Here is a 130845-nt window from a genome sequence, read left to right as displayed (position 1 = left end):
ACAAAATCAATAAATTAAAATTAATAAAATATAACATATAAAATATAATATATGATGCAGGAATTGATCATCTATTGCCTATAACATCATATAAAAATGATAAAACATAACTGTGCTTGTGATCATTTGTGAAATCTAATGGTGAGCAGAAATCAATAAATATGTGCACATAAAAAGTCCTCTTCCAATGTAAATTGCAATGGTGAAATACTACTCCCCAATCCAAGTGCAGTGTGGTCTTAATATGCGCTCACCTTAAGTTTTGCCTAACTAAATAGTCAAAACTGGCTTTTTGTCCTTACAGGACTGATGAAATAATCCTCCTGTATGGGGTTTTCTGAATGGCAAATAAATGGTTGTAATTGGATCTTAATCCACCTGGGGTCTCCTCAGTGAATGTGACTGATGCTTGTCAGGAATGGATGGATGGATAGATATCTCCCTTTTTCCCCTCCAGGGGTCTCCTTCCTCCTGTATCAATCTCTCTCCAGTGTATCACGGATGGATAACATAAGAGAAAAAGAAACCATGGTGCCTTATCCTTTCGCACCGTCCTCCGGTCTGTATAAGTATTATATATAATATAAGTATTATTATATTTTATATATATATATATATATATATATATATATACACACAGTTGCAAGAAAAGGTATGTGAACCCCTTGGGATTACGTGGAGTTTTGCATGAATTGGGCATAAAATGTGCTCTGAACGTCATCTAAGTCACAACAATAAAAGAACACAGTCTGCTGAACATAATACTACACATACTTTTTCTTGCAACTGTAATACTTATCCAGACTTATCCAGACTGGATAAGTAGGCCAGTTTTGCCTACTTAGTTAGGCAATACTTAAGGTGAGCGCACATTAAGACCACACTGCACTTGGATTGTGGGAGTAGTATTTCACCATTGCAATTTACATTGGAAGAGGACTTTTTATGTGCACATATTTATTGATTTCTGCTCACCATTAGATTTCACAAATGATCACAAGCACAGTTATGTTTTATCATTTTTATATGATGTTATAGGCAATAGATGATCAATTCCTGCATCATATATTATATTTTATATGTTATATTTTATTAATTTTAATTTATTGATTTTGTTTATCAATTGATTTGGAAATCATAACACAAACTATTACAGTTAATTTATATAGGAGCGCGGCACTATTAGTATATTTATCTTTTAGTCACAGAACACTGTTTAATGAGTTGGTGTGAGTGCCAGCGAACCACAGGTGTATTACATTTTCTTTGTCACTTTATATAGACAATCAATTGGAATATTTTAGACTCTCATCATAGTAGCTCACAAGTATATATATAAGTTTCATGATTAGAAGAGTCATCTGATGTGCCTTGGTCCAGTGAAGCAACCACAGCTGTGGAACGAGAAGCAGGAACCTTAGCCAAACAGCTACAACTATTCACCTGATTAAGAACAGAACTGAGGAAGAGATATCGGAAATCTCAAGAGGCCACAGAAAGAGGACCTAACTCCTAACAGGTGATCAGGTTCCACAAAGGTCTGTAGATGTATTCTGTCCCCAACAGAGAGTAGCTGCAGTATGATCACAGCGTGTGCTGTCTGTTGACAATCTGAGAAATACAGGGCCCACCAGGGATGCTCTCTTCCTGCCATGGGATGAGCAAACCCAGGTGCACAAACCTCACTCTCCAGAGTTGATAAAAGCTCCAAAAACTTCCCACGGGAGGGTTTACAAGACTTACATTGATATCCTAAAAGTCCAGGTCAAGGAAATTATTTAGAGTGGGATCATTTGAAAAAAAAATGGGGACCAACTGTTCTGGGGAACCAGACTTAAACCCCAGGGATATCCCTGCAAGTAAAATCCCCATTGGGGTGGGGTCATCTTAAGAGACCTTAAGAGTCTTGCCAGCAACCTGTTGGTCAACAGGACTGTCTGAATATCTTGCCCCAAATCCAAGTTCCCCTGGCAGTGAGGGGAAGGCTCAAGTAGCCAGAGCATCGATGACAGAATGGCAGGCTATGTTCTCAGGGTATTCCCTCAACACGCTGTAAAACCCAGCTGTAAAACAAGAAGAGGAAGATAGGGGATTTTTTTTTTTTCAAATATAAGGAATGGTCCACTGACCTACAGGGTGTAGACTTCTTTAATGAGGATTAGAGCTTCTCTTGCTGGTGATCAAAATCTACCTACAGTAGACACATGTGAGGTCACATCTGGTTTAAGTTTGCAGGTATTAGGCCCTTCAGAAAAGAACTGACAAAGGTGCAGAAAACAGGCTCTCTTTAGGGAAGGTCATGTAAATGTTCAAACAGTGGGGATCCCAAGAAAAGGTACTAGGGTAGACAAAGTTTAGTGCTTTAAGAAACAGCAGGTGCCTCTGAAGGACACTAAAATGGGTCAGGTCCTTGTTGGGGAAGGGAGCAGGAAGAACTGGTCCCAACTGACCATGTAAGTTAAAGGGTCCTTCTGGAGATGAAGAATGCTAAGGGGTAACAAGTACCACGAGGGGTTCAACATTATCTGAGGGTTTAGAATTAGCCTGAAAAAGGGAGTGTAAGTTCTTATAGGGAATAACTCTTGAAGCCAACGTTCCATTTCAACAGGAACAAAGGGTCGCTGGGTGTGGGTAACCCAGAAAGATGCTGGACACAAGGGGTTAGCCTGTGGGCTAAAGAAAGTTTTCTGAGAACCCAAATGACAGGGAGGCAAACTACCCGATGATCAATTTGGATCTACAAATGGCCCTTAACTTGAAGAAGTCTGCACCTTAATGCAGAAAAGCTTATCAGAGAGATTAGATTGGGGGATAGACTCTGAGGGCCTATGGTTATCTGCTGTCAAACTAAATGATGGGCCTCCTTCAACCCCTCTATTGACCTCCTACATTGGGAAAGAAGCACATTCTGGCCATTTGTGGCATATCTAATCACAGTGCCATGAGCAGGGCTGAAGAGAAAATGTCCCTCAAAGGCTACTTGGGTCAGATGCTCCTTGGATGAAGAATCAGCATCCCAACTATGCAGCCAAAGTTCTCTCTGCATCTGTATAGACATCAGTCGCATGTGAGACACAACTTTAAATGCTTGTAAAAAACCATCATAACAAAAGGCTTTAGACATTTGCTCCAGCAAAGAGTAATGACTCTTAAGGCAGATAAAGCAGAAAGACCTTTTGCAGCTGTAGGAGCTCTAAAAGACCCAAGTCCTATAATAGTAAACTGATCTTCCAAATAAGGGGTAACAAGCACTGCATCAATAAGGTTTGAAATAATCCTCTGTAAATCTGATTCAATGGCAGGAGACTGCAGTGTCCCAAAAACAGTCCCTTCAGACATACAGTTGAATCAGAGATAGTAACAGAGGCCTCATGTCTGGTTTGATACAAAAGAGGAGGGGGGGGGGGGTAGGGAGAGACTCTGCAGGCACTGTGCAGCTGTTTATTATGCCATTGAGGGTTTAATCACATAAGAGGAGAGAAATTGGAAAGAAGGATTATCCTGACAGCATCTGCAATATCCTGGGGTTCTGAGCTGTATATGAGCTCCGATAATTTGGAGATCCAACTTTAAGGGTTAGGATTTTTGACACACTGGTGGTGAATGTTGCACTAGGGGTGTGTAGACACATACAATTTGCTTTGAAAAGACACAAGAGTATAGAAATAGAGAGAGCTAGGAAGTGAGGACACTTATTGAATTAAAGGATTTATTTGTATATATGATATCAATGAACATAGTATTTGAATTTTGGGATGAATTGTTGAGTTTTTATATATTAGGATCACGTTTTGAGGTTCTGCACTGCTTGTTATCTTATAAGGGGAGTATAGGCTGAGGTCACCTGAGGTAGCATGACTGTTCTGTTTTTGTCTTTGAGAAGATATGTTGCATCTCGCAGCAGTAAGGCAACTAGGCCCAATGTGAGGCAAGATCTCGAGTTCTCACAAACCCACGCAACTGGTGCTGATGACTGTAGGTGAGTACTGGAACTAGACCAGAGATCCACATGTGGCTTCCTCTAGGCTGAATAGCTAGAAAAAGTACATAGAGTATTTACAGCACTTTCCCCCCCTAGCAGATGACATAATTGCTTTATTATTTAGCCCTAACCTTACTGTGGTAAAGGTGAGTCTCCAAAAAGATAATTACACCTGGGGCTGTGCCATGGCTCTGGACTCCGGAAGCATTTTGCTCTACAGTCACATCGCTTTCTAGGTTATCCCCACACATCCAGTCTAGATGGGTCCTGGTTGGCCTGCAAAACTAATGCTGTGGAAACAGCAGTCCAGACAGAGTTTCTATAAAGACCAGCTCAAGGAGTGGGGTAGTGAAGAATCTTGATGGAAACTACTGATGAAATAATGTTCCACTAAGCAAAAAAGGCTAGCAAAAAATAAGTACACTCTTCCAGGCCATTCAACCTTCTAGAACACTAGCAAAAAAGTCATGCTGGATAGGGAGGGATTATACAGTGGCTGGCTTACAACGTTTCTGTTTGCTAGTGCCCTAACCTTTGGAAGGTGGCTGTTTCTGAATTACTGTGTGTCAGGAATGGACTCAGCACTGGTGGTGGGACTCACCTGCCGTGTGGGCTGCAGTACCAGGGATGACCAGCGGGTACTCTCAGCAGCCAGAAGCTCACTCCTGCAGTCAGCCAACACCTGAAGCTGATTGCAGGAAGTGTATTTAAGGAATGACCAGGCCTGTGATCAGGGCCTTGGTGTATGTTTCCCATGAGCCCCTGTACCTGGTATCCTGTGTTCCTGCCTTGTTGCTGACCCTGCTTTGATCCTGATCTCTGCTGACCGTCTCCTGTTGAACCCCTGGCTTGCCTGACCATCCTTCTGCCTGATCCTCGGTACCGCACTGCCTGCTACCTGCTGAACCTGGCTTGTGACCCCGACCATTCTCTGCTTGCTCCTCCTGTACCACGCTGCCCGCACGATACTGACCCGGCCTGTCTGACTACGGTTACATCACCCGACGATCCATCCCGCACAGATCACCTTTAGTAAGTCTGTCTGCCTCTTCCCATCAGACTCCGTTCCTGCACTCCCCTGCCAGTACTCTCTACCACAGCCGGACGCACTCAGGGGTCGCGACCTGGTTCCAGTCTGCACCCATCCCCACCATCAGGGGCCCTGGTGAATAGCAGGCTGGGACTTAGACCCCGCGCCCTGAGGAAATCTGTGCTGTGGGCTGCTAGAGACACCGCCAGGCGGCACCTGACAGTGCCTTACGGCCTGCCTGACCATTCCACCTCTCCTGCCTGACTACACCTGTGTTCCTGAAGCCTGCTACTTCCCTGTGTCAGTCCACACATTTCTGGTCATACCCGGATCCCTAACAGAACACCAAGGCCAGTCCTGACCAGAAGTGGCTGCACAGGGAAGCCATCTTGGCTTATTGTTGTGAAGGATGCATCCTGAGGATGTTGTATATTTGTGTCTGCTAGTCTTTGACAGAGATTATGCCTATGAGACTCTGCAGGAGTATACCAGGGATCAGCTGCTAGAATGCATACGGATCGCTCATTTTCTAGTGGATCAGGGCACAGAGTTCTCTGAGGTGCAGCCATTGATTAAGGTTTGTGCAGAGTTGGCTTCGTCTGGTGCCCTTGAGGGAAAAGATGACTTTTTGCCACCATTTAGTGCAGACCAGGTAGAGTCCCTGGTATGGTTATTAGAGGATGAACACGGAGAGCTCTTCCATCAAGACATTGCAGCTATGGAAAGAAGATATCAAGGTAAATGGAGCCCATCAATGCTTGATGTGGATTACTTCTTGGAGCATTATTCTGCATGTTCACAGCAGGTGCTTAGGGATTGTATAAACGCAGTGCAGTCTTTGACCAGACGGGCTTTGTGTAAGCTGAGCTTTGTTCAGCCAGTACTACAGTCATGGTCAGATTTGATACATCCAGCCTCAGTCAGCTTGCAACAACCCAGTCCTGCTTCTAACCATTACTCTGCTCAAAGCTCTCTTCCTCCAGTTCCCACAGCACCCCCAGTGACAGCCCCGTATACCCTGCTAGCTACCACATGTCAGTCCCCTGCTCCTACTCGCTGCACCTATCCTGCCTTTTACCCTGTAAAGAAGCCCTCTGTAGCAATTGCTCCCTCCTTTGTTCCATCCTCTGGCTCTTCCCTGTCTTCAGCTGCTCCATCCCTTTACAGACCTGCATTCACTTACAGTGCTCCAGTAACTAAACCCAAGAAGAAGCGAAAATTCTTTCCAACCAGTACCATCCTACTAGTATCCAAACCGGCCAGCCTGCTGTCTGAGGACCCGCCTTCCGTTGTCCAGCCTGATGCCCTGATGCCCGATGACCCGATCCAGCCAGATGACTCAGTGCCCGCTGTCGAGCTTGGTGACCCGGTGCCCGCGGTTCTGCTAGATGACTCGTTGCCCGCTGTCGTGCCAGATGACTCGTTGCCCGCTGTCGTGCCAGATGACTCATTGCCTGCTGTTTTGCCAGATGACTCGTTGCCCGCTGTTGAGCTTGGTGACTCGTTGCCCGCTGTTCTGCCAGATGACTCGGTGTCCGCTGTTCTGCCAGATGACTTGTTGCCCGCTGATAAGCTTGGTGACTCGGTGCCCGCTGTCGTGCCAGATGACTCGGTGCCCGCTGTCGTGCCAGATGACTCGGTGCCCGCTGACTTGCCAGATGGCTCGGTGCCCGCTGACTTGCCTGGTGACTCGGTGCCCGCTGTCGTGCCAGATGACTCGGTGCCCGCTGTCGAGCTTGATGACCCGGTGCCCGCGGTTCTGCTAGATAGCTCGGTGCCCGCTGACTTGCCCGGTGACTCGGTGCCCGCTGACTTGCCCGGTGACTCGGTGCCCGCTGTCATGCCCGATGACTCGGTGCCCGCTGTCGTGCCAAATGACTCGGTGCCCGCTGTCGTGCCTCTGCCCGCTGCCCAGCCTGACGTGCCTCTGCCCGCTGCCCAGCCTGACGTGCCTCTGCCCGCTGCCCAGCCTGACGTGCCTCTGCCCGCTGCCCAGCCCGACGTGCCAGCCCCTGATGTCCAGCTAAACTGGCCAATAACTGATTCCCAGCCTCCTCCTGGAAATTCTGTGTCCAGCGACCTGCCTTCCTGGGTTCCCCTACATAAAGAGAAGTCTGCCAGCAGGAAACCCAGCCAGCCGGTTGACTCCGGCAGTAAGATATCCAGCCAGTTACCTGACCCGGGCGGTGGAACATTTTGCCCACTAAGGACTGTTTGGAGCGTCCTGAGGCCGCTCCTTGAGGGGGGGGTACTATCAGGAATGGACTCGGCACTGGTGGTGGGACTCACCTGCCGTGTGGGCTGCAGTACCAGGGCTGACCAGCGGGTGCTCTCAGCAGCCAGAAGCTCTCTCCTGCAGTCAGCCAACACCTGAAGCTGATTGCAGGAAGTGTATTTAAGGAATGACCAGGCCTGTGATCAGGGCCTTGGTGTATGTTTCCCATGAGCCCCTGTACCTGGTATCCTGTGTTCCTGCCTCGTTGCTGACCCTGCTCTGATCCTGACCTCTGCTGACCGTCTCCTGTTGAACCCCTGGCTTGCCTGACCATCCTTCTGCCTGATCCTCGGTACCGCGCTGCCTGCTACCTGCTGAACCTGGCTTGTGACCCCGACCATTCTCTGCTTGCTCCTCCTGCATCACGCTGCCCGCACGATACCGACCCGGCCTGTCTGACTACGCTTACTTCACCCGACGATCCATCCATCCCGCACGGATCACCTTTAGTAAGTCTGTCTGCCTCTTCCCATCAGACTCCGTTCCTGCACTCCCCTGCCAGTACTCTCTACCACAGCCGGACGCACTCAGGGGTTGCGACCTGGTTCCAGTCTGCGCCAAGTCCATCCCCACAATCAGGGGCCCTGGTGAATAGCAGGCTGGGACTTAGACCCCGCGCCCTGAGGAAATCCATGCTGTGGGCTGCTAGAGTCACCGCCAGGCGGCACCTGACAGTACCTTACGGCCTGCCTGACCATTCTGTCTCTCCAGCCTGACTACGCCTGTGTTCCTGAAGCCTGCTACTTCCCTGTGTCAGTCCACACATTTCTGGTCATACCCGGATCCCTAACACTGTGCTTCTCAATAGAAATGTTATTTTTGCCACGTTTTTTAATGTTTGAACTTGCTTGCTACAATACTACATTTGTAGAATCTGGTGGCTGCTGTATTTGGTTGAAATCTGAAGTCTTTTTCCCGCAGCAAACCCACACTTGTGACAGGAACTCAAGTGCCAACTATCCTTGCCCTTTCTGCCCCTATGCACCTCTCAAATACACTGTACTATAAGTTCCCCCAATGAAAAGCAATTTGTGATTGGAGAACCTTTGATTCAACTGCCCATCCTCCATTCATAGAGCGCTTTTCATTGTGGGAACTGAAAGTACAGCTTCTTAGAAATAAGCATGGAAGCAGAAAGGGTGGGCATGGTCAGCACTTGATGGGGGCACTCGCTCTTAACAAAACATAACTTCATTGACCTTTGAGAGGACTTAACTTACAGTTAGGTCCATATATGTTTGGACATAGGCACAGTTTTCGTTTTTTTTCAAGTATTTACCAAAACATATTCAAGCTATAGTTATATAATGGATATGGGCTGAAAATGCGCACTCTCAGGTTTCAGGTTTAATTTGAGAATATGTACATCCAAATTGGAGGAGGGGTTTAAGAATTACAGCTCTTAAGAGTAGCCACCCCCCCCCCCATTTTTCAAGGGACCAAAAGTAATTTGACAATTGAATCAAAAGCTGTTTCATGGCCAGGTGTGGGCTACTCCTTCGTTATTTCTTCATCAATTGAGCAGGTAAAAGGTCTGGAGTTGATTCTAAGTGTGGTGTTTGCATTTGGAATCTATTGCTCTGAACCTACATCATGCGTTCAAAGGAGCTGTCCATGCAAGTGAAACAGGCTATTGTAAAGCTTCAAAAACAAAATAAATCCATCAGAGAAATAGCAGCAAGGTTAGAAGTGGCCAAATCAACAGTTTGGTACATTGGGAGGAAAGAAGAATGCACTGGTGAGCTCAGCAACATAAAAAGGCATGGACATCCACGGAAGACAACAGTGGTGGATGGATGCAGGATACTCTCTATAGTAAAGAAAAACCTATTCACAACATCCAGACAAGTGAAGGACACTCTCCAGGAGGTGGGAGTATCATTATCAAAGTCTACAATCAAGAGAAGACTTCACAAGAGCAAGTACAGAGGGTTCACCACAAGGTGCAAACCATTCATAACCCTGAAGAATAGAAAAGCCAGATTAGACTTTGCCAAAAACATCTAAAAAAGCCAGACCAGTTCTGGAAAAGCATTCTTTGGACAGATGAAACTAAGATGAATCTGTAGCAGAATGACAGGAAGAAAAAAAGTGTGGATAAGGCTTGGAACAGCTCATGATCCAAAGCACACAACGTCATGTGTAAAACATGGTGGAGGCAGTGTGATGGCATGGGTATGCATGGCTTCCAGTGGCACTGGGCCATTGGTGTTTATTGATGATGTGACAGAAGACAGAAGCAGCCGGATGAATTCTGCAGTGTTTAGAGATATACTGTCAGCCCAGATTCAGCCAAATGCAGCAAAGTTGATTGGACGGCACTTCACAGTACAGATGGACAATGATCCAAAACACACTGCAAAAGCAACCCAGGAGCTTTTAAAGGAAAAGAAGTGGAATATTCTACAATAGGCGAGTTAGTCACCTGATCTCAACCCCACTGAGCATGCATTTCACTTGCTGAAGGCAAAACTAAAGGCAGAAAGACCCACAAAGAACAACTGAAGACAGCTGCAGTTAGAGCCTGGCAAAGCATCAGAAAGGAGGAAACCCAGTCTTTGGTAATGTTCCATGGGTTCCAGACTTCAGGCAGTCATTGCCAGTAAAGGATTCTCAACAAAGTATTATGAACATTTTATTTATGATTATATTCAATTGTCCAATTACTTTTGGTCCCTTGAAAAAAGGAGTTGACTACTCTTAAGAGCTGTAATTCCTAAACCCTTCCTCCAATTTGGATGTACATACCCTCAAATTAAACCTGAGGGTTTGCACATTCTGCCCATATCCAATATATAATTATAGCTTGAATATGTTTTGGTAAATACCTGTAAAAAACTAAAATTGTGCCTGTGTCCAATTATATATGGACCTAACTGTATATCCAAAACCATAATTGTTTTTGTTTAGTTGAATAGAGTGGGGGACAGTTAAAACCTTTTTTCTGCCATCTATGTCTCAGGGAGATTTCCCTTCACTACTTGTCTTGTAGACTCAACAGAAAGATAATATCTTTCCAATCCATTCTATCCCTGTTCTGGCAGCAACACAATGTTTGATTTATGCTCACATTTTTATTTCTGGAGGCTCCGATGATCAAGACAGTTGAAGAGAATGTATCTTCATAATTGGGATATAGACAGCAACAAAAACAGGGGTTCTAACCCCTTTTCACTCTATCCAAATCTAAAAATTTTTTATCTTTACTTATACCTTAACCCCTGGAAAGGAAATGTCACTTTTCTGTTTTTATCTCAATAACGACTTTGGATGCTGGACCACTTCCTTACAAAATAACAATTTTGCCATCATTAGCGAAATGTCTCCACACTCTTTGTAGATCATTCCCAACATACTAATATGCTTCACACCATCTCCCAGTAATTATCATTGGGGACTCAACCATTTCTTTCTTTCCACTCAACAAACCACACTCGAAAGACAAGATGGTCTCATCTCTTCCAAAACAACTCTGCACCTACTGACTCCCTTACTATCCTTTGGGAGGCTCGTAAAGCATCGCTCAAAACATGCCTTGAGGTTACTCAGACCAAAATGAATTTGCTCCATAATGCCATAAGTGAAATAGAACTCTATTGATAGAAACTACAATCAGACCCTTACTCATAGATAGAAGTAACAGGAACGGTTGAAATTTTTCCCCTCTTCTCTTTATAATCATCATTGAACCCCTAGCTATGCTGATCCATCAAAATCCAAATATCCAGGGCTAATATACAAGCTAAAATCAGTCTATTTGCTGATTATATTTTACTTACCCTTTCTAAACCGATAAAAAACCTTGCATCCCTGTTCCAAACTATAAATTACATCTTTTCAATCTTCAGACTTCAACTTAACCAGTCCAGATCATAGTTTCTAAATATTACCCTACCCATGCACATGGTTAATTAATTCAAAATGTACTATATTATTGTCTGGGCAAATGCAACACTAGAATACTTGTGTATTTAAACTTCTCTTCCTCCAGAAGCGTGGTTAAAATGGTGGACTGAGCAGACATGCCCCCCGGGGCTTTGCTGGCGATTTATCCTGCTTTTACCCTTCACTGATTATGTTAATCACTTGCTGGGAACTAATCTATTTAGGACACCTTGCTGACTCCGTGGGATGCCTAAAGGGGTAAGAAACTTTGTTTTCTCCTGTACATTGAGTTGACCAGCTTTGCGGCGAATGTAGTGTGAATCCCAAGGACAGTAGCCAATATAGCCTTCCAGACAGATCAGCTCATTGCCACTGAACCCAATATTTAAAATCTCAAATATGGCTGCTATTGCCACTTATCAGGTGGCTTTGACCTGTAAAATTGACTTTGTACAGATAGATATTGGACTGGTCTGACAGGACTTGGATAAAATTAGAACTCTACTTACCACAACAGAAAAGAGCCTTCGCCACATGGAAGATGAAACCACTGTACACACTACTTCCATCTGATCCCTGCAAGCCAAAAATCAGGGCTCTGAAATTGGTTGGGGAATGCTAAAAACCTTAATAGGAGAAAAATTTTACTTGTTTTGGAACTTGCATAGGGGGTAAAAGGGAAGAACCCAGTAATATTTGTGGAGTTGTTGCACTTTTCTTTCTAACATCCAATTTTCTCCCATTTCACAGTGGGGAGAGCACATTGCTTGCCACCCCAGCCTGGTCTGGTAGGTTCCCTGCCTCACACTGTGATAGTACAAGGATCAAGATAAGGTTCTTAGGGTAGCGCAAATAGCTAAAAATCTGAAATATCAAAATGGGAAACTCCTGATCTTTCCAGATTACTCTTTGGAATGCAGCTTTCAGAGATTCTTCGATACCATTAAGGCTTGAACTACGTGCCAAAGGTATATTGAGCAGAGTGTTCTATTCTCTTCAAAGCTGTGGGTTCAAGATTAAGAATAAGTTCATTTTTTCAAACCAAGATCCAGCCACCTGGCTAGACTCAATTCAACCGCTGAGGTGAGCAATGCTTGAGTCATTGTTTTCTCACCTGCCTCAAGAACTTGGACATATTTTGTTGCTACCCCTTATTCGGGGGAATGTGGAGGGGGGGTGGATCTACCCTGAACTTTTTGATGGCTGCACGATCACAACAGGATTCCTCATGTTACTGGTTTGATAAAATTCAATTGGATCACTCTTTTGAAGTCTAGGACACTGAATACCTCATCTCATAAGTGTGTATTCTTTATAGGAGCTGGAGGTCCCTCCTCAAGTTTACTCAGTGATCACGTACATGTTCACAATCAAGTTTGTTTTGTATCGTTGGCATAAGCCAAGAAAGGGATTACATCATCTGTTGACATCCAGCATTTCCATTTGGGGAATATGCTTTTCATCAGTTTCTGAAGAGCATTTCGTTGTATTCATGACCTCCACCTTTTTCTGCCAGTTGGGTTTGTTATTGGGACTGATGCTTTTCCATGTTTTATGGGACAGGTTGTCGCCAGTCCTTACTGGCAATAATTGGGGTTATTGTTTTAGGGTTATACTTTTTGCTGTGAATGGTATGGTGTCCACTCTAACAGACTGCTACTGATTTATTGTTGAACAAGACTGCACATGGTAGGTCTGCTGTCTTGGTGCCTGTGTGTTTGTGGCAGAGAGATGGTTGGGTTAGTTAGGTTTATGTATTATGATGTCATGGATTTCCTTCACTACCTTAAAAGGCTAATATCTCTATTAACCCCTGGAATGTACTGGGTCTAAATTCTACTATCAAGCAATTCCAGGTATTTTAGTTCCTCAAAAGGTATACACCTCATTTTTGTATCTTACAATACACTCACCTACAAAGGAATAGAATCCTGGGATATAGGAAAGCCTGGGTTGGTATGCAATATCCTGCTAGCTACTGTAGTTACGCTAGAGGGGTCAGCATCCAAGTTCACAAATCTCTTCCTTATAACCTGTAGCTATAAAAGTGGACCCAGGGGGGGCAGATATACCGTATATTGATAAATACTATGATTCATAATGTGAATATGGTTATTATTGGCCTCCAGCTAATCCAAGTTCGTTATATACACTCAGGTCACATGCACACCATACTTGCACAACAACTGAAGGAAAAACCATGTACAATTGACTTGCATAGGCTTGTTCACACCATATGCAGAGACATGCGTATTTACTACACATGGCTCTGCAAGGACACAAAGAAAATAATTGTTTTCTATGTGTCCTGTTCACATCATAACACTGGTACAATGTGCAGATGTTTTCTGTGCAGAGTTATGTAACAAATTCTCTACAAGGGCACAAAAAACAATTGTTCTGTGTGCCCTGTTCACACTACAATGTTGAGGTCATGTCAGTTTTTTTTCCCGCACAGAAAACTGCATACACATTGCAGATTCATGTGTAGAAAAATATACACGATACTAATGTTGCAGTGAACAGGGCACATAGGGTACAATTGTTTTCCTTGTGCCCTTGCAGAACGTGTGCAGAAAACCTCACATCTCTGCACAGGGTATGAATGAGGCCTTATGCAGAGGGAGGCCCGATTTGCAACAGACCATCTCTTAATTGTGGGGGATTTCAGTCTGTTTCCGTGCTGGACAAACTACATTCTGTCTCAAGAACATTCCCAGAGTTGCCACAATGGGTTAATACCTTTGCATTGATAGATATATGGAGACACCTTAATCCTTCAAGTAGGGAATACAACTATCATTCAGCCACTCATCTATAAAATCAATCTCATTCAGGGGGTAAAGCTCCCCGTAAGGGACAAGCAGTTATTACAGTGCAATACACTTTGTAAGTGTTTTTTATGTTAATTATCTGTACGTTCTCAAACTCCAAAGACAAATGAACATGTAAGTCATAAACACCGCTGGTGCCGGTTCCTAGAAGATGTGGGTGATGTCAGCACATTCTCTGCCGAGCCCCAACATAAGTTTTGTCTCAGCAGATGTTTTCAAGGGGATCAGGTGGATCCACCTGATCCCCTTGACGTCTACTGAGATGCAACGTACGTCAGGGCTGGTTAAAGATTTTGCTGATGTCACCCACACCTGTCTGGAGCCGGCGCCAGCGTGTTTACGACTTACATGCTCATTTGCCTTTGAAGTTTGTAAGTGTTTTTTCTCATTTATTTTAATAAATTATTTGTACGTTGCTCCTAGATTGTAAGCTCGAAAGAGCAGGGCCCTCAATCCCCTCATGTTTTGCATTGTATTGGTATTGTTCTGTCACATGTTCTGTCCCCCTTTGTAATGTACAGCGCTGAGCGAACTATTGGCGCTTTATAAATACTGTATAATAATAATAACACTATCTGGAGTATTATCATTTTTGAATGAGTACACAGCGGATCACAATAAGGGAAGGTGAGAGGAGGAGAGATACCAAAGTCTGTGACACCTCTTTTAAATCTAGGATGTTACAAGCAAGATAGGTTCAGCATCATTCTCTGTTAGACCACCTATAATCTGGGGTCTAACTATTCGGTAAAGAGCAGTGTGTTTTTTGTGGTGGTGGGCACAAGAGTCTCTATTTCACTACACACGTGGCGGATTATTGTGGACACAGCTGTCCATCACAATAAATCGGGATTTAGTCATCAAAAGACTTTCATTGTTTGGGGTTTCATGCATTTTGACTTAATATTATTAGTATGATCACATTTAAATTATAAGTGACTGACTCACTATTAGTATTTTTTTTTTATCAATAGCGCAACAATAACTGAATATCACTAATTGAATATTTGTACTGTTATTTCAGTTCAGCTATTGTTTCAGTTTGTTGTTCACAATTTGTTTGGATTCTTTTGTCACTCAGCACAGTTACATAAATTTTCACAGCATGGTTTACAATTGTCATATGATCTGTTGTGATTGGTCACAGCGATCACGACACTGACAGCGGGCCAGTGTAGTGATTAGTCATCAGCTGTGTCCACCGCTGCGCGACGCCTTCTGAGAGGACACTGTATGATGCCCACTCAGGAGGAATGTACCTCCTGACCATCAATCTGCTATAGGCTGGGCAGGAAGGTGGTAATAAAAACTGTGATTTTAGTGTTACATTAACAGATGATGTGTGGTATTCACACATACAGAGTTGCATCATGCAAGTAAATATGATTCACTCTCCTTGTCACATGAGTATGAGGAAAGTGATCAATTACAAAAACCTAAAAGGCCCCACTTTTGAAAATGGATCACTTCCACTGCACACTCACATGGCATATTCCTGCCACGTGAGTGTGCAGTGGAAGTGATCCATTTTCAAAAGTGGGGCCTTTTGATCTCTTGTTCATTTAGCTGGGGGTGGGCATGCTGCTGTTTACTATAACTAAAAAGCACTGCAGGTTAAATTTCCCTTACTAACAGTAAAACCTAATAGCTTGAACTATTGTGTGATGAAACTATCTGCACTGCAGAAAGGAATTTATTATGCTCCAGAATGGTCAGTCTAGAACAGAAGCAATAGAGTGAACAAGACAATAAACAAGTAGAAGACTGATTTTATTGGCAGCAGGACAAGTACAATACTTACTAACAATTCTTGGCAGATGACATTACCCTCCATACACTCAGTAGATCTAGCAGGCATAACTGTGCACAACCACCCAGTAAAAGGCACCGGCTATAAAAGCTGGTAAAAGCCACTTCTTTCTGAAGAACATGCTTTTACCTATAAAGTGGTGTCATTTTAACATGTATACACTTTTTTTTTTTAAAACTCCCTTTTTTTTTATCATGATAGCTTAATTGTAACATGCAGTAGTCACACACTAAAAAGCAGCTTTTCACATTCTTGGGAAGTAGTTTACGCTCCGTGCTGTGTCATGATATAGCAATGCACATAAATAATGCTCGCCCACACTGTTTACACAAGATGTCAAACCAGCTCCAAAAACCCACGCAGCATCACTGTGCAAGGGAATGTCTATCATCTGTATAAATTGAAGTCGAGGGGAACATTGCTGTTTGGAACACACTTTGCTCCACAGTTAATCTGGCCTGAATACACTTAGAAATAATGTATTCTTTAAAAAATAAATAGCCACCCAAGCAAAAAAAAAAAATTAAAATCCATACGCTGCATGTACACCAATGGTAAGATTTTAAATTGTATAACTAGCACATGCTAATTAAAAGGACCATTGGTTGAGAAAACTGTGCAATGTAAAAAAGGACCTCAATACAGAAAGTGAAAGAGTTATTGTTAGACACAGCCTACCAGATTCTCGTTTGACCTGGAAACTTGGAAAATATAATCAGTTCGGTTGCTGTAGACATAACAGTATTTCTTTCATAAATTTTTGATTGTGAGGTCCATAATCACAATAAAAGGCCACTTTAACAAGTGAAAGGTTTAATGTAGCGGTCAAAGGCATTGTGCAAAATTTACAAATCTCCCCGGCCTAGAAAAATCACAGAACTTGTTTAACCCCTTCCCCGAGTACGCTCATCATGATGAGCATCATAAGGAGCCCAGAGACCACTTCTTTTCTATTAACATATGAAACCGATGCCCATAGTAGCGCCCAGATAGGAAAGCAATGACCAGTCACGAATCAATATGCAGAGGCTGTAAACAAGAGCATTTAGTAGATATACTAAAGATGAAATAACACTAGCTTTGCCCAAGGAGTTGTACTGGATGGCATTCCTCTGTGACATAATGCACCAAGCATGTTGCATGATACATGCATATTTCTATTGTGCTTCCTGAGAACTAAGGTGTCCACAGATGTTCTTTAACAATGACTGCTTGCAGTAAGCACTCATTAATAGAACAATCAAGATTTGTTTTTGGTCCCCAGGTTAGTGCCAGTTATGCTGACAAAAAAGTTCTATGGTTTTACTGTAGCTGCGAATGGTGTTGCTATTATAAAGCTATACCAGTAAAATTTCTAACTATAGAGATTATGGTTCTGAGGTACATGAAAACCTATGACACAGGTGCACATACACTTTTGAGGACCACCCAAGCACATCTGCCTCTGCATGAGCCCATCAGGTATCCAAACCGGAGGCGTAGGGACCCACTTACCCCTTGCTCTTAGGGTTAACTGAGCCACATCTACAGCACTCCAGCAGCACCTGCAGTTGACGTTTTTCCCGAGGATTGTGGAAATGGTCTGAATAGGATGTGTTCCTGAGAAGATGCAGCCATACTTAGAATAACACTTCACAAGTGCTGCTCGTAAGATTCAATGAACCATAAAAGCAGGCGGGTGGAAGGGTCTGTCCACCTCCAATTTGGGCTAGGCCAGTCAGACACTGTTGAAGTTCTGGTCATCCTTAGGAGCCCATGTACACCTAACCTTAATACTGTGCACAATATTGGCATTCACTTGCTAATTGCAAATTGTTGGCAGCCAATCCAGTGTGGAAAAAGGATAGAAATGTCCGTCAGCATAATTATTACTAAGTGTTCATAATTACCTGTAAATTTCCATTTACTGGTGTTGAAAAAAAAGGGATAGGTTTTACAGTATAGTGGTCCTTGTTGAATAGAATGCTTTCTGGATGGGGATGGGGGCGGGGAATTCTGTTGAAATTAAATAAGAGGTGATAACCTTGCAAGGAAAACACTGGGTGTAAAATAAAAAATAAAAAATTGTGCTTGTGTATATTGAATGGCAGAACAGAAGACGCCAACTTATTTTTCTGTTACGTCAGGAAGCATGTCATAGCTTACAATGTTGGGATAGTTAAGACTTTCTTGTCTTTGGTCAACAAAAGCAGTTCAAGATGCAGAAGCCAAGTCTTAATCTGTCCATTGTGGGGGTGAAAAACATCTTAATATTACTGTTCAATTTCCAAATTATCGATTTTAATATCCGGAGGCTTGAAGCTAATCACCTCCTCATATGTAATTTCTGGAAAAGAAAAAGAAGAACATATTAAAGCAATATTTAATATTGATTAAACAATTTCACTAAAGCACTGGCCCTGCCACAGCTTTCTGTTGATGAGTAAGGATGCTCTATACACGGAGAGACAGATAGTGAGTAGCCGGAATAGACAGACCAGAGTTTTACATAATTCTTTGCCCAGTTTTTCCTGCTTACAAAAACAAGCAATTTACAGGTTCCTGACATAATTCTAAAAAAATACTAGTTTCCTGGTAATCGTGTTGAACTGATGACTAAAAAACTTTGAATCATCAATGTTGAACAACTAAGCAGGAGTTGTGACTGGACATAATTACTCTGGGTCCACGACTCAAAGTACAAATGCCACTGGACCATTATGGTATGGCTTGTGCTGACATGCACCCTCTGCACAGCCATTCACTGGGAAGATCAGTGTACTGCTGTTTCTCTACCCTGACCTCCTTATGTGTAGTCAGTTTTCTACTTATGCTGAGAACTCAGTCTGCATATCCAATGATCAGAGTTGTGTGCCAGCACTCCCCTTCCCTCAACCTGCACAGCCATTTATTGGAAGTTCAGTGTGCTAGGGGAAGAAAGGGGATTTAAGTGACTTTGAATGTGGCATGGTTGTTGACGCCAGAAGGGCTGGTCCGAGTATTTAAAAAACTGTTGATCTGCTGGGATATTCATGCACAACCATCTCTAGGGTTTAGAGAGAATGGTGCAAAAAAGAGAAAATATCCAGTGAGCAGCAGTTGTGTGGACGAAAATGCCTTGCTGATGTCAGAGGTCAGAGGAGAATGGGCAGACTGGTTGAAGATGATAGAAAGGCAACAGTAACTCAAATAACTACTCGTTACAACCAAGATATGCGGAATACCATCTCTGAATGCACAACACGTCCAACCTTGAAGCAGATGGGCTACAGCAGCAGAAGACCACACCGGGTACCACTCCTGTCAGCTAAGAACAGGAAATGAAAGCTACAATTCACACAGGCTCACCAAAATTGGACAATAGAAGTTTGGAAAAACATTGCCTGGTCTGATGAGTCTTGATTTCAACCGTGACATTCAGATGATAGGGTCAGAATTTGTCGTAAACAACATGCAAGCATGGATCCATCCTGCCTTGTATCAATGGGTCATGGATGTGCAGCTGACAAATCTGTAGCAACTGCCTGATGCTATCATGTCAATATGGACCAAAATCTCTGAGTAATGTTTCCAACACCTTGTTGAATTTATGCCATGAAGAATTAAGGCAGTTCTGAAGGCAAAAGGGGGTCCAATCCGGTACTAGCAAGGTGTACCTAATAAAGTGGCCAATGAGTGTATACACACACAAATATTTTGACAGGCGTTGTATCATTCGGCTGTTTCACAGTATGATCACTAGTGGGGTTTGTGACGCGACACTGATTCACAGTATATGAAGGATCCTGTACTCACTTCAGCTCATTAAGAAAGTTATCTACCTACTCAGGGTGCTAAGAGTGAAAGAGGAGAAATCGGTTTGAGGAAAATTGTGAATTGGTGGACAATACGAAGATATCACCAGTATATATGGAAAATCTTTGAGAACTTTTGAGACTTTTTTGTTGGGACGTTTTGAATGTTTGGAATTTGAAAGTTATGTTGGCCGCTATTAAACTTAACGAAGATTTGAACTTCCTGGGTGGAAGTACTTTTTTCCGCGGCTCAGGGGTTATTGTAATCACTTTATATTGACTCGGGAGGGGTTGGTTTATTCACATAGTGCTTTTTTTTTTTTTTAGCACGGATTATTGTATTGGTGTCAATGGGGTGTCAGTGACACCAAGTCAGTTCCCCCCCAGTGTCAGAATGTCCGCCGCAGTCCCGCTAAAAGTCGCTGATCACTGCCCTTACTAGTAGAAAAAAAACCTCACGTATACCAATTCATTTACACGTATTGGGATTTTTTTTAGCAAAGACATGTTGCAGAATGCAGTTAGGCATAAATTTATGACGAAATTTGATTTTTTACTGGACAAAAATGTCCAAAATATTGTTTTTTTTCCCTCAAAATTGTTGGTCTCTTTTTAGCTTATAGCGCAAAGAATAAAAAACACACAGCCAATCAAATACCACCGAAATAAAGCTCAATTCATGGGGAAAAAAAGGACATCAATTTCATTTGGATGCAGTGTTGCATGACTGCACAATTGTCAGTTAAAATAACACAAAGCCGTAACGCAAAAAACGGCCCGGTCATGAAGGGGGGTAAATCCTCAGGAGGGCAAGTGGTTAAAGAAAAGAAAAACATGACATTTCTGAAAAGTAATAAACAATGGGCAACATTCGTATGTACATATCAACCAATTCCAAACGGAAATATTTAAAATCCAGTATTTCCATGTCTGTTCAAATTTTGGCAAGGGTTAGTTCTGAGAGCAAGCTCTCATAAGTGTAATTAAGATTAGTCATGTCTATGAGTTCTGATATAGGTGCAATGTTTTTACGCCACATTTTGGTAATTAGTGATTTGGTTACTAGCAAGATATTTAGTATAAGAGTACGATAGCGAATAGGAAATTTCTCAATACCCAAATTAAGTAATGCTAATGCTGAGTAAGGAGGAGATACTATGCCAGTCAGTCTGAAAACCCAGTCAAATGTTTACAGGTCAATAAAATATGAAGGATGTTTCCAACCTGTCCACAACCTCTCTGGCATAGAGAGGAGTGTTCGGGGGAAAATTTGGCAAGTCTATAAGGGGTGAGATACCATCTAGTAGTAAATTTTTGGGCTAATTCCCAATGATTAACACAATGTGTTATAGTGTAGGAATAGCATAATGCTTTTTCCCACTGGTTGACTGAGAAGGTTGATTTTAAGTCAGATTCCCATTTTAGCATTGGTTTTAAGAAATACCTCTTTATGTTGGAGGAAAAATAGGGAGGTTCCTTTGATGTATTAGAATTGGATTGTGTAGAAATGCCAGGCTTGTGGATGCATATAAATTGACAGTTTAGGGTTGGTTTTTAAGAAATGGGTAATGCGTATGTGTGAAAAAAATTCAGTAGAAGGTATATTGTAAGTTTGAACTAATTCATTAAAGGTTTTGGGAATTTTTGAAAAGCTCTTCTACCCACATAATACCTACCTTTCACCATGTTTTAGTCTATAGATTGGGTATAATAAGGTCTAAAGAAGAAAGCAGGATAAACACATTTGCATTATGCTTATTGTGTACTGATTTGTGTACAAAAGTTCTCCATGCTTTCATGGAGGCCTGGATTGTTAGGGGGAATTTATGTAAATACAGAGGAGACCATAAATCAACAAGGAGGAGTGATTTTAAATCTGGGGTATTGGTTAAGGAGGATTCTATAGCAACCCACAATGTGTTTGGAGAAGGATGAAACCAACATTTCAGTTGTGCAAGAAGTGTCGCGTAATAGTAATCAAGGGGATCTACAAAGCCAACTCCACCGGCCCGCTTGTGTTTAATAAGATATGTGTAGGAGCAGAGTGCTCTTTTATGTTGCCAAATGAATGTTTTAAGAAGTGCGGTTGGAGATCGAAGGTGATTGTATTTAATAGGGATAGGAAGGGTCCGGAATATATATAAAATTTGAGGCAGAATCTTCATCTTGAAGGTAGCCAATCTACCCATCCAAGTTAGTTCACAACGAGAAAGCTGTTGAGTTTCTTTATTTAGTTTTCCTAGACGAGGCCCGTAATTGGCCGTTACCAATGTGGATGGATCAGGGGTTAACTGGATCCCTAAGTAGGGGATACGGTTATCTTCCCAGGTGTAAGGCAATTGTTGAGTCAATTGATTTCAGAGAGATATAGAGACACCGAGATCTAGAATTAGTGTTTTAGTATAAATTTAGCTTGTAGTAAGAAATAGAGCTGAATATATTTAACATTTGATGGGCATTTGGGAGAGATGTCATGGGGTGTGTCAGGATTAGAAAAACATCAGCAAAAAGACTAATAACATGAGAGTGATTGTTGAAGTGGAAACCTGAGATTGATGGGTGGATAGTTTCGTCTAGTGGTTCGATTAGGAGATTGAAAATAGAAGGGGATAGTGGGCAACCCTGTCTAGTACCATTAGTGATAGGAAATGATTTAGAAAGAAGGCTGGAGGAGTAAACTCGTGCAGAAGGCGATGAGTAGAGGGCCGTAATGGCTGATAGAATATTACCTGAAAAAACTAATTTTAGCAATACTTTATGCATAGATAACCAGTGGACTCAGTCGAATGCCTTCTCTGCATCTATGGATAAGAAGAGAGAAGGCATTCGGGATGTTTTTGCATGGCTAAGTATGTTCAAGATATGTCTGATCGCACCTGATGCCTGCTGCCCCTTGGTGAAGCCTGTTTGATCTGGCTTGATCAATGTGGGGAGTACATCTAGAAGGCGTCTAGCTAATAGTTTGGCGTATACTTTTACATCAGTGTTCAAAAGTGAAATAGGACGAAAGTTGGCACGTGTGGTGTGGTATGATCCTTGCCTGGTTTGGGTAAAGTAACAATGTTGGCAACAACATCTCCGCAGGGAAGGACACCTCATGGGCTGCTGCTCTGAAAAGTCTAGTCATAAAGGGAGGTAAAACTTTTGCAAAACATTGATAGTATTCATTTGTGAGGAGATTTGCCTAGTAGGCATAGTTTTGATAAGGAGGGCTATTTCCGTATGTGTAATTGGGACATTCAAGGTTTATAATTGGGAAAAAGATAAAGCTGCAGTTTAACCTGTTGTAGGAAGCAGTTATTATCATCTCCATTGTGCTGAGGGGCTGCAGAATCTTCTTTTAGGTTATATAGGGCATTTTAGTTGGCAAATGCTTCAGCTATGTATTGTGGGTTACTAAGTCTCTGTTTCGTAAATGGGTGATGGATATAGGTCAGTCTGGATTTGGAAGTGTGTGTTTTTAACTTATTTGCCAGAAGCTTTACAGCTTTATTGTTGTTAGCACAGTAGTTCAACTTGAGGCGTCTTAAATAATTGTCGTGTCGTGAGCTTAGAAGAGATCTAAGGTCATAGCGCAGTTTTACTAGAGTGGTTGAGCTAGATTCAGAGGAAGATTGTTTGTTTTGGGTTTTGAGATCGTGAATAGATTTCAAGAGGGACGTGAGCTTACTGTTATGTTTTCTTTTAAGTCTGAGTTGCAGTATGATCCCACGAATATAGGCCTTATGGACGTTCCATAGTGGGAATATGCCTACGTCAAGGGTATTGTTAGTAGTGAAGTAGTCACAGAGATGTTGTTTGAGCCTAGACTGAGATTCAGAATTTTGAATAATCGAATTATTGCAAAGCCAAACAAACAAAAGGAGGACAGGTGTCCTTTTCCTCCACTGTTAACGGAATTGTCGCGTGGTCGGACCACATGGTATTGTGAATGGTGGAGGAAGCCTGTTGTAATAGTCATTTATCAATAAGGAAATAGTCTATCCTAGAATAAGAATGGTGTCTAGAAGAAAAGAAAGTATAGTCCCTTTCTCTTCCATGAAGACATCATCATACGTCGAACATTTCTTCGGTGTGGATAAAAGTCCTGAGGTTAAGACTATGTCTTTTGGATGGAGAAGTGGTATCTAAAGAGGGGTGCATAAGCATGTTAAAGTCCTCACACAGGAGTATGTGATCTTACAGAAGAGATTTTTTTGTACAACTTCTTGAAGAAATGTAGTTGATGAGTTTGCGGTACATAGACATTTACCAAGGTATATAGGATGGAGTTCAGAGTGCAGATCAAGATAATATATCTGACATCAGGGTCTGAGATACAGTCCTTTAAGACAAATGAGACTGTCCTTAATAGCAATGAGGACTCCCTTCTTTTCTGAAGCATTCGCTAGAAATATGTGAGGATAGGCTGGATGTGTACATTTAGGAGTGGCATCGGCTAGGAAATGGGTTTCTTGTATGCTGATTACATCTGCAGAGTGGTTACAAGCTTCTTTCCACATGGATCGGCGTTTGGCCGGGTGATTGAGACCTTTTACGTTTAGTGATAAGAACTAAAGTCCCATTTTGCATACAGAGTCTACTGGGGTGTGGTGATCTTGTTAGGAGCCAGAAGATATTTAAGCCATGCGTGCAGGGTATAGAGTGGATCAATAGTAAGAGCAGTATTACATAGACATGCTTGTGTTGCCAATTGAGCAAACTGGTTATGAACCAAGGGGTAAAGTAGGGAAACAGTTCCAACAAAATGTTAACAGCGCTTGCAAAACTTGTAGAGCAAGATAAAAAGGTGAGACCTCCTTTGTCTAAGGATGGTCTCGGGCATAATAGCATGCCACACATAATTGGGGTGAATAGGGGAATTTATAAAATAAATTCCTACCCCACCGGGAGTAAAACATGGTGCCTGAATATGGAGGGTATAGGCAGAGCTCGCCTTAGGTGTTTGGAACAGATTGCTTTGTGTGAATATTTCTCCATTCTTGGACAGATCTGGATACCTGTGGAGATCGGGAATCAGAGGAAGATAATTCCGGGATAATGTTGCAACGTAATAGGAGGGTAAGCCCTTCTTCCAGAGAGGATGCATATGAGGTAGAGCCATTATGGGATATTTCCAGCTTGGCCGGGTACTTCCACTTATATGGGATTTTGTGGTTCCTCAGAGCCTTTGTGATTGAGTTGATGTTCTTGCGTCTCTGAAGAGTGTATTGGGAGAGGTCCGTTGGAAGTTGGAGATTTAAAGCTTGTTCTGGCAAGGTATTCAGATGCCGAGATGCAGCCAGGAGTTGTTCTTTCACCTGGAAAAAGGGAATCCAAAATATGACATCTCTGGGAGTGTCTTTTGGAAGGAAAGAGGGTTTGGGGATTCAGTGGATCCTATCAATTGTGGAATCTGTAGAAGTAAGTGATGGAATTACAGATAGGAACAAGTCACGTACAAAAGGTAGGCAGTTGAAAGTTTTGTACAGATTCGAGAATTTCCCTGATGTTTAAGATGTTCCTTCGGGATCTGTCTTTGAGATCTGCTAATTGTTCTTTAATCCAGATGTCTTCGGCCTGAGCAGTGTGGGTGTCTACCAGGGTATTGTAGTTGTCAGTAAAGTCGCACATAGAGCATTCTACATGGTCTACCCTCTCTCCCAGTTCTTGCAATTCAAGGTTGAACTGTTTCATACAAGCTAGCAAATCCGTTTGGAGTGATGCTCTGAGTGGTAGAAGCACATCTTTCATCATAGTATCAGATACTGGTTGCCTACTGGTAAGGAACAGTGAGGCTGGATCGTTTTGGGGTGCAGTAAATGTAATGTTAGAATCAGACTGGACCTCAGTAACCATGTCATTGTCCTGCTCTTCAGGGGGCTCTTTTCAGGGTTTTGATTTCACAAGGCTTTGGAACATGAGTGTAGCAGGGCAGGATTCCAGGGGGATCGCTGGATGTCGCTGCTGTTTTTGTGTCTGTGGATCTCTGGAGAGTCGCCTCTAGAGGTTCAGTGGCGGACCGAGATGAATGGAGACCACTGCCATTTTGTTGTAGCCACCTATTCATCAGTGGGAAGAAACCTGAGAGTTTCCGGGGACGAGGTTGTTCCCTTTTGCATCGGGGCATTGTGCGGGGTGTCAGGGACCCGTGGAGCCAAGTGGCAGCGGTGATGAAGTGCGGGCAGCTCTGCCAAGGTCGATGTTCCCGGCGGGTGTGAGGAGCTCAGAGCTCAAGCGTCCATCTTGCCGGATGGTGGCCTTGGCCCCCATCCCCTGCAGATTTTGTAAGTTTGCCCATTTACAAAGAAATGTAGGGTCTTTAATTTTTATCATAGGTGTATTTTAACCACTTGCCTACTGGGCACTTATGCCCCCTTCTTTACCAGGCCAATTTTCAGCTTTCAGCGCTGTCACATTTTGATTGACAATTGCGCGGTCATGTAAGATTATGAAATTTTTATCATTTTGTTCTCACAAATAGAGCTTTCTTTTGGTGGTATTTAATCGCTGCTGGGCACTTTAGTTTTTGCGCTATAAACAAAAAAAGTGCAAACAATTTGAAAAAAAAGTTTCTTTGTTTCTATTATAAAATTTTTCAAACAGGTAATTTTTCTCTTTCACTGATGTGCGTTGATGAGGCAGCACAGATGGACACTGACAGGCAGCACTGATGGGCAACACTAATGAGGTGGCATGGATAGGCGGCACTGATAGATGGCACTGCTAGGCATTGACTGGCGCAACTGCTGGGACTGACTGGCACAACCGCTGGGCACTGACTGGTGGCACTGACTGGCAGCACTGCTGGGCTGCACTGCTGGGCACAGGTGGGTGGCACTGCTGGGCACAGGTGGGTGGCACTGCTGGGCACAGGAGGACGCACTGCTGGGCACCGATGTGTGGCACTGCTGGGCACCGATCATCAGGACACTGATCATCAGTGCCCTGATGATTGGTGCCGATCCCTGCTCTGACAACTGCCGGTTCTCGGCAGTACTTTCCTCACACTCTGACAGCGTGAGGAAAGTGCAGCCGAGAACCGGCAATTGCATTTCCCGGTGATTAGCATGTCATTGGACACGGCTGATCACGTGGTAAAAGGCCGCTGTGATTGGCCTTTTACCACATCATGTGATCAGCTGTGTCCGTAGGACACAGCGATCATGGAGATCGCCGGGTGCGTGCCCCCGGGGGCGCATAGGAGAGCGTGTTCTGTGAGGATGTCATATGACGCCCTCCCAGAACTGGCCGGCCGCAGTGTAGCCGTCATTCGGCTATCTGCAGTTGGCAAGTAGTTAAAATAATAGAGAACCAAAATCCAGGAAAAACACGATACAAATGTTATAAATTGAGTTGCAGTTCAGTGAGTAAAATAAGTATTTGATCCCCAAGCAAAACATTATTATTATTATTATTATTATTATTATTATTATTATTAAAAAGTATTTATATAGCGCCAATAGTTTGCTTAGCGCTGTACATTATAGACTTTTTACATGACTTCGTACTTGGTGGAGAAACCCCTGTTGGCAAGCACGGAGGTAAGATGTTTCTTGTAGTTGGTTACCAGGTTTGCGCACAGCTCAGGAGGGATTTTGGTCCACTCTTCTTTACAGGTCTTCTCTAAATACTTAAGGTTTCTTGTCTGTTGCTTGGCAACTCGAAGTTTCAGCTCCTTCCATACATTTTTTTTTATAGAATTAAGGTCTGGAGACTGGCTAGGCCACTCCAGGATCTTAACCTGCTTCTTCTTGAGCCACTCCTTTGTTGCCTTGGCGGTATGTTTTGGGTTATTATCATGCTGGAAGACCCATCCACAACCCATCTTCAGTGTTCTGGCTGAGGGAAGAAGGTTCTCATCCAAGATTTTACAATACATGGCCCTGTCCATTGGTCCCTCAATGCGGCAAAGTCAGCCTTTACCTTTAGCAGGGAAACAGCCTCAAAGCATACTGTTTCCACCTCTGTGCTTGACTGTAGGGACGGTGTTCTTAGGGTCATAGTCAGCAATTTTCTTCCTCCAATTATGGTGAGTCGAGTTATTGCCAAAGAGCTCAATTTTGGTCTCATCTGACCACAGCACATTCTCCCAATCCTTCCCTGAATCATTTAGATGTTCATTGGCAAGCTTCATATGGGCCTGTACATGTGCCTTTTTAAGGGGGGACCTTGTGGGCACTGCAGAATTTCCATCCATGGTGGCGTATTGAGTTACCAATGGTTTGTTTGGCGACTGTGGTCCCAACTGCCTTGAAATCATTCGCAAGCTCCTCCTGTGTAGTTCTGGGCTGATCCCTCACTTTTCTCATGATCATCCTTACCCCATGAGGAGAAACACTGCATGGAGATCCTGAGGGTGATTGATGGTTATTTTGTATTTTTTCCATTTGCGAATAATCACTCCAAGAGTTGTCTCCTTCTCACCAAGCTTCTTGCTAATGGTCTTGTAGCCCATTCCAGTCTTGTGCAGGTCTACAATCTTGTCCTGGATGTCATGTGACAGCTCTTTGGTCTTGCTCTTGGTGGTGCCCAAGAAAAAAAGATTCTGTGGACAGGTGTCTTTTATACACATAACAAGTTGTCATTAGGAGCACCTTCTTAAATTGACAGGACTAATCTGTGTACCACATGAGCACATAGCCAGTCTATGGGAGCCAGAATTATTGTTGGTTGGGAGGGGATCAAATACTTATTTTACTCACTGAACTGCAACTCAATTTATAACATTTGTATCATGTGTTTTTTCGGAATGTTTGGTTGGTATTCTGTCTCTAATTTTTATCATAGGTGTTTGTTTCTTTGTAAGTGGGCAAATTTACAAAATCTGCAGGGGATCAAATAATTATTTTCCTCACTGTATTTATGTAATTAGGGTGTTTATTATTATTTATTTTTTTTTTTTTCAGTATTAGTGGGTTAATTATTATTTTACATAATCATTTAATTTATTCAACATTTATTAATGATTATTTTATTTCTTTGTGTACTTATCTTATTTAACATTTATTTATTAATTTTATTTTTTTTTTCCATTTGAGCAGAAAAACACACAAAAATGTGTGAATTGCGCAGTTTCATTCACTTCTATAGAATCAAATATGTGCAAATCTGCCTGATTTTAGCAAGAAAAAAAGCTCCAAAACTTGTTAGAGCTTCAGGCGTTTGGCTTCAGGCGACTGAGTGGAGATGTGAAACATCTCCATTGAGAAAAATTGATAATTTTTTCCCCTCAAGCGTTTTGGAGCTTTGAGCTAAAAATCGCTCCGGTGTTAAAAGGGGCAAAAAGGAAAATTGGACGTGAGGTTTTCCAGCTTCAGAAAGAAACACTGCAGGAGACAGTGATGGACAAAACAGGAGTATTACAGCCAGGGTGGATGTTTTTGTTTTCTGATGTTGCTGGTGGACTTGGTGAAAAACAAATAACAGAGTTAGGCTTTAATGACTGCTGTAGGCAAAACCTCATACTGTCTCGTTTTTTTTTTTTTCTTTAATTCACAAATCCCTTCTATGTCAATAATCCATTACAGCAATACCTTTCCATTCATCAATAGTGCGCTCCTTATTCTCTGTAGATTCGTCATAAGGCTCAGCCTCGGGCTCATCTTCTGGATCATGATACTGTTCAAAGTAAGGGTGTGCAAGGGCTTCGGATGCTGTGATTCGCTTGTCACTATCCAGAATGAGCATCCTCTTCAGCAGATCAATGGCTTTAAAATAAAACACCACAATGTTTGAAACAACTTTTGTAAAATCAATAGCAAATTCAAATCAAAACATCCATAAAGCCAACCATCAATACATGGTAAAACATGCACAGCACTATTTTTAAAGGATTTTGTGCTGACATAAACAGTTTTAGTTTAAACCTTGTTTTACAGAGCTTTATAATGTAGGGTCACACAATATGAAACACTGTCTATCCTATGACTATTGTATAACTGGGGATATTACATATGCGAGGATACAGATTTTACTTTAACACCATCTAAGATGTGCTTCTGTACCTTTTCAACTTCTAGGAGCAGCCAAACAGGCTGCCTGGTTTGAAGGACCTCAAATCACCAAGCTGCAGTAATCCTTAACCAATGATAAGTCTAGCATAGGCATACTTTGGCTTGTCAAGATAAATTCAGTACAAAGGTCAGTCACAAATCAGATCCCCAAAACATTTGCTAAAGAGATAAGCTCTGACTTCTGTACAGCAGGCCCAAGTGTTTGCACATTTACAAAACAAGGCAGAAATAGCAGTATATATTTATATTCTCATATATGTATACTATTTTGATCAGTATTCAAACTGTTAGAGGCTAGGTTCACATATACGTGGGTGGAGGAATGTGTGTAAATCGCATGCATTCCTATACTCGCAGGCACCTACAGGAAAACACGTGGGCGTGCCATTAATTCTTAAGGACACCCCTGCACACCTAAAAATGCAGTTTTTTGTGGGTGCAGGAAATCGTGTGGTGCAAAAGCATCATGCAATTTTTGTGCAGCTGCAATTTTAAAAATGTGCAGGGACCATTTTCCCTGCGTTTCCTGGAGGTACAGCAGGCCATTCAAATGAATGTGCTGCTGTGCCCATGCAAACGCAAATCACACCAATTGCATAGGTGTGAACTTAGCCTAAAAGAAGATCTGTAGTGCATTATCCACGGGATAAATCAGCAGCTGGTGATTTCCAAGAATTTAGCTCTCTTTAGGAAAATCGATTGTTTAAGGATGAATCCCACCCTTTGAAGACATGAATTGAAAAGGTCTCTAATGTAATCAAGGTGTCTGTAAGGGAACTCTTTACATTTAGTATCCTGACTTACCTAGAGGGTTGGCACCACAAAACACCTCGTTTAAATCCTGTTGTGGCATGTATGGCAAAGATTCAATATACCGTCTAGCCTGGTAACAAAACAGGTTATTACTAATCGCACAAAGGTGACCATAAACAGATACTAAGTAAAGTTAAGTAAACAATTCACCACTAACTGTGCATATTGTCCAGTGTATATTACTTACATGCTCGGATGAAATTTTCATAAGAAACTCAGAATTAGGTGTTCCAACAACTTCCATTATCCTTTTTAACTGGTCGATATCTGTGATCATTTAGGAAAATGAATACGCAATTTTGCAGCAGAATATTTAGTAAACCATGGCCCATGAAAATTGATAGTAGGATGTGTATTTTAAATGAAATGATTTATTTATGATGCCGTTTGATTCTGAATACATAAGTACTAGTGAAGGATACAGTCATTTCCTGGAAAAAGAGCTTTCCCTTTCAAAAGCTCTGCCATAATACATCCAACTGACCAAATATCAACTGAAAAAAAAAGGTTAACATAGTTGTGAACATACACTAATAGTAAAAGTAATAAACATTTTCTAGTACAGTTATAATTATGCAGGCACCATAGCTGCTAGCTGCTTTTGCTTTTTAATAGGTTCTGTCGTGAAGCATCTCTTCTTCCCAACAGTGGGGTTACAGGACGCTGTGCAGACACACAGTATAAATGCAAGTGAAGTGACCCTGCAGCTTACGCATATATTTGCACATGTGCAGAAACTAAACCCCTGGTTTTAATGTGAACTGTTAGACAGGACAATTTGGTTTGTTGTAGGCTGGTTGGTAAGTGAGCTGGTGTTTGGCTTTGATGTCTAGTAAAGGTTAATTTGTGTTATAAGCAAGGAAATAGACATGCGTCACCCTTCCATGTGCTCCTTGCTGCAAAAACCACTTACAGGTTGGGGTGGTTGCCTTTTGTTTGTACTGTTGGTTAATTGGTGAGGGGACGCACTGCATGGCTTTGCTGCCATTGTGCTATTGCTGGGGGTCCAGTGCATCCCTATACCTTTGGAGGAGGGGTGGGCTTCCTCCAGGCATGCCTGCCCTTAATCTATCCATTAATATATATGTGCTCCAACTTTGGACTCTCAAAATGTATAGAGTTAGGACTGCAGCACACTAGGATGCCATGAAGTGGCTGTACATCTTACGCATACATTTGCAAACGTGAGCAAACTAAACCCCTGGTTTTATTGTGAACTGTTAAGACAATTTGGTTTGTTGCAGGCTGGCTGGTAAGTGAGCAGGGAAATTTTCTTTGTTGTTTTTTGACAGACACACAGTGTACCTGTATTCCATTGTCTGTTCAGCCAGAGGCTGTGCAGGAGCAGGGAGCATGTTCAAAAGGCAGGCTGTGATTGGTCATGGGGTGTGATGGATGAACCTACCTACCTACTAAAGGCATGCTGTGTGTCTGCACAGTGTCCTCTACCTCTGAATGGCCAACCAAAGGATGAAAACAGTATATGTTCACACAGACCAGCTTCTGTGCTTTGTGTGGTCAGTATAGAAGAAGGTAGAAAGGTGGCTCGCAGGATCAACCAGGTACTTCAGATGAAAGAAGTACATGAAAATGATAGAGATTAAGATTTACAAAATACACATATGTGAACATACACACAGGAAAAAATAATATTTAGGTTAACACACACTTTAAAGGGCTTTACTTAACTTCTAAAGTTAAACCATATTAATGCCATTAGTTAACTAACATAGGAAATGTATTATTTAATTACAAAACAGAACAAATGTTCCATGTGCCCTTGGTTTTAAGTTGCCTAAAAAAGCAAGACCCAGGAGGCCTGGCTAAAAACGATTTGCTTCTGAATGTAGGTATCTATAGCCAAAAGGGGGATTGATTGAAAGTCACAGGAAATTTCTCAGCATACTCAAAATGTTCTCAAACCGGACCCCTGACTCAACAGCTCACAAGGAGCACTGAAATCTAGTAAGCAACCTGTGAATACTACACAAAGCAAGCCTATTGGTGGTACTTTTGTTTAGCCTAGTGCTCATCCCAAACCCAGATGTATAGCAATTATGATTGATGGTTCACAAAGGGGGGTAAAAGAGGCCAGCTATCTCAAACTGGAACATCCATCCCTGAACATGGGTGGAGGCCTTCAACACCATCTGTCTTCCACATATAATTCTATTTTATCTTCTATACTCAGGCAATTTGACAATAGTTCACACCTTCAGCCAAGTAAATTGAAAGGACTGACACCTACGCAGAGTTCCTGACACCAAGAATGGAATTCTGTAACTAGAACAGGGTGGTTCTATAACTGTCACAGCTTCCATCCTGCTCTTGGACAATCAAAATCTGCTTTGACACATTCCATGGTGATTGGATTAAGGGGTATAGGCTGCCTGTGTGGATATAAATGCTAGGGTATGTTCCTGACACTCATTGGGACTAAAGAAGTGGCTTGAATAAGCTGTGAAATGTCTTTAAAAACTGAATGTGACTACTACTAGCTATGCCATTATTTGGAGTTTTCTGAGAATATCCTGCACCAGTATGATTAGAGTTATGTAAAACAGAACTAGTACAAATGATCCCCTGAGCATCATTTAGTTACCTGTCTGGTTATAGTGCATCCAGTTTAACATGATCTCCGGAGCTCTGTACCACCTGGTTGCTACATAACCAGTCATTTCATCATCTGTCTGTCGTGCCAGCCCAAAATCTAAAATCTCCAGAAAAAAATGAAACCATAAGACAGCGATCTGACACAGTTGGTTTTATGCTACTCAATTTGAGCATCTTTAAAAGGAATATAAAGGGATGACTCTTACCCTTAATTCACAATCTTCATTTACTGCTAAATTGCTGGGTTTTAAGTCCTACAGTACAATAATAGGAATTAAGTATTAGAACAGGAAATCCGTTCTAGTCACACAAAAAACAAAATTCCATGCATGCATTTCTTTCTACAAAACTTGTAAAGTGAATATCCTGATGACGGGTTGATTTCCATTGAGATAATCTGTTATAGCTGGGTTCCCAGTGATAAGGCCATGATTATAAAGTGTCCTGATTCGAGTATTTTAACCAACCTCAGAATGTCATTTGTCCAGTGCACAATGGAAACTATAATGGGATATCTCAGCTGCTGACAGCTAGAAAACAATTTCACACAAGTGAGGCTGTGTTTGTCTATTTAGAAACAGTGCTATGTGAAGTAGGATAACAGTCTCTTTTATTTTTAGTTTGTTGCCCAAAATTCATTCAAGTGCCAAGCCTAAATAATGCTAGTCAATGTAGTTTGAACTGGTGTCAAAACAGAGGACCTTTGCTAGTTTGGAAGTAAAGCAGAAACTTCCTGACCAGAATTTATGGATGCTATTATTATATGAGTTGACAGACCAAGCAGTGTAATAAAAAACAGTTCCACCAGTAAAAAACATCACAGGAATAACAAGGTCCTGGTAGCCAAGTTTATCATAACCTATTTTAAACTATATTGGAAAACAGATTCATGCAAACAGTTGTTTGCTATGAGCACAACCATTGCTTTATTTTGCACAAACAAAAAAGCCTCAGGCTGTTAGCATAATTGGACATGTGAGCTCCCAGCTGGCTTCAACAATATATCCACCCAGCTTTCATTCTTTCATCTTTCTAATGTTAGAAAATGAAAGCATGCAAAAGAAAAGTGGAGTGGGAGTAAATTTTAGAGCACTGCCTCCCAGAATGAATCTTTAATAGTACTTCTTCCTCACAGAAGAGACTTTTTTTTTTTAATATATTGGTGATACGTGGGAGGGCTTTGTTTCATTATTGAAGGGCTTATGTTTTGCACTAAAAAAAAAAAAAAGAACAGGTTAGCAGACCTGTGGATGCCCCAGTGAGATCACCTGGTGAGGAAAGCAACATCATACCCCCCCCCAATCATCCTTCCCCATCAAATTATTCACACCCCACTTCGCTGGTATGAACAGGTCTGGTGCCTGTCAGCACTGGGTTCAAATTTGGAAAATGTGGCCCTATTTTTAAGACCCTTTGTTTAGCTACCCTCCAGTGCCATATGGCATACAAGCTCGCAAAATTAAAACCGCAGCTGTGAACTGGCCTAACCTGTGTAAGGGCCAGTTCACACTACATGCCTTTTAGTTACTTTTTTTCTTCATCCAAAAATGCACAGAAAGTAGGTTCTATGGTGCTTGCAGTTCCAGTGCATTCCGGTTGCAGAAAAAAAAAAAAAAAGTAGAACATGCTGCATTTTTTCAGCACAGAACTGTACTGGAACAAGGTAAAACGTATCAAAAACCCACCGGAACACACCAAAAATGCACTGGACTGCACGTCACTATTTAAATTGAAGAAAAAGAAGGGGAAAAGTGAACTTGAATGCATGAAAAAACATTGGAACGTGTCAAAAACGCACCAGTACGTGCCAAAAATGCACCAGAACGTGCCACAGACGCACCAGAATGCGCTAAAAATGCATCTGGACTGCGTTTCTATAGTGTGAACCAGCCCTAAAACACTAATGAGAAATTCCACGTATGGATTTTTATTACATAGTTACAATGGTCCAGCTTGAACCAAAGTAAATATGTATATACCAGACCTGGCTGATGACCCTGGAAATCACCGAAGTAGACATCGCTATTCTAGTGATCTTCATTTTCTTCAATGGTCTCATTCTAAGACTTGCCCTGCAGCATTCTGAACAGAGGGGGTTGGCTGCTTGGAACAGGCTTCATTCATAGAATGCTTTGCATTTTTTGAATGAATACAAAATTTTCTGTAATAGACTGGGATTGTAACATCGCCCTGCCTCTCCAACTCATCCAGTCAGAGAATGTTCTGCATTCATTTAGAAAATGAACCAGCATATTTTGAATGGCGCTCATGCTGAGTGGCCAATCTCCTGTGGTCAGAATGCAAGAGGTCACTCGCTCAGCACGGTACATGGAAGTAAGTGGATAAAACTAGAGTAGTGGTGTCTACTTCAGTGAATTCCAGCTTCCAGGGGCATTGCCTAGGTATTGTATATACAGTGCATTCATAAAGCATTCAGATACCCTTCACTTTTTTTAAATTTTGTTGTAGCCTGATACTACAGTTGTTTAAATAATTTTTTATCTCAATCTACACTCAGAACCCCATAATGACAACAGTGAAAACAGAATTGTAGAAATGTTTGCAAATGTATGAAAAAGGAAAAATTTAAATATTACATTGGCATATGTATTCAGACACTTTGCAACAACATTTGAAATTTAACTCAGGTGTCTCCCATTTCTGTTAATCGTTGCTGAGATGTCTATACACCTTGATTGGAGTACACCTGTGATAAATTAAACTGAATGGACATGATTTGGAAAAACACACATCTCTCTATAAAAGGACTCACAGCTGACAATGCATATCATATCAGAGCAAAATCCAGGATTATTGCAAGTCACAGATCTGGGGAAGGGTACAAAAATTCTGCTGCACTGAAGGTTTCCAAAAGTACAGTGGCCTCCTTAATTCTCAAATGGAAGAAATTTGCCACAACCAGGACTTCCAAGAACTGGTCGCCCAGCCAATTGAGCAATCGGAAGAGAAGGTCCTTAGTAAGACAGGCGACAAAGAACCTGATGGTCACTCTGACTGAGATCCAGAGATCATGTGTGGAGATGGGACAAAGTTCCAGAAGGACAACCATCACTGCAGGCCTCCACTGATCTGGGCTTTATGGCAGAGTGGCTAGGCAAAAGCCTCTCCTCAGTGCAAAGCACATGAAAGCCCACGCTTGGAGTTTGCAAAAAAGCACTTGAAAGACTCTCAGACTGTGAGTAACAAAATTCTTGTCTGATGAAACCAAGATTGAACTGTTTGTCCTCCATTCTAAATGTTATGTCAGGAGGAAACCAGACACTGCTTATCACCTGCCCAATACATCCCAACAGTGAAGCATGGTGGTGGCAGCATCATGTTGTGGGATTTTATTTAGTAGCAGGGACTGGGAGACTGGTCAGGGTTGAGGGAAAGCTGAATGGAGCAAAGTACAGAGAGCTTCAGACGTCAGACTAGGCTGAAGGTTCACTTTTCATCGCGATAACGATCTTAAAAACACTGCCAAGACAACACAGGAGTGGCTTAAGGACAACACTGTGAATGTCCTAGAGTGGCCCAGCCAGAGTCCTGACTTGAACGCTATTGAAAACCTGAAAATGGCTGTCTACCGACGGTCCCCATCCAACCTGACTGAGCTTGAGAGGATTTGCAAAGAAGAATTGCAGAAAATCCCCCAATCCTGGTGTGCAAAGCTTGTCAAGTCATACCCAGAAAGACTCAAAGCTGTAATTGCTTTCTGTTTTCACTTTGACATTATGGGGTGCGGAATGTAGATTAATAGAAAAAAAAAAGATTAATATAAACAACTGTAGTATCAGGCTGCAACATAACAAAATGTAAAAAAGAGTGAAGAGGGTCTGAATACTTTATGAATGCATTGTAAATAGTTACACTGGTTCAGGCTGGACCAATGTAACTATTTATAAAATAGCTGGAATTTCTCTTTAAATGTGCTAAATTAATGATTTGAGGAACATGACTGGTGGCTGGAAATAAACAATAGAAAGAGAAGTTTGAAAGCTGTTGTTTTTGATACTTACTCTGTGAATGATCCCCGCTGAATGGATATACTGTGGAAATCAAATGTATAGCTTTTAAATTATTAAGCATTTCAGTTCTAAAAACATAATCAAACATAAAAGTTTCTTAAAATGTACTTCCTTGATTTCATGTCCCAGGCTTAAATGTCAATCTGTTTACTGTTGGTGATCTACTTAAATCCATATGGAATAGATATGCATGTCCTTTACAGAATTCTCCACAGGAATATATGCAGAACACAACCTATGACCAGTGTGAACACGCAACTAAACTTTTCTGGTTTACTGGTCTCTCTGAGGGTCACCGTAAAGCCAAAAGCAGATCTTCCCATCAAGCTCCTAAATAGCAGAATGGGCAGACAGTGTAGCTACATGCTACAATAGAACTGCACATTAAGGTAACACTACAGCTTCAATAACATCTAAGCATCTTATAAAAACATAACAATGACTATTCATATTCATTGCAGAACACAACAGATGTGGTTGATATGTAAAAGGCATACATATTCTATGGTTTGGTTGGCAAAGATTTAACTACATATAATCTTGAATGGAAATTTTACTCCTAAAACTAATAAATACGATGCTTATTGCCTTCACAGCAATCTGATAAGAGTGTGAGGATGATATACTGTATTAAAGAAAACCTGTATTTTGCTCATGCTTTACATCTTCCCTTTCAAGCAGCACATATGCATCTTATTTTTTCCTCTGTATTTTCTTTACATACCAGGAATGAGGAAAAAACTTCTGGGTACAAAGAAACATGTGATTTACTCTATGTGTCAGTGATGGTCTTTGGTCATTTGTTAATTGATGGAACATGGAAGTGGGAAGATTCCAGAGTGAATGCTCTCACAGGATCAAATCTAACACAGGGTTGTCTTTATTCACTCTTGGTGGCTGAATAGTGTGGAAGGGGTATGAAAGAAGGGGAAGAGAACAGAAATATATGCTGCTGTTGAGGAAGAATTAAAGAGAACATGTCTGTATGCTCTGCATGGGCACAGCTCAAGTTCACTTCAATTTTATCCAAATAATTGTGACATCATAAAGTTGGACAGTACCATCCTTCCCTGCTCTGGTGGGCTCCAAAGCAACAGCAGATTTTGCTGTGACTACAAATAATACTGACAAGCTATGTAATAAACATAGGACGGTATTTGGAAATAAGACACTGCCACCCAGTGACACAGCTATAGTCTTCACAATTAAAGCTGACAGAATCGCTAAGTTCCAGATAAGACACCTTTTTTTTCCCTTTTTATTACACAAAGATAATGCCAATGGAGCAGTAATGTTTTCAGCATAAAGTCAAGAAACAAAACATACTGAGTGATAGAAACACACTGCACAAAGACAGGCTCACTGCTGCATGTGCTGCTCCTTAGCAGCCCTTTGTACAGGACTCTTAGTTTACATCCTCTATTTTCAGCAGGTAAAAAAAGCGAAGTGAGGCCACAGACTAGCAGAATACTGCATTTTGCACAGTCTCAGTCTTGTGGTCTGCCACAGTAAGAATAGTCTGAGTGTTGCTGCATGCTTACATCGTCCAGGCCCTGGGCACAGAGAATGATGGGCAGCTAGCAATGTAAACTTCCAGAAAAGCAGCTATGAGTAAACACTGTTTTTCCCTAGTCGGTGCCTACAAGCAGGTAGTGTCTTCTTTTAAGCCGACCATACATGGATATCAATTGGACCGGTTCAGCAGGGACTGGACAAATTTCAATCTATGTGTGGGCAGGCTGATTGTACCCAAGTCGAACCATCTATCGACTTGGGTACATCCAGCCTGCTGGATTTTTCTGCATGCGATCACTTCCAGCAGCTATAGCTGCTAGCAGTAGTCATTGTATCCTGCCAGCCGGGAAGGCTTTCTGCACCCCCTCGCTGGCAAAATACAATAGCGCTTAGGGAGGGATTCCCCAGTCAACACCTGTGGTGGAAGGAAAGAAAATCAATTAATCTATGGCTTGCCTTGGTCAAGAGGCTCTTTACAATAAATATACACTGAAATAAGTATTGTGTCAAATACCTTGAGGCCCCGAAGCAGCTGATATATTAGGAATTGGATATGGTCATCTGTCAGCTTTTGGCACTTTACAATATTATTCAGGTCTGCACCCATCAGATTGGTTACTAGGTACCTGCAAATCATAAGAAGTACAGTTATGGTGCTTTACTATTAGTGCTTGAACACAATACATGATGTATGTGCACAGGGCTGCAGGTTTCTTCTGTGCCATAATATACAAGTAGTTAATCAGTGCCACAGAGGTCCTCTTTGTGATAACACTGGACAACAAATTTTCTCAAAAGTTTTGCTTCCTGAAGGACCCCTTCAAACTGAACAAAAGTATAGCTTCAGAATGACTGTGTCATGTAGGGATCTTGAGAAATATGAAATTAACTTTTAATGACTTTTATAATGTACCTAATCACATAATGTTTCTGAGAAGCTGCAGGAATTCAACATGGCTACAAGTGTTTGGGCTCGTTCACACTTGACTGTTTTACCAACTCTTGCCAAACACCCCTATAGCGTTTGGCAAGCGTTGGTCCGGCGTTTGTGGAGCGTTTTTTAATGCTCGGCAAACGCTCCACAAACGCTGCATGCATGGTTCAGAGGCAGTTGCTAGGCGTTTGCCGAGAGTTAAAAACGCCCCACAAATGCCTATAATGAAGTTTGGATGGTGTTACCACTCCGCAAACGCCCCGCAACTGCACCGCAAACGCCGGCCGGGCGTTTGCGGAGCTGCACCATAGACTAGAATAGGAGACTTCAACGCCTCCTGACTCGACCAGAGGCGTCAGTTTTGCCGCACCGTGACGCGTCGTTACCACTCCCGTTAGAACAGCACCATGTGCTGCAATGGGTAGAATTGTCCGAGGCGTTTGGGAAGCGGTAAAAACGCTTCCCAAACGCCTTTCTGCCGCTTGAAAACAAGGCTAGTGTGAACCTAGCCTTTTGCTGTTGATTTTCCTTTGTACTCAGTGTCTTTGTGAAACTTTTCACCATGTTCGTTACTGACTGCATCTAGATGTTCAGTCCAAGTGTGAATACAGAAAATGATTAATGCTATACAGTGCGCTAATAGAAATTACTCAGATGTGTACGAGAGTAGCTGCTAATTATACAATCTTTTATCTCCCTAAAGCAGGGACATAAATGTTAACCAATGCCATATATTTTATGCCATATTTTGTTTTATAGCTACAATACACCTCCCTCTCTTTACCAAGGTGTCCAAAATACTTCTTATGTGAACATACACAAAGTGTTCCCTTTATGCCAAACTATTATGTTAACACTTTGGTACTACAAAACACCTCCCTCTTTCCTGCGTTTGTATTGTATTAAACACTTTCCCTAATTTGTGTATGTGAAAAATATCAGAATATAACTTATATTTAACTAAATAAACAAATTGTATGATCCTACATTGCAATAAATTACTTTTCCATCAAGTGCTTTCAATAGTGCAATCCTTACACAAAGTGCTTTAAGTCTCTTAAACCAGTGCAGTTCGTCACACTAAGTACTCCAAACAAAGTGCCATTTCTCCCAAATCTAGTGACATTCGAGCTCCCCTCTCTTTGGTCCCCACTCACAGAAGTTCCAGGACCCCTTATTACAAAGTAGATCACTAGCGCTTTGTTATCCACCACTCTCCTCCAGGTGTATGTACTCTGCCAGTGCTGGGTTTCTATCCACTCCTTACGCCTCCATACCACCAGACAATATAGAAGAAACCATAGAGCAATCTCCCATAATTATACTGTTTATTAAAAGGTACTCTTACAAATAAAATCACACTTACAAAATGTAGACTTGCATGCAACTGCAAGTAACAGTGCTTAGTTTGTGTGTCCGCGACGCTCCTGCATTCCACGGACTGGACACGAGGAACTGAAAGTGACCCAGAACGCAAGAGCGTCCCGGACACACAAACTAAGCTTTGTTGCTTGCAACTGCATGCAAGTCTACATATTTTGTGTGATTTAAATTGTAAGAGTACCTTTTAAAAAACAGTATAACAAAGAACTAGGGACAAAACCTTTTTTAAAATTTTAGATAAAATAAGGGAGGGTTTTAACTCCTGTCAGTACTTTTTTGCCATCTGTGTCTAACTGGGGAGATTTCCCTTCACTTAATGTCCCATAGCCAAAACAGGAAGTGAGAGGAAATCCCTTCAAAGTGAGGGAATCCTTAATTGTCACCACGGCCACCAGAACAACATCCTCATCAGAAGATTTCCCTTCCATTCTGTCTTGGCGACAATCCAAAATTTGGGATTTTATTTCACGTTCAATTTCAGTGATATTGGTGTATAGGACAGAGTGGGTGAATCTTCTGAATAAGGGGACAGAAATCCTGACGGGTGTTCAAATCCCTCACCACCAATCTAAAATAAGAAAAGTTTTGCATTTAGTTATATTTTAATTTTGGCATCAGTTATTCTTGGAAACATCTATCTCAAATAATGAAAACCTTCACCTTACTTGTTCATCGCTTTCACAAAATTTTTTAATTTTATGTGAAGCAGAGGCAAACATATCTTTGTTGGGTAAAACCAAATTTTTCTTTTGGAGTTGCCATTTCTTTTTAACTACCTGACCGCCACCCTATAGCAGATGTACTGCTACAGGGCGGCACGGCTGGGAAAAATCACACACACGTATATATATATATATATATATATATATATGATTTGCATTTCCAGGTAGGGGGCCTCCCTATCCGCACTGCTAATGGCTGCTGGGGATGCAATCACCGGGTCCCATCCGGAACTCAGGGATTGTCGGCAAAGCTGACAGGAGAGAGACCTGTGTGTAAACAACACAGGTTTCTATCCTGTCAGCATGTCTCCCAAGTAAAGCAGCACACAATGTAAAACACACACAGCACACTGTTAATCCTTTGATCGCCCCAGATGATAACCCCTTCATGCTTAGTGTCATTAGTACAGTGTCAGTGCTTTTTATTAGCACTGATCACTATATTAGCGTCACTGGGGATGTCAGTGGCAGTCAGTCAGTTCCCACCCAGTGGCAGAATGACCGCCGCAGTCCCCCTATAAGTCGCTTTTTTCTGCCATTACTAGTATGAATAAATAAATAAAAATTCCAGTGTATATAGTGCCATTTGTTGCAGTTCTGGGTAGGGGGCGGCCGCAATCCACGTGCACGCCCTACCTGCGCCGCTGTTTGCGGCCTCGGCTGTCAGTGACCGGGTCCCAGCCAGTGATTACTAGCCGGGACCCGATAATCGAGGAGCATTACCGACGGAGGGAGAGAACTGTAAGTAAATAATACAGTTCTCTCCCCTGTCAGCTCCTGCACACTGCTATGCATAGTTTTGCATAGTAGAGCCATGGAAAGCAGTGTGCTTACAGTGAAGCACAGACACACAGCACATAGTTAACCCTTTGATTGCCCCTGATGTTAACCCCTTGCTGCCCAGTGTCATTAGTACAGTTTCAGTGCTTTTCATTGTACTGGTGTCACTGGGGATGTCAGTGACACCAAGTCAGTTCCCCCAGTGTCAGAATGCCCAACGCAGTCCCGCTATAAGTCGCTGATAGCTGCCATTACTAGTAAAAGATATGTTTTATAGCAAAAAGTAAAAAATTTGTTTTTTTTTTCTTTTTCAAAATTGTCTTTTTTTGTTTATAAAAAATAAAAACTGCAGAGGTGATCAAATACCACCTAAAGCTCTGTTTGTGGGGAAAAAAATTACACAAATATAGTTTATGTACAGTGTTGCATGACTGCACAATTGTCAGTTAAAGTAACACAGTGCCATATCGCAAAAAATGGCCTGGTCAGGAAGGGGGGGGGGGGGTAAATCCTCTGGAGGGCAAGTGGTAAATGTAATGCAACTCTCTTGCATGGCTACATTCCTAATATTCGAATATGTAACAACATTATTGGTATAATAGAGTTGCATTCCAAGCAGCAGATCTTTAAGATCTACACATATATTCCAGTCGTATTTGGTGTACTGGATGTGCTTCAAAAATAGTTCCATGTTTTTATATGTTTCATGTGTGCATTACAGCGAACAGGTATTGCAAACTGCAAAAACAGACGATTTGTATAAAATGGTATGTGACAGGTTAAATTACAAGTTTTCTTCGTGATTAGCAGCCCATAAGATGCATCAAAAAAATGTAAGGAAGGAAGCAAGCAAGCAAAATCTTTGTTGTCCAGTTTAATCTTTGCAACATACTACAGGTGGTCAATTACTGAGGGTCTGTGAATCCGATTTCTCCCAATAAGACAACTTATTTGCAAGATACAGTCAGTGTATGTGTTTAAAAAGCTTGGTGTTACTTCAATGTGCAGTAAGACATGACCGTTAATATTTAATGTAGAATATAAATATCACCGTGCAGGTGTTATCATGATTAGTAGTATCCATCAGGTAATGAGCGCAGCCAGCAGAACTATGCTGATGCATTTGAATTCTGTGTCTCCTCAGAATGAAGAAAAGATGAGCTGGAAAATATTAAATATTAACCATGGAATACTTACACTTCATTGAAGGTTTCAACGGATGTTGATGGAGTAAACACATCCAGCAGACCTATTACCTATAGGAAAGCAAAAACATTTTTACTATGGTAACACAAAAATGGGAAAATATCACGTCATGCTCAGGTTTCAGCCCCTGGAGGATCAGCACTATATAACATAGGAAAAATATTTTGTATAAAAACACTCATCTGCCCTAAAATAGATTCATCCTGCCTATAAATAGAGCATCTGTCCCACAATATATTCATCATATCTATAAATAGAGCATCTGTCCTAAAATAGTGAATTCATAAATAGAACAGGCCTTGACAAATCTTACCCAGAAGTAGCAGCCAGCTTTAAAAACCTAGAATCTAACCCTATGCAAACTGTAAATGAATATAGGTGATCCCAACATGAACCAGAGTTATAAATGTTCAGTAGGGCTCCATCCACAAGGATCCACCTATGCTTAAAAGATCAATCATGCTTGGCCTATCCCTTCAACAGGTAAATGTGATGCAAGAAAAAAAAATTAACCCAATATGCAATGATTCCTTGCACTGTGCATACACCCCCAGGATCTCAATCACTCTCCACTTGGCTGTATTTCAGGACCCCAAAGGAGGAGCAGATATAGTCCATGTCTAATCAGACATCTTAGATAACCATGTCTGATTGTTACAGTTTCACCTCCCTATCAGCCAGCACCACCAGTGTCTATGGCAAATCGTCTTCTAAAGTCTAAACTGGTATGTCCCATAATGTGATTTATGAGTGACCTCCTGATAAGTTTGAATGTTGTTTGCATGTCTCCAGCAAGCAGCATAGCAGGATCATCAGACACAAACCTCTGGCCTGGATGCAGCAGAGTGCTTTTACCTTTTCTTTCTGCAGCTGCTTCAAGCCTCCACTAGATGGAGACAAAGGGAAGCCAACAGATGGACTTCTGATTTATCCCAATGAAAAGTTGGTCTCATTCTTCCCCTAGACTCCCGCTCCCTTTACCATGCCTCTATGAGAGCTGATTCACATATGTGTGGTGCGGAATGGAGCTCAGGTTTCACAGATCAGGTCAGGTTTACATGAGGTTTAGGACAGGATTAGATCCTGTTCACACATGTGCGGTTTAGAAACGGTTCCCATAGAAGTCAATAGCCTGTAAATCGCACCTGAACCTGAAGGCACTGCTAAGAAATCATACAGAACTCTTTTTTCAAACTGCACTGAATCTGCACCACCAGTGCACCGGACATATGTGAACAGGCACCATAGGAAGCAATGTTATTTCGCATGTCATGCAGATTGGATGCGGTTCAAACTGCATCCAATCCGCTTATGTGAACCGGCACGGAGAACGTTCCTCCTCACTTTCTGTTTTAGGGACAATATCTTACCAGAGAGAGGAAACCTGCAATAGCGAACCCGGCAACAATAAAATCAGTGACATATGTTCTAGCATTCCCCTACTAAACCTATGGCCCCTGTACCTTTAAAACCCTCTAAACTGAAGCCCCCCCCATCCATTCGTGATGAGAGGTAGTTGTTGCTCAGACCAAATTAACCAGTGTCAAGTAAATGAAAATATTTTTATCACTACCTAGGCTTTTACTTGATACACTACTTTAATTATTGCCCTGCTCAGACTTCCAATTAAAGGTGGACAAATGGACATTTTTTTCAAACTTTAATGTTTTTAATTCCTAAACATTCTTTTTAAACTGTTAATATAAAATTATTATCTGCTGGCACTGTTAGTGACAGTTGTTTACAAACAAAGCCATGCAACAAGCATATCATAGGCGACATTGTAGCTACAAGCTCAAGAACCACACTGTTTGATTCCAGATAGGTAGTCTGCCAGGGCAGCTGTCCGTAAAGGCACAGACCTAGAATAAGCAGTGCACTCAATGATGACTCCAAATTGAAATGTAGGATTTAGACCTCATCCATAATAGTGCGATTTCAGATGTGACTAAAGCCACACAGAATTGCATGACACTGGAAATCACATTAATTGTAAATGGTGCTTGCTCACATCAATGCAGCATAGCACGTTTTTGGAAAAGGTACATGTGCTACTTTGGTGCGATTGCAGGGCGATTGGCCCAATAGACTTCAATGCATGTAAAACATATTTTTAGTGCATTTTTGACAGAATTTTGTGTATAAAATTCAGTCTCCTTCTCCTACAAGAAAACTAATGAAGCATGAAATAGAAGGCAAAAACTGAACTGATAATCGGAGCAAGTCGAAGCTGCACTAGGGTTAACCTAGCCCAATGTTCTGCACAATATAAAAGCCCCCAATCCTACACTAAACTCCCCCCCCAAGCCTAAAAGCCTCTCCCCCCAATCCTTTTCTCTCATAATCCAAAGCCTCAAACTAAACTAGGGATGAAACAACTGATTGACAATAAAATTAGTTGTCAACTATATTCATTAATCGATTAATTAGTCAGAGATTAGTTGGCCTGCATACAGAATGCATTATTTGTTTACATATCAGGAAATACAGTGCAACACACATACAGCTCTGTATACGGTCCATACATGTCAGTAAGGGCCTGAAAACTTGTGACTGTGAGAGGAGCAATGCCTCATGGGACATGTAGTCCTGGGCAGGAGAAGGAAGTGATTTAAAGTGGTTCTAAAGGCAGAAGTTTATTTCTACCTTTCTACAGGGGCACTCCATTCTATACTTTTACTGCTTGCTAAAGGGGAACTCTGAAGGTAGGAGGAGCCAGAAGCACTGGCAGGGGGACCCCAGAAAAGAAGGATTAGGGCTGCTCTGTGCTAAACTATTACACAGAACTGGTAAGTATAACATGTTTGTACTGAAAACAAATCCAACATTTACAATCACTTTAAGGGCTCTGTGCAGGGAAGATCAGCATCTGAACCCAGAGAAGCTGAGATAGACTGGATGTAATATAAAGCATTACAATTAAAAGTAAAAGTTTACCAGTACTGTGCATTATATTTAAAATGGTATCTATGCAAAAAGATTCAGCCTTTAGTACTACTTTAATACCAAAGTTTTATATTCCCCACTGTTCATATAGCTTCATCCCCCATACCCTGTATTTCCTACTTCTGGATATATTTATTATGAATATAATATATATACACACACACACACACACACGTATTATTTTCACCATTTAATTGTATAAATTAAACCCTTATAGTGATTATATAATGTTTTGTACTATACTAATCTTTGTTTTTTAAGCCCATCATGACAGGTGATACAAAAACATGCTGCTGCTACTAAATGTTTTAGTGACAGCAGGCGCACATAGCTTGCATCGGGCTACATTACTATGACTAGGGACTCTGTCATGTATATTAGAATACAGTTCTGTCTAAAAATTTGCAATAGTGTTTTAGATCTTTTTACTTTTTTTTTCTTTAAATAAAAATGTTGATGTCTGATGTGTACCATATTCAACCTCTAATCGTATATACAGTATATCTCTTCGGGCTGTTATTCTCACAATGGATTAGATATTATGTTTCCTAACCATATAGCTGGTTATTTATATTTACCACTGCATACAGATATTCAAGAACACAACTTTACATATTAACTAAAATTATACACACTTTTTTGAAGTTTTTTTCAAAATTAGCCGCCAGGGCTGCTGCCAGCAGTTGCACCACCTAACTATAGAGATGAAGATTGCGATGGCTTCCGATTGCGCAACGGATCAAATTTAAAATCCTAACACTGACGTACAAAGCTGTCCACCATACTGCCCCGAACTACATCACTGACCTAATATCCAAGTACCGCCCAGCACGCACACTCCGCTCCTCACAAGACCTCCTTCTCTCTAGTTCCCTGGTCTCCTCCTCCCATGCCCGCCTCCAGGACTTCTCCAGGGTGTCACCCATCCTCTGGAACTCCCTTCCCCAACCCATCAGATTATCACCTACTCTCCTCTCCTTTAGGCGCACCCTGAAAACCCATCTCTTCAGGGAAGCCTACCTCACCCCCTGCTAACTTGCTGACCTCCTCCACTCTTCCTACCACTCCATCCCCCACAGCTATCTCCTCCTGTACCACTATCCCATCCCTTCTAGATTGTAAGCTCGAAAGAGCAGGGCCCTCGATCCCCTCATGTTTTGCATTGTATTGGTATTGTTCTGTCACATGTTCTGTCCCCCTTTGTAATGTACAGCGCTGAGTGAACTATTGGCGCTTTATAAATACTGTATAATAATAATGAAGGAAGAACTTCTGTTCCCTGATCATCTCTATGCTATACGAAACTGAAAATGATGAGGATTTGGTCACTTCTGGTTTAGGCTGTTTGTTAACTAGTCATTGCTGGCTATTAAAGTAGACACTCCATTAAGAGAGCCTGTCACGGCCCATGCAATCCCTTGTGATAGCAATTATGTTGAAAAAAAAATAAAAAAGGTACAGTGTTAAAACAATACATTTAAATAAAATATATATTTTTTTTAATTTTAAAGCATCCCTGTCCCTCCGTGCAAATACGAATTCACATGTAGGTCGCACATGCATATGTAAATGGTGATCACACCACACATGAGGTATCTTTGCAAATGTTAGAGTGAGAACAATAATTCCAACACCTCCTATGTAACTCTAAACTGGTAAGGCTTTGAAATCTTTACCCATGGATAATTTCATGTTTTGTAGTTTGCCATCATTCCACAGTTGTGCACAATGTTAAAGCGTGAGATGTGAAGTATCTATTTACTCTGCATAACATCATCTTTTATATTTTACAAAAAATTGGGTATTATATTGTGTTTGTGTGCACTAAAATGTATTAAAGCCTATTTTTTTCTGAAACAGGTAGGTATACTTCCGCTTTAATCCTTCAAAAAAACCCCAACATGGGGTTCCATTTGGACGCATCAGAGATGCCATCAAAAATGAATTAACCACTCGCCCTCCAGAGGATTTACCCCCCTTCCTGACCAGGCCATTTTTTGCATTACAGCGCTGCGTTACTTTAACTGACAATTGCATGGTTATGCAACTCTGCACCCAAATTAAATTTACAGCCTATTTTCCCCACGAATTGAGCTTTCTTTCGGTGGCATTTGATCGCCTGTGCATTTTTAATTGTTTGTGCTATAAAGAAGAAAAAAAAAAAAAGTGACAATTTTGAGAAAAAAAACAATATTTCTGACTTTTTTGCTATTAAACATGTCATGTTAAAAAAAATAAAATTTCATCATAAATTTAGGCCAAAATGTATTCTGCTACATGTCTTTGCTAAAAACAAAATCCCAACATGTGCAAATTAAATGGTTTACGTGAAAGTTTTAGCGTTAACAAATGGCAGTATAGATACTGGAATTTTTTTTTTTACCAGTAATGGCGGCAATTAGCAACTTATAGTGGGACTGCAACAGGCATTCTGACACTGGGGGGGAACTAACTTGGTGTCAATGACATCCCCAGTGACACCAATGCAGTGATCAGTTCTAAAAAAAAAAAAAGCACTGACATTGTACTAATGGCATTGGGCAGGAAGGGGTTAACATGAGGGTGATCAAAGGGTTACCTGTGTGCTGTTTTACTTGTCTGTGCTTCACTGTAATCACACTGCTTTGGATGGCTGTGCTGTGCACAGCCATCCAAACCAGTGTGCACAAGCTGACAGGGAGGAGAACTGTATTGTTTACATATGCTCGGCAATCACCGGGCCGGGACCCAGTGATTGACAGCCACGGATGGCGGCCCGGGTAGGGCGCGTGCTCCCTACTCAGAAATGCAAAATCATGTATATATACAAACACGCACACATATACATACATACACATAAATACACGTGTGATTTTGCACACCCATGTCGCCCTGTGCTGTCTGGAAGCAGTTACAATTCCAAAAAATGTAAACAAACAAGGCAGAGGATATGGGTGACTCTTTTTCACAGCAGCAATGACTGGTTGTTGTGGTGCGCTAAAATGACCAAATGACACAGTCTGCCCGCATCATAGCAATCATTGACATCACTGCTTGCTAGGGAGCTGGCTGGCCAGCACAGTCTCCATGGATTCCCCTCCCCCATACCAGGGTCAGTGTGTTGGTGGTTTTTATAATACATCTACATTTTATTCTACAAAGAGACAGTCTACTACTGATTAGAACACAAGCCTGGTGCAGGAGATGTGCACAAGCCAAAGACCGTAAAATAAGATATTTATGGATTAGCCCCACATTATAATCAGATAATATGTCAGAGATAAAACCATAAAGAGAAAAGGCTGAGGATGATTTGCAGATTTATATCTTAAAAAATGAAATTGTATCTATCCCTTATACCATTTTTTGTCAGTTTTAAAAGGGAGGCAACAACATTAAACCACTTGGAATGCAGGATCCTTGCCTTCATGAAGAGGAAACACAAGCTGGTTATATGTTAAGATGCAGTACAAGCAATTAAAAAAAAACTATGTATGGGGCATAAACCATCACAGCAGAGAAACTTAGGAAAGCAACACTACAGGAGATCTGATGGCGTGAAAATTTATTTTATATTCACTACTGCCATCTGCAGATTCTGCTGACTGCAAAAATAAACACACAATGTGCTGAATAGTGAATGGGCTTTAAATAAACAAACCAGAGTTAGTGGTAACAATGAATAGGAGGGTACCATAAGGGCTCTTCTAAGCCCAACTTCAGTCAGTGTATTTTTAGGCTATATTTCCTATGTGTGTAAAAATTGTACTGATCTCATTACGCATGTTTCATTCTAGCACAAAACTTCCTGTATAATGATCAAATATACTTGCATAAAATTGTCTTTTTTTCCTTCTCTCTAATACCTGCATTTTGCATATATGTATGTACTCAAATGCAGATTTTTGGATTTTGTGTCACGGATCTGCCCATTTAAAAACAATGCAGCTGTGTTCAGATTGGTAAAGAAGAAACGCTTGTATGCTCATGTGCGAAAAGCCTTATACTCACAGTTCTATGGTTTGGTAAATCCATATGAAAAATGCAACAGTCTTTCCGTGGAGTTATCATACACAGTTGTGCTCAAATGTTTGCATACTCTGGCAGAAATCGTGAAATTTTGGCATTGATATTGAAAATATGACTGATCATGCCGAAAAACTGTCTTTTATTTAAGGATAGTGATCATATGAAGCCATTACTTATCACATAGTTGTTTGGCTCCTTTTTAAATAATAATGATAACAGAAATCATCCAATGGCCCGGATCAAACGTTTACATACCCTGGAATGTTTGGCCTTGGTGCAGACATACAAGGTGACAAACCCAGGTTAAAATGGCAATTAGAAGTTAATTTCCCACATTTGTGGCTTTTAAATTACAATTACCATTTGTGTATAAAGTTTCAATGAGTTTGTTAACTCATACATGGATGCACTGAGCAGGCTAGATACTGAACCATGAATGGTCAAGTTGCCAAAAAGAAGCCTTTACCGCACCAATGCCAGAAAAAATCCCGGTTATAATATACCCGACAACACCTTGACAAGCCTCACTGGGCTATTTTTGTGGCATTGGCGCAGTAAAAGCTTCTTTATGGAAACTCGACCATGCATCTCATTTGTGTTAAAGTATCTTCGTATTGTCTTCCTTGAAACAATCACATTGTCTTTTTTCCAGAGCAGCTTGTTTTTACCGGTGGGTTCTTCTTTGTATTCCGAACAATTTTTCTGGCAGTTGAGGCTGCAATCTTTTTTTGTCTACTTGACCTTGGTTCGGTATCAAGAGATCCCCGAATTTTCCACTTCTTAATAGATGAGTGAACAGTACTGGTTGGCATATTCAAGGCTTTGGACATCTTTTTATGTCCTTTTCCATCTTTATAACGTTCCATTATCTTGTTACCTTCTTTTCTACTCCCCATGGCTCAGTATCTATCCTGCTCACTGCATCCACGTGAGAGCTAACAAACTCATTGACTATTTATACACATATACTAATTGAAATTTAAAAAGCCACAGATCTGGGAAATTAACCATTAATTGTTATTTTAACCTGTGTGTGTCACCTTGTGTATTTGTACCGAGGCTAAACATTCCAGGGTATGTAAACTTTTGATCAGGGCCATTTGGGTGATTTCTGTTAGTATGATTTAAAAAGGAGCCAAACAAATAAGTGATAGTAAAAGGATTCATATGATCACTATTCTTAATTAAAAGTTTTAAAAATTAAAAAGTTTTTTTGCCATGATCAGTCATATTTTCAATATTAATGCCAGAATTTCACAATTTTTGCCAGGGTATGCAAACTTTTGAGCACAACTGTATACACGCACTGTAAAACTTTTAGCATTTATTAAATCATCATAAGACCAGACTGGGGTTTTCAGGCTTTTATGTCTAATTGAATAATAAAATAATGTGTACGCATTACCCCATAAGTTTTTCATTCACATTTAGCCATCTAATAATGCCAATGGTTTTTACTTTCAGGTGTGTACACTGGAAATTATTTTAATGGAGCAGTCATCAAGAGAAGTTTCTCTTTGTTCTCAGTACAATTATTTGCCTTGATTTGTTTGCAAGAGAATTTAATTAGCATTCAAGCTTATGCCCAGTAAAACTATGGACTGCATTATGCTAGTAAAAAAAGGCATAAACACAATGTCAGCAGTGAGACTGAGACAATATAGTCAGAACAGAAAAGCTCTTACTTTACAGAAAGCTCTGAACACATGCTGGGCAACCTCATCCTTAAAAGGACCATCTCGATACAGGAAAGTACAGGAAGAGGAGGCAGATGGCTTACCAGTTACAGTTTGTGCTCATGGTTAGCATTACTGATTGCACTAGAACTGCTGTTGACTCTGGAAGAATGAAGTGTGGCACAGATGTAAATGGAGTTCTACTAAACTGTATGAGACATGTGGATACATGTACCTCAGTATGTATTAAAAGAGGTGAAGTAAACTAAAGGACCTCTGGACTAATTCTATAAAGAAGTCTGAAAAGTAAAGAGCAGTTAATCACCAGCACCAGTTAACAGTTTATCTTGCATCACTTTGGCTTTAGTAGATTAAAATTTGACTGCACATTGCACTTCTCTTCAGAAATAAAGTGTATTGAAAAAACCAGTTAAAGCGGTAGTAAACCATAAAAACTAAACAAAACTGGTACCTCTGTAGGCTCATGTCATAATGTGCTAGCATGCACCACATACTATGACATTATGACCGACTTACCCAAGAAACAGATCCCTCCAGTGATGCGCCGCTGACCACTGACAGGGATTCTATCTTCACCTGGTCTTCCTTTTCGGTTTGTTGGCTCTGGCCGTTTGAATGGCTGAGATGTGAAGCTGTCACTTCCGTCCATGTGCATGCAAGAGTCACTGTTGTGGCACAGCTCCCTCATGCAGGCCCTATGCTGTCCATTGAGAGTGCAGTGCGCCATGAAGTCAACGGCTGCTACAGATGTAAATATCTCCTAAATGACACACGTTTAGGAGATATTGACTGTACCTACAGGTAAGCCTTATTATAGATATAAAGATAAAAAGCGGAGTTTACTACTGCTTCAATATTTTTTTCCTCACTTCAGTCAATGTTTCTCTGTGGTTAGACAAGCACATTCCTTACAGAGTTTAGGAGAGCAATGTTTGAGTTCTGTGGCAATCTGTGCAAAGCACTCAGGTGTAATCAAAACTGCCGGCAGTACCAGACTTATGTGATGGAGTAAACGTAAACAGCCACACTCTCCTCATCAAATGGAAGTGACTTCAGAATGAAATTATTCCCGGGTCTCCCCACTCACAAGGCAGCAAGATTTTTTTTGTCCTCTGTCTTGCGGCTAGCAAAATACTGGATAAATACCATTTTGACTTTTAACTAAATATAAAATGCTTATCAGAAGTAACAGTAGAGAACCGAATATCAACATATATATTCTTTAAAGTGGGCCACGCTATTTGATAGACTGGTGATTGCGTATTATGACACAACACTGATATTAATTAGTGCATTTCATCCAAAAAAGCCACTACTTACATTTTCATGCTTCATGTGTTTGAGCAAACGCAGCTCCCGATATGTCCGCCGTGCATGGACCAGTGACTGAAACGGCCTGGATAATTTTTTTACTGCTACCTTTTGCCTTGTTTTGGTGTCATATGCAGAGCTAAAAGAAAAAAAATAAAACACAAAATATAAGTTCAATTATTCATTCAGTGAACATCAGGATGTTACACTTGTACACTGCCAGTAGCACATTCAAAGTGCAGTGTAAACTCTCAGCAACGCCCAGAACGATGTAACACCAACAAGCATGTTATATCATCAGTGGCCAGCCAACAATAGGGGACAGAAGATGCTGAATGTGGAAGAAGAGGCAAAGATGGCGGCAGCAGCAATGGGGATGGTGGAGCTGTAAGTGCTGAAAGAGGGCAAACCATTGGGCAGAGGTAAGTCTACTATAATGTGCATTCATGATATGTAAGAGCTGCTGAAGCTGCTTATCCATGCTGCCATTCTGTTTTAAAGTAAGCAACAAAGAGCAAATCCAACTAATACGTACTAAGAAGTTACAGCAACAATTTGTTTCTTTTGGAAAGGCTATTAAGCCCTGGTTAACACTGATGCAACTTGTCATGCGATTTGACCATTCAAATCTCATGACAAATCCCATCCAAAAAATGGCGATGGAACCATTCTAATCAGTGTGACTCCAATGAAGTCACACCGATTAGAAAAGTAGCTCCTGCACTACTTTTGCCGATTTGGCGTGCGACTTGCATAGACATCTGTGCATGAAGTCGCACAGATGTCTATCAAGTCGCACTGCCATCCGACTTTGAAATCGTGCGACTTCAAGTGAAGTCACACGATTTCAAAGTTGGATCCAGTGTGAACCGGGGCTTAAACCGTATGACTATAGGCAGACTGAAGTAAGCACTCCTGTCAGTATAATTGTTTATCCCAACTTCTGTAACTGTCACCTTTGATGAACAACTTTGAAAAGACTTGTGCTCTAGAGTGTTATATCATATGCAACCAGGGATGGTTGTACCTTACTTCAGATCATCCTGCATCTTTTTGCATAAGAAAAGACCTGCACTTGTACAGAAGACAATAAAACCATCTTCTGTAATGCTTATTTATAATGGCTGCCTGGGTCAGGAATTAATACACTATTACCATGACTGTAGTTACCAGCGCATCATGGTTGTAGAAAGAACAAATCATAATCACACTGCCTAGTTATACATCAGTAACTGTGCTTGTTATGACACTAACAGGTCAGGAATATACATGTGATAGGGCTGCCAATGTGCACTGATAGCTACAGTCAAGAAGAGGCTTCATGGGTGCAGTGGCTCGTACAGCGTGAATGAGCACCTTGTTAATATGTCTGGAGCTGCCTGGAGCTTTGGGCAGGCAGCCTATGTCTCCCTATGGAGGTGCAGCTGCTGTACAGACAAAACCATTTGTCCCAATGTGACAGGGGTGCAGAGGCAGGTGAGCCACCCCAAATGCTGACAGCGTATGTTCAGGGCTGGGCCATTCATTCACCCCTGCATACCTGTCATCTTAAGATGAGCGTCTGGATCTGTGCAGCAGTTGTGTCCCCATAGAGAGACATGGGCTGCCTGTAAGCAGCTCCTGGTGTTGCCAGCTGCATAAACAAGGTACTAATTCGAGCTATATGGACTACAGTGCCTATGTGAATGAACCCCAACAGGGCAATTTACCAAGACTGGAGCAGCCAAAATCTGGCTCACCTCTGTATGACAACCAATAAGCTTCTACCATTCATTTTCAAAACTTAACCAAGCTGATTGGTTACTATGCACAGCTGCTCCAACTTTAGCAATTTCCCTTCTAAGGCATCAAAGCCTTTATTTGGGATACTGTAAACACAGTCCAACTAGATACAAACATACTAACGATACCTGGTGTGCACTACACCTATGAAGACACTTGGAGGTCATTTAGAAAAAGGATGTATAAATATTTGCAACACTAGAATGAAATCAGTGTGTTATACTTTGTAAACAAAACAATAATTTAACAAAATAAAATAATCACTGTATTGTACTGTGCGAATGATAATAATTTGACATAATAAAGTGATCCAAAGTGTGCAAAAGGAAAGTGTGAACAATCTGCAATATCAGTCTATAGTCTTTAAAAGTGAAGTCCACCAACCAGGGGCGGACTGACAACTCATGGGGCCCACGGGCAATAGGGGATCATGGGGCCCCTGTGTCCTTGCCCAAACTCAAAAAAGCCTATGAAAAAAGTACCAGGGGCATCTCATGGGGCCACCTACTGACCCCGGGCCTTCGGGCAGTGCCCGAGTTTCCAAATGGTCAGTCCGCCCCTGCCACCAACAAATAAATGTTCAATATGAAGTATGTTTCCAGTGATATCCAATTTAGGTGACACTCCCAGTGATTAACCAGTGCTGTTCCCATCACCTTAAAGCTGGCCATACATTAAAACACTTATTCAATTTACTTTAGATTTACCTTCAACTACATGGTACAAGGGCTTGATTGCATACAACTTGAAAGTGTTTAGGTTTGACCTCATATTATATTGTTTTGGTAAATCTAAAGGAAAAAAACTGTATAATGCATAGCCAGCCTTAGGTAATTAGTGCACTTACTGGACCCAATATCCCACACAGAGGTATAATTGGCTTACATAAATCCATTTCCCACTGCAGAGAGGCTGCTGGAGATGCTCATATCTCATCTTCCTGTGCTCCCTTCTGCCTGTCAGCCTCACAGACATCCAGGCGAAACACTGCTTAATTACCAAATCGGACACTGCCACTCCAACTCGCCTGTTGGTCTCCCAAATGCCATACAAAGTGAGAAAAAGCTGCAATATATTGCAGCTCTTATAAAACAGAAGACCAAACAAAACAAGAGCACTCAAATAGCCAGCAACATACACTCAGGAGAATGCCGCTGCTCACAATGAGACTTAAGTGTGTATTTGTGCGACAACTGTGTGTACTCAACTCAATGGAACTGTTGTTAATATGGTTATACACCATCATTTATAATTGTTTAATGTATGAGCTGAATGTGATTTCTGATATCCGATATCGAGGGGGGGTGGTTTATCGAGCATAGATGTGTTATATATATTTTAGAGTGGGGGTCAGCAACCAGTAGATCTCGGCCAGGTGACTGGTAGATCACGATCCTGGCTTGCTGAGCCGCCATCCCAGAGCATCAGAGTGCAATGCAGAGGGACTACATGTAAAGTTGGAGCTGTAGTAGGGAGCAAGAGCTGCATAAGCCGATGCCTCCTCTGTAGTTCCGGCTCCTGTTCCATGTGGAGTGATACCAACTGCACTCCACCTCTTATCCTGGCTAGCAGTCTCCAGAGTGGTGCCAGCAGCAGGAGAGAAGAGATCAGGTCAGTGTGAAGCAATACACTGGGCATAATAGAATAGGGCTGCATTGATGCGGATGTGTTGCGGTTTACGACACGGTACTGTGGCAATTAGAGGTTTAAATCTGTGCCCGGTGATCTTTGACTTCTCTCATGTTGTTCAGGTAGATTTCCACCTCTTTATGGTTGCCTAAACTGTTTTAGAGCATTTAGAAAATAGTAAACAAAGGCTGAATAAATGTTTAAAATGTTGAAAAGCAACCAACTGCTGTGGGGAACTGCTCCAGTTCTATAAGTTACTCTCAATTACTGTCAATATAGTAAGCCCTTTACAAACATCATCTATGCAACAAGCTTGACCAAATTTTTATTTTGTAGTACACTGTGTGAAGGTTCTCCTTTTCAGTGCAAGGACAATAAAACATATGTACACATTAATTCTATCACCTGAAAAAAGTTAGGTACATATACAGAAAATGAAGACCTAAAGCCTGCTTTTGCCATTGAGGCAGCTGATAGTTTTGACACAGGATACTATGTGGTTTAGCTGCACAAACAAAGCAGACTGAGGTTTGTAAGAACCTGACCAACCACTCACTCCACAGTCTATTACACAGATGCATTTCCTGACTCACAACAACCTACAGATACTTCTGGATAGTAGTAATATAAAAGTGCAGGGAGGATCACATCACAGACCAGGAAAACCTGTTCCAAATTCAACATCATTTTTTATAGTTCAGCTATTGACCCAAAGCTTTTACCCTGCCATTACATTAAATGAAAATGACAAGCTACCTTATAATAAATGGACTCCTTAATTACTAAATGATTAAAAAAATAACCTCTAGTTTCTAAAACAGGCCTGAGCCAATCTGAAGAATAGGGTAGTCAACACAATTAAATGCCGACTCCCAACCTTTCTGAGACATGCTCATTTTTTTTTAACCTCAAAAGATGGAACATATCACCTGGCCCTTCAACGCTGAATACACACGGGCCAAAACGGTTGATTTGGCAGAAACTGGATGACTTGAAACTGGATGACTTTTGGCCTATGTGTACAGCTGTCTGTTCTACAAAAGCTGGTCTTACTACCAGGCTTCTATTGAACAGGCATGATGGAAAACCAGCATTCGATTAGTGTGTACTGGGGAGGGGGTGTCAGTCCCCTCCTCTGAACACAAAGGCACAGCAGGGGAGATCGCTGCACTAACATCCCCTGTGTTAGTATGGTGATCTCTGGGTTGAATGAAAAATAAAAACTTCTAGTGTGTATCCAGCTTAAAAGACTCGGTTGGAATCCAGATTATGCCTCAATTATGTGGCACATAAATACCTACCAACCTTACTTACATCCAATATGTGCACAGCTGAATATGCTTCAAAGCCTGAGTTCATGATAATGGTACTTACCAGAGCTTTTTGCTACTACAGAAAAAAAAGCTGAAGAAATTTAGCATTCCTTTACCATGAAGTACAGACTGAACAATAAAGGGAGCCTAAGTGCCCTGTTATCCCTGTGTTCTCCCCTTCTGTAAGCATGTCCCTAAGGCTAAACTAATCCTTTGTGCAAAGTATTAGAGCTCAGACTGGCTCAGCCTCTGGTACTGACCCTTTCTCCCCCAGTCTAATGCCACAATGAAAAAACTGGAAGAAAAAAAGAAAAAAAAAAAACAATTTAAAAAAAAAAAAAAACACACTCAGAGCAATCGTCCAATAATCTGTTCATCAGTACACAGCTTTCAAGAGCCGATAACGCCAGTCCATGCAAAATTATCCAAAGGGACAAGCATAAACATTTTTCTTGTAAGATAAAAGAACAAACTATTTTTGTTTAAGCAATAAAATAAATGAAGTGACCAAGACCGCACATGATCGGAAACATGAAAACAACCTGGAAGGAAATAGGGCAACAAAAATAATCTTCATATGAAACAAAAATGCCCCAAATACAAAAAAACATTATTTTCAGGACGTGAGGAGAACAAATTTACGTGTTGAGATTAATGCACGAATATGCCACCACATCCCAACTGGGTATAGCCGAAGGTGTGACAGAGGGGTTAAACATACATGACATCACTTCTGATTACATGCTGGTACGTTGCTACGCACATGGAAAGTTCTACTGGGTCGTACGAGAATTTTTGTATGCTTAGTGGCACTCTCGTATTCGTTATGAGAGTAGCATGCAAAAAAATGCAAACAATCATTTGTCTGATTTTCTCATGGTGTGTGCTAGACATTAGTACTTCTGCAGATTCAACAATTCATGGTTTACTGAAAAAAGAAAAAAAAGAAAAAAAAAAGAGTTTGTACAAGGGCCAAACCGCATTTAAAAAGAGGAGTGAAGATAACACTGTGCCTAGTACTCAGACTTGTGCTATACTCCACCCCCAAAGGTATGGTGCCACTCACCCGTAGACAGTGACCTGTGTTTTACAAGATGGTAAAAACGCAGTTTTGTAGCAAATGTGTCTTTCACATCAGGGTCTTCTTCCAACAGGCGAGGTCCAAAGACTGGCAAGGACAGAAATTACTGCCAATAATGAAGTACATCTCAGACCCACATTTAATGCATACCTGACTAGATTAATTGTCTTTCAGATTATAAGGAGCCATTCACATCAGTGGGGTATTGCATGATAACATGTTGGCTCAATGCAGTAACATTCACTCTGAATGCCACCCAACACACGTTCACACTACCATGTGTTGCAATGTGCTGCTGAAAAAAAACTTCATGCATGATTTTTGGCCTGTTGTCGTTCATTAGGCAACCCATTTAAATGAATGTGCTGCCTTAGCATAATGCTTGTTAACACGTGTGCATTTAAAGTGGAACTAAAGTCACCATACTTAAAAGGAAAAAAATAGCCAAAGCTATTTCGGCTATACTTCTCCTGTAGATCACAGGAGTGCAGTTCATTCTACACTCCTGTCACCTGCTTTCAGTCAACAGTGGGCTAAAGTCTACTGTCGGCTGATGTCACAGAACCAGTCCAGGCTCAAAAAATATCCCGACCACATGGTTGGGATCCACCTAGATGCCTGGACTGGCACCTGGCTTACCCTCTCATCAATCCACTGGAGGACTTAGCCAGCCCCTGCCGTCCTCTCCACAGCCCAGACCTCCTGTGAGTGCTGGAGGGGCAGAGCTGACAGCTGGTGACTGACAGTCCCCAACTCTCTGCTCAGAGCAGAGGGGAGAACTGAGAAATCAGAGGTGTTTGATCGCTCAGTTCTCACTTCAGAGACAAAGGGTAACAGATGCAGGAGCATCTGATTGATGCTGAATCCACCTAGGTGAGTAAAAATGATTTTTTTTTTAAAATATAAGTCCTTACTTCTCTTTTAACTCCTTCCAGGTTCTGGTCCTTGGCTGCCTCGATTGGCAGGGGTGGGATGATGTATGTGCATGAAGAGGAGTTAGTTGTCCCTGCACGAAGGAGCCATGTTGTCAATGTAAAATGGACATGCCACAGAAGACTGCAAGCAGGTAAGTAGGTTTATTTTATTGCAAAACAGACATTACATGTCTCTTCTGTGATAAAAAGCCTGCCTGCTTGTTTTTTTTTTCAGTTCCGCTTTGAGGCACTGCAGTGGCCTGGTCTAATGTGAATGAGTGCTAAAACATGTGGAATCTCTCAAATATTTATTACAGGTACTTATAGCGCTGTCGATTTACGCAGCACTTTACATATATATTGTACATTCACATCAGTCCCTATCCCTCAAGGGGCATACAATCTAAGGTCCCTAAATTACATTTATACATACACATACTGCAGACAATTTAGACAGGATCCAATTAACCTACCATTGTGTCTTTGGAGTGTGGGAGGAAACTGGGATTCAAACCAACGACCCTGGTGCTGCCAGGCGGAAGTGCTAACCATTTAGCCACTGTGCCGCCCGCAAATATAAGAACACGTGTAGATTCCTCCTAGTGTTTTTAGTGGGGCTGCTAGCATCAAGGTAGGAAGATTTAATTGTGGCTCCTTCCTACCATGGAGCTTATCAGATGTAGTCACTGTTCAAGAACTCAAGCGGAAATGGGTGCTGCAGCTGCTCAATAAAATAGCTGACGGTGGAGATGACCCCATCCACTCTCATTAGCATTGATGGGGGAATCAGCTGATTTCTCAAGCCATGTATGGTCAGCCTTACTCCAACAGTGATACCACCCTGATAAGTGTAGGGTTTACTGGTAAGAATAATGTTATGCATCTCATGATGTCACAATGCACTGTCACATTTCAGCAGCCAGTATAATCTTCTCATACTTTGTGGCTGAAAAGCAGTATGTACATCAAATCTGCCATATAGGCAGCCCATTGGACAACAATAGAAGCTTGCATGGAAGGCTGAGCACGCTGCCAATTACAAGGCAATGGTTTATTGCTGTCAGCCTGTAACAGGAAATGATGTTAACAGCAAGATCTCCAAGTACAAAACTTTGCAACCGTCAAAAAAAAAAGATGATTTGCTTAAGAAAACGTACTGAAAAATAGATTGAGTTTATGTACTTTAATACATTTAAATTAATATATCATTTTATCAATCCATATCCCATTAGAAAATTATTTGGTAACCAAGATATTAGTAAACAGAGAAAAAATTAAGTGGGCATGTTTCTTTTGGCACCATTAATTTCCAAAATCCAAACAGTTAAAAAGATACAGCTAGTGCACACCTGTATTTACAACATGCATGAAACAAAACTAAACACTACTTGTATTAAACGAACACTCATCATGCTTTCATCTACTTCATTTTCCAGAAAAATTAGGACAGTTGGATTACAAAACACAAGAAAACTTACTCGATATCTAGGTTGCAATAAAAAATAAATGTTGTAAAATAATGCTCTAAACCAGTGGTTCTCAATCTTCCTAATGCCGTGACCCTTTAATACAGTTCCTCATGTTGTGGTGACCCCCAACCATAAAATTATTTACCCAGTAATTATAATTCATGAGTGTCGTTTTACCTCCAATACTGCTGCTTTCAACACAGTAGCTGCTTTTAACAGAGTAGCTGCTTTCAACACAGCAGCTGCTTTCTACACAGTAGCTGCTCTTTACACATCGGAAATATGTGTTTTCTGATGGTCTTAGGGGACCCCTGTGAAAGGGTCGTTCGACCCCCAAAGGGGTTGAGAACCACTGCTCTAAACGCACTGGCATAATTTAACCTTAGCTATTAATTTAGTCGAAAGAACAAGAGATTCAGCAGGCATTAACAGTTTTGAGCAGATTTCTTGAAGACCTAAGGCCTTGTATACATAGAAGAAAGGCACTGTTTACAGCAATTTTAAAGCTTCAGCAAACTTCAGGTGTTCAAAGCTCCCAAATTGGAGCTGAAGTATGCTTTAACTCTTTCTCTGCCAGAGCAGTTTTTGCACATATGGTTAAAAAAATCATTTTAGGCCTGAAGATTACACAAAACACCCAAACATTATATATTTTCTGAAAGCAGACACCCTAGAGCACGGATGTCAAACTGGCGGCTGTTGCCAAACTAAAAGTCCCATGAGGCATTGCAAGATTGACAGTTACAAGCACGACTCCCAAAGGCAGAGGCATGATGGGACTTTCGCAACAGCTGGAGAGCCACCAGTTTGACACCCCTGCCCTAGAGAATAAAATAGTGGTAGTTCCAAATTTTTATGTTACATGATATTACCGCAAAATTTTAACAAAACACACTAAACTGAATTTTAGGGAAACAATAAATTACCCAGTTTTTTGTATAATATAAAAGATGAGGTTGCTTTGAGTAAATAGATATCCAACATGTCAAACCTTAAATTTGTGTGCGTCCCTGAAATGGCAACAAACTTTAGTACCCTATATTTTCTATAGGCGACGCTTCAAAAGCCCCTACAGGACATCAATTTACTGTTAGGTCTTGTGCTAGAACTATCGCTTTTATTCCGATGTGTAACATATATTGCAAAATAGATGTTTTTACACGTAGGTGCCCCCGACGCTTGCGTTTACATTCATACGTGCGTATATGTGGGGGCAGGGGGATGCCATGTGCTTGGCTGTAACTTTATTTACAGGCAAGCTTTTCTGCCTCCTCCCCCCTTTCACTGTCACATTTGGAGCCTTTTGGGGGGGAGCAGGTACCTGGTTTTGACAGGTACCCGCTCCCACTTCCGGCTCAGTTTGCCAAGGCGAACTGGAAGGTTCCCCCCCCGCAGCCCTCTAGGACTCTTCCAAGGTCCTAGAAGACTGCAGCCCATTCACAAAGTGCAGCACACTTCGCTATTGCACAGTAGAAAGTCAGCGATGAAGCCACAAGGCTTCACTGCCGGCTTCCCTTAGTAAAGATGGCAGAGCCAGCACCCGACTGAAGAATCGGCTCGGGGCGAGGACACCACTGGACCCCTGGACAGGAAAGTGCCCTAATATTGAAACTCAGCAGCTACAGTATTTGTAGCTGCTGACTTTTATTTTTTCTTTGGGAGGGGTTGGAGGGGGAGGGGCCTGTCTTTGGACAGAACTCCGCTTTCACTTTTTTTCCCCCATCACATAGGGGACACAAAGTCCCCCATGTGATGATTTTTAAGTGACAGGTTCTCTTTAATGAGACATTCAGGGTCTGAAAGACCCTGGATGTCTCCTCTGTGCTCCACTGAATGTATTACAATGCAATGCAGACCATTACCAGGGATGTGTGGAAGAAATCGGGTGATAGCCTCAGCTGACAGGAGTCTGCATGTCAGTTTCATACACAATGCCGATGGCTACAGCGACTGAATTGTGTGTAACCCCCACCCACGCTGTCAGGTCCGTATGACGTGTGGTCCTGTTAGCGAAAGGGCTAAAGTGTAGTTCCACTTTTGCAGTCAAATTTAAGAAAACTTCACTATATGTTTATGTGTTCCCATTCACACAGCATGCCTAAAAAAGGTCTTTGAAATATTTCTTACCTTTTAGGGTTTGTTCACACTTGCCTAATTTCTAACCCTTCCCAAACACCCCTATAGCATTAGACAGGTGTTTGGGAAGCGGTTTTAACACTCCTCAAACGTTCCCCAAATGCCCTATGTGCGTTTTTGAGGCGTTTTCCAAGTGTTAAAACCGCACCACAAATGCCTATAATGAAGTTAATGGTATTAACGCCCCACAAATGCCAGACAGGCATTTGAGGAGCACCACCATATACTTGAATTGGAGGCTTCAACTCCTGACTGGACATGAGGCGTCAGTTTTGCCGCGACACTAAGGCTTCAGTGTGAACAGCACTGTGTGCTGTCATGTGTATAATTATCATAGGCATTTGAGGAGTGTTAAAAACGCCCCTCAAACACCTGCTAACAAAGCTACTGTGAACGTAGCCTAAGACTGCATTCACATCTGCCAGTTCCAGGTCACGCTCGCAATGCCATTAATTGTTAATGGAACCTCAAGCGTGGCCAGCAAATTTGCTGTAAAAAACATGTCAAGCTCTGTGCCCCAAAAAGGTGCAGCAGATTCTTTGGTTTGTTTGTCATGTATGACAGCCCATTCAAGTGAATAGACCACCCTATACTGTCGCATGAAATACGCTATTGGCTCCTGTTGTCAATGAAATAGCAGGGGACAGGGTAGAGCCATGCTGTGCATGTCTGCGTCGCTTGGGAGAGAGCCCATGAATGCACCCCCATAGCAAGTGGCTTGCTATGGTGGCGCTCTCAGAAGAGGAGATTCCTAGAGTGCTGGGACCCTAAAAGAGGAAGTTTGGGGCCACTCTGTTCCTTAACATTGCACAGGGAAGGTAAGTACGAATAGGGACATTGGGTAACAAATATAAAGTAGGTATTATCCCTATTTGGCTGCAAAAGTGGAAATACACTTCAGGCCCCGTTCACCTCTTGCAATTAGGTTCCATTGCCACTGCAAACTGTGCATTAAGCACTTGTAAATGCACGTGCCTTGACATGCATTGGTGTGCTGTATTGCATTTTAAAATGTACTGCAATACTTTTTTAAACTTAACTAAGCTGTATTTAAGAAAACTGTTTTGATTCATGTGTATTTGTGCTGCGCTGACATGCATTTATACGCATTGCGTTCCACTGAAGAAAGTACTGCAAGTTCTACTTATTTCAGTGAAGGCCAGCGCACATCAGTGCAACATACTGGTGTGAACATCTATTGAAATACATTGATTTTTCACTGTATAAAACCGCTGACATGCACTGATCAATGTATGTCAGTGCATCAGCTGTGACTGGACCCTTAAAGAGGGTTATTGTGTAGTCTCTCCTTCTGCTTCAACTAAATAAGTAATTTGGCTAGGCATGCCCAAACTTTAGCACGCAACTCTAAATGTTAACTTTTTTTTCATGTACCAGTAGCAGGTGTTATTGTAAGTGAGATAAGATGCTGACAATAAACAAATGTAGCAAGAAGCAAAGGAGAGCTAGTTAGCAGTGTTTATATTCTCAGGATTCAGTATCCTGGACTGCGCTTCAAGCCATCTGACTGATGGTGCAGTTAAAACAAATGTTTACTCATCTGGAGAAGGAAGTTCTGATATGTACAACACTGCATGCTATTGTATGCATTAGTCACGAGAGGCATGTAGTCTCCATGAAAAGGCTTGCAGACACCTTTCCAGAGAGGCACCTGAATAATGAGTGACACGGAGCAATCAAATAACTATTCGAGAAGGGGTAACAAAATAATCAGGAACAATATTATAAGACATACTAATAGAGCAGATGTGGCTACTTGTTGCTGGCCTTAGGTCCTAAAGTACCCTTTGCAAGTTTTGGCATGGGACCATTGCATATGGCAGCTACAGCTTCAACCTGCAAGGAAGTTCTGAAACGTCCGCTAAGTCCCCTTTCCTTGTATATCAAACATCCAGGGTGGTGAAAATATTGTGGATATGCAGAGATGGTAGAGTATGGTATGGAATGGAATGTTTAGCATGATTATAGAACTATCACAGTTTTGCTAGTCTCTTTGACATTTCATCAGCTTTGGTCTCTTGCAGTCTCTCTGCTCTATACATCAGAGTCTCCTGCACTTTACCGGCTAGGCCCAGGTTGCCAGCATTCCCCCAAGATGGTCCAGTATTTCACCCTTCTCTCCACTGGCCTTGTTTCTTCAACATTCACAATGTCAAGCAAAGACTCTTCAGAATTCTCCCTGTCTGGCCCAGTACCTCCACCATTCTTCCAGCCCAGCCTGGTCCCTCCCTCTTCTTGTCTGGCTCAGTCCCTCTGGCATTCTCCTTGTCCAGCCCAGTCCCTCAGCATTTCACCTGTTTGGCCCAGTCCCTTGGGCAGTCTCCCTATCCAAACCAGTATCTTGGGCATTTTGTCTCCATCTGGCCTAGTTCCTTCTTTCCATCCAGCCTGGTCCCTCAGGCACAATACAGTCTGGCATTCTCCTTGTATGGCTTCCCCTCTGGCCCAAACCCACTGCCCTTCTGGCCTATCTACACTCTGAAATTCTCCCTGCATTTTCTGTTATTCTTCCTCTCTGACAAAGCCCCTCCAGCAACCCCCCCAATCAAGTCCCTCCAGCCTTCTCCCTCTCCAGTCCAGTCCCTCTGGCCTTCTCCCACTCCGGTCCAGTCCCCCCGGCCTTCTCCCACTCCGGTCCAGTCCCCCCGGCCTTCTCCCACTCCGGTCCAGTCCCCCCGGCCTTCTCCCACTCCGGTCCAGTCCCCCCGGCCTTCTCCCACTCCGGTCCAGTCCCCCCGGCCTTCTCCCACTCCGGTCCAGTCCCCCCGGCCTTCTCCCACTCCGGTCCAGTCCCCCCGGCCTTCTCCCACTCCGGTCCAGTCCCCCCGGCCTTCTCCCACTCCGGTCCAGTCCCCCCGGCCTTCTCCCACTCCGGTCCAGTCCCCCCGGACTTCTCCCACTCCGGTCCAGTCCCCCCGGACTTCTCCCACTCCGGTCCAGTCCCCCCGGACTTCTCCCACTCCGGTCCAGTCCCCCAGGACTTCTCCCACTCCGGTCCAGTCCCCCAGGACTTCTCCCACTCCGGTCCAGTCCCACCGGCCTTCTCCCACTCCGGTCCAGTCCCTCCTGCCTTCTCCCTCTCCGGTCCAGTCCCTCCGGCCTTCTCCCTCTCCGGTCCAGTCCCTCCGGCCTTCTCCCACTCCGGTCCAGTCCCTCCGGCCTTCTCCCACTCCGGTCCAGTCCCTCCGGCCTTCTCCCACTCCGGTCCAGTCCCTCCGGCCTTCTCCCACTCCGGTCCAGTCCCTCCGGCCTTCTCCCACTCCGGTCCAGTCCCTCCGGCCTTCTCCCACTCTGTGAAGTCCCCCTTGCGTCCTCCCCCACAGGCCCTTCGGCATTTCCTGTCTGCCCAGTGCCTCTGGAATTGTCCCCTTCTGGCTCAGTCCCTTCGACATTCTCCCTGTCTAGCACAGTCCCTCCGGCATTCATTTCCCGTCTGGCCCAGCCACTTTGACATTCTCCCCATCTAGCCTAGTACCTTGGGCATTCTGTCTGGTTTAGTCCCTTGGGCATTCTTTCCAGCCAACCTAGTCCCACGGGCATTCTTTCCAGCCAACCTAGTCCCTTCTGGCAGTCTCCCTGTCTAGCTCGATCTCTACAGCATTTCCCACTCTAGCCCAATCCCTCTAACATTCTCCCCTTCTGGCCCAGCGTCAATTCTCCACGTCCAGCCCAGTGTCTCCACCATTCTCCATGTCTGGCTCAGTCACTCAGGTATTCTCCCTGTCCACCCCAGTTGCATTTATCCCATCCAGCCCAGCCCCTCCAGCATTTCCTGTCTGGCTCAGTCCCTATGACATTCCCCCCTGGGGTCCGTCTGTCATTCCTCCATCTGGTCTAGTCCTTTCATCATTCTCCCAATCCTCCCTAGCCGCTCTGGTATTCTCTACACTCAAACCAATCCCTTCAGCATTTCCCCTATCTGGCCCAGTTCTGCCGACATTCTCCCTGTCCAACCTAGCACCAAAGACATTCTGTCTCCTTATGACCTAGTTCTTGGGCATCTATCCATCCAGGCATTCTCTGGCCCAGCCCCTCTGGCATTCCCCTAACTGGCTCAATCTCACCAACATTCACGCAGTCACCCTGGCATTCTCCCCATCCGGCTCAGTCCCTCCAGCATTCTCCCCATCTGGCTCAGTCACTCCAGCATTCTCCCCATCTGGCTCAGTCACTCCAGCATTCTCCCCATCTGGCTCAGTCACTCACACGGCATTTTACCCATTCAGCTCCTCCACCATTCTTCCTGTCCAACCTAGTACCAAGCGCATTGTATCTCTGCCCAACAGTCCCTTTGGCATTCCTTCCATCCAGTCTGGTCCCTCAGGCATCCTCTGGCCCAATCCTTCTGCCATTCGCTCTGTATGGCTCAATCAATATGGCATCCCCTACCTCTCTAGCCAAATCCCTTCAGCACTCTCTCCTAGCCCAGCATCACTGTAGAAGTCTCCCTGTATTTTCTGGCATTCTCCCTGTCTGACCCAGTACCTCCGACATTCTCTGCTTTTGGCCTAGTGTCATTCCACCATTCTCCATTTCTTGCCAAGTTCCTCACGTATTCTGCCATCCAGCCTACTTCCTTGGGCATTATTTCCATCCAGCCCAGTCCCTCCAGCATTCTCTGGCTCAGTCCATCTGGCATTCTCCCTGTCTGGCTCAATCTCTACAGAATTTCCCCCTCTGACCCAATCCCTCCAGCATTCCCTCCTTCTAACCCAGTGTTGCTCCACCATTCTCCACATCTGGCCCAGTCCCTTTGGCATTCCACCATCCAACCTAGTTCTTTGGGCACAGTTTCCACTCAGCCTAATCCCTTGTGCATTCTTTGGCAGAATCCATCTGGAATTCTCCCTGTCTGGCTCAATCTCTACCGCATTTTCCCCTCTGGCCCAATCCTTCCAGAATTCTCTTCTTCTGGCCCAGCGTCAGTCCACCATTCTCCACGTCTGGCCCAATCCCTCTGGCATTCTTATGGTCTTGCCCTTCTACATCTTGACTGTCTTACCCAGACCCTCAGGCATTCCCCCATCCAACCTAGTTCCTTGGGCATTATTCCCACCAAGCCTAGTCACTCGGGCATTCTCTGGTCCAGTCCATCTGACATTCTGTCTGGCTCAATCTCTATGGCATTCCCCTCTCTGGCCCAATCCCTTCAGCATTCTCTCCTTCTGGACCAGCATCACTCCACCATTCTCCACGTCTAGCCCATTCCTTCTGGCATTCTACCATCTGGCCCCATCCCTTCAACATTCTTCCGTCTGGCCCCGTCCTTCCAACATTCTCCCTGTCTGGCCCTCCATGAATCTTATCTGTCTGGACCAGTCTCTTAGGCATCCCACCATCCAACCTAGTTCCTTGGGCAATATTTCCACCCAGCCTAGTCAGACATTCTCTGGCCCAGTCCATCTGACATTCTCCTTGGCCTGGTCCCTATGGTATTCCCCCCGTCTGTACTAGTCCCTCTGACATCCCACTGCCCCGTCTGGCATTTCCCCCTGTCATTCTCCCCCCCCCTCCCCTCTGGTATTCTCCCCTTGTGCCTGGCCAGGTCCCTCTTATTCCCCCCCCCCCCCCCCGGGTCTGGCCCAGTCTCTTCAAAATTCTCTGTCCCTAGATCAGGTGTGTGGCAGAAGAACTGGCCCAACATAAATGTTCCCAGAGGTCCCTGACCCACCTGTAGTACATGCTACGATGGGATGGACCCCCCGGCCTGCCTGTCCCCCTCAGAGAGCACACCAAATACAATCACACAGGTGACAAGCTCTCCATCTATAGAAGACTTCCAATGACAGGCTCAGCTCTATGAACATACAGGGCTGTCAGCCCAGGACACACGATATCGGGGAATAGGAGGATGTTCTGAAGATACACAGCCAGATCTAGTGCAGAGCAGACAATGGGTCCCTATGGGGGCTGCACCTCTCCTCGTCCAATCAGATGAATGAACCTCTGAGACACACCTGGACAGAGCCGTGCACCCCACACTCGGTGCCCCCTCCCCCTCAGACCAGCTCCCTATAAAACGGGAAGCCGGCAGGCAGGCTCTCAGCACAGGCCCAGGAAGACACTTGTTCCCGCACAGCCCCGGCACCTACCACACAGAGCCATAGGCCCCCGAGCCCACCGGGGTGAGGTGCTGATACCGCTCCGGCACCTCCCACACCGTCTTGTTCAGCTCTTGCCGGTAAAATCCGCTGCGGCTGTTCATCTCGGCGAAGCCGGCAAACGCAGCCCTGGCACAGTGGAGGAAGGAGGCGGGAGGAGGAGGAGGAGGCTGGGGGAGGGGAGAAGGAGGCGAGGGATCGGTCAGGTGGAGGGACAATACTCAGAACACAGAGCTCACACCGAGCCACTCATCATTGGATGACATGAACGTCACACATGGCTCATAATCCACCGACACAGGCACGCCCGGGACTCCCTCCCTCCATGTATGCATCGTGTGTGACGAGGCGACTCCGGGGAATGTCCTCATCTATGGACGTGACTGGATGAGAGCCAGACAAGGACTCCTAGGAAGGCTCCTACCACCGGGCCTGCCCTGATTATCCAGGTCACAGTCATACCTTACAATGGAGTCATCCCTTATGTACCTGAGCAACCAACTGCCAGCCATGTTACACATATGTAACCACACACATATGGAACTACACACATATGGAACTACACACACATGGAACTACACACACATGGAACTACACACACATATAACCACACATGCACACTTTATCCGCTTCAGCCCCAGAGCAGTTCTGGCACTTTTAGTTTACATTTCAAAATCAGCATTTTCTTGCTAGCCACTTGCCCTGCAGAGGATTCCTTCCTGACCAGGCCATTTTTTGCGTTATGGCGCTGCATTCCTTTAACTGATAATTACGCGGTCATGCAACGCTGCACCCAAATGAATTGTATGTCCTTTTCTTTCCCCACAAATTGAGCTTTCTGTCGGTGCTAATTGATCGCATGTGCGGTTTTTATTTGCGCTATAAAAAAAGCCAAATTTGAGAAAATATTTTTGACTTTTTGCTATTAAACATGTCCAGTAAAAGAATTTAAAAAATCAAATTTGTCAAATTTAGGTCCAAATGTAATTTGCTTCATGTCTTTGCTAAAAAAAATCCCAATATGTGTAAATTAATTGGTTTATGTGAAAGTTGTATCGTTTACAAGTGGTGGTATAGATACCAGGATTTTGTTTTCATTTTTACTAGTAATGGCGGCAATCAGCGACTTATAGAGGGACTGCGGTGGGCATTCTAACACTGGCACCAATACAGTGATCAGTGCTAAAAAAAAAAAAAGCACTGCCACTGTACTAATGGCACTGGGCAGGAAGGGGTTAACAGGGGTGATCAAAGGGTTAACTGTGCTGTTGTTATGTGTCTGTGTGCTTCACTGTAAGCACACTACTTTGCATGGCTGTGCTGTGCGCAGCCATCCAAAGCAGTGTGCACACGCTGTTTACAAACCGTTCTCCTCCCCATCGGAAATGCTCTGCGATCACTGGCTGGGACCCGGTGATTGGCGGCGCGGGTAGGGCATGCGTCCCCTACCCAGAAATGCAAAATCTTGTATATATACACATGATTTTGTGCACCCATGCCATCCGGTAGCAGTATATCTGCTATAGGGTTGTCGTGAAGCAGCTAGAACATTTCTTAGAACCCCTGAATGTTAAACCCCTCTCCTTGTTCATTCACCAGAGGAGAGATCAGCAAATGAACATTCGTTGGTCTTCCTCTGTGACACCCACCATGCCAGTCCCAGGCCCACAGGTGGGAAAAGTGAAACAGGATACATGGTGAGGGCAGTCAGTCTACCAGCTGCTGATTTTAAACCACAGAGAACTGGTTAAAGTTCAACTCCGCATAAAAGAAACCCCCTTCCCTCCTCTGCTCTCTGGTGAAAAAAAAAACCAACAACTTTCTATATATCCATTTTCACTTACCTTAAATCACAGTCATGTGACCATCCAGCACCAGGTCCTTCTCCTTTCTGTTAACTTCCTAGATGGCTTCAGCTCCCAGGTGTCCACTGCCAGTCTGACATGGACGTTTCCCATTGCTTGGCCAGTGGAGGGGTCCACTCAGGTTCCAGAAGAGGACCAACATCAGATGGAAGAGAGAGAAGGGGACTGGCTAGTGACTAACTAGTGCTACATAATCTGTACTTCCCTGGACTACTAGTCAGAGTAACAGGTTCTTGTGATAGAAGGCTCCCCTTGAGGTCCATATTTTTCCAATCAGAAGCCATCTAGCCATACTGTCAAACCATGCAAGGAGAGAAGAGAAAGCTGCAGGGATTTCAAATCCCCAGACCTGTGTCAATCTTGAAGGCGGGATCTGCTGCCCAGGGAGATCAGTTCTTCTGAATCCAGTGCTTTTGAGCAGCAACCTGGGGGAGGCAGGATCAACTAGTGGTTGGCTGACTCGGCTCTGGAATCTAAGAATTGGGATCTGACTGTGTGTTCCTGGTTGGTGTCTCACCAGCCAGGAATACACAGATCTCAACTCAGTCCTCATGCACACTTGACGTTTTGATAACGCTGGTAATGTTAGCTGTGTAAAGTCCCGTTAAAAATGTGAGTTTTTCTACTTTTTTTTAGCGTTTAGCAGCGTTTTTTCCGCGATTAGCTGCGTTTTTCCACATTTGCGTTTTTGTAAAAAAAAGTCCAAAAACACCAGTTTGTGGCGTTTTACCGCATTAGAGCTTTTTTACAGCTAAAAAACTTCTCTAGAAACCCACTAGTTTTGGGGTTTTTTTCCTGCCAAAAAATGTCCCAGCCAAAAAACATTGATTACAGTCTGTGTGCATGGACACATAGGATAACATACTGGGGAGTTTATTTTCTGTAGAAAAAAAAACATCAAACGCCAAAAACAGCAGCTGTAAAAACGTCAAGTGTGTATGAGGGCTTAGATTCCAGAGCCAAGTCAGCCAACCACTAGCTAATTCCCCTCTCCCCCCAGGTTGTGGATCACAAGTGCTGGATTCATTAGAGCTGATTTCCCTGGGCTGCAGATCCTGCCTTGGGGTCCGGATCGGTCCTTTCAAGATTAACACAGTGCCACTGTCAACCCCCAGGTACTGCTGCCTGGATCCGGACCCCAAGGCGGAATCCGCTGCCCAGGAAGATCAGCTCTTCTGAATCCAGCGCTTTTGATCCACAAACCTGGGGTTGTGTCAAACTAAGTCTTTGCCCCAGGTGAAAGAATGTCTAGCTTCGCCACTATCAGAAGTAATAAGATTAGTAATAAATTAAGTAATAAGATTTTTAAAAGGTTTTTATATCTACAGTTGTGTCCAAAATTATTCAACCCCCACTGAAATTGAGTGTTTTGGCCAGTTTGACATTGCTTTTGATCATTCAGTCATCTTGCTTACATTTACATTAAAGAGGCACTTGTAGGTCAGACAAATATAACATAACAGTTATAATGAAATAACCACAAATGTCTTTTCTGTGCTCACAGCATTATCAGTTTTATTCAACCCCCAAGTGACATTCAATCTTAGTACTTAGTACAGCATCCTTTTACAGTTATAACAGCTTTTAAACGTGAAGCATAGCTTGACACAAGTGTCTTGCAGCGATCTACGGGTATCTTCGCCCATTCTTCATGGGCAAAGGCCTCCAGTTCAGTCACATTCTTAGGCTTGCGCACTGCAACTGCTTTCTTTAAGTCCCACCAGAGGTTCTCAATCGGATTTAAGTCTGGTGACTGCGATGGCCACTCCAAAATGTTCCAGCCTTTCCTCTGCAACCATGCTCTAGTGGACTTGGAGGTATGCTTGGGATCATTGTCCTGTTGAAAGGTCCAACGTCTCCCAAGCCTCAGGTGTGTGACGGACTGCATCACGTTTCCATCCAATATCTCCTGGTACTGAAGAGAATTCATGGTACCTTGCACACGCTGAAGCTTCCCTGTACCTGCAGAAGCAAAACAGCCCCAAAGCATGATTGACCCTCCACCATGCTTCACAGTAGGCAAGGTGTTCTTTTCATCATAGGCCTTGTTCTTCCTCCTCCAAACATAGCGTTGATCCATGGGCCCAAACAGTTCTAATTTTGTTTCATCAGTCCACAGAACACTATCCCACAACTTTTGTGGTTTGTCCACATGGCTTTTGGCATACTGCAGTCGACTCTTCTTATTCTTTGGAGACAGCAAGGGGGTACGCCTGGGAGTTCTGGCACGGAGGCCTTCATTACGCAGTGTGCGTCTTATTGTCTGGGCTGAAACTTCTGTACCCACATCTGACAAATCTTTTCTCAGTTCCTCAGCAGTCACACGGGGACTTCTCTCCACTCTACGCTTCAGGTAGCGCACAGCAGTCGAAGTCAGCATCTTCTTTCTGCCACGACCAGGTAGCGTTTCAACAGTGCCCTTTGCCTTGAATTTGCGAATGATGCTTCCTAAGGTGTCTCTTGGTATGTTTAACATCTTTGCAATCTTCTTATAGCCATTGCCCTTCCTGTGAAGAGAAATCACCTCTTCTCTTGTCTTCCTGGACCATTCTCTTGCCTTCACCATGTTTGTAACCACACCAGTAAATGTCTAGAAGGAGCTGAGTATCACAGTCATTTTAAAGCTGCCTAATTGGTGCTTATTATGCTTGATTGCTGCTCGGTGACATCCACAGGTGTTTTCAATACCTGATGGAAAGCACCTGTATGAACCTCTGTTCTTCAGAGTGGTAGTCTTTAAGGGGTTGAATAATTGTGGCAATGAAGAAACCACATAAGAACCATTTACTACTGTATTACATAAACAATTGATGTCATTTTAGTTGCATTTGGGTAGTTACAACGTCCTTGTAGGATTTGATTCTGAATACAATTCCAAATGTACACTATAGTCCCTAAACCCCTTTACAGCATTGGGGGTTGAATAATTTTGGACACAACTGTATATAAATGTTTTGCCTTTCGTTTCTATTTTAACCTGAATGGGTTGTTTTACAAGGTGAGGTTTTACAATACCTTTACAGTAAAAACAACATTTTGAAACAGTTTTCCAATTAAGAGAATGTATCAGGATATACTGTGTAAGTTATTCCTAACTACTTATTTCAAAGGTGCAGGTTGTCATACCTATCCTTTCGTTACTACTTGGGGTGTCCTTGACATACAGTTGCAAGAAAAAGTATGTGAACCCCTTGGGATTACATGGCGTTTTGCATGAATTGGGCATAAAATGTGCTCTGAACGTCATCTAAGTCACAACAATAGAAGAACACATTCTGCTGAACATAATACTACACAAACATTAGATGTTGCCATGGTTTAATTGCACATAACATGTAAACATTCACAGTGCAGGGAGGAAAAAGTATGTGAGGCCCTAGCTTAATGACTTCTCCCAGAGCTAATTGGAGCCAGGAGTGAGCCAACCTTGACTCCAATCAGTGTGATGATATTGGATGTGTTGCTGACAGCTGTCCTGCCCTTAAAAAACACACACCTGTTTTGGGTTTACTGGTTTCAAGAAGCACTGTCTGTGAATCATGCCTCGCAGAAAAGAGCTCTCAGAAGACCTACGATCAAGAATTGTTGACTTGCATGAAGCTGGAAAGGGTTACAAAAGTATCACCAAAAGCCTTGATGTTCATGTGTCCACGGTAAGACAGACTGTCTACAAATGGAGAAAGTTTAGCACTGTTGCTACTCTCCCTAGGCGTGGTCGTCCTGTAAAAATGACTGCAAGAGCACAGTGCAGAATGCTGCATGAGGTAAAGAAGAATCCCAGAGTGTCAGCTAAAGAACTACAAAAATCTCTGGCACATGCTAACATTTACACACATCTACAATAAGGAAAACATTAAACAAGAATGGAGTACATGGGAGGACACCACGGAGGAAGCCATTGCTGTCCAAAAAGAATATTGCAGCACGTTTGAAGTTTGCAAAAGAGCACCTGGATGTTCCACAGCACTACTGGCAAAATATACTGTGGACATATGAAACCAAGATTGAGTTGTTTGGGAAGAACACACAACACTATGTGTGGAGAAATAAAAGGCACAGCACACCAACATCAAAACCTCATCCCCACTGTAAAACATGGCGGAGGGAGCATCATGGATTGGGGCTGCTTTGCTGCCTCAGGGCCTGGACGGATTGTTGTCATTGATGGGAAAATTAATTCCAGAGTTTATCAAGACATTTTGCAGGAAAACGTACGACCATCTGTCCGCCAACTGAAGCTCTGCAGAGGATGGGTGATGCAACAGGACAATGACCCAAAGCATACAAGTAATTCAACAAAACAATGGCTGCAACAGCACAGAATACGCCTTCTGGAGTGGCCCAGTCAGAGTCCTGACCTCAACCTGATTGAAATGCTGTGGCATGACCTTAAGAGAGCGATTCACACCAGACATCCCAAGAATATTGCTACACTGAAACAGTTTTGTGAAGAGGAGTGGTCCAAAATTACTCCAGATCGTTGTGCAGGTCTGATCTGCAACTACAGGAAACATTTGGTTGAGGTTATTGCTGCCAAAGGAGGGTCAACCAGTTAAGTCCAAAGGTTCACATACTTTTTCCTCCCTGCACTGTGAATGTTTACATGTTATGTGCAATTAAATCATGGCGACATCTAATGTTTGTGTAGTATTATGTTCAGCAGACTGTGTTCTTCTATTGTTGTGACTTAGATGACGTTCAGAGCACATTTTATGCCCAATTCATGCAAAACTCCACGTAATCCCAAGGGGTTCACATACTTTTTCTTGCAACTGTATAACAAGTATGCAGCCTTTAAGTTCAACCTGCATACTTGTTCCTGTGCAGAAACTCAATAGGTAATGAAGCTATGATTAGGATGACAACCCCAGAGCTTAGACTTTTAGACAACAAATCGCTAATGACATCACCCACACATCTATCCTGACAGATTCCCTTTAAATATAGACTGGATGTCTATCTTATTGGCAACTGCAGCTGGAATTACTAGCTTCCATTAAGGGTTGGATTGATCCAAGGTGTAAATCCCATTGAAGGAGTCATAAAGGAATCCTGCTACCTTCTGTGATGATATATTAGCAGCTGCATCGCTGAAATGGCCATCTTCCAGATAAACAGAGTGCTAGCATAAGATGATTTTTATCAACTCTGGCCTTTCTTCAACCACATTATTTGATTGTGTTATTATATCAGACTGTCAGAAAGGATAGTGGTTTGTATATGGTGTATTTGGAACTCTTAACATGCAGCTTTATAAGAACAGTGATATAGTTTGAACCAGCCATTTTCAATCAGGGTTCCATGACGCCTTAGGAGGTGGCATTCTTCCAACTGACCACCAATGTAAAGTAAATTAGCAGGGGTTCCTTGAGACCTATAAATTAGTTTAATAATTCCAGAAGGGTTAAAAGGTTAAGAAATCACTCTGATCCGAAAACATAGACCTAGTGTATGAAAACATGCATGTAGCATCAATGCAAACTAATTTCACAGAAACCTAGTTGTTATTTTCAACTTTACAGTTTTCAAAAAGTGCCAAATGTAAATAGGTTATTCCACTGAGTTTGATAGCAAAGGATTAATAAAGCGGCCTTGTGCATCTACAGGATTGTGTGTGCTCGGCCTTTAACAAATGTTAATTGAGATCATTTACATCAGCTTGGATTAGGTAGCCATCACATGACTTAGATTAGACCGCACTGGAGCTGATCATGCTTAAAGCACATAAGGAGCCTGATGAAAATGTGATCACCAATGACAGCAATCATTTAACTGTTTAAGTGTATACCTGGCCATATGATGCATGGAATTCAGCTGATTTCTTTTGAAAAGTGTATGGCCCTGGCAGCACTGCTCTGTTTAACAAGGTCAATTGTTCAGTCACCTTTTGCTGAAAAAGCCAGGTGGAGAATTGTTGGAAGGACAGCATCGGCATCCAGTCAGTTGCAGGCATTGTTCAGGTATTTTGGTATAGCCATGCTGAGGGATTTATCCATTCACATGAATAAAAGAATCTGTCGGACCTCTTTCAGCCTGCATAAGAAATCTAGACTTGTAAGGCCAGCTTATATCAAGCCAAAGTGTTTTCTTAATTGTGGATAGAGCGAGGAAGGGTTCAAATGACTTGTAGGTGTTTACTGCTATCTGGGGTTCCATTAGAAACATTTACCCTCACTTCCCATCCTTTTGATTGATGAAGTGATGTTCTTTTGCTTCATGTCTGATAAAACTGTTGTCAGCAGGAAGGGGAATTTTGGGTAAATACGGTAATGCTCTGGATAGCAGCACTAAAGCTAACAGTAGTTATAATCCTTTTTTTTACTTTTGGAAAGAGTAAAGTGTTTTTGGCTTGATACATACAGTAGTTTCACTGGTTTCGGACTACCCGCCCACACTGTACTGCGGACGAGCACCCCGTGCAGGCACAGCGACATACTGGTATGTCGTTGCCTGCTTCCAGGTATAGGGTGTGTGCATGCAACCGCCCCTACACCCCACCAAGTCCCCCGCGGACACCCGCCGTGATTGTACACAGCAGGTGTCTGTCAGCAAGTCCTCGCCAATGATCCATGGCTGGGGCCTGCTGATCAGCTATGTTCAATCAAAGTCCAGAGCTTTGTTTTGAATATCAACACAGGGCACTGTATAGAGAGAATATTCTCTTTGTGATGAGAAACAAAGAGATCTCTTAGTAAAAGCAGCACACTTTACACATACTACAAATATAGTTAGGCACACATTTAGCCCCTCGATCATTCTAGATGGTAACCCCTTCCCAGCCAGTGTCATTAGTACAGAAAAAAAAAGTCATACCTGCTGTGTGCAGTGGTTTTGCACATAGCAGCCCCAATCCTCCTCTTTCAGGCCCCCAGCGGCGCTCCTGGCTCCTCCCTTCTGAGCAAGCAGCTTGATATCCACACAGAGACGCGGCTTGGCGCAGCCCCTTCTCTCTCCTCATTGGCTGTGATTGAAAGCAATGGGAGCCATTGAGGAGGGAGAGTCCCCAGAGAGCGGAGGCTCTCGTGCACATCGCTGGATTGCGATGGAGCTCAGGAAAGTATTAGGGGATCTGGGGGGGGCTGCTGCGCACAAAAGTTTTTTTTTCCCTGGTGATGTCAGTGACAGCTACTTAGTTTCCCCACCCCCTGCGTCAATTAGTGTCAGATTGTCCAACACGCTATCGCAGTCCTCCCGTCCCCCCCTCCCCCCATGCAGCTGTCTAGCAACAAAGCACTTCTAATGTTGATCTGCTGCTGGCAGCGATGAGTGTGCAATTGGATTTGTGCACCCGCTTCTGCATGCATGTTAAATTTTGACATGTGGCTGTGTCTGTGCAGCCACTGCATCTGCATTCACCTCTATAGGCTGTCTGCACACAGCTCAGGTTGGATGCAGACATAATAGCAAATGCAGCCTGCATGCCGAACGGGTGTCAACGACTTTCTGAATGAAGCCTTGGGCTTTAATTTTTCTCCGCTGTGACAGATGAAACAAAAAGCAACAAAGATGTCACTTCTGGTTTCGATGCTGTCATTTCCTAGTGGCTAGCCAATACAGCCAGGGAAGCATGTGGTGAAACAAGATCTGTGTTTGATCAGATGATTGGAAGAGCAAGGTGTCTGATTGCTCAGTTTTCAGCCTTAGAGCCGGCGGGGGACAGATGCAGCATCAGATTGTTGCCGCATCCACCTAGGTAAGTATCATTAAAAAAAGAAACCCAAACATCTATTTTAGTGGGGCAGCACAGTGGCTAAATGGTTAGCACTTCTGCCTGGCAGTACTAGAGTCATTGGTTCAAATCCCAGCCATAGCACCACCTGCCTGGAGTTTGCATGTTCTCCCTGTGCCTGTGTGGGTTTCCTCCAGGCACTCCAGGTTCCTCCAGCACTCCAAAGACATTCTGGTAGGTTAATTGGCTCCTGTCTAAATTGGCCCTAGTATGTGTATGTATGAATGTGAGTTAGGGACCTTAGACTGTATGCCCCTTGAGGGTTAGGGACTGATGTGAATGTACAATATATATGTAAAGCACTGCGTAAATTGACAGCGTTATATAAGTACCTGTAATAAATAAATAATATTCCCCACCATCACAGCATAATGTTTACCTATAGTCTGCTCAGTAAATTGTTTTTTTTTTCCTCCTCTCTGTAAAATGGTGAGACCAACATCTAAGAGTTTGGAAACATTTCCACAGTGCAATTTCTGCTAAGAGCAAAGCTGCAATCTTCAAATATTGTGAGAAGAAATATCCTTTTCAAAATACTACAAGAATGACAAAACACATCCTTACATGAGAGAGGTGCCCTAAAGACATAAAAAATACATTATGGAAATAAACGATGAGGACCATAAGGAAAGTGCAAGTAGCTTTTCTCTCCGGAGTTCTCATTCCTGAAACAGTTTATGCTATTGGTGCTAAGAGGCAACTCTGATATTTTTTCTTATATTGATGGTTTCTTTCTTTTTTTTGTTGCTTTTGAGGGATAGGGGGTGGTTACCTGTTCTCATGTATAGTTGAAATGTTCTTAAAATATATAGTCCTTATTCCACTTGTAATTAAAAAAAATGATTTTTAAAAGCAAGTTTAGTTTATTTACTAAATAAGCTATACTTTTATTTAAATCATAATACTTTTATATACACCACATTTCACATTACCAGTGTAACAAAATTACTTTCAATTTGTAAACTTACTCCACACTGAATTTTAGTAAATTGTTACGAAAGTTTCCATTTTTTTTCTAAAAAAAAAAAAAAAACACTAGGAACATTTTTTTTTTTTTTTTTTCATGGGTCCAAAATTTCCAATCTGACAGCTTGAGCTATTTTGCAAAGAAGAGTGGGCAAAAATCCTACTCTCTAGATGTGCAAAGCTGGTAGAGACATCCCCAAAAAGACAGGTAGCTGTAATTGCAGCGAAAGATGGTTCTACAGAGTATGGAATACAAATGCACTCCACACTTTTCACATATTTATTTGTAAAACATTTTGAAAACCATTTATCATTTTCCTTCCACTTCACAATTATGTGCCACTCTGTGTTGGTCTGTCGAATAAAATCCCCAAAAAATACATTTACGTTTTTGATTATAACATGACAAAATGTGGAACATTTCAAGTGGTATGAATACATTTTTCAAGGCACTACCTATTTACCCGTCTTCCTCAGCTGATTTCCTTATTGTCTTTCTCAAACACTGTTTAAATGGAATTGGAAGAAATTGTAAATTTGGAGGAATAAATGTATTTTTTCCCTGTAATCAGTAGGCTGCAAAATCACAGTTTCCTTTATATAAGAAAAAAAAAAAGATTTTCTGACAGTTTCCCTGACAAAGAAAGTGTGCAATGCTGGGAGATGTAGGGTGCGCCAAAGGATTTTTCCCTAGTCTGGCCATCGGTTTACCAGTCTGCCTCAGTGGATCTCTTTAGTGTCCTTACATACTGCATGAAGGGTAAAGAAAATTTTAATGGATTGTTGATTTCCGTACTTTATTCTCCATTAGGATGCATAACACTTTTTTCCTTCTAAAGAATGATTTTTCTACTAGAGCAAAAAAAGTGCACAAAATTGTGGGATCTGGAAAGCAACACAGGACTTTAGCCTGCTGTGACCAACAATTTCCTATTCTACTTCACTAGACCTCTATGTTGTCTTTACACCCGTGATGCTTGAGTTAAAAGAAAATCTGGATTTTTCCAGCCTTTTGAAAGGAAAGCTAACTTAATGAATTTTCAGGCTCTGCAGCCAGTTTAATTTGCTCTTATCAAGCAGCTAAGGTTTGTACATACAAACAAACAAAAAAAAACACTATACAAAATGTATGGATGCAAATTGCACTACAAAGGATAGCATGTGATTTAAACCGGAATGCGATTCCTGTCCAAATCGCATGCGGTTTCCTCACTGCTCCTGTGTGAACCCAGGCTTGTCGGAGCCATAAAGTTCACACAGGTGCGTTGCAGGAAACCTTCCGGCACAGATCCCATGCTGTCACAGAGTAAAAGCTGGGGATTTGAAATCCCTGCAGCCTTCTCTCTTCTCAGTGAAGGGAAGACAGTATGGGCTAAACAGCTTTTGATTGGTCAGCACCATCATGGTGTTGACCAATCAGAAGTCATCTAGCCCCTACTGTCATCCCTGTAACAAGAGGAGAGAAAGCCGCTTTACAGGTCTGGGGATTTGAAATCTCCACAGCTTTCTCTCCTTTCCTTGCTGGGATGACGGTATGGGCTAGACGGCTTCTGATTGGTCAGCACCATGATGGTGGTGACCAATCAAAAGAAGTCTAGCCTGTACTGTCATCCCTGCACTGTGAGGAGAGAAAGCCGCAGAGATTTAAAATCCCCAGCTTTTCCTTCTGTAACAGCATGGGATTGGTGCAGGGAGGTTTCCCACACTGCTCCTGGGTTCACATAGGAGTGGTGGGGAAACCGCATGTGATTTGGACAGGAATCCCATTCCTGTTCAAATCACATGCTATTCTTTGTGGTGCAATTTGTGTCCTCCCAGGATCCAGAAGACTACTAATATCATAGGAGTATAAGGTGAAGAGCTGGCAACTCGTTCTCCCAATAAAAGTACTTTATTCATAAAGGGTACAGTGTGCAAGTTACAGCAGCTTACGCGTTTTGGAAAAAAACCTTATTCATAGCCATAAAACAACTCAGAACAAATATATTTAAATACTAGACACAAAGACAAACTCTGTAAAAACACCTCCCACTACACATGGCTCCATCAATTACATTAATTAGTACATTATCCATCAGGTATCTTGATATCACTTGCAGATGGTTTGAAGACTACTAACATCAGCTCAAAGGGAGTCCAGGGGTCCAGACGAAGAGAGTCAATCTGCTGTGCTGGACTAGCAGCCCCCGAAGGCAGAAACAGCATAATACAGGGACCTGAATAGTGGGACTCGAGTATAATTGGCTTCACCAGGTAAGAAAATCTAAACACCTGCCAGGATGGGTTAGAAGGGGGTGAGAGGGAGGGATGGTAGGAACCAAAGTTTGGGCTTTCAGACCGCATAATTAAAATTCAAACAGACAAGCCAGCCAAAAATGAGGTAGCTGTTGTTCTGTACAACAAGGAAGATAGATAGATAGAAAAACAGATATAGTATAAAAAGTAATCTATAATCAGTATAATTCCCATTTAAAACTAGAGTTACTCTCTTCTACTCTTCACATAATTACAATTCACAATTCATAATTAAACATTTCACAAATATAAAATCTTTAGAACGTAACTGGACTAGTCACAGTTAGCATACAGGGATGAAACTGATTAACCGTTTTTAACCCTTGTATGGACATTTTTGAAGGATGTACTTACATTTCATGGTTAATACAATCTTGTTTTGCTGATATCTTTTTGAGGATTTCAGTCCCATAGAAGGTATATATGTTGTTGTGAAGAGAATCATAATACACAAATGTATACTTTTTTTTTATTAGGTTTTTCTCTAAGGAATGGTACATGTCCTTTAGAATAGAAATGCTACTTATAACAGCAGCTTCTGCCTAGCAGTTTACTAACAATGTGTATTTATCATGCTTCAGTTCTTCATATTGGCTAAAGAATTTGCCTATTAGCATATGAAGAGAATCCCAGCTGCTACAGAGGGACCAGCTAGTTACTGTGTTCTGGAATGTGTCCTTTCCCACAATCTCTAGAGAGATATACTGTTTTTTATGGACATTCTTATAGATTGCAATATACACTAAGATGCCAGTAACAGATATAATTAGCCAGTGCATCTTTATCTTTTTAAATGTTGCTAGTGTTAGGCAAGATCCAATAATGTGCCTTTTAAATTATTTTAATTGCAGTGTGCAGTATAATAATTTGTAGCTACATTTTTATGGGCTCACAGAAAAAATGCATGCTTTCATCTGAAAGATCTAAAAAAGGAGAAACAGTCAGTTGAAAAGAATTTCAAAACCTCATTTCTCATCAGTATTGCGAAAAAACTCTAATGGTAGGAGAATTAATAGATTTAGGTCAATTTAATTTTAATGTTTACATTTTTACACTTTTTTTTGCTTACTATATGTAATATATAGTATGCATTTATGTAGTAGTTTGTTTGTTTTTTTAATTAACATTTATTTCAGGGTGAACCATTTCACAAAGGATAACATGGTGTCTAAAGAGAGAGCACAGCGGATGCTAATTTCATTCTGAATGTTGAAAATCTGTACAGAGCCATACAGAGCAGGAAGAGGGGATAAGTAACTCCTCTGACTAAAGCCGGCCAAACATGGATCAAAATTTTGTTGGTTCAGCAGGGACCGGCCAAATTTTGATCCATGTGTGAGTACTGTGGTTATACAGAAGTAGATCTACCGTTCAACTTTTATAAAACCACCCTGCCAGATTTTCACTGCTTGAACAGCGTCGCAGAGTATAGCATTTTGCTGTGGAGAGGCTCCTAGCTGTCAGAATACAATAGCACAGTGGAAGGATTCCCCCATTCACCTGGAATGTGTGGATGGGGGAATCAAATCAGCTTTTTTTGTTCAACCCATTGCCACAATCAGTGTATTTTGATGGAGGGGGAGGCTGCCAGCTGTAAGAATACAATAGTTCAGTGGGAGGATTCCCCCATCCACCTGGAATGTGTGGATGGGGGAATAAGGTTAGTTTTTTTGTTCAACCCCCTGGTTGAGTGGAAATAAAACTGACTAATGTATGTGCTACCTTAGTGAGTTGAGTCGTATGTGTAAATTTGAGTTTGCGATATTACTGTATACTCCTTAAACATTTAAAAAATGCTTTTGCTTAAAAGGATCAGCCTACTCAAAAGGTTTTTTTTTCCAGTTTAATTTATTGAGTTAATAAGCCTACTCTTAGCTTCTAATTTCTTCCCATGTCTCATCACATAAACTGCAAACTCCAAAGAACTTTAGGAGGTTTGATTTAGAATATGTTAAAAATTAAAATACCAGTTTAAGGTGAAAAGACATTTTCTGAGTCATTCATTTTTAAATTTCACTGGGTTTGAGCAGCAGTGAGTGGCTCCATATAAAGCTGAACTCCAGGATACAAGTAACTTAAGCTTGCTCCGTAAGTGCCATTAGAAAAATGCATTTATTCATTCGTTCTTCTATTCATTTGCAATAAACGTTCGCTGTTTATCAGACATATACTTTATTATCTTCATCACTTCCTTTCATAAAAAGCAGCTATGGACAGATACCTGGAAGAAGTATTTCGGAGGTAGATATGTCACATCCACTCACTGTGAGGCACTACATTTATTAACTACAATTTCAATTATAAAATAGGAATTGTAGTTGTGAACTGGAAAAAATATGGGGCAGGTGCCCGATCAAGTTTTTGGTGAGACTCCCAATGATAGTAGGTTGGTCAGACTCTTGGTCTGACTTGTCCACTATCATTGCATCACTGGATGTACAGAAGACAATACTTTGTGTACATCAATTGATGCAATGATAGTGAGCAGGTCAGACCTAAAGTCTGAAACTCCCATGTCCCACCAGTACAGGGGAGGTGACATAATGTACATTGATGCTCACTGAACATAGTATTACAGAGGAGGTGTTACAAGACTGGTGGCCGGGGAAATAGTGGGCATAGTGGCCACCTACCTTACATTATGGAGATTAAAGGTAGAGCTCTGATTATGACTGCTTCTAGTGCTATGTCTAACATCTATACTGGTTTTCTGCTGTAGCACATGCCTTTGCTCTGCAGCACAATGTAGTCACAAGGCTTCTGCATGTAAGCAATCACGGTTATGTAATCTCTGATGCAATTGCAATGTGATTTCCTGCAAGCCCTGGAATCATTCAATGAAAAATGTAAACACATTCACACATTTGTATCTCTATTATATTATGTAATAATGACAACGATATACATGTAGTTAGAAGAATAAAGTTGATTACACTTTTGGGCAGATATTTTGGCCCTCACTATTTATGTGAAAAGCTACTTTTTTCTGAAATGTTCCTTAATTTTTCTAATTGAGCCATAAAAGATGGAAAAAAGCAACATAATAAACATTCCCATAGACACACTCCTAAACCTTGTGGACAGCCTTCCAAGAAGAGTTGAAGCTGTTATACCCGTAAAGGGTAGGCCAACTCAATATTGAACCCTACGGACTATTATTATTATTTATATAGCACCAACAGTTTGCACAGCGCTTTACAAAATGAAGGTAGACATTACAGTTACAATACAATTTGGTACAAGACCAAACAGAGGCCCCTGCTCGTTACAGCTTACAATCTAGGAGACTAAGACGTGTGTGTGTGTATGTATATATATATATATATATATATATATATATATATATATATATACACACACACACACACACACACTAAATTGCAAAAGTATTGGGATGCCTGCCTTTACACGCACATGAACTTTAATGGCATCCCAGCCTTAGTCCATAGGGTTCAGTATTGAGTTGACCCACCCTTTGCAGGCATAACAGGTTCAACTCTTCGGGGAAGGACAGCAGAGTCTGTTTGCACCCAGCCGCACACAAAGCAGAGCAGGCTCGGTCCGTGTCTTCTCTGCTTAAACTAAGCGGACACAGACCTGTCATCCTCCCACTCTGCTCTCATCAGCAGGGGATCAGTGGACAGATCCCCTGATAGTCTGCCCTATATGAAAGGGACCATTAAGTCTCTTTCTGATTGATGGCTATTATCTAAGGACACCTTTAGCCAGAAGCAAGGCTAAACACTGGAGTTTTCTAATGTCCTACACCGACTATTCATTTTGCATACTCCAGAGATTAGAGGCTGTGAAAGGTATATGTTAGAGAATGCTGAGCAAAGGAAATCAGACAAATTCATTCAAGAAACCTATTTATATACACAATGTCCTTCATAAAAAAATTAGACTGCTTACTATGTTTCACTAAATATATTTACTGCTTTCTTAATTGAACATTAAGTTGCAAAAGATGAAGAAGTACCATTGATTTCCTATAGTAAACTGACCTTAAACAGTACCAAAGCACTAAAGAATGGGCTGTTCTGTAACATTGCCATCCTACTATGTTTGAATAACAATCTAATGACCATTTTCCAACACTTCCGTTTAACAGAAGTCCATTGTTATAACAACTTCTGTCAAGCAGGAATGGCCATAGATGGATTAAAATTTGTCCAGTTCAGCAGGACTGGCCGAATTTCGATCCTTCTATGGTCAGCTTAACTATCAGAAGTGTTTAATGAATAAACCTTTCATTGAAACTGTAAATTATTACAACTGCTATTTAGAAAAATCAGTATGAAGTTAAAACAATGGTGAAAAAAAGGACTTCTGGTTTTAACTAATTATTGCATATTAATGTGGTTCTAAAGCCTTAAATGCATTATATGGTTGAATATATTTTTACTTGTAAGCGTACAAATAAAACATTCACAGTGTGTACAGGCCATAGAAAAATCAACAAAACAATGAATTACAGCCATGGGTAGAGTCTGTCTGAAAACTCAGATATTAGGTGCTAATGTAGTACACCTGGACAGAGTACTACAACTTAAATAGAAACCTTACAACAACATAGATGCCCATCCCATTCAGAGCTATATAAAATAAATGTGAGTCATACAGAGTACGCCTATAGTACTATTAACTTTTTGAAGAGTGATGTAAATGTAATGGAAAGGAAAGAAAAGAAGAAAGAAAGAATAGAAAGAGGAGTGTGGATGAATCTGGAGCAACCCCGTGGAATTACATATGTGGTGTAACTAACCGAATGATATGAGGGCCAGTGATGTACACCTTAACTCTGTGCTTCACGCAGTTTTTGCTTTAGGGGTTCAGAGGAGGAATAGAAGATCCAGGCCATCCATAAACCAAGAAACTTTTCTGAGGTTTCCTGTTCTTGGGCAAGGAGTTCTGTCATTCTCATAATGTCATTCATCACATGCACCCAATTGAGGAGGGATGGTATACGAGAGGACTTCCACAAAGAAGGTATTAATTGCCTGCCTGTCAATAAAAAAAAAAACAAGGAGACTAGACTATTGACTCCGTAGGGAATCCAGTAAGATGGATAGGAGGGCCATTTCAGGGGAAGGAGAAAGTGACTCAACATAAATGTCATTGTAGACGTCAAAGATCGTCTGCCAAAAGGGCTGGATCTTGCCACAATCCCACCAAATGTGTAAATAAGTGCCTGTAGCCTGGCTACACCGCCAGCAAGTCTCTGAGACCTGTGAAAAGAATCGATGGAGAGAGACCAGGTCCCTGTACCAACTAGTGAAGAGCTTGTAGTTCTTTTCCCGAGTATAACAAGAACACCTTAATGCATCTATGCATTAAGTTGAAAAACCTTCTTTGCTGCACATTACCCACAGCCGCCCCTTCTTCTTACCCGAGCCTGATCCGATCCAGCAATGTGCACGAGAGCAGCGGCTCTAGCCGCTGTCTCCCTTCTCATTGGGTAGATTGATAGCAAAGGGAGCCATTGGCTACCGCTGCTATCGATCAAATGCTGTGACATGGATGCGGGGTGGCGGAGCTGAGCCGCCTGCTCTGTGTCAATGGACGCAGACAGGGCAGTTCGGGAGCAACCCTGCACGGGTGCCCCCATAGAAATCAGCCTTCTGTGGGGGCACCCGCCAAAGAAGAGGGGCCAGTAGTGCCAACGAGGGGACCCCAGAAGAGGAGAATCGGGGCTACACTGTGCAAAGCTATTGCACAGAGAAGGTAAGTATAGACATGTTTGTAATTTTAATTAGAAAAAACTAGCTAAGGTTTAATATCACTTTAATTTTTCATGGTACATCTAACTGTGGGCACAACAGAGGTGTGTCCTTTCCCTATATACATTATCATGCTTTCCCACTTCAAAACATTGGGAGGTATTGGCACTCAATGTCATCTGAGCATAGAGTTCACTCTGTGAGGAATTATGCTCACCAGATGCTTTTGTAGAGGACCTGCAGATGAGCATGTATATCCATGTTAACTGCATTGTAAAGATTATGGTATACTTTAGTTTGCAATATTTCCAAAAATGTGTTTATTTTTCCGTTTCTCCTGTATCCAGAAGTAAGGTGGTTGCATTCTAGACAGACTGTATGTGTAAGCCCATTTACTGGACGAAATGTGTCAGTGAGGTAGGATCTAGGAGGGGTTTAGAATCCATGAAGCTTGATTTTGGCCACATGGAGCCACTGAATTTACCACATTACCACACTGAATTAATCACATACCCTCGGTTCTCAGCTGCATAAGAGCTAGGGGAGAAGAAACTGGAAGAAACTGCAGCACACTGATCTCAGTGAATGGCTTTAGGAGGGGGGGAAGGATGTGTCAGCATTAGCCTGATCATTGGATTAGCTACCAGCACAGCTGTCAAACTGACCATGCTGTGCTCTCCTACCTTGCGTGGTTAGTTTCTAATAGAAAAGCAGGGCAACTGGCAGGAACACCAGGGATTTCACACAAAGGAGGTAATACAAACAGAACAGGATACTTTTTCATATTCTTTAACTACTTTTGCAGTACTATGTATGTACAATTTAGCTCACCAATGCTATCCATGCAAGCATCGATAAATGATTACCCTCTTTTCCGAATGATCTCTTCCGATAGGAGTAAGCAATTTATTGTTGACAACGCATGCAATCAATATACCACACAGGTGATAAATGTATTGTATTTCAATAGATAGAGAAGATATCATTTTAAATGAAGATTGTAAGTTCTCAATCACATCTCTGTTTCCACTGCGTAATCTTATAATGATTTGAAATAGGATCATATTCATGAACAAAGTATCTCAGTGATCGATAATCTTCTGCCCTGTTTGATTTAATCCGCTCTAAACGGAGTCTAATTTGATTAGAAGGGAAGTTATTGCTTTTTGATTGTTCGCGCATTTGATCATTTTAATCGGATAAAAGAAGAAAAAAAGAAGCGTATGTGGCTACCATAAATGTTTTTAAAGATCAGCTTCAAGAATTACAAAAACTTCCCCTGCAGTAAGGCCCCCATGCACTGCAAAAGTATAATGCTAGTTAACTCTAGTGGTAGAAGAAGAAGGTGTTATGCTTACCTTATTCCTTGCTCCAGCAGGTTCTCTCCATCTGTGTGACTGGTCTCCTGAAGCCTCTTTGCTTAGGTGACCAGTGTTTGTGTGATGATGACATCTGGTACAATGCAGGGCCAATAGCCCTGCATTCTATGTGAGGATGGCGAGGAACTGCCCACAACTTGCAGTGGGGAGAGTGCCGCAGTGAGGAGTAAGGTAAGTATTATATCTTACTGCTCATCCCCTAGAGTTAACAAGCATTTATCCCTTGCAGTGAAGTGGAGTTGGGCTTTAATAGCTTAAAATACCACCATCCATTGGCTGATGATAACAGTGAGTTTCCATGAGGTGTCTGTTGAGCAGAAACCGGAAAAAAACAGTAAATTGATCCCAGTGGGAGGATTTGTAAGGCCCCTTTCAGATGGGTTGGACCCTTCAGTGGATCCACTTGCTCATCAAGGGATCTCTCCACTGACAAGTCTGTGTCCACTCAGCTGCTGCAGAATGGCCAAAAACACAGCCCATTGTTTTCTATGGGATGGTCGAATGGAAAATGACCGCCTGCCTGTTTCCACCCGACTGTCATCCTATCCAATCTGCCTAGCAGATGGGAAACGTATCCCCATCGCTCTGTTTTTAGCGTACAAGATCGGATCGGATGCCGGCAGGTGTCAGCGGACACATATCCGTTGACACCCGCTGCTCCATAGAGAGCTATGCATGGTCCAAAAACTGACAGGCGGACTTGATCAGGTTAGGCCCCATGTACACGGGACACTTCTGAATGATGGAAACTGACTGCTGCAAAATGTAGGTTAACAAACGTCTGTTTAGCCGCTTTTGCATAAAGCGTTTATGTGCGTTTAGAAGCGTTTTTTAAAGATAAGCAAATGAGAACCTCCTAAATGCCCAGAATGCACTGAAAAGTGGTAAATTATTAACTATTTCAGACTGTTTAAGAGAAATACAGAGAGTAGAAGCAGAGAGAACAGTATGTGTTGACATTAGCTAGGTGTGAGTTGCTCATTAACATTTCTTTTGCTTCCAAGGGGTGGGAAAGGTGTCTGGTGGAGTGAGTCATTAAGGCCACCTGGCAGGGGGTCTTCCTGAGGAATTTGAGGTGTGAATGGTCATTAACATATCTTTTGTTTGCAAGGGTGGGAGAGGTCTAAGGTGTGAATTGGTAATTACAATGTGTGACAAGCTTGGTTCAGTGTTTTGAGTACCTTGAAAACACTTTGCATGCATTTTTCATGACGAAAAAAGGCTCTGGACAGCATTGGGAACTGGAAGAGTTAAAACATTTTTTCAAACGCAAACACTTATAAACGAGTTTAGCCACGTTTACAAGCAGTTTGCATTTGAAACGCTGATAAAATCGACTGCTGAATGTTTTCCGTGTTTTCTGTGTTAAAAAAAACGACTGTAAACTCAAATGCCTGTAAACGACTGTAAACAAAGATGTGTACATGGACACATAGGAAAACATTAGGGTGAGTTCAGGGGCTGCTGAAAAAAACGCTGTACAGCTCTTAAATGTGAGTTTATCAGCTGAAGTGTACATGAGCCCTTAGAGTGAAAGGGGCCTTTGAAATCAAACAAGATTCTGCAGCTCATTTACACATCTAAGAACATCTTCCAGCACTTAGTATGTTGTTTCTCCCTGTCACCAACACAAGCTGACATACTTTCCTTTTCTGGCCCCGTACAAGTTGTGTGGACTTTCCATTTCCCAAAAGTCTGCCAAGATCTGCAGAATCTCACCCAAATGTTTCCTGTAATATATGCATGTCAGGCAGTCAGGAAGTGTGTTGCAGTAACTTGTATTAACTGTCTGCAAGGGACTAGCATACATCAGGGATAAAGCATTGAGAAACACAAGAACATTTGGTGACGTTGCAGCAGAAATCAGACACATTTATGTATTTTATAGATAAAATAAAAGTATAAAATAAACATATGTGGAGACCTATGCTGAAATACGTAAGATTAATGGGTGCACGTGCTTCTTTTTCACTCTTGTCTCTGTAGTCTCATTTCCTAGTAGGCTTAAAACAGCCAAAAATAAAAAAGATAAAAATGAACAGCTCATTAAAAGGTAAATTGACAAAACTAGATTTTGCTGAATATTGACCTTCATTACAAAGATTTCCCTTGCGGTACTTTTTTTTCTGCTGCTAGATGCTCTCAGTCTGATGGCCAACATCCTTTGACGCTTCCTTTTAGCCAAGGTTGTCCCAGATCAACCACAGCCTGCAACTGGACTGTAAAAAGAGAAGAAGTACAATGATGATCTCATCAATGTGACACTTCTTCTCTTCCTATTAGCGTGCTAATTGTCAGCACATGATCTGATTGGCTCCTTGTGCTGCTTCCTTTCCGGCTCCAAATCTATTGTACAGGGATTGCAAGAGACTGACACCAGGCCAAATTCAGGCATTTACATTGCCTACATTTAAAAAATACATTTAAGCCATTGGAACAGCATGATAGCTAGGCAACTAGCATTTCCAGAAGCATTAGGCAATTGCAGCCCACATGTTTCTATTACATTTCGGTGTATTAATTTGCTTTGCAATATCTAGTAATGGTTACATTTAACTAGACTTGTTCTGTAATTTTGACATTTTTTGTAGCTTGTCCAATCAGTTTAAACGAGTGTCATGGAAGTACCCCAGTATTTATGTCCACACAGGTAGCACCAACACCTTGATCCAACTACCATGGAAAGGCAGATGTTATTGTCTAAGGACAGGATGAAAGGAGTGAAAATAGTGGAATCACCCTGTACTAGATACATAATCTTACCCTTGGTGTCAGAAAGGCATCATAATTATTAATCCTGCTATTTACTTGGCTGAAGGTGTGAATTCTCAAGAGATGTTAAAACAGCATTATTTGTGGAAGACATGGTGTCAAAGGCCCTCACCCCTCTTCAATGATGGTTGTTCCAGTTTGACGTAAATGGCCCTTTCACATGTTTTGCATTGCACATCATTGCATGTCACACTCTTAATGTGTGTTGATGTGCATTATGAAGCCCATTTACGTGCTATTTGATGTGTTTTAGTTTATTTTAATGAAAACACATCTGGCAATAAGGGACGCACACAATTCAGCTGAATTCAGTTCAGCCTCGATGCATTGTATAAATAGAGAAATGCTGCTCATGGACATCCAGCTAGCCAACACAAAAATACATTTTATAATTAGAATACTTGCTCTCTGTGTCAGAGTGGGACAGGAAGTGATGAGAATTCCCCACCATGGAGTAAAGACAGCAATAAGAACTGGACACTTGTCCCAACCCTTCCTTAAAGTGGAGCTCCACCCAAAGGGAAGTTCTGCTTCAAGTCCTCACCTCTCGCTCCCTGTTGAAGATTGGCATCTTTGGGGAGCACCTAGGTGATCATCGGAAGCGGAAGGTATCAGCCCCCCATTCCGAAGCGGAAGTTGTCCTCCCCCTATAGTCTTCTGAGACACGTGACAGATCCCAGAAGACTACAGGACCATTCACAAGGTGCAGCATGTGCAACTGGCATCCGTCAGTGAAGCCGCAAGCTGTCGAAGCCAGGTGCCCGCTCATGAGATGCAGGCACCGGGGAGAGAGTACGGCCGGTAAAAACAGCAGCAGTGAGGGCACCACTGGATCATGGGATAGGCGAGTGACTGTTTTTTTAAAAGTCAGCAGCTACAGTTTTATTTTTTTACATTTTGAATGGAGCTCCTCTTGAAAAGGTCAAAATTGACAAAAATAAAGATTTGACTGTAGATTCAAACAGTTTCTAATTGTACATTTGTGAGACAGTTTCATGTACAAATGGCTTTCCAAAGTGATGTGACTGAATGATTCCAAAACTATTTAAATTTTTTTTGCAAGATGTATAGCAAAGATGGGCGAACATGGCATGTGCATTCTTTTGAAGTGTCCTGTTCTGTTACAAATATTGCTTGCAAGTGACCTTTTCAGGTTTATGGCAATAAAATGCACCAAACGTATACATATAGCATTGCCCCAAAGAAAAACACAATAAAAAGCCTAATAGTTGCTCTTTTCGCCATGATCATAGCTGCATACGTCTTCTCTGGTTGATGAGGATGCTTTAAGTCCTTGGCGTCCTGCATCGAAGGTAAGAGTGCAGAAAAGCCGTCCACTTTATCAGAGAGATGCACAGTTATTGCAGTCATTTTTTGGGTGTATAAATGCATGCATAATCTTTTCAAAATACTTGCTGGGACCTCTGTGGTATTAAATGAGAAGATGTACAAGCAGTGTAGAGGTTTAAAGATTTTCATTAGAGTGGAACCTGTCTCCAGATGCAATGGTGTCTTTTTGGATAGAAATTGGGTGGTGAAAATGAAATACTGTAATGTGTTATTTCATGTATTTTCATTTGTTGATGAGTGTTAAATTGTACTAAACCCACAACAGTAAACTCAGTCTGTATATGTAGTAAATCATGCTTGTTATACTCACTGTAGAACCTAAGGGGTTAATCCTCTGCATTGTGTATTATTATTATTATACAGGATTTATATAGCGCCAACAATCTGTGCAGCGCTTTACAATATAAGGGAGACAGTACAATTACAATACATTTCAGTACAGAAGGAATGTGAGGCACCCGCTCGTGGAGCTTACAATCTAAAGTAAAAATGCTGTTTGATCCTGACTTCTCTGAACCTCCCCTTCTTTGAGTGTCCCACTTTTATCTCCTGATAAGACATAGCTTGTGGAGACAATCTGTGCATGCTCAGTTTGGTGTGTATTGCTATAGAGGGCTTTTTTTCTTGGGAGAGTGCATGTGATCAGCACAGGGCCAATCAGCACTGTCCAGACAAAGGTCAAGGGTTCTGCATTCTCCTACAGCGGAATGAAAACTCCTATAGGCTTTAACATGTGCTCGGCTGGATACTAATAGAAGTCACAAGACTGCTCTAACTGCTGATCAGCAAAGGTATTCAGCAGTTTAGATTTACAAAAGTAATTGCATTTCCATGTTCTGTGTACTGTGGGAGACCAGATATAGTGAATGCAGGGTCCTGGGTTTAGTAACACTTTAAGAATTTTAATGGTCTTTCTTTTTTGCACACTTTCTGGAGAACCAAGGGTGTCCTTCACTGGGAATTAGAGCTCAGCCGTTCACAACTGTGCACTTAACTGCAGTGTGAAACACATTAGGGGCCTGTCAATGTGCACTGCACAGCAATGTTACACCTGAGCAATGAGACAGGTTATGAGATTTATTTGAATTAGCTGACTTTATTCATTTATACATATCCCCTTCAGCTGTACTACTGTAGCTCTGTGACAGAATAAAACTTGTGCAAGACTACTCTTATTTATCTTAGGGCCAGCTAATGCCTGAATTGCACAGAAACACGGTCCATGTTCCTGTGTTAAATAGTTAGTCTGGCTGAAAAAAAACAAAAGTCCAGTTCAACCATTAAAAAAAAAAAGTTATAATCCTATACCTACAGTTGATCCAGAAGAAGGCAAAAAAACCAGCAAAGCATTATCCAATTTGCTCCTGCAGGGAAAAAAAATTCCTCCCTGATCCCCCGAGAGGCAATTGGATATTCCCTGGATCAACTTTACCTATAAATGTTAGTATCCAGTTATATTCTGTGTATCTAAGAAACAATCCAGACCTTTTTTAAAGCAATCCACTGAGCTGGCCAGAACCAACTCTTGAGGGAGTCTATTCCACATTTTCACAGCTCTCACTGTGAAGAAACCTTTCCATGTTTGGAGATTAAATTTCTTTTTCTCCAGAAAAAGTGTCCTCTGTGATTCAGTGTGGTGCGATTTTCAGCCTATTAATTTGAATAGGCTCAAATCACACCGGATGGCACAAAAAGTAGTGCATTCACTACTTTTGAAAAACACACAGCACCAAATCGCATGGCAGGTACCATGCAATCTGGTGCAGGAAAACACACTGCATTTGCAATTTGCATTTGGGGTGTCTTTAAGAATATATTTACACTGGCATTAGATCACACAGGCAGTGCGTTCTGAGCACGATGCAGGAAACACACAGAGAATGTTCCTTTCCTGCACTGTGTTCTGGTGTGAAGCTACACTTAATGAACTACCACAATTCCAATAGTGTCTCATACCTGTGAAAATCTGTCTCAGTTGGCTGCCCAGAGGTGTAGGTGTAGGTGCAGGGGTAGATAATATAAAAATCTGTTGCATAGATTTAAATTGCCATCTACAGGAGATGTGGACATTGGAAACCAAAACAATTGTGGGCCAGCCCAGGATAACTCCTACTCCCAGCATGTCTCAGTTTTATGCCAAAGCACTACCAAGTGCATGAGTACAGAGGGATGGGGCTTATATAGAAATAGATTTTCTTTTTCATCCATTGAGGGGCATAGGAATAGATACTGTCTGGACATCCAAAAACAGTTCAACTGAGGGATGGACAACAGAGTAACAACCACCCACAGACCCAAGGAAGCAGAACAGGGGAACTACCAGCAGCCCAAAGGGTACCCCCTTGTCTCCCCACTATGTCTCAGCAGTGCAGCTGCAGTGCATCTCTGCCTCCCCTGGTTTCAGCATTCAGCAGACTCTGGTAATTGACTCCACTCCTCCTCTGATCCTCCTGCAGACTCTGCACTTTCTGCTTTCCAACTCTGCCACCAAAGGGGATGTACGGTGATGTTAGGGAGGGTGCGGGATTCTTGACATCTAATGTTATTGGGAGGGGGGGGGGGTAATTGACTCCACTCCTCCTCTGATTCTCCTCCAGACTCTGCACTTTCTGCTTTCCAACTCTGCCACCAAAGTGGATGTACAGTGATGTTAGGGTGGGTGTGGGATTCTTGACATCTGATGTTATTGGGGGGGGGGGGGGGGGTAATTGACTCCACTCCTCCTCTGATCCTCCTCCAGACTCTGCACTTTCTGCTTTCCAACTCTGCCACCAAAGGGGATGTACGGTGATGTTAGGGAAGGTATGGGATTCTTGACATCTGATGTTATTGGGGGGGGGGGGGAGTTGGGTGCTCTGGACATCTAGTCTTAGAGATACAACCAGCCCTTTGAAGGCAACCATCATGCAGATATGGCCTGTGATGAAATGGAGTTTGATTACATATCATATTATCTGGTTCTGTGAAAATCATTTGATCAGATTGCTACATGTATGGACACCAGTCTGATGTGGCATCTGTTTCCCAGAGTCCATTTAAAAACGTGCAAAACATCACTGAGCCCTGATAAAGGGGAAAGTGTTTGCCCTCCAAAACTGAATTTTGTACAATCATTTTATTAACAGGTAAAGCATTTTTGGACTCTACTCTTCAGGTATAAACTGTTAGAACTATCAGTCCGGGTCAGAGATCGTCACAGCGACTGGTGGCCCAGCCAGTTCTAAGGTCTCTGGAAGTGCAGAGTTAAAGTGGTTGTAAATCCTTACATATACCCAGTGACTGGCCCCAGGTAATACACAGAAATAAAACAAATCCTCCTACATACAGTAAGTTGTACCTCTTTATCTGAAGCCATCTCTCTTCTACATCCATTGAAAGTCCAGAATTTACACAGAATCTCTAAGCTCTGAAAAGCAGGGGGTGGAGAGCTGCAGTTACACACTATACAAGAGCTCTGAAAGCTGATTGGAAGGAAGGGACATACACCCTTCACATAGCAACAGAGCTGAGGCTGTCAATCTGTTGGAGGCCCCTTCCAGTTAACATTTTTCTCTTGGTGTCATGAAAACGTGTCAGAAGGGACTCATGCAAATAGCAAAGGAATGAGGCAGCATACAGAAATGACACTTCGTGTTCTGGACTGCGACAATTACCTACTATAGGGATATTCTTTGTCCATATTTCACGTTTTAGGTTTACAACCACTTTAAAGTGTTACGAAATGCAGGACCCTGCATTCACTCTATCTGGTCTCCCACAGTACACAGAACATTGAAATGCATTTATTTTAAAAATGTAAACTGCTAAATACCTTTTCTCATCAGCAGTATATAGCAGTCTTGTGACTTCTATCAGTGCCCAGCAGAGCACTGGTTAAAGCTTGTAGGAGGAGTTTTCATTCTCCCTGATTATTCTATGAGGCTGCATAACCCGACCCTCTGTCTGGATAGTGGCGATTGGCCCTGTGCTGATCACATGCACTCTTCCAAGAAAAAAACTCTCCAGCAATACACACCAAACTGAGCATGTGCTGTAGATGAATTGGGGATAGTAGAAGAAGGGGAGGATCAGAGAAGACAGGATCAAACATCCATTTTACACAATGCAGAGGATTATTCCCTTAGGTTCCACAGTGAGTATAACAAGTATGCTTTACTGCATATACTGACTGATTTTACTGCTGGGGGTTTAGTAACACTTTAAGTTCTGCAGGGTGTTGTGCTTGAAGTTAGAAATTCTGTAGTCAATATCCGCAAGGAACCAGGGGGAATGGCCAAAAAGCCTTGAGTAACCGCTGTAGAGGCCCTGGAATGACTAGGAAGGGGGCTTGGTCTCACCCGACGAAGGAGTCACTACTCACTGCTTGAGGAATTACGTGTGAGCAGCTGTAGTTAGCTGCAGGAGCTGTCAGCCTCCCGTTGCTTTCAATGGAGCTTTCTCCTGCAATGTGTAATTGCTGGGAACCGCCGTTGGAGTTCCCGCATGGAACTGAACATAGTTTCATCCACAAGTGTGAATGAGGCCTATAGGGCAAGCTTGATAGTTTCTCCTTTGCTTCACATAATGGTATAAACTTGAATTAAAGCACATAAACATTTATAAAAAACGCACATGCGAAATGGTTTCTTAACTCCTTAGCGCTGGTGCCTCCCAGCCCTTTAAGGGTTTCTGAAGCTGGGAGGTGGGGCGGGGTTTAGGGTCATGTGACCGTGTGACACGCCGTTACGGCGATCACATGATTGGGAAAGGTCCCGATCGAAAGAGGAGATCAGATCTTTCCGTGAGTACCGGACATGTGTGCTGGCAACGCACAGGGCGCACGCTCTCAGCACATGTTTTTTTTTAATAGAATGCAAATGTGCGGCCGCTCGGCATCTAGTCCCAGACGCTGGGAGGCCGCACATTTGCATTTGGCCACCACCAAGATGTTAAAGGATAAGTTCACCTTTGGAACATGTTACATGTTCCACCCATTTTTAGGGTAGAACATGTAACATGTTCCCATAGCTGCAGTCGCACCTGCCACCTCCCCCCCCCCCCCCCCCCCTCTGTCAGTATAGGGAGAAGTCTCCCTGTACTATCTATCAGATTTGAAAACAGCGCGGCTGTGCAGGGCTCCACCCACACGGCCATGTCACTCTTTCACAGAGTTCTGTGAATGAGTGCCTACAAGTCCCAGCAGCCTTAGCGGCTGTGGGCTTGTAATTTTCAATGAACTACCATGGCACTGTGGAGCATTGTGGTAGTTTATTGAAGCTTCCTGTCAGAATATCTGCTTGGCCACACATCCCCTACAACAAGCAGATATTCTGACAGGTCTGCAGGAGACCTGCATGGCACCTGAGATCTACTGATCGCTGGTGCAAAGCTTTCCAGGCTCCTTTGGACAAAAATAATAAATTCACATTTTTTACCTGCAAAAATTTGTGCACTTAATATTTTTGTCCAAAAGGTGAACTTATCCTTTAAAGAGCGAATACTTGACAAACCTCAGACTGAGCGGTCTTCGCAGGGCTGGAATTACAATTATGGCTCATTCACACAGCAGTCCTCTCTGTCCCTCTGAAAAATGAAAATGAACTTTTTGCTTTTCAAAAAGTGATTAACAGGCAGCTGTGAAGCAATACATAGCTCCTCATCACCTGTTTTAATTCCGAAAAGTCAATATCACCGCACCACAACCACACAGTGGCAGGGTGGCCGCGGTGTGTCCCCATTCACTTGAATGGGTTGCAGTCGGCAGTAGTACTGCCTGCAGAAAGTGACACGAGGTACAATTTTGTCAAAGCTGTGAAGGAAAGCATTGTGGCTGTGGCTGTGGCATGTGTACAACCCTGCCTGGCTGCCATTGCAGCTTAAGTGGGCAGTCAAGTGGCAGTAATATTCATCAATTGTATACTTTTACATAAATGCCTACATACACAATTCTGCTTGAACTGGATCTGTCTGCAGCAAAAATGTGTGTTACACTGCAGGCAAACTTCTCCAGCATCGAAGGTGACTCATCAAACTACATTATCATTACAGATCCAACTTGAGTTTTTTTTGGCAACAAAGAAAAGCTGTACTGACAAAAAAAAAAAAAAGAAAAAAAACTGGGTCACACCTTCCATAGCAGCTATCTGGTACCTGCAGATCTATATTTATTAACATGAATATGTATGGCCAATGTCTGAATTTTTACAGACCTTACCTGGAAAAAACAAATCCCATGGCATTGTGGGTATACAAGAGATCACTTTGATGAAAATAACAATCTTATCAATGTGCAATGTTTTAAAAATCTTGTTTCCAGTTTTGTTTGTAACTATATTTAAAGCAGTATTAAACCCAAAAGCAAACATTTATTGCATTGCAGCTCACCAAACCTTTGATGTCATGGCTGCATTAGTTTCCTTTTTTAGGATTTCTTTTAGTTTCATCTGGTAATCCAGCCAGCAAGTCTGCTGTTTTTCAGAGGTTCAAACTCATCAGCAGAATGCATAAGTTTATATGTATGAGACAATCCATTTACCCCAAATCCCAGGGGCCCAGCAATCAGCAGACAGGGGCGGCTTCCAAGGGACCCAGCGATCAGCCGGTAGGGTGGGGGGATGGTTCAGACCTTTGAAGGGGGGGACTCCTGCAGAGTGCTCAGCGGGGATGGCTGCGGAGGCCCGGCCCTTACCCGGACCTCCCACGACAGCGGTGGCGGCAGGCCGAGAGAGAGCGGCCGGACAGCACAGGAGGAAGACAGGGCCGGCCTGGTCCCGCAACAGCCTTTTTAAAGCCGCGCAGGACGCTTCTGGGTTGCCCCGGCAACGGCCGGCCCAGTGTCGGGTTGCCGGGGCAACGAAGCACAACCCCCTCACTTGGGCCGCGCTGAGGGAGCGCGGCCTTTGTCTCCGGTGGGCGCAGAGCGCGGGAAAGCCTCCTGCCCACGCCGTGCCCGCTGGGGGGCGCGCAGAGACACCTTGGCGGCCCTTTGCTGGGGATTCTTGGTGGGGGGCCCGAAAGGTGGTAACCGCATCACAGGGGGCGTTTCCTCCCGTTCTGCACAGCCCTATGATGTAGGCTGGCAGGACGCGAGGAATCCGCAAGGGGGGAGGGAGGGGTGAAGGGATACGGCAGAGGGACAGGCAAAGGGGGATGGGGAAGGCACGGGCACTCCATGACAGTATTATTGTTAAGTTGTTTTTGTTTTGACCCTGACCCTCCCTCCTAGTTTTAAAGGTGGAAGATTTCTTGGTGGAGGTAAGAACTCCTGATGGGAATGTCCTGTGCTGGGGCTTGCCTGGTCTAAATGGCTGGTTACTTGGATGGGTGGAGGACCCATGTTTAGTATTTTATTGCTTCTGTCTCCCACTTAGGTATCTGCTTATGCATTCTGCTGTGGAGGGCAAAGGGTGTGCAGGTCCAGGGGTGAAAGGCATAAGTGACACACTGGAACTTCCAAGGTGCTTCCATTCCAAGGTGGTTCTCTCTCCAACTCCAAACTGAATGCTGATGAAGGGGAGTTCTCTGACCTTCCAGTTTTCATTGTTGTAAACTCCATGTCTGTTGTCTGACCTGCAGATGGCTCCCATCTCCTTCGCTACAGGATTCCCTGCTGCCACCATCAAGTTTTTATTCAACTCCATTTCCAGTGAGTTCCTGTCTCTTTCCCTGCGGTGGCTGTTTGAGGATTTTTATGTCTGGCTGTTTCCTTCATTTGGCTCCTGTCCTCTTGCTCCTCCGGCCACAAGTCTTTGTCATTTTCTGAGCTGGTAGGTCCTTTATCTCTTCTCCTTGACTTCTGTTATTTTCACTTGCTGTCTCACTTCTCTTTTTCTATTTATGATCACCATGATCACTTCCTGTTCCAGAGCCAAAAGAGTGAGAAGAAATCTTTCGAAGTGAGGGAATCTCTGGTTGTCACCAGAACTAGATTACAAAGCCAGAAAGAGGGGGTGATGCTCATCGTATCTTACTTCAGTGTGAGGTATGGTGGATCCATACACTCAATACTAGAGTTCCCTTTGGCTTAAACAACAGGATTGACGTTCATTTTTGTTTAAAATAAATATCATGTATCTTTTGAGAAGAATCATATGCCTTCTTGATAATTGAGCTTCTAGCATTTTCCTTTTGACAGTGGTAGGTGTAATGCAGTCTCAATTGTCCTTATTTAAAATGTCTATTTAACTCTGTATACTGTATTTGCTTCTTGTATTAGTGAAATCAATTTCCATTCCTGTTTAGTCTTCTTTGGCTCTATCTCCATCTGATAATAATCAAATGAATGTTTTTAATTAAGATGTTACCACCCCCTATATTGGGGGGCTGTTATATATATATATATATATATATATATAAATTTGGATTTTATTTGTTTCATGTATGCTTTGAGGAAGGCTTTGTTTGGCTGAAATGCGTCAGCTTTCATGGATCATATGATGTCCGTGTTGTACTAATAAAGACTGTTTATGAAGTGATTGTGTTGCCGGCAATATCTTTACATATTCTTCAGTGAGCATTCCAGTCTGAGCACCGGTCCCCCACTCCCATTTTACCAATATAGCAGTAGAGATTGGGTGAGTTGTTTGGATCACCAGAACTAGTGTCCCCATTGAAAGATTTCCCCTCTATTACTGTTCTGGGAACAATTAAAAAAAGTGTGATTTTCTTTTTATTTCACTTTCAATGATGACTGTAAACAGGACATATACAGTAGAGAAGGTGAATCTCCATAATGGAGGGCGCAGACAGCAATAAAAACTTGACAGGGGTTCTAATAAGCTCAACAACCTCAACACTCTATCCAAAACTAAAATAAAAGTTTTCCTTTCAGTTATACTTTTAGGGCTTCAGTCTTGTCTTCACCTTTACCCGTTGAATACATTTTTTGAGTAGCATCATTCTGAGTTCTTTCTTTCCCTCACTTGTTAATACTTTTCAGATTCCACGAGTATGCTAACATGAGGTGAGCCTGGAATATGGAAAAGTGTTGACATACTTACCTGTAATTTTCTTTTTGCGCCTTTTCTCCTGTGAGCATAACTCCCTAACTTGTGTCCATCTCAAGGCTATTTGTGGTACACTGGGGAGGGGGTTTCAAGGGAAATGTTTGCTTTCTGAGGGTTGTCATGGTTACTGTAGTAGAGAACAAAAAAAAACAGAGCGCACCAACCTTGCACATTACCTCAGTAAGCAGTTAGTAGATTTATTAATATAGGAAATATACTCACAAGAGTAGCAATAAAACAGACATATCAAATCCCAAAAATGAGTCCCTGGGTTAGGAGACATATGCAAATCCCATCAGGAGGGGAGACTCTCAGGATGAAGCGGACGCGTTTCAAAGGGGGGGTCCCTTCTTCATTAGAGCTCTGATGAAGAAGGGACCCCCCCTCGAAATATGCGTCAGCTTCATCCTGAGAGTCTCCCCTCCTGATGGGATTCGCACGTGTCTCCTAACCCAGGAACTCGTTTTTGGGATTTGATATGCCTTTTTTATTGCTACTCTTGTGAGTATATTTCCTATATTAATAAATCTACTATCTGCTTACTGAGGTAATGCACAAGGTTGGTGCGCTCTGTTTTTTGTTCTCTACTACAGTTTATATCAAGCTTCCCCAGCTTTGTATTAGAGCTGCACAACCTTTGATCAGTCCTGGAGGAACAACTTCTTCTATATAACAAACTTCACATTGGTCCATTGGTCCTCTACTGATCTGGGTTCCTGAGCACAGGAGGTGTTGTATCTGTGTCTACTGGTTGTCATGGTTAGTCCAGGAGTGGAGTTGACCCAAAAGAATGCCGACATGAAAAGAGTCAGGAATGGAAAATTACAGGTAGGTATGTCAACAATTCTCCATAATGTACACAAGGGTAGCCATATTTTCTCATTGCAGGTCAGCTCTTCGGTACTACAGAATGGCTGTGTTTACTGCTCATGTTCAGAATGCAACTCTATGATTAAGTCTTTAAAACAATGAGCTTCCAGTAAGCCCAATATCTTAAAATGGAACTTTAATCACTGAATTAAAATTTGGGTAAAGGCAGTATTTTTAATTCAGAAGAGACATACTATCTTTCCTCTGTAATAAAATATTCTTACTTGCATGTTTGCACTGAACGCTGAGCTGCACATGTGCACAGTTTCATCATCTAACAAGATGAATGAACTCCCGCATGTGCACAGGATTAACATCATTTCAACCTGGCCAATCACAATGGCTGCAGATTGGAACCCAAAAGAAGACCAACTGAACATGTCAGAGAGGGACCGCATTAATGGAGTGGAGGAGAGTATAGTTCCACTTTAAAAGTTGTTAAGCAGTAAATTAAAGCCAAAGCTGTTTATTTTAGTTTTTGATAGAGCAGGGAATCATCACAAGTTTATGTTTTTTGTTCCCTTAGTCCCTTTTCACACTGATGGTGTGATCAGGGCCGCCTGTCAGTTTTTCTGACGGACCCGATCCATTCCCCATCCGTCTGGCAGATTGGATTGGAAGACAGTCGAGTGGAAACAGACAGGTGGTCCGTTTCCATCCGACGTCTCATAGAAAACAGCGGACTGTGTGTGTGTCCGCTCTGCAGCAGACCTGTCATCCACTTGCTCAGCAGGGATCCCCCACTGAACTAAGTGGACCCGCTGATAGCCCTCTCGGAAAGGGGCCTGAAAGTATAACTAAAAGAAAAACTTTTTTTATTTTTTACGTTTTGGACAAAGTGGTGAGGTTACTAGAGACACTTTCAAATTTATATTTCTGCCTGTGTCCCTGTTCCGGAGATTTACTCTCTAAAATTGTCCTGATCACCAATGCCACAGGGAATGAAACTGAGAGTGAATTCAAAATTATTATGGGTTGCCACCAGAACATGAAGAGGGGAAATATTCCAATGGGGATTTCCCTCACATTGTAAAGATATCATCTCACTTCCTGTCTGCAGGACACAAATGGCAAAAAAGAAAACTATTACTGAGGTTTAACCCTCCCCTACTCTATCAAAATAAACAAATATTGTATATATATTTTACTTCCTGTCCCATAGATGCAACAGGAAGTCATAGGAAATCTTTCCAAAGTTGCCTTCACAGGTTATCCCCTGCCTTGATGACCATGGTCAAAAGGATGGCAGCAATTGAAATGTTTCTGTCACAAAACTGTTGCATCACTTTTCATATGTACATTTTCTGCCTGTTTTTCAATAGGAAAATAGTGCTTGTTGCATAATACTCTTTTGTATAATAAAATGATCTGTATATAAGTATTCAGTTTACCATTTCTTTGCCTCATTTTTTGTGTAATTAGTTTTAGGTTAGGAATTGCTCATATATGTCCAGCAAATTTGCTTACGATTTCCCATGTACTCTCAGAAAATTTGAAGTTATCTTGCAAGTACTTTTCACCCCATGTATAACCTATTGAACGCGATACTGGCCTATTTAACATTTTGAAGAGGTGAGTCTGCATTTAAGAGGTGTTTTACAGGTCTGTAAGAGCAGAAACTGTGGAAAAAAAATGAATATTGACTTACCTGTAAATTCCATATCTTGGAATACAGTGTAGAACACAGGCTGGGTTATAGGCTGCTACCTTGGGGTGACTGGACACTGGGTAAAGCATTTGGACAAGCCCCCCTTGAGTGTATTCCTTAAGGTCCAGTTCACACTACATGCGTTTCAGTTGCTTTTTTTCTGCATCTAAAATGCGCAGAAAGTAGGTTACATGGTTGTCAATGTCATAGTTCAATCAGTGCTTGTAGTTCCAGTGCATTCCATTTGCAGAAAAAAAGTAAAACATGCTGCATTTTTTCTGCGCAGAACTGTACTGGAATGCAGTAAAACGCATCAAAACGCACCAAAAATGCACATGTCCCTATTTAAATTGAAGAAAAAGAGAAGGGAAAAAAATAACTGGAATACATAAAAAAAGCATCAAAAACGTGCATGCAGAAATGCATCCAGAACGCATCTAGACTGCGTCTCTATAGTGTAAACCGGCCCTTAGGGCTAGTTCACAATAGATGCAGTCCAGTGCACTTTTTTTCTGCATCAAAAATGCATGCACAGTGTATTCCGTGTATTCCAATGTCCCTAGTTCACACCAGTGCAGTCAGTTCCAGCCAGTTTCTGGTGCAGAAAAAAAAGAACATGCTGCATTTTTTCTGCACAGAATCATACTGGAACATAGCAAACTGCATCAAAACTGCACTGGAACTGCGTGTGGTGTGAACTGTAAGCAAAAACGTACTCGAAATGCATCCGGAGTGCATTTTTGTAGCGTGAACTGGCCCTGAATCCTACTCCACTCTGTAAGACCTGCAATCATTGCAGTGTAAGACAGGAACAGGGGAGGGTGACCTGTGTCCTATGATATGGAATTTCAAAGTAAGCCAAAATTCCTTTTATGTTAGATTTGTATTTCATCAGATTCACGTGCAGCTTAGGCTCTGTTCTCATAGGAGTTTATCCACACTGCAAATCCCAGCAGCAAAAATCTCCTGATTCCTGTGGCAGGGATTGACAGCTGTGTGGGGATAGCTGCAGAGCTCATACACTGCAAAGACAGGCTGTCATTGTGTGCATCCAGCTGCAATCACCGCAGGTAACTGTTGGCTGCGCAGACAGTCACAAATAGCTGCACCTGCCAATAGTTTTTCATTGCAGTGTACGAGATTGGCGGCCTAACCCACACAGCTGTTAATCCCAGTCACAGGAATCAGTAGATTCCTCCTGTTGAGATTTGCAGCTTGGCTGAACACCTGTGTGAATGAAGCCTTAGAGCTGATCTCCAGGCCTGCACTGCATGGGTTAACAGCTCGTTTTGTCTGGTTGCGACCAGAAAGCTGTATACCCCTCCGCTCCAGCGGCAAACAGCACTCCTCCACGATCCAGCGGTGGACTGTTCTTGATGTCTTCAAGTCCAAAGCAGATCTACGGGCGTGATGACTTCTGGAACAGTCCACCTAGACTGCCGAGGGAGGCAGGAGCCGCAGGGACTGGTCTTGTGCTAGGAGGATCAGAGGATTAGGTTAGTATATTCACTCCCCAATACCCTAGACCACAAGTGTCAAACACAAGGTCCGTGGGCTGAATCTGGCCCTCCAGGCCATTTCATCTTTCCTACAAGTACCCCCTTGTCTTTGCCCCATCCTTGTTTCAGCAGTCGGTAGCAGAGAGGAGAATAGAACTCCTCTGCCAAATCCTGCATCTCTCACTGCAGCTGCAGCACCCCTTCATCTCTGCCTCCCCTGGTCTCAGCATTCAGCAGACTCTGGTAACTGACTCCACTCCTCCTCCAGACTCTGCACTTTCTGCTTTCTAGCTCTGCCCCCAAAGGGAGTGCACGGTGATGTCAGGGAGGTTGTAGGATTCTTGACATCTGATGTAATGGGGGTGGGGTGCTCTAGACATCTAGTCTTACAGATATAACCAGCCCTTTGAAAGCAACCATAATGCTGATACAGCCTGCGATAAAATGGAGTTTGCCACCCCTGCCCTAGACAAAAACAAGCAAAGGGGAAAAAAAAAACATTTGCTCGGAGTTCAGCTATAATCCTTAAATCTGTTCTCATGTGAACTGCAATGTGTGAGAACTGCAGCCAAGACTTCATTTCCACCTTCTGTAACCTTGAAATGAATCTGTGTATTCAGTAGGAACACAATTCCCTGAATATATTCTCAATACTGTTCTCTTTCTCTGCTCAGTAGTTCATGTAATGTTATAGAGAGTGCTGCCAGTAAGTAGAAATATTTTAAATAAAATAATTTTTTCCCTCAACTGTCAGTAAGGTCACCCATTAAAACGACCATAGATGACAATATAATAACAAAAAATTTTTAGCCCGACTATTCAAAAAATAAAATAAAAAACCTAAAGCCCAACTTCAGGCTAAATGTTTTTATTTTGAATCCCGGAGTTGTCCCTTGCAACACCATTTTTCTTGAGGTCCTCAGTCATTGCCTAACCCAGAAAGGTAATAGTGGATCCATCTGAGCATGGTGCCCTACATTCATAATGTATGGATGGGGAGAGCATCTCTGCATCACCCAGGACCACACACCACCATCAGAAGAACAAAGAGGAAGAGAGCCTAGTGGGTCACTGGCCTAAGGATATTACTGATTGGGGTGGGCAAGAGGGTCCCCTGGGGGGCATGGATTCCAGAGTTGTTTTAATGAGTGTAACCCATAGGGCTATAAAACACTGGCATTTGAGATCAGTTTAATTTAGAACTCCAGATCCAACTTCATATCCATATTTCATATGCAGATTCAATAACATTTTTCTGCATCTGGGGCAAGGCAGGGTTAGAACCTCAGTCATTTTTTGTTTGCCCTACCTAGGAGGTTAGATTTAACCTACCTTGGAGTTCCTACCTAGGAGTTAGATTTAAATAGTTGGATTTAGGGTAAAAGGTTTAAAGCTGAGCTCTGGAGGAATAAAACATCCTCTCTTGCAGTGGGGCTCCCCCTGCACTGTTAGGGTTAAATGCTTGCTTGGTGTACCAGTAAAAAGAACTTTTACTTACCTCATCCCTAGCTACCTCTGGTTCCGTTCATGCTATAAACCAGTTCCCCCACAGCCTCTTCTCTATGGTGCTCCATCAGTAACAGGTACCCCGACATCATAAAGTACAATGCAGGGCCAATAGCCCTGCTTTGTACATGAGATTGCTAAGGGAGCGCCCACAAGTCTGAGGGTGAGGGAACAGAGAAGTGGGCCAGCAGCCTGGGGAGCAAAAGGTTATTTAAGTAAAAGTCCTTTTTAATGATATCCTAAGCATAAACAAGAATGTATCCATTGTAGTGCAGGGGAGCCCCACTGCAAGGGAAAATTCACATTTTCCCTGGAGTTCAGCTTTAAAAGTTGAACATCAGGGAGAATCCAAAACTGCCCTTGCCCCGCAAAAGTTAAATCCTTGATTTAGTCTAGGATACCATTAAAAAGCATTTTTACTTTCCTTTAACGTGCTCCAGCAGGTTTCCTTCCCCTAGTGCCACCACTTCCCCAAGATACTTCTCCTTAGAGCTTCGTCGGTTGCTGGCACTCTGATGTACAATGCAGGACCAGCACTTATGCATTGTAAGTGAGGACACCACAGGCCCATACACAACCCTATTGGTCAGAAGAGGAGAACTCTGGGTACTGGCAGAGCCAAGGATAAACTGCTTTTTAAATGGTACCTTAGACAAAAATCAGAATTTACTCCTTGCACTTTGAAATTTCCATGGAGTTCACCTTCAAGTGACTAATACTTTTTTTATCTGTAATACATTCATTTTATTGGTTGTGATTGCTGTAAAATACAAAGATGGCGATAAACATATAATGAAAATTTGTGTTCTGAAATTTCTGGTGTTAAAACACAGCAAGCAGTATGATTTCCATAAACTGAGAACCAACTTACTACCAAGAATCAGTGCTAAAGATGGCAAATGTATACTACCGAGGCAAATTTCCATCAATCCACATAAACCCAAGTTAACTTGAAAAATGCTGTAAAAAATAGACACTATATTCACTATGAAATGAGCCTTATGAATACATAGACATAGAGCTTAGTACAGACAAAAAGCAACTGCTTTAATGCAGAGAGGAAGTGAGCCAGCAGAATGTGTAGAAATGAAATAGAGAGGAGTTCAATATGAAGGAACATGAGAACACAATGGAGATCACATCTGCAGGAGCTGTGTTTTAGCCTGGATTCACACTGATAAGGTACGGCATATCGCATATGATTCGCATAGGAACTGCACTGCATTCCTGTTCAAATTACATGCGATTTCTGTGCAGTACAATTTCAACCATACATTTTGTATGGCTCAAATCACACCATATCCGCACCAAAAAAGTGCAGGACCCTTTCTTTGTCCACACCAAAATCGGATCACATGGGTGTTCACACGCATGTGATTCAATTTTGCACATAGCATGTGATTCGCACAGGAACCGCACCGCATTCCTCTGCAAATCACATGCGACTTCTGTGCGGTCCAATTCATCAATACATTTTGTATGGCTCAAATCGCACCATATCCGCACCAAAAAAGTGCAGGACCCTTTTTTTTTGTCTGCACCAGAATCAGATCACATGGGTGTTCACACCCACGCCATTCAATTCAGCACATCACACCGCATTTGTGAACTGATTTCGGGGTGTCGTTAACTTAAACTACACAACCACAGCGGTCTGCATGAACAAGGTGCGATTATGATGCAGTGAGGAATTCGCACAGAAACCGGTATACATTCCGGACCACATCAGTGTGAACCCGGGCTTAGTCCAATACCTGAGAATAGAGAATATACACATATTTACCTGCACCACCTGTGAGGTCTTATAGTCCCCTAAGCTGCTTTTCAGTTAAAGGTGGAGATGATTCACATTGGGGCACATAGACTGAATATCATTTACTTAGGGGCTAACAAATGAAGACAAGAGTCACTATTGCTTATAGAGTATGTGCAGCTTATAGGTTGTCCTTTAAAGGTCTTTATAGTTGTCCTTTAAAGGTACTCATACTGTACACACACCAATACATTTAGAGCCTGTACACCTAGGTGTGAAAAACAGTCTCCAGTACTTCCCAGACACACAGGATTATGAAGAGGAAGGGTAAACCTAAGTGGTTTAAAAACAGAAGAGATGCTATCGACACACTCACTTTGCTGCATTCATAGACATAGCGGTTGGGGTTTCTGTGTGGGAGATTTGAAGCATTATTGATTTACTAAGAGACTAGTACATGTTCAACCAGTAAAGTACATTTTAACCATGGAAAGTGGTATCTTTTTTTATAGGGAAATAATAATTAAAATAAAGCCGTTTTCACTTTAAATACCCAATGGTGTATGAAGGGAAAAAAAAACTGGCTATTTAAAGTGAACATGCTTTAACCTTATGTACTAACATTTCACTTTGCAAACGTGAAAATACACTTTGCTAGGTGAACAGCCTCAATTAGTTTAATAAATAAACAGCAGAATATACATTGCTAAATGGGCCTTGAGAGCAAAGGTGCCACCCTTCTTAGTGTCAAATAGCTTCATACAATGGCAGAAAAAAGTAAACTCTCATGGACGATTATAAATTGAATGGATGACCCTCTTATTTGGAGGAGAGACCTGAGTCACCCAGCACTCATATTTACATGGTCCACTTTAAAGGGGAACTTAACTAACTGAGCACTACAATCCAAAACAACAACTTAATTCTTTAAATATTCAAAGTAGGGATGCACCGATATACTGTATCTGCGGCCGAAACATATCAGCCGAAAATTGTGTTATTGACATTTTGCCAATAAGAAAAAAGGTGTCGATAATCGTGCCGATACATGCAAACTCGCGTCTCATAGACGTTCATGCAAAAATGACCCCTAGTGAATTCAATGCAAAATCACGATCCTTGACTTCAATGCAAAAATTGAATTTAAAAACATTTTTAAAAACTGTTTCGGTTTTTGGCTAAGTGCATCCTGAATTTTCATTTTCGCACCAGAATTTTCATTTTCGTGCACCACTAATTCAAAGCAAACTCACTCATCCATCCATCTGTGCTTTATTTTGTTGAGAAATCACTTTGAAAAACACTGTTTTGGAGTAGACCAATCGTCTAATGAGTATCTTCCCCCGTCCTGATTTGCTGTATGGTTATGGTGCACGCACAAGAAGAATCACACTGAAGCCATGTTCAGACAAATGACACTTCCTTTTTATTGAGATAAGGCACAGAGGTTTTTTATTGGCAAGCAGTTAGTGCTGCGTCACTAGACTGCTCATAAGCTTCTGATTGGTCATGTCCATATAAGGTAAACTTCCTCCAGGATCTAAACATCATTGTCTTGGGTGTAGTCCCGGATGGAGGCGCCATCTTAGTTACACATTCTTCTCTCGATGGGAGGAGGTGCCATTTTGAGCAAGGAAATAGAAAGAATAGCTGCACATATATATATACATTACAAAATGGTTGTTTTACTTAATTCCATCACAGCCCCCCCTTAAAATGACTATTTTACTCTGTCCCTGTGAAACCATGGAACCTAACTCATCTGTTCTTATGTGCCTTGGAACTCTTTTGTGCTGCACGTTAGACGAGTGATGGCTAGTCCATCACCCCCCTTGCCACAGACTTTGCACATAAGAAGGTCAGATGCTGTCCCTACGCTCCCTACGCGGAAGTGCTAAGGTAGGTGGTAGGGAAGGACTGTAATGGAGTGTATGGTTTTTCTTCTTCTTTCACGAGAAAATCCCCTTCTTCTTGATTCAGGAGGGTTGGGATACTATTGGCTACAGCTTTTCCCATCAACTTCTTCAGACACGGTAGGACACAGCAAACTATCAAGGCAAGAAGAACTAGAATAATCAGCACATTTACTCCTATCTGTGCTAGGACCTTCTGCCACCCGCTCATCCGACTAAAATACTGGTCCCATGGGTCTGTGATATGTGAGTTCTTTTTCAGTTCCACTGACAGGTTCTCTAACTTCTTGATGGCTAATGTAACTTTACCATTTGGGCCAGTATTGCTAGGAATGTAGGTACAACATGTCCCTGTGCTTTCTATCATTTTACAGACACCCCCCCTTTTCTGCCAGAATCATGTCCAAGGCCATCCTATTCTGAAATGTCATATAGGATGTAGGGGCCAACTGATCAGCGATTCCTTGGAGGGCATCTCTAGTGTAGTTCACAAATCTCTGTTGGTTGTAATATACAGTATATAATTTATCCAATCTACATTCTTTCTTATTCACAGTTATTATGGGGATTAGAGACTCAAACCCAGCCTTTACCTGGTCCCTGGCTTTGAATTCATCAGGCACCCACCTTGGGACTCCAATGGCATCTATATACACATGAGGGTCAAAGCTTCCAAGGGGAGCTTCACGCTTCCCCCTGCGGCTAGGTGCTGGGTCAGAGTATGTGTCAGGGTTATCTTCTGCTAGGATATGGAGAGGCATAACGGCCTTTGCAAGGGCACATTCCGCAGTCCAGGTTCCCTCTAACCTTGTCCTGATTTTTAGGTCCCCGCAGATCCAGTATAATTCACCAAGGGACTGGGTTTGGTTTTGCACTAGCTCCCCTGAAACACTACTATAAGTGGAACAGTAACCCTCGGTGAAATTACCCAGGAACCTTCCTCTGCCCTTATAATTGGAGTAGCAGGTGTAATTCACCGGGTAAATAATGATTCCCTCACCTGGCTTCGGGGTGTTGGTAACTATGGGGTACTCCTTTTTCCACCTTTCACACATAGAGTGATTGGTGCTGGTATTTGTGAACAGGCTGAGGAAACATTCCTCACTTTCTATGGGGATTGGGAGGGGGACAGTACCTAGGTGTGGCCTGGCACTGCCACAAACATAACAATTGGATTTATTGTGTGAATTTGCACTGTACCTCATCCATTCAAGCCAAACATTTGTGTCAGAGAACCCAGTTTCTGCCGCCATGGTGTCCTCATAGGTGGGGTCTGCTATAGCTACCATGTCCTTCAGGGTGGAAACGTGAGGCCTGAGGGGGTTAACTACTGGTTGGAGGGGTTGGGGAGGCTCCCAATCTGTTGAATTATACATGTCTTTTAGTTGAAACTTTCCCCTTGTGCCACTATACCCGTTCCCAAAATACAGTCCCAAGACATAGGTTCCATTGTCCGCGGGTCCTGGGTTCTCTATAGTCAAAGTAAATTTCCTAATATTATGTCCTGTACCATCTTCAGCAGAGTCATCCTGCTGATCAGGGATTTGCCATTCTTGTCTTTCCTCTCTAATGCACTCTGTGGTTTGTATCCCCAATCTGTCCCCGTATTCCACCCCACTGATCTCCAATGGTCACAATTCTGTACCCAGTAGTTATCTGTGACACACACGTATGCTACCCCGTATTCAAACTGCGCAGATAATGGAATAGTATATTTGCAGTATTTGGAACAGGAGACGATATCACAGCAGTCAAAGGTGAAAGTGGCCACATGTGTGTTAGATGAATTGTACCAAAACTGGGTGGAGCCACCTTTCTGGGTGATGGCTACCTCTTGGGCCCCCACTAGACTCACTAGAAAAAGGATATATAACACAGTCATTGTGGTGTAGACGGGGTCTTGTCCTCTGGGGCTGGAACTTTCTTGCAATGCGAGGTGTGTATCCAGGTATTTTTCCCCTCCAACTTGACAGAAGTGGCTGTGGTCAACAAGACTTGGAATGGACCATCGTACCTTGGCTCAAGGGAGTGTTTTCTCACAAATTTCTTTACTAACACCCAATCTCCATGTAGTAGGTTGTGAGTTCCTGTATCTGACTCAGGATCTGGAATGGAAGAAAACACCTGGACATATATTTGGGTTAATTCTCGTGATAATGCGGTTATATAACACTGTTCAACAGGTAAAAAGTTTTGGGTATAAAATTAGCTAATCTTACATAATTTTGGGGTGCTGAAAACGAAAATGACCCTAAAAAATGTTGATTGGCTCTAGTTTCCATGATATATTCACCCATCTAATGACGTAAGCCATTCAAAATTATGATGCAACTTCAGCTGCATATTGCGCAATTGATACTGGTGACCAATAGAAAATTGCATGTATACTGAGATGATGCAATATTAGCCTTTAATTGCATCACTTCACTGCATAAAAGCTGCAGTATCTGTAGCTGATTGTAGTTCGACAGCGTCTTTACATTTCGTTTTATGCTTATATAGGCTACTCAGTAATGCCTCGAACTTGTGTGAATAAAGCAGATAATTTCTGCTATATCTGCGGTGAAATAACTTTTATCTCACAAAAAAGGAAGATAACAGGAATGATTAAGAAAGCCTACAACTTGTATTTTGGCTGCAAGATAGGAGACCAGGACAAGAGCTGGGCACCATATATATGCTGCAATTCTTGTGGGACGGCACTGGAGCAATGGTTGAATGGAAAAAAGGCATCTATGCCTTTCGCTGTGCCAATGATTTGGAGAGAGCCAACAGATCATGTTAGTAATTGTTACTTTTGTATGGTGCCTCCAATTGTAAAAGGGCTAAATAAGAAGAAAAAGTTATCTGTGCACTATCCAAATATTCCATCGGCAATACGTCCAGTTCCTCATGGAGAGGGGCTACCAATTCCTAAAGCACCAGAATCCTTCGTGGTTGAGTCAAGTGAGGAAGAACCTGAAGCGTGTAGTCACGTGCAGTTGTAAGAGATAGCCCTTTCCTCGAATACAAGAGAAAAGCCAAGAGAAGCAAAACCGACACAAACTGAAGACAAAACTAGTGAGAATCCTAAGTATTAAAATGATTCAACTTAGCTTATGGCTATAATTTTTCTTGGTAATCCTATGCAATATATTATGCCATTTAGGCTTTGTTATGTAGTCAATATCACTTGCTTTATATTTGTGGAAAGACATCTATCTATATAATTATTGTGCATTATGTAGTCATTACGCCTATAGTAGAAAACTTTCCGTTTACAGAAAAACTAGAGCCAATTGACAAATTTCATTGTTATATTTGAACTCAGAATGTGAAATTCATTAAGAAATGGATCCTTTTGTTTCCAAAACTGGCAAAAAATAAAAATTTGTTGAACAGTGTAATTGGTTAACACATCAGATTGTAATTGCAACTGTTGTGGAAAATAACAACCAAGTCTGGGGGCTGAACCAAACAAAATCTCATAAGGGGATAGGGAGTGTTCTCCCCTTGGTGTGTATCTGACGCTAAATAGGGCAATGGGCAGACTGTCAGGCCAGCTCATACCAGTCTCTTGGGCCATTTTCAGCATCCTGGCTTTCAGGGTGGCATTCATTCTTTCGATCTTCCCGATACTCTGAGGGTGATAGGGGGTGTGGAATGCCAGGGTGACCCCTAGTGCGGCCCACACTTCTTTGTTTACTGAGGCTGTAAAGGCGGGGCCCTGGTCACTCTCTATCACCTCTGGAAGCCCATATATGCATATAACCTCAGTGAGGAGTTTCTTTGCGGTTGTTTTAGCAGTCATGTTAGTTACAGCAAAGGCCTCCGGCCAACTGGAAAACATATCCACCACCACTAGGGCGTACTCAAATCGCCCACTCTTTGGCATCTGGATATGGTCAATTTGTATCCTCTGGAAGGGATACAAGGGTTTTGCCAAGTGTTTCTGCGGCGTCTTCTCTGTGCGTCCTGGATTGCACTTTGCACAGATGGCACATGATCTGCAAAGGTTGTTTGTCAGTGGAGTGATCCCTGGTGCCACATAGTACTTATTGATGAGGGAGTTCATGAGGGTTGTAGACAGGTGGGCTGCTCCAAGCGCCCACTGCACCACAGCTGGGTATAGGGTTTTGGGTACACAAAATTTCTTGTTGCATTTGAACAGCCCATCCTTGAGAGTCGCTCCCCTTCATTTCCAGCTTTCCTTCTCATCTAGGCTTGCTGCCTCTTGGAGTTCTTTCAGGTAGCTCCTATTCACTGGTAAGGTCTGCTGTACGAACACTGGATGTGGGATTAGTGCAGGATGTGGCTTTCCTCCTACTATTCCTTCTCCTTCCACTTCCCGTGGTTCCTCGGCCGCCTGTTTGGCCGCCATATCTGCTCAGTGATTGCCTCGAGCCTCCTGTAAGTTCAACCTGCCGTGTGCCTTCACCTTCAAGATGGCCACCTGTTTGGGAAGGAGTAGGGCATCCATCAAGTCCTTGATGGCTGAGCTATGCTTTACTGGCGTGCCTGCCGCTGTCAGGAATCCTCTGGCCTTCCAAATGACTCCAAAGTCGTGGGCGACACCGAAGGTGTATCTTGAGTCCGTGTGGATGTTGGCTCTTTTGTCTTCAGCCAGTTTACACGCAGTGGTGAGCGCTTGTAGCTCTGCCTCTTGTGCAGACATCGTCGGTGGTAAGGGTTCAGCCTGTAAGACTGTGTCTTCGGTGGTAACAGTGTATCCTGTATGGTATCTGCCTCCTCCATCGGCAAATCTGGAACCATCAACAAAAATTGTAAGGTCTTGATTCTCCAGGGGCGTTTCACTCACAGTAGGGAGGTTTCCATTTTCATCAGTTCAAAGCAATCATGGATCAGATCAGTCTCTTCAGGACCGGAGTCTTCTCCCCCCTCGGGAAGTGGGAGGAGGGTGGCTGGATTCAGTGTCTGACAGAGCATCAAGGTGATGTTATCCGGCAACAGGAGAGAACACTGAATCCTTAAGTGTCTGGCAGTGGACAGGTGCTTCGGCTGGACTTGATTGAATATGGCGGCAATGTCATGGGGTGCAAGCAGGATAAGGAAATGGCCCAGGACCAGATCCGAGGATTTATCAAGCAGGGCCTGTGTGGCAAAGACAGCTCGCAGACATGAGGGGCCTCCTCTTGCTACCTCATCCAGCCTGCAGGAATAGTAGCCCACCGGACGTAGGCGGTTGCCATGTGATTGGGTGAGTACCCCAGCAGCATGTCCTTGGCGCTCTGATACAAAGAGCTTAAAGGGTTTGTCATAGTCCAGGAGCCCTAGTGCTGGGGCCAATGAAATTACTTGTTTTAGAAGTTCAAAGTTGGATATTGCTTCCTGGGACAGCTGGAAAGGGTCAGACTTTAGGGCATCATAGAGAGGTTGCATCAGCAAGGAAGATTCCGGAATCCACGCCCTGCAGTAGGAGATTAGGCCAAGAAAGGCGTGGAGTGGCTTCTGGCCTGGAGGCAGGGGAATGCCCAGGACTGCTTTGAACCTATCCCTTGTGATGTGTCTTACTCCATGAGATAGACAGTGGCCGAGGAAAACGACAGAAGTGGAGCACCATTGTAGCTTGTGTTTTGAGGCTTTGCAGCCCTTCTCTGCAAGGTAGCACAGTAGACTTTCTGAGGTGTCTAGGGCAGTGGACAAGTCATCAGCGCGGAGGAGATCGTCTTCATATTGGAGGAGGGTCACTGCCGGATGTTCCTTTTCCCATGTGTCAAGTATAGTGGTCATGGCTTTGGCGAACTGGCTTGGAGAATTTTGCGCCCCTTCTGGCATAACTGTCCAGGTGTATTGCTGTCCGTTATGGTAGAAGTCAAAGAGGTATCTGCAGGAAGGATGCAGGGGAACGGTGAAGAATGCATTTGCCAGGTCCACCACTGTAAAATATTTAGCTGTTGGGGGTATTCCTGCAAGTAGAGTGTGGGGATTTGGGACGATAGGTGTCTCCAGAATGGTGGCCTCATTCACTGCTCGGAGGTCTTGGACCATTCTGTACTTCTGTGGCTCCCCTTTAGGTGTCCGTTTCTTCACAGGAAACAATGGTGTGTTGCAAGGGGAGGTGCAAGGAATAAAGGCCCCATTTGCTACGAGTAATTTGATCTGCTTTGAGATGGCGGCAGATTGTGCTGGCTTTAGTGGATATTGTGGCTTCTGGGGTAGGGGAGCTCCAGGCTTCAGCTGCACCATGACCGGCGGGACCTTTAAGCGTCCAATATCTTCAGGTCCTGTGGACCACAGGCAACTTGGTATCCTGGACATCACAGCCGATGGGACGGTGTCAGTGGGTGACTCCTCCAGGGCCATTAGCAGGGGAATGGAACACAGTGCAGAAGTGTCCTCGAGCCCCAATGGAGAGGAGACAGTGATGGTCCCATATGAGGAAAATATGATGGAAGCTTGAAGTCTGGACAGTACATCTGTGCCCAACTTGTAGAGGGCGGGTCAGGGGGCTAGCTCTGGGGGTCCCATCTACTCCCACACAGGATGTGTCGATGTCAGAGAAATATGAGTGGTCGGGCAGGTCTTCTGTTCTGATTACACTTCTGGCTCGACTAAAAATGTGGTTGGGTGCCCTTCAATAGGTAAGGTCACCTTCGCTAATGGGCCCCCTGGATCCTTTGAAGACACTGCCATGAAAAAGGAGGGTGACACAGGCTTGCCCAATTCCTAGCACAGGAGATCCAGGTGTTCTGAGCTAGGTTCGGGATTTTGGTGTTGTTGTTGCCGGCCTTGTGGGTTTGGGCTCCATTTTGCTTGTGGGGGGGACTGTCTGGGCGCTCTACATTCTCTTTTGAAGTGTCCCGGTTTTCCACAATTGAAACAGGTTGGTGGTGGTCTCATGTATATGGAGTAGTTTCTGCAACCATGAGTGGTGTGTCCTTTTTGGTGGGCTGGGAGGACTCCAGGCCTTTTGCCACTAGTAAGAGTGTGTCTAGGGGCAGCACATGGTATTCAGGCCGAGCCATAGTAAGGCCTTTCCTGATTGGCTCCCTCAGGCCTGCCACGAAGGCTGACAACAGCATTTGGCTGTGCACCTTGTTATGGATACTGAAGCCTAGATCTGAGAAAATTTGTGACAACCTAGTATGAAACTTTTCTACTGACTCTGCCTTGTCTTGGGTAATATCTTGGATGCTTGTGGCCTGGTCGACCAGCCTTTCCCTTGCCCAATCACGCAGTTGTTCACAGAATTCCACACCAGAGATAAAGGTATTGTCATCGACAATCCTTGCGTCTTGGAAACTTTTTTCCATTATTGGCCAGTAGGCATCACCTGCCTTTATTTCACACAGGCTGACCAAGTCTCTCCATGCTGCAGAGTAGGTCTTCTGAATCTGGGCTACCCTCCGGTATAAGGGCATGGGCTGTTTTTCTGAGTCTGGTAGGGTGGTCACTAGGGTGGATGCTTGGGATGGAGTGAAAGTGACAAACATCACAGGTGCATTGGCTACCAACCCAGGTTTTACTGTGGATGTCCGTGGCATTGGGTGGGCTTGTGGAACGGGGTTCCAAGTAATCGGTTCTCCATCCAAGGGGGTAGGAGTCAAAGGGATCGGGTGGAGACGCCTTGGTGTGGTTCTGGTACGGGTGTGAGGATGCTGGGGGGTCTTATTAGGAGTGTGAGTGTGTGAGCTTCCGCCTTGTCTGGGTCCGGCGTTCGGGAGAACTAAAACTCTACCTGCGGGTGGCACAGTGGTGTCGGGCCCCGCCAGACTAGGCATGATGGGGTTTTGCGGGTGGCACATAATAGGTACCGTCCGCTCTCAGGACTAGGTAAAGGGAAGTTACAGGGTGAGTAGGCCTTTCTGGTGTGTTGGCTGGGTGTACCAAAATGGTCGCCACCGAAAGAGGTCATGAAGGGCGACATGGTGGGTTGGGCCGGAAGCGGAAGAATGGGCAGTATGGGCAACAATGGGGCGGCTGACACTGGGCGGGACTCGGTGAGAGGGGCGGCACATTTACAACACGCGTCCCGACACTGGGGATTTTGGGCGTTACATTTGGCGCACGTCCAGAAGGAACTGCCACCATGATAGGGTGGTGGCTGTCTGTCTGTGGCCATTACAAGTGACAGTTCACACTCATTAATACATTGGTAATATACAAATACAGTTTTCCCTCCCTGTTGTACTTCCTGCTCTATATATTCTTTGTGGATGGCCTTTGCCACATTATACCAGGCTTCTGCTGTCTTTAACAGGTTGTTGTCAACCAAAACACCTCTTTTTTATAAGTATAACCTCTTTTAGCAACTTCCGTCATTCTTCCGGCTGTAACCGGCCTCCACTTGCGGTTATCCCGCATACCTTTGCCAATTTTCTCAACTTTTTCACATGCCCCTCTCCCTCCGCCACCAAATTACATGCCAAAACATCATTCTCTGGTTTAGTTAGTTTCTGTCCCATCTTTTCCTTCCTTCTGTGGCCCTCCCAGCAAAAACCCAAGACCCTTTACTCGCTCTTCTCACACACTTCCAATTGCTCCTGGTGACAGGGGCACCTCTCAGCACTGTGTCCCTCCCATTTAGCCTCTCTCTCTATCGGCTGTAATGACTTCCCTATGCCTCCTTTAACCAGATAGTGGACGTTAAGGCGGAAGACTAAGATTTCAGGTCTTTCGGGTATCGGGGTGGCGTCCTAACAGTTCCTGGATATATCCTAGCTCCTTTATCTTCGCTAGACCCCAGCCACCCTCATGAATACCAAACATCAATCCACAAACACATTTAGGACATGACATATCAGCTGGTCGTGGAGGAAAGGGAGACTTCAAGCAGGAATAACTTTCACAGAGTCACCGCGCTGTCGCCGTCCGCGACGCGCATTCGGCACCCCCTCCCGGTGATGCGCACACCGCACTGCCACGATCGGGAGAATTTCCGTGTCAAAAATCCCCTCTGTGAACAAACCTCCCTCTCTCTGCTCCCTCTCCCTGAGACCGGATGACACATACACACAAACACAAACCAGGCAGCAGATAGTCAAGTACAGGTTCGAGATAAACAGGGCTCCGGGCAAGTTATTACCTGTCTTTGGTGACCGCCGGCAGCCGAATTAGACACAAGAAGGGACCAACAACGGAGACAAGATATGCACTGGTAAGATATCAAAATATGTCTTACCATACTTTGGAGGTGATCAGTCTCTGTCCCATCCACGTTGGTCCACCTCGGCGTCCTCTCGGTCAGCTGTCCGTTGGTTCACAACCTGGAGCCCCACGTTTGTGCGCCAGCTGTTTTGGAGTAGACCAATCGTCTAATGAGTATCTGCCCCCATCCTGATTCGCTGTATGGTTATGGTGCACGCACAAGAAGAATCACACTGAAGCCATGTTCAGACAAATGACACTTCCTTTTTATTGAGATAAGGCACAGAGGTTTTTTATGGGCAAGCAGTTAGTGCTGTGTGCAAAGGTCATGTGAACATAGCGTCACTAGACTGCACATAAGCTTCTGACTGGTCATGTCCATATAAGATAAACTTCCTCCAGGATCTAAACATCATTGTCTTGGGTATAGTCCCGGATGGAGGCACCATCTTAGTTACACATCCGTCTCTCGATGGGAGGGGGAGCTGCTAGCGGCTATTTTGAGCAAGGAAATAGAATGAATAGCTGCACATATATATACATTACAAAATGGTCATTTTACTTAATTCCATCACAACACCCCTAGCATTTCTAACCACAGCCATCTTGAGTAAGGGCAGACGATTCATGTAGCATTTGTTTCCTGGAATCTATCTGCCCTTAGTTCAGACATGCAGACAGGAGGGTGTGCTTAGCTGAGAAAGCCGCTCCTTCCTTTCATCTCCAGATGAAAGAAAAAAAATGCCCATAAAGACTCCTGGGATTTATTATATAATTTTGGCCTAAGCCAGAAACCAGGAAGCAACTAAATAAATGTAACCCCCGCACCCAAAGTTTTAAACAAGTAAATGTAATACACATTCCTATATATTTACAAAGGTTAGTAGCATAAGGATTAAGAATAGTTAATGTTGAAAGAGTAAAGTTCCACTTTATTGTTACCCTTTCTATCTTATTCAACTACTGTTATCCCATATTTCAATATAAAATCCCTGTTTAAAGGGCTCATTCATACCATATGTGTTGGGGTTCACAGGGTAGCCCTGCTCAATACAGTCCAAACCCACAGACAAGGCAATTTGCATTGCGTGCTGTCAGTTCAGCCACACTTGCGCTGAAAAAAAGAATGCTGCATTTTTGTTTTCAGCACAGTGTTGTCATACACTACATCACATCATAACCTGCTGTGATGCATAAACATGAATTGTCATTTTATGACATTTCAATAAAGTTACAAAAAGAAAGGAAAATAGTGTGATGCATTATTCCAACACTTCCCACTTTACAGGGCACTCTAGCATCTGCGTGCTGCGACTGAGCCCAAAGGGTATCTCGTGTTTTGCTGTTTAAAAAACAGATTTCTACATTTGGATTGCAATTTTATATGAAAGAGGGCATCCATATTCAATCATTACATATTCTTACACTGCTTACTACCTTTCAGTGTTATTCAATTGGTATTTTTCCCAGGCCCTACTCATTACACAAGTGTAAGAGTTGTCCAGCTCTTTAAATCCAATGTACTCCCTTTGTGACTGATACCTTAAAGTGGTTTTAAAGCTTTAACAGTTATTAATTTTAAATCCATTCTCTGCATTAGACCCCATTCACACCTGAGTGTTTGGTAGCTCGAAGCTCGAACCTCCAAAACAAACAAGGAGAAAAAAAATCAATATTACTCTCTGGAGATAGTTCACATCTCCACTCCAAGTCACCTAAAGCAGAAGGCCTGAAGCTCAAAAAGATCTGGAGCTACTTTTGTAGCTCCATTTGGAGAGATTGATGCATTTTTGGAGCATTTTTGTTCCCACAGAAATACATGGAAGCGCAGAAATTGTGCATTTTCATGCGCTTCGGCGCGTTTTTTTACGAAACCAAGAGCATTTTTCTGTCACAGATGAAATTTTACTCTATTGGCTAGTACAAAAATGCCAGCATTCAAACAGAACAAACATGCCTGAACAAATTGCACACAAATGTTTGCAAACATGCATAAAAAAGCACCAAAAAATGCATAAAAATGCTATCTCAATCCAGTGCTGAGCTTGAAAGCAGCGGCTCTCTCCCTTCTAATTGGATAGATTGATAGCAGTGGGAGCCATTGGCTCCCGCTGCTGTCAATTGAATACAGTGATGACAGAGCAGGGGGTGGGGTTGAACCATGCTGTCTGTGTCCATAGACTTGGGATCGAGCCTGCACAAGTGCCCCCATAGGAAGTGCCTTCTTATGGCGGCACTTGCAGAAAAGGTGGAGCCAGGAGCGCTGGCAGGGGACCCCAGAAGAGGAGAATCAGGGTTGCTCTGTGCAAAACCATTTCACAGAGCAGGTAAGTATAATATGTTTATTATTTATAAACTGGATCACTGAGAGTTCCCTCTTGCAGCTAATCTACAAATCTTTATATTTCAGACCAACTAAAATATGTAACAGCAAGCTTGTAAAATGTGAAAGGCATAATGTAATTGATTCTAGGGGAATACTACAATAAATATGTCTAATACGCTCATTGAAAATATACAATATCATCTATTTAATAAGTGGATGATGTTTTAATTATTGGTTCCATTAACTTCCCAAATTACAAATTGATTCAAATCTTATTTATTAATACAGTATTGATCTATAACTTTATAGAAATCTCTATAGCTCATTGCAGTTCTTCCTGAGATAGTAGAATTTACAAAAGGAAAATTTAAAAAGGAAAATTTACAAAAAAAAAGCAATCTGAAAAATAGGTCTAGTAATATGTACGAAAAATCAGCATAAACATTAAAATTTCAGTGTATTTATCTTTAAATGGACCAGTACTGTTGGAAGCAATTAGAACGGTGATCAGCATTAGGCTAGGTTCACATCTGTGTGGGTGGTGCCGCTAAGTATCCGCAAGAAAATCTGTGCAGCCACACCACCCACACAGAGAAATGTGGACCCGCGGGCAGGTGTCATTAGTTCTAATGGCACGCTGCCCGCACTGGAAAATGCAGCCGTACTGGGAACCGAGGTTCCCGTGCGGGCTGCGCTTTCAGAAGACGTGCAGGGACTTCTTCCCTGCATGTCACGGGGCACGGAAGTCCATTTAAATGAATAGGCTCCCGTGCCCACGCAAAATGCGGCCTGCACAGCCGCATATATGTGAACCGGGGCTTAGTGCTATGTCCAATGTCTGGGTGTCAGCCCTACTCAGGAAGTGGGGTATAAAGCTCCAGATTCTTCTATGCAGATGTAACTTCAGGAGTGTTGGTCACATGGCAGCATTTTGTGTGGGATCCCGATGTTTCTGAACTTTTCCTTAGGCTTGGATCACATTTTTGCAGCTCTGCGAGCTGCGTTGAGAGGGCACGGCAGCTCATTCATTTGAATGGACTGCTGTGCCTACGTGTCATGCAGGAAAAAAAGTTCCTACACATTTATTTAAAATGCAGCGACAGGGAAATTGGATGGTGCTTTTGCACCATGAAATCTCCTGCATGTTCCCACACCCACAAACGTTTTTAGATGCATAGGAGTGCCATTAAGGATGAATGGCAGCCTAATGCATCTGTAAAGAGCAGTGCGTTTTGGCTTTGGGTGGTTGCTGGTGCAGGAACAGGTGCAATTCTTGCACCCGCAACCACCTGCATAAGTGTGAACCCAGCCTTAAGCCGGCCATACATACAAGAATTTTCTTTCGAAAATCGGAGAAGCCATCTGCCACTATAACCAGTGTGGAACGCAAGATGGTGCCGGACTGGACATGACGGCAACTTCTAGTGAGTTGCTTATTGTATGTGTGCAATAAATCCCATTAACTTTGAGCTGCACTTAGTCTGGCGCCCCTCTGTCTCTTTTATAGTCACAAAGTTCCAGCTGTACTCTTAAGGGTGCTGCCACGGATGCTGCATCGTGTTCATTCTTTTGGACTGCTACATGGACTTTTATTAATTTTAACTAACCCTCCTCCAGCGCCATCATATATAGATATATATATATTCTATTATTTTTTTTTCTAAAGAACCTGCACAACATTGAATCCACGATCATGGGTGCAATGCAAGACTCCTGCAGACTCTCTGGACAGCTGTCTGCTCATACCTTCAATACAGGAGACAGTTAACTGAGCGCAGGAACATCAACGAACTTTGAGAGTGCCCTTGCAGTTCTGCAACTCTGGGCCACCCCCTTAGGCTTGGTTTACACCTATGCATGTTGCAATCTGCTGCAGGAAAAAAAGTCCCTGAACCTTACCAAAAATTCGGCAGCTGAAAATGCATAGATGTGAATGTTTCCCATAGGAAACCATGTTAAAAAGGACTGTATTGTGTTTCTGCAAAATGAAAAAAGCACTAAAAAATGCATAGGTGTGAACCAGGCCTTAAAGCGAAGATCCACCCAAAAGGGGAAGTTCAGCTTTAAGGACTGCTCCCCATTAAGGATTGGCAACTTTGGGGGGGCGGGGGGAAGCAGGTACCCGAATTTGACAGGTACCTGCTTCCACTTCCAGTCCGATCGCCTATGCAATTGGAAGGTGTCCTCCCTCCCTGTAGTCTTTTGGGACATGTGACAGGTCCCAGAAGACTACAGGACCATTCATGAAGCACAGCACTACTCGTGCATGCGCAGTGGGTACTCGGCTGTGAAGCTGCAAGCTATCACAGCCGGGTGCCCACACTGAAGATGCCGGACTCCTGGAATCCAGGACGGCTGGTGAAATGGGCTGCGGGGGACACACCGCAGGACTGAGGGACAGGTAAGTGGCTGTTTTTTAAAAGTCAACAGCTACAGTTTTTGTAGCTGCCGACTTTATTTTTTGGCAGTGTGAGTGAAACTCCTCTTTAAAGGGGGTGGCTGAGGTAGTGTAGAGTAAATAGATATCAATGTGTGGTCTTTCAAATACTTTTACAGCTCATGAGTTTAGAATAAACTGTTGGCCTTGAATCAGCCCTAGAATTATTTCTCTCACTCCGACATGTGTCTGCATTTGTGGGTGTGCGCAGGGTGACGGGATTGCTTTTATTTTTTTGTTTTCATTAATTGTAAAATTTATATTTTTTTTGTTTACTTTTTTGTTATCACAAGGGGGCTACCAAGCGCTCAATGTTATAGCATTGGGCAGGTAACAGGTTCTCTTTATGGATACATCAGGGGTCTAAGGCTGGCCATACATTATACAATTTTCTTGAGATTTTTGGTTTAGATTTACCAAAAACCATATAATAGGAGGTCAAACCTAACAACACTTTCAAATGTTATCCTATTAGGCAGGCTCTTGAACTACATAGTTGAAGGGAAATCTAAAGGAAATTGGGCAGAAATTGGACAGAAAATGATATAGTGTATGGCCAGCCTAATAGATTGTAATTATCTCTCCTGCCCTTTCCTACAGCTTATTGTGCTTGATTAGCAGCTTCCGCAGACTGAGCGGCCAGGGAATTACATCTCTGAAGATGGAAACACTCAAAGCGCAGCGCTTCTGGCTTCATACACATTAGAGATCGAAGAACAGATTTACCCTCGATCTCCTCCAGCTTACCATCCTAAAATCATTTGTTCTGGTCCTGGCCTCCCAAAAACCACAGGGGAGAGGGCACACCGCAAGCAGTAGAAAAGTTATCTGATCACTTTGACTTTACAGACTGGATGTGGCTGAACAAAACAGTAACAAAGCATTTTTAGTTCTGTCTGTGTTGATGTTGACCTCTTGTTAAAGCTACCCCCAAAACAGGAAGTGAGTGGAAACCCTTGGATGGCAGTAAAATCTGACAGGGGTTCTAATCCCTTTTACCACTCTGTTCACAACAAAAAACAAACGAACATTTTTTTTCGTGACTATAGGCACACTTTAAGCATACAGTAGGCAAAGCACTGTGTGAATTGTCAGCACTATAATATTGCCTATAACAAAAAAAAAAATGAAGAAATGGCTAAAAAGAACAAAAGGCGTTCCCTGAAAAAGCAAAACACTGATGCCATCTAATGGATTCCTTCTGAACAGCAAACATAAATGATAATATTGGTAATGTGACATTACTCACAGAGGGTAGCTGCTCCCAGCACTGTACAACCATGGTTAGATTATAAAACAGAGCTGTGGATCACAGATAAATAAAATAAAATCTAATATAAGAGGAGGAAGATGCTTTTAGAAGTTATGTGTATATCCAGTTACATCTCTGTCACATTTTCTCATAACATTTATTTTAATCATACTAGAAAGCTTTGTATAGTTCAAGTACATTACAGCTCTGAAAAACAAGTGTTAAAGGAAATCTTAAATGAATAAAACATGGAGGTTAACACTGTGGACATCTGTTTCTGAAAATGCTGGTTGCCTGGCTATCATGTGGCCCCTCTGACATCAACACTCGACTGAATAAATATATAAAGTGGCTAAATGGTTAGCACTTCCACCTGGCAGTACTAGGATCATTGGTTTGAATCCCAACCACAGCACCACCTCCCTGGAGTTTGCATTTTCTCCCTGTGCCTGTGTGGGTTTCCTCCGGGTACTCCGGTTTCCTCCCACACTCCAAAGACATGCTGGTAGGTTAATTGCATCCTGTCTAAATTGGCCCTAGTATGTGAATGCATTAATGTGAGTTAGGGACCTTAGATTGTACACCCCTTAAGGATTAGGGACTGATGTGAATGTACAATATATGTATGTGTAGAGTGCTGCGTAAATTGATGGCGCTATATAAGTACCTGAAATAATAAATAAATAAAGGTTAGAGTCTGGGCACACAGGCTGATGTAGGAAGCTCATGGCACCTTCACAGACCATCATTTTCAAAAAAAAAAAAAAAAAGAAAACATGATATCAGATAAAGCTCAAGGGATCCCCAGCTGTACAGTAGCTCTACTCAAGTGTTGGCGTCATGATCATCATGACATCTATTAACACAGCAGGATGATCTCACTTACATGAATGGTTATAAGAATCACAACAAATCATGGCATGATCACTACATTGGGCTCCAGATGTCAGTCTGATGATATCTGTGCCATATAGATGAGGGTATTGCTGGCAATGTAACCTACTGATACTAAATGCAAATTATTATTATTATTATACAGGATTTATATAGCGCCAACAGTTTGCTCAGCACTTTACAATATAACGGGAGACCATACAGCAACAATACAGATCAATACAAGAGGGTTAGGAGGGCCCTGCTCGCTCCCAGGATCAGGTCTTCCTAACCCTCTTGTATTGATCTGTATTGTTGCTGTATTGTCTCCCGTTATATTTTACAATGCTGAGCAAACTGTTGGCGCTATATAAATCCTGTATAAATAATAATAGTCCTCGTTTACTCACATTACGGTCATTTGAATATGTTTATTGTTATTATTATTGGGGGAGAGGGGGATTAAGAAAAAGTGTCTGAGTTCTGTCAACTGGTGCTGTTACCCATAGCAACCAGTTAGCCTCCAGCTTTCATTTGTCCCCACACAGCTTAGAAAATTAAAATATTAAAGCCTGAATCTACTTAGATTGACTCCTGTCTAGGTGGCATTCCTCTGCTTCTGTACTTAACAAAAACATTTGTTATAAACAAAGAATGTTAAAAAAAATATTAAAACCCACTGGCAGCTCTCCAGTTTGTCTCAGACACAATTTTATTAATTCCCCCCATTATGCACTGCAGTGACATTGGTGAGTTGCGATGTGTTCTAGGAAAATACAAGGTGTTTGCTTTTTACACAACACACTGCAACTCAACTGAAGGCAGAATTGTGGTGTGAACAGGGCCCTGGGGTTGAGGCTGCGCTGATCTGCACAACTCAAGGTAGTCCAACCGAATTGGTATGAACAAGACCTCACATTCCTAGTACAAAATAAATAAATAAAAGATTTCAGTCTATATATATCATAGTTTTGTAGACGCTATAACTTTTGCGCAAACCATTCAATGTACGCTTATTGGGATTTTGTTTTTACCAAAAACAACAGAACACATATTGGCGAGCAGTAATGGATACATAATACACAAAATAGCAGGAGCTCTGCCTCAATGTATGTTATATGACATAAAAAACAGGCTTAAATAATGAACACATAACAATAAATTGTGAAATAAAGTCCTTAGGGCTCATGTACACTGCAGCTCCTAGACTGACGTTCAGGAGCTGTTCAGCATTTTTTCAGCAGCCCCTGAAGTCTCCCTAATGTTTTCCTATGTGTCCATGTACACACAGTTGTTTACAGGCAGTTGAGTTTACAGAGGTTTTTTTTTTAATGCACCAAACTTGCGCTCAAAAGTAGATTTTACCGGCGTTTCAAACGCCAAATGCTTGTAAACACGGTTAACTGCGTTTAGAAGCATTTGTGTTTAGAAACATTTTTTTAACTGTTCCATATCCAGATGCTGTCCAGAGCCTTTTTTCATCATCATGCATGCATAGTGTTTTCCATGTATTCAAATAGACTTAGTACACCAGCGCAGTCAGTTCCAGGTTTTGCGTGCAGGAAAAAATGGTAGAACGTGCTGCATTATGGTCATGATGGGATCCATAGCGAATACAACCAGAAAAGACAGGTAATCTCAACACATACTGCTCTCTCTGCTTCTGCTCTCTCTATTCCTCTCAAAATGTCTGAAATAGTTAATTTTTTACTATTTTTCAGTGCATTCTGGGCATTTGGGAGGGTCTCCTGAGGTTATCTTTTAAAAACGCTTCTAAACGCAAACGCACATAAACGCGGTATGCAAACGTGGCTAAACTGAACCTACGTTTTCCAGCAGTCAGTTTCCATCATTCAGAAGAGTTTTCCAAACACCCCATGTACATGAGCCCTAAATGTAAAATCAAGTGAACAAAAAATCCCTTTCGCATCCAGAAGGTGATAAGTCCTCGGAGGCACACCCAGTGGGAGGGCGAAATGCATCAGACATGGATGTGGTGATACTAAGCTTAGGAGCTTTGTGGAATACTAGTGACCTACTATTGTATCTGGAAACATGTGAGTGCAATACCAATGTGTCTGCTTTTATTAATAAAATGGAATTACACTATGTTGGATGCCTCTCTCCATTCCTTACATCTATATATCTATCAGCTCTACATTTGAAGCACTGATAATGACAAGCAACATTTAATCAGGAGGACTACAAGCTCCAGCATGACTTCCTACAACTGAATCACTGGGAATGACAAGCAACGTTTAATCAGGAGGATGACAAGCAACATTTAATCAGGAGGACTACAAGCTCCAGCATGACTTCCTACAACTGAATCACTGGGAATGACAAGCAACATTTAATCAAGAGGACTACAAGCTCCAGCATGACTTCCTACAACTGAATCACTGCGAATGACAATCAACGTTTAATCAGGAGGATGACAAGCAACATTTAATCAGGAGGACTACAAGCTCCAGCATGACTTCCTACAACTGAATCACTGGGAATGACAATCAACGTTTAATCAGGAGGATGACAAGCAACATTTAATCAGGAGCACTACAAGCTCCAGCATGACTTCCTACAACTGAATCACTGGGAATGACAATCAACGTTTAATCAGGAGGATGACAAG

General features: G+C 42.6%; 3 protein-coding genes across 3 annotated transcripts; all 3 read right to left on the bottom strand.

Moving 5' to 3' along the window:
- Window positions 1-15755: 15755 nt before the first annotated feature.
- MAPK11 (mitogen-activated protein kinase 11) lies at window positions 15756-70286 on the bottom strand. Its single transcript, XM_089684500.1, has 12 exons — window positions 69981-70286; window positions 53553-53682; window positions 43573-43631; window positions 39071-39182; window positions 37033-37062; window positions 33217-33264; window positions 33000-33114; window positions 30820-30891; window positions 30585-30664; window positions 30389-30467; window positions 29105-29278; window positions 15756-18142 (listed from the first exon to the last, which is right to left on the bottom strand). The coding sequence occupies exons 1-12, from the start codon at window positions 70091-70093 to the stop codon at window positions 18069-18071; spliced, it is 1086 nt and encodes a 361-aa protein (XP_089540626.1). The 5' UTR covers window positions 70094-70286; the 3' UTR covers window positions 15756-18068.
- A 41442-nt stretch (window positions 70287-111728) lies between these two features.
- LOC149472851 (uncharacterized) lies at window positions 111729-114336 on the bottom strand. Its single transcript, XM_089686782.1, has one exon. It carries the CDS (start codon window positions 113612-113614, stop codon window positions 112607-112609), a length of 1008 nt encoding a protein of 335 aa, XP_089542908.1. The 5' UTR covers window positions 113615-114336; the 3' UTR covers window positions 111729-112606.
- LOC149472850 (protein NYNRIN-like) lies at window positions 114117-116403 on the bottom strand (the record flags this gene model as incomplete). Its single annotated transcript, XM_089686600.1, has 3 exons — window positions 114117-114343; window positions 115674-116224; window positions 116306-116403. Coding segments are annotated over 3 exons (876 nt in total), but the record flags the coding sequence as incomplete, so codon positions are not given.
- Window positions 116404-130845: the final 14442 nt, after the last annotated feature.

Source organism: Staurois parvus, unplaced genomic scaffold (genome assembly GCF_062004578.1).
Source record: "Staurois parvus isolate SC_StPar_1 unplaced genomic scaffold, SC_StPar_1.0 ptg000019l, whole genome shotgun sequence".
Lineage (NCBI taxonomy): Eukaryota > Metazoa > Chordata > Amphibia > Anura > Ranidae > Staurois > Staurois parvus.
This window is presented reverse-complemented; position numbering and strand designations above follow the sequence as displayed.

What these genes read in the sequence shown, in the direction of transcription:
- LOC149472851 (XM_089686782.1), bottom strand. Translation starts at nt 113,614, where the DNA reads ATGTATAATTCAACAGATTGGGAGCCTCCCCAACCCCTCCAACCAGTA.
- MAPK11 (XM_089684500.1), bottom strand. Translation starts at nt 70,093, where the DNA reads ATGAACAGCCGCAGCGGATTTTACCGGCAAGAGCTGAACAAGACGGTG. An exon ending in AACACATGAAGCATGAAAAT is followed by an intron (nt 43,632 to 53,552) that starts GTAAGTAGTGGC and finishes GCTTTCCTATAG; the next exon opens with GTAATAGGTCTGCTGGATGT. An exon ending in GATGCACTATAACCAGACAG is followed by an intron (nt 30,892 to 32,999) that starts GTAACTAAATGA and finishes TTTTTTTTTCAG; the next exon opens with TTGATATTTGGTCAGTTGGA.